General features: G+C 41.5%; 1 protein-coding gene across 4 annotated transcripts; it reads right to left on the reverse strand.

Annotated features, from left to right (window-relative positions):
• Nucleotides 1-16,610: 16,610 nt before the first annotated feature.
• CA8 (carbonic anhydrase 8) lies at nucleotides 16,611-101,776 on the reverse strand. Of its 4 annotated transcripts, none has more exons than XM_061123359.1 (9): nucleotides 101,382-101,776; nucleotides 99,744-99,935; nucleotides 86,868-86,992; nucleotides 50,698-50,793; nucleotides 45,580-45,642; nucleotides 44,050-44,098; nucleotides 42,941-43,053; nucleotides 34,282-34,451; nucleotides 16,611-18,099 (listed from the first exon to the last, which is right to left on the reverse strand). In XM_061123359.1, the coding sequence occupies exons 1-8, from the start codon at nucleotides 101,479-101,481 to the stop codon at nucleotides 34,317-34,319; spliced, it is 873 nt and encodes a 290-aa protein (XP_060979342.1). In that variant the 5' UTR covers nucleotides 101,482-101,776; the 3' UTR covers nucleotides 16,611-18,099; nucleotides 34,282-34,316. The 4 variants fall into 4 exon arrangements, with proteins under 4 accessions (XP_060979342.1, XP_060979344.1, XP_060979343.1 ...); XM_061123361.1 differs by lacking the exon at nucleotides 16,611-18,099 and adding an exon at nucleotides 21,914-22,118; XM_061123360.1 differs by lacking the exon at nucleotides 16,611-18,099 and adding an exon at nucleotides 30,555-30,695.
• Nucleotides 101,777-144,179: the final 42,403 nt, after the last annotated feature.

The raw sequence follows: 144,179 nt of genomic DNA on the forward strand, positions 1-144,179 counted from the left end.
ACAACAAGAAGCTTAAAAGGGAAACTAGAACATCAATAAAATCAGTTCTTAAAAAAAAAATCAGTTCTAATGAAATATGCAAAAATCAGGGATACAAATGTTTGGTCTAGAGTTAGCTATTAGATTAAGTTAACTTCCCCAGGTTAAAGCTTTTAATGATATGAATAGATAGATTAAAGGTAGAGATACACATAAACTTTTCAACAATACAATGGAATCACATCAATTTGAAACTCACAAATTTTGTAGATAAATCAAAAATTTTTATAATTTAATAAGTACTCTAAAGATATTCAAGATAAGTTTATATCATCTGGGGCCTCAGATTATTCCTATAATTTCAGATGCTCAGCAAGGTAAGAGATAACTAAACAGCTGAAAACACAAGACCCTATAAATAAGAAAATCAGCAGAAATAACAGAAAACTGAAATGGATACATAGGAACTCTCAGTTCAGTAGCTCAGTCATGTCCAACTCTTTGCAATCCCATGGACTGCAGCACACCAGGCTTCACCATCTATCACCAACTCCCAGAGCTTGCTCAAATCCTTGTCCATTGAGTCAATGATGCCATTAAACCATCTCATCCTCTGTCATCCACTTCTCCTCCTGCCTTCAATCATTCCCAACATCAGAGTTGTTTCCAATAAGTCAGTTCTTTGCATCAGGCGGCCAATGTATTGGAGCTTCAGTATCAGTCCTCCCTGAATATTCGGGACTATTTTCCTTTAGGAGCTCTAGATAGTAGAATTATCAGACTACAAATAAGTAATTTATTATAAGCCAAGGTTAAAATTATCAGCAGCATAATGGAAACTGTTACACAATGACTTGGATGGTTTGGAGAAAAATAAAGTGCAAAGTTTAAAGCTAAAAAATATAGTAACTTAAATTAAGAACTCAGTGGGAGAGTTTTCACAAGACATCCAGCTGAAGAGTTAGTGAAACAGAAGATAGGTTAGAAGAAATTAGCTGAGTGAAACATGGAGTAACAAAAAGATTTAAAATAATGTATAAATGTAGGTGATATTGTTGCTGATGTTCTGTGGCCAAGTCATGTCTGACTTTTTGGGACCCCACGGACTGCAGCACACCAGGCTTCCCTGTCCCTCATCGTCTCCTGGAGTTTGCTAAAACTCATGCCTATTGAGTTATTGATGCCGTCCAACCATCTCATCCTCTGTCGTTCCCATCTCCTACCTCCATTCTTTGCCAGCATCACGGTCTTTTCCAAAGAGTTGGCTCTTCGCGTTAGGTGACCAAAGTATTGGAGCTTCAGCTTCAGCATTAGTTCTTCCAGTAAATATTCAGGGCTGATTTCCTTTAGGATTGACTGGTTTGATCTCCTTGCTGTCCAGGGGACTCTCAAGAATCTTCTCCAGCACCACAATTTGAAAGTATCAGTTCTTCAGCGCTCAGCCTTCTTTATGGTCTAACATTCATATCCATCCATGACTACTGGAAAAATCATAGCTTTCACTATATAGACCTTATCTGCAAAGTGATGTCTCTGCTTTTTAATATGCTGTCTAGGTTTGTCATAGCTTTTCTTCCAAGGAGCAGGTGTCTTTTAATTCCATAACTGCTGTGTCTGATCTGATGTTAATCTCATTCAGTCTACTTTTGTGTGTGTATGTATTGTATTTTTCACCTCTCAAAGTTTCCTTTGGTCTTTATCATGTTTATCATTTCTTTCCTGATATTTTCCATGTTTTCTTTTATATCCTTGAGCATATTTAAGATTTATAAACATTGTCTTAAGATCCTTGTCTCCTAATTTCTTTATCTCTATCATTTTTGGTGATGATTTTCATCTGCGTATTGGGCACAGTTTCCTGCTTATCTGCAAACAAAGTAACTTCTTTATCATTTACTGATCACTATGAGGGTTATGTCATTCAGAGCTGGATTTTTTTGTTTGTTTGTTTTCTTTTAATGAGTATTTGCTTCTCTGGCACTTTCACTTGTATACCATTTTGACCCCTTCAAGTCTTGTTGCTAATCTTTATCAGGTGAGCCCAGAGAAGACGACTCTAGGAGTAATTTAGCCCCAAGATGATGGTGTGACCCCAGGGAGAATTTTGCCAATACTCCATGTCATACCAGTTTTCTTCACGCAGATTGTGAAGACCATGAACTCTCCCCAGTCCTGTGTGAGCTCCTGGAATCCTTTGGTCTACTGCTTCCTGGTGGCTCTTGGCTTCTGTAGATCCACCTCCTACATGTGCAAATGAGTATTTAGCCAAAGACTCAGAAGGAACCCTCTGCAGATCTCCAGCACTCTCTACTTTCCCTGGTCCTCTGCTCATGAAGTGTGACCGCATCAGCCTCCCCAAACTGCCATCTCTGTCTCCCGAAGTCAGTAAGCCACCAGCTCCATGTATGTCCTCCCGCCCTGTACCACAGCCTGGAAACTGCTCCACGCAGTTAACCAGGGCACTTATAGGGCTCAGTCCATTGTTTTCCTTCTCTTGGGCTCACAGTCCAGTTTTCTAAGTTTTATGAAAGAAGAGCAGCTTCCAAAGCATTTAATTCTTCCTGGGCTGAAGTGGAAGTCCTGCAGTAGCTACTATTTTATGCTTTCTTAGGATTTAATAGCGCTAATGCAGCCTACATTTAAACCTATCTAAAGAACTTCCCTAGTGGCTTAGATGGTAAAGAATCTGCCTGCAATGCGGGAGACCTGGGTTCGATCCCTGGGTTGGGAAGTTCCCCTGGAGAAGGCAATGGCTACCCACTCCAGTAGTCTTGCCTGGAAAATCTCATAGACAAGGAGGCTGGTAGGGTACAGTCCATGGGGTCACTAAGAGTAGAACATGGCTAAGCAACTAATACTTTCAAACAGCTTACAAGTTTAATCGTAGGCTGCATTAGCACAATTAATTACTAAGAAAGCATTCTTGCCTGGAGAATCCCTTCTACAGAGGAGCCTGGCGGGCTATAGTCCATGGGATTGCAAAGACTTGGACACGACTGAAATGACTCAGCACGCATGCACACAAATGTAAAGATACAATATTTTGTCTATTTGTCTCTGAGAGTTTTTAATCCAATCAAATTCCAGGACAAAAACTGTTGGCATCTAAGGTTTTCTTCCTCCTCCTCCTCACCCTATCACTTGACTCTTATCTCCTTTTGCTCCTTCAAATATTTGCTTAAATTCCTGTCTCTCATTATAAAATATTCAGTGATAAGGTATGACATATAAGGGAATGGATATGCCCTGCCTTGGGTAGGCTGTCTAGTGCCCCTCCCTTAGGGAATACCAAGAAAATCTTCCTGCAATGAGCTGGTTGGTCAAGGGTTAAAGATTAGTCATTTCTGTTTCAAAAATGACAATACATTACTTGTCACTTCCTGACTGTGAGTCATTCATATCAGCCTGATAGCTGGCATTATAAAGAATAGATCTTTCTTTATGACTTTTTTCCATCAGATTTATTTTTGCTATTTCTGAGGCAAGTGTCACAGGAAAGCAATATGTATATACATTCTCTGAACAAACTGCACCAGGTAAAACATTAAAAGGATGGGAGGCTGGCTTATAACTGTCTGTGAGGAGGGGCAGGGGCCATGTGGAAGGGTGGGGTAATTGAGGGGAAGGATGGAGGAAGAAATTTTCAACACTTGGCCAACAAGACACTGCTGTCAGAGCTGAAAACGTGAAGAGAATGTTAGCATCAACAGGATTCTACCCCCAAAAGAATTCTAAGGTTTTAATGCTGTATCATAATCTTTCCTACAGTACAAAATGTTTAAATGCTCTATGTTAGAAAGGTTCTCATATAGACACAAAGATGGATACTGATGGCATCTTTGGTGGTTAAAGGGAAGATTTCTGCTTCATGCCATGTTTCACATTTTTGACAAACAGGCTGAGCTAATATGACAAGTTTTCTTTATAGTTAATTCTTGATGTTTAGAAAGTACATATTCTTAATTTTATTACCATTATTTTAACTTTCTCTAAACTTCAAATTTACAGATTTGTTGTTCAAAAGAAAAAAGTAAAAAGATACTCAAAGCCTGAGAATTTAGTGATGATTTCAGTAGTTTGGCTTGGTGATAAAGAGAAGATGGAGAGAAGATCACAAGAAATCTTTAAGGAAAATACTACTATTATTCCAGTTTTACCAGCAAAAAACCAAAATGTCCTCGTCAAGACTCAAACTGGTCTAAACAAAATGAAACATAAAAAAAAAAGGTGGGGCGGGGGAAAGCTTGAAAAATTTTCCTCTACACTTATCAGTTCTTTTGGCTGATCTAATAATTAAACTGACATGAGACAGATTAACAGGAGAAAAGCAGATGTAATTTCCAATGTATGACAGGCTCACAAAGACATAAAAGGGTCAAAAGCAGTTAAGCAATTGAGGCTTATCTCCCATCCTGAGCTAAGGAGGCTGGGGTGGACTTCTGCTGACAGTTCTCTCTGCTGATGGTTCTGTTTTCTTGTTTGCTTATCTATCCTTTTTACTCAGCTTGTTTCATTTCACATAATTATTTTTAAATTCCTGATTTTGTGTATATCATGAGTGCATTCCATTTATTCCTGAATAGTACTCCATTATGGGGATATTGTTTTTGTTATTTAGTCACTCAGTCACGTTCATCTCTTTTCAATCCCATGGACCATAGCCCACCAGGCTCCTCTGTCCATGGAATTCTCCAGGCAAGAACACTGGAGCAGGTTGCCATTTCCTTCTCCAGGGGATCTTCCTGACCCAAGGATCAAACCTGTGTCTCCTGCATTGGCAGGAGGGTTCTTTACCACTGAGCAACCAAGGGAGGCCTTATGTGGATATACCACAATTCATTTTTACGTTTACTTGTTGATGTACATTTGGACCATTTTCTGTCTGGGGCTGTCACATACATGATACATATATGTATGTACAAATATTCATATAGACATGTGCTATCCTTTGTCGTGGAGAAACTGCCAGACGTCCCACAGTGGCAGTACCATTTTCCATTTCCACCATTAATGTATGAGCATTCTAGCTCCTCCACCAAAAGCAGACAGTTCTTAGACCAGGCCCTCTATTTAAATCCTTTAGTCAGTTAAGAGGGACGTAAAAAGCTCTTTCTGAGCCTTTTGGACCTTGGTCATCTTCAGTTTAGAATAATCCACATATCAGAGTGGCACATTTTGGAGAGGCTCATTCTGAACTCCTTTAATTCCATGGAACTAAAACATCCAGAACTGGATCCAGTAAGCTTAAATACAGCGACTCAAAGCACATTATCAGAGCTCTCTTGTGTGGACTCTTTACAGCTCCATAGACCTCCTCCTCTGTGGGTTAAAATTTACTCTCTATGTGGTTTCCCTGGTGGCTCAGTTGGTAAAGAATCCTCCTGCAATGCAGGTTGGGAAGATCCTCTGGAGAAGGAAATGGAAACCCACTCCGGTATTCTTGCCTGGGAAATCCCGTGGACTGAGGAGCCTGGAGGACTACAGTCCATGAGGTCACAAACAGTCGGATACAACTAGAGCGACTGAGTACGCACGCACGTGAAAACTAAGTTAACACCATCCTCATAACTTGCTATCATGAAGAGCAGCTCTCTCACTCCTCTGTCCAGGAAGCTCCAGCAAAATTCTCAGACTGGCTCAGTTCAGGCCATGCATGCTCAGTCACTTCAGTCATGTCTGACTCTTTGTGACCCCATGGACTGTACAGGCTGCCAGGCTCTTCTGTCCATGGGATGTCCCAGGTAAGAATACTGGAGTGTTTACCATGCCCTCCTCCCGGGGAATCTTTCCGAAACCAGGGATCGAGCCAGCATCTCTCGTGTCTTTTGCATTGGCAGGCAAGTTCTTTACCACTAAGCCATTTGGGAAGCCCTCAGGCCATGGGCCCATCCCAAATTAATCACAGTGGCCACGGGGGTTGAATGTTTAGACTGCCCTCTCTGAGTCACTTTATGGAGGAGGTAAGACCTCGGACTTCCCTGCTGGCTCAGCGGTAAAGAACCCGTCGGCAACACAGGAGACTCAGGTTTGATCCCTGGGTTGGGAAGATCCTCTGGAGAAGGGAATAGCAACCCACTCCAGTATTCTTGCCTGGGAAACCCCATGGACAGGCTGGCGGGCTACAGTCCATGGGGTTGCAAAGAGCTGGACGCGACTTAGTGACTAAACAGCAAGAAGATCTTGGCAACTTTGCTAGGTGGGAGAGTTGTAGTTCCTGAAAGAAAATTGGTTAGAAGACAAAAGGTAATATATTTCCACAGAAATATACTCAGAAAAACAAGTTGAATATTCAAGATTCTATAATGGTTTGAGGCTGAGCACTGGAGCGAGTAGCACGTAAGTATTTACTGACTGACTAAATTCAAGTCTGTGTTCTAAGCTCCAAAGCCATGCCCTTTCCTGCACATACAGCCTCTTATTTTTTGAACAACATACCCACGTCTCTTATGTCTCCTGCATCGGCAGGTGGGTGCTTTACCATAGAGCCGCCTGGGAAGCCCTACTGAATTACCCCTAAATTCTCGAAGCGAACAGAATTCACCATGTGGATTGACAAAGAACATTGAAACATGAAATGATAGTTCTTAGAAGAACAATGCTACATGACACTGGTCTATTGTCAGTTCTTTGTACTACTCTTGGTTGTAAGGATTTGCTAATCATCTTGCTAATTCTTTGAAAATGAAGCATTTTCAGTGCACTCAACCCTCCAACATCAGGAGTAGTTTAGCTTAAGAAGAATGATAGAATAAGCTCCCTTAAGAGCCCGAGAACAGGACTATTATGCTGCTACTCTTTCCATCTGTGTCTTTCATCTATTGTGTTTTATCTCCTCTTTTTCTCAGATTCTACCAATAAGAACGCTTGATTTGAATTAATGGGAGAATGAGGTGCTAGTGTCTGTTAAATGTTTTTCCAAATCTGTTTTATCTTTTAAAAATCAAAACGATTTTTATTTTCCTTTCAAAGTGAAAAAGGAAAGAGAAACCTGAAAATTATCAAGCACGGAGGGAGACATTTGCATTTCGGCTCCGACACTAAGTTATTTTTCTGTTGTCAACAAACGGAGAGCTTGATTTTAAGTGTTGCCAGCTTCTCTCTAAGCTTCATTATTCCATTTGGCTCCACAATAAAAAGAAAGAAGTTACAGACACTCTTTCTTTATCATCTAGGATTCCTGGGGAAAGATTGAAGCATCCTTTCTGGCTTTGAGGGAAAATGCGTGACACTCATTAACACGAACAGGAGTACTTTGCGCTGGAAGAAGAGATTCCATGTTTTAAATGCTTGAGTGATGATTCCTGCAAAGCTGAAAGAGGCTTTTTGTCTCAGGCGGCTCTGCCTACTGTTGCAGGACCAGAATTATGAATCACAGTAGGCTGTCTTTTTAAGACAGGCTCTCGATCCACAGTGATTCCAGGACACTTGTGCAGAAAAAGATGTCATTGCAAGCAATGCCATGTACCAGGCACGCTTCATCACTCTAGCACTACTAGAGAAGGCTTCCGGGCAACACACTTGTTACTGCTGGAGAAAGAAAGGCTAAGCTAATTGAAACCCTATGTAACACTCTTCTTTTCTCTGGTAGGTTTAAGGTAAAACAAAAATAATAGTATTGCTTTTGTAGTTGCAAAGGCTGAAGAAAACCCATTGAAATATATGTGGACACAACAACCTGATTTTTTTTTTTAATATCCCGTATGTACTATGTAAACAGAAGTACATAATTCTTTTTATGTTCACATCTGAATAAGAAAAATTGCCTTTTAAGTAAAATAATTATGGAATAGGAAGAGATAGCAATGGTTTTTTAAAGATCCAATAAATCATATAAACTGATCTTTCCAAAAAATGTTTGTAGGTTGCTAAAGATATGAAGAGAAGAAGAAATAACTGAAATTAATTCTGAAGACAAATCCCCATCAAAATGAGAAAGTGCACCAGCTTACACTAAATGAAAAAGCACTCGTGTGGCATAAAGCAGATAGAATAAATCAGCTTTTTTAAAGCAGTACAAATATTCAAAAGGAGGGCTGTTTGAAAACCAACAAAAAAGAAGTTAGAAGATGACGAAACTGCCAGAGTGAGGAATGGGCCAGGCCAGTGGCCCAGGGGGGTTTACCAGTTCTCCTGAGGCTGCCCTGAATCTCCTCAGCTAGAACCCTGCTCAGCCTGGGGACACACCCAGTCCAACTGGTACACTCAACTCTCAATGTGAGGGCAGAGGACCACCCAGGGCACACCAACTCACCTGGCCTTGTACACACCCAGCTCCAGAGTCCTTGGAGATTGATCTTATGCTGCTTGGTCTGGAGAAAGGAGGCTGGCAGGAGTCCAGGATATTGAGAAAGAGTTGAAGGGTCTGGGTGTGTCAGAGCTGACCCAGACATCCTCTTAGAGAAAGTGTAGAAAACAGAAACAGGGTCAAAAGCTGCTAGGACAATCACATGTCTGTTATTTTTTACCAAGAAGACACACCCATCCTGAGTGTATGACCCCTAACAATTGTGTTGTCAGCAAGTTGGAAAGAAAAAGATGCTTGCCTTTAGGATAATATTAAACACCAAGAATTTACTGGCTGTTTTCCAGGGGTTTTTTTTACCATGAAATCACGGATTTAGCAATGAAAGTTGAGAAAAGCTGGAGGAAGACACACACACATGCAGAGGTTTATTTTGCATTTCCAAAAAGATAAGTAAATCTGAAGTTAGTTGTTACTGAGGCTGGCTTGTGTCTGGTGCAAGTTCAGAATCTTTTGTCTTACTGGGAAATCTGTCAGGCAACAAGGGTATGGGGGGAAGACATACAGTGGGAACCTGTCAGAGAGTCTGGGAACACAGTCCTTAACTTTGAGGCGCTTCAACACTACCTGGGAGGATCAGACAGGAGCACAATACAGTTCTTTTAGGGACAATTTACAAGCAAGACATTTCACAAGACAGAGAACTATTCTATATCTCTTGGAGCCTGAGGAGTCATGAAAAAAACTTGCAAATGACTCTCCCCAAACAGTAAGCTGAGGGCAGCAGCTCACTCACACCGGCACACGTCTATTTGTCAGATGAAGAGGCGAAGATGTGATACAGGAAGCAGCTTCAGGCACTGGCTCTCAAGCCAGCGGGTAGAGCAGGCACTGTCCTGTCTCGTCTGCTTCTCTGTTTCACTTCTTGGCCCTGATCTCTCACTCCATGCTCATACCTCTGGGTGACAGGCTTGTCAACCCCCAGTTTTACACCATTCCAGCCCATCATGAATTACACATGGGGTAACCTCCAGAAGACATCAACCTCATGGTCGAACCTCTTCTGAGTCTTGCTGCTGCCTCTAGTTTAAGGACGTGGGTGTATCATTTATCTCCAGTCTTTCTGGGGTCTATTCCAGTGCCTGCTACTCAAGAGCTCCATAACTAACATGCATAATGGATAGCTTAAAAGAAAGTGAAAGTGAAAGTCGCTCAGTCATGTCTGACTCATTGCAACCCCATGGACAGTACAGTCCATGGAATTCTCCAGGCCAGGATACTGGTGTGGGTAGCCTTTCCCTTCTCCAGGGGATCTTTCCAACCCAGGGATTGAACCTAGGTCTCCCACATTGCAGGCGGATTCTTTACCAGCTGGGCCACAAGGGAAGTCCAAGAATACTGGAGTGGATAACCTTTCCCTTCTCCAGGGGATCTTCTTCGAACCCAGGTCTCCCGCATTGAAAGCAGATTATTAGCTGAGCCAATCTCCTATAAATAAAGGTGTAACATCATCATCTAGCTCTCAAAGTCCTCAGGCTGACTCCTTCATCCTTCCTTTTATCATAACATCTCTCCACTCTCTTGTACATATTTTAATTCAGCTATAATGCTTCATGCACCAACTCTGTATCAGGTCACTGGCTTCACTTTCTTCACACCTTTTCTCCTACTGTTTTGCACACCTGGACCCCTTCTTCTCACCTGCCACACCACCTTTTAAGTCCTATGACACCTTCCCCATAAACATGCCGTCCACCTCAGGATAGTCTTTTTTCTCTTTTGAACATATAATTTGTGCCACTCCTATGGTTTTTGGAATTCTAACTGGGTGTGTTCTGGGCAAGTTTTGAATTTTCTTTGCACCAGCACAGTAACTGACACACAGTAAGAAATCAGTAAAAGTGTTTGTTGAATAAACGAATAACAGATTTGTACCCTGTCCCCCTCACTGTTAAGGGAAAAATATTAGACGTTAGCAACCATATTTAGTTTGCAGCAAAAGAGGAAGTAAAAGAAAGTGAAGTTGCTCAGTCATGTCCAACTCTTTGCGACCCCATGGACTATAGCCCACCAGGCTCCTCCATCCATGGGATTGATCCAGGCAAGAATATTGAAGTGGGTTGCCATTTCCTTCTCCAGGAGATCTTCCCCACCCAGGGTTCAAACCCCGGTCTCCCACATTGTAGACAGACACTTTACCATCTGAGCCTCCAGGGAAGAAGAGGAAGAAGAGATACAAATAAGGGAGAGGGGCTTAATTACTGTTCTCGATTTTGCCCACTTTCCCATGCCATCCACACCATCCTGCATGTACCCTTCCTACTACCCAAAAGTCCATGCATTTGTGGATACAGATACCCACTCTCCAAAACAAAACAAAACAAAAAAATCTGCATCAGGACAGGCATTGTATCAAAGACTAGGTGGGGGCTTCCTTAGTGGCTCAGTGTTAAAGAATCTGCCTGCCAATGCAGGAGACTCAGGTTTGATCCCTGGATGGGAAAGGTACTATGGAGGAGGAAATAGCAAACCACTCCAATTGCCTGAAAAATCCCTTAGACAGAGGGGCCTAGTGTGCTACAGTCCATGGGGTCACAAAAGATTTGGACATGACCTAGCGACTAAACAGCAGCAACATACTAGATGACAAGCATCAAACGAAATCATTGTAATGGGCTTTTCTGACCCCAACAACACATAAACCTCATTTTATTCTATTTTCTGCTTCTGAGTGAGCCAGACCATCATCCCAGGTGGCATCTCAGTGAGTAATAATCCTCTGTCTCCATCATTTAGGGACCTCTGTCAGAGGACTGCTCTCCAGAAATCTCTGTATCTCCAAGAAAAGACAATGCATCAGTTAGATGCAAGTATGAAAGCACTTTGCTTCAGGGATAGTTTTATAGTAAAGGATGGGGACATTTGTTAAATATTTCTGATGGGTAGAAGTTGAAAGGCAGATAATAATATGTTGCTACATAAATTTCACTGGTCCTAAGTGGTCATGAAAATAAATGGAATGTGTATATTAAGAAAATTTGTCATTGGAGATACTATACATTGGGGTTTTGTAATATAAATATAAAAAGGAGCAAAATAAAGCAGTGGTCCAATAGGGTGTGATTAATTAGGAATATGAAGGGGGAGAATTAACAGGACTACTGTTACCTCATACTTACGTGAGGATCATCTCCCACAAACTGACATCCTGTCACAAAGGGACTTGTCCAATGTGTAAGGAATTAAGAATCTTAGTCTCAGGAGTCCTCAAGCCTCCTTATCACTTAATTCAGTAGTCAGTGTGCTGACAAAAGTCTTGCCCACTTCTTACCTTTGCAATTCACTAATTCAGCAATTGCTGACTTTTTTAGCGATTCATCTAAAATCCAGTTAAGACAAAACTATCACAATTTTAATGTACTAGAACCAGATCAAATTCCACAGCTTATATGACAGTGAAAGTGTTAGTTGCTCAGTCGTGTCTGACTCTTTGCGACCCCATGGAGGTGTAGCCCACCAGGCTCCTCAGTCCATGGAATTTCCCAGGCAAGAATACTGGAGTGGGTAGCCATTCCTTTCTCCAGGGGATCTTCCTGACCCAGAGATTGAACCCGGATCTCCCACATTGTAGGCAGATTCTTTACCATTTGAGCCACCAGGGAAACTGCAGCTTATGACTCACATGAATCAAATGACCATCTATTTTATTTGCTTCAAATTCTCTTGCTAGAATATTTTCAGGCAGAAACTTTGGAAAGTTCAGCTACTGTCATCCATTTGGTTGGTAGCAGGAGGACAACTGAAAATCTATGTCTGCAGGTTTAAGAGGTCTCTGTGTACACCAGGATGAAGCGAAGGGTCCACGCACTGCATTCGTCTTCAATGTTCTGTCATTATGACAAAGTAGGATTTATCAGTGTAGATGGGAAAATTGAGGAGCATACTTTTCCTCATCCATCTGGCCCTCAAAGATGTCTTATTTTTTTTATAATTTTATTTATTTATTTTTGGCTGTGCAGTCTTCACTAATGCGGGGAAATTTCTTCAGTTACAGTACACCAGCTTCTCATTGTGGAGGCTTCTCTTGTTGCAGAGCATGGGCACTGGGGCACGCAGGCTCAGTAATTGCGGCTCCTGGGCTCCAGAGCACAGGCTCAATAGTTGTGGCATACAGGCTTAGTTGCTCCATGGCGTGTGGGATCTTCCCGACCCAAGGATTGAACCCTTGTCTCCTACATTGGCAGGTGGATTCTTTACCACTGAGCCACCAGGAAAGCCTCCATGGTGTAGGAAAATACAGAATTAATTGCAGGGCTCCAAGCAAGGAGAATGGGCAGCTCATGCACAAAAGACTTGAACTATCTGATTGCTTTCAAGGAAGGGTTTTTAAGGGGTTTGGGGGTTGAAGGTTGTAGCTCATGGACTTTCTTTTCATTGGGTGGTAGTAAGGAAACAGGGCAAGTTTCAGGAATCTTAATCCTTGGCTTTCAGATCCAACAAGTCTGGAATCTATGGGCTTGTGGTCAGGGTGTAGTCACCACCTTCCAAGGGGGTGAGTTAGAATCCTAGTTTCTGCAGAACAAGTCAAATATATGGATCAGATCACTATGTTTATGCTTTGAGGAAGAACAAGGTCTCTGTTTTATAACTGAAGTATTTTCTAAGCTGTTATCAACCTGTATCTGCACATTCCACAGAGAGTTTGGCTTCATTGCAATTCTCTCTCCTTTACTTGGCTTTTCTCATGTCTGCACCCACCCCAGGTACATTCTCTTATTAGACACCACATCCTCCTGGGAGGTGCCATTGGCCTCCACTGACTATTGTGATTCTCTTCCCACATATCAGCTGGAGAAGCTATACCAAGCTTCCTTCTATTCATCTTCTGCCTCCCAAGGTGGTTGTGGAAACTTATACTGTTGAGGAAAACTGGAAATATCCTAGAGGAATTCAAAATTAAAATAATTCTTCATCAGATGCATAGGTTTGACCATATGAATACTTGACACATTTTTCTCTCTGGTTAAAAATAGGAAAGAAAGTTACCCTTCGTTAAATCAGAGGACAGAATTAAGAAACCCCAAAAATCGATTACATCAACCTATGTGGCCAGTTTTTAACATATGATTTAGAAAGGAAAATATAAAGCTTCTTTGGACCTAAATGTTATCTGTCTCCTTTAAGCTAACTCCCAACCTAGTGATTATGATGACTAAAATATATCTAATACAAAGTCATGAGATGGCAAAAACAATACATTGACCAATTGTTGGTAATTCAGAAATAAGAAAAGGTCTCCAAGAATGGTATTGAAAATACATGTTCTCTTGCTAAGGATGTAGACGTTAGCAACAATGGACCCTTTAGTCTTCTGGGGGGAGTGGGTGGGAAGGGGTTTTGAGAACAGAGAAATGCAAGTCTGGAACCCAAAGGTGGGAACTGCATTGAGAAATAATAGGTGTACAATGTCTATCGGAGAAGGCAATGGCAACCCACTCCAATACTCTTGCCTGAAAAATCCCATGGATGGAGGAGCCTGGTGGGCTGCAGTCCATGGGGTCGTGAAGAGTCAGACATGACTGAGCGACTTCACTCTCACTTTTCACTTTCATGCACTGGAGAAGGAAATGGGAACCCACTCTAGTACTCTTGCCTGGAGAATCCCAGGGACGGTGGAGCCTGGTGGGTTGCCATCTATGGGGTCGCACAGAGTCGGACACGACTAAAGCAACTTAGCAGCAGCAGCAGCACAACATACATGAAATGTTTTCCAATAAACATTTTCATGCAAGGACTAACAGTAAGCATGGCCCTGGGCTCTGGGAGATGCATGCTCCTTGGAGTTAACTGCTCTCCTGTACTTATCTGGCACAAGAGGGTACCACCTAATAACTTCATTCACTTTTCTTTTCTGTGGATATAGGAAACCAAGATCTGTGGAAATATAGGTTTTTCTTACCTGGTCCCTGTATTTTCCAAACTGCTTCATGTTTCTGGTTATGTATGAAAATTGAGGTTTACCATCATAACTACTGAGTCTAAGAGGAAAATCCTCATAAGAGACTTCACTAGACATGCATGTGAATCATCTGATAGGGCCCCAAACATATTTCTTGAATTTTTGGAACTATGTCATATAAAGATCACTAAGTATGAATCATATAAAGTAGAATCATATAAAGATTCTAAGTATGAGTAGAAGAGTAAGGGTAAACATGTTAATTATAAAGATTTTTGTTGTTGTTAAGATTATTTTATTCAAACAAGATTTGCTGAGAACAGCTTCTATTAGGAAATTTATTTAATATGATGGAAATTTCCAGGTGTTAATTTTCATCCCAGTCTTTTACTATAATAACACTGTAGATTTCCTTTATGCCACAAAGAAGCATCTTCACATTATAAGAGATAACATGTTTTTCATGCAATGTATAGACTTTATTATGCATTTTTTTTTTTTAAAAATCCCTTTGGGCTAGATTCTAATATAATTTCAGAAGGACATTCCTATTGAAGTTGACTGAATTCCAATGTATTTTGAAAGCAATTAAAGTTTATCAAAGGAATTTTGCAGTAGAGTCATTCTGGAAATGAATCCAGCCCAAAAGGGAATAACACAAGCGTATCTAGGTCTTTGGAGCAGTGCTAACAAACTCCTTATGTTTTATTGACTCACAAAAACTACAGTGTTCCATTGGACGGTAGGAATGTAAAAGCCTTACAAGTCAGTCATTCATGCAGATTCACTGAAGTTTTAGAAATTGAAAACTTTCTTAAAACTCAATAGCATCATCCTTAAATGGGTATTCCTATATAACCAGAAGTAGAAAATTTCTGGTATACTTTATTAAAGTGTAATCTAAGTCAAACACAACATAAAGTTTCCAATAAAACTTTTTCTTCTATATTGTTATCATTCTTTAAAAAAAGAAAAAAAAGAAAAACCCATGTGAAGGGTCACGTGTCAGCACCACATGACCTGAGTGTCAGTTAAGAGTGTCACACAGAAGTGGCACAGGAGCGACTTCCTGGTGGTGCAGTGGTGAAGAACCCACCTTCCAAGGCAGGGGATGCACTTCCACTCCTGGTCAGGGAACCAAGATCCCACATCTAACCCTGACTGGGGAATAACGCCACAGGGGCGACTAGAACCGTGTGCCCCAACTAGAGAAGACCCTGAGCACCGCAATGAAGACCCAACACAGCCAAAACAAAAATTTTTTTAAACTAGCAGAAGAAAACACCTCTAAACAAAGGAAGGAAACGCAGCAAAAGAAGAACAAATGTTTCTGTGAGCCTCTCTTTAGGGATTGTGTTACATTATTGATGTAGAATGCCTCACCTTTTACATAAAACTCTATACTATGATGCAAATAATAATCTGTATGAAATAAAAGAGAGCTTGCTTTTTATCATATCGATATGTGCTATATTAATATACTCTAACAGAAGTGCATGGATTCTAAGGAAAATGAGGTTTCTGGGGTGCCTCTTCATGCACATGCTATTTTGAGGCACAGTCTTGTAGAGGTCAGACTTGAAAGTCATTAATCAGCATATACTAATTAATTGCTCTTAATTAAATAGAAAAATAAAACGGAGAAAATTTCAGAGTAATAAACACAGTAGGTTAATGACTATTACTGTTATGTCAACTTCACTTTCAAGAAACTTTAAGTTATCCAAAAGCATGAGTCTACCTTCAATCACAATGATGGTATTTGACACACAATTTTGCTTACTCAAGTGAAAATCCCAAAAGGAACTTGACAGCCTAACCTTTTGAGTAATGTACCATCTTAGATGACAGAGCATTACAGCCAGAGTGGCCACAGGAGAAGCTCCAGAGACCTGCTTCCCAGTGAAATAACCATATTGATGGAATTTTTTTTTTAAAGTGAGGGGAGAACTTCCCTGGTGGTCCAGTGATTAAGATTTTGCCTTCCATTGCAGGAGGTGAGGGTTCAATCCCTGGTCAGGAAGCTAAGATCCCACATGCCTCATGGGTGAAAAACGGAAAACATTTAAAAAGAAGAAGAAGAAGAAGCAATAGTGTAACAAATTCAGTAGAAACTTCAAAAATGGCCCAGAAGAAAAACTTTAATTAAAAAAAAGAAAAAGAAATGCAAAGTGTCCAGAAATTTTCCTAAGGACATGCAACAAATGGAGAAAAATGTATTCAAGAAAACTCTCCTGAATCTCAGTAAGATTATTTGGAATCTGAACCATAAACACACTCAATCCAGTTTAGCACGATTAAATACCCATTTTAGGTAGATATGGCCAGGAAGATGGGGTTCCTTCTTCCCTCAAACCTCAATCAAGAGATCCTTAAAAGGTTTACAGAGGCTAACTTTCAAGAGCCCCTAAGCCCCCTTCCTCCACCCAACCCCCACTCACAGAGCAGAGTTTTTCCACCCAGAGGCAGACGGAGAATACTTAGCACCTTGCTCACCTTAACCTCAGCTTATTCACAGGGTGAAAGTTTCATGCTGGGCAAGGCAAGCCACAAAAACCAGAGGCTTCACCCTGACCCAGAACCCCGCTTGCAAAGCAGGAGAGTCAATCCATAAGAAGCAAACCACTGTCCCCACCCACAGCTCCAGAGATATGACTCCAACTGCCCAAGTCTCCACCATGAACCATCTTGGCTTCCATTTTCAGGGACATTTGGTGTGATTTTTTTTTTTTATTTGCATTTAATGCTTTTCATTATTACAAACTCCACCCAACACATCTAAAATCTCTCAACACATACTTCCTAATTCCATCCTAATTCCATCTAACTTTGATATTTTGTATCACGAAATCCCTCAAAATTGGGTCTATGTTACTGAAGTTTTACAAGAATAATTATAACAACGACTAATAACATATACTAAGTACTAGCTTTGTGCCAGGCACTCTACTGCTTTACATAAATTATCTCTTTCTGCCACATCTAATTGCATCTAAGCATATGCTTAAATTTGCCAGTAGCACTTAATATTAATTAAAATAAGGATATTGATCATCTTCAAAAGAAATATCTCAATATACTGATGTGAAACCTATAGAATAAAATATTTTAAAGACTTACAAAATGTATACCACTTAATTATTATGCCATACTATTAAATTTATGTTTCTATTATGGAAAATAAACCTATAAAATAAAAATAAAGTGTCTGCTTTTTATCCTATTTATTTCTTACACCTTTCTCAAATTCCTAGAAACCACAGCTTCTCATATGTCAAATAAGTATGATCAGATTCATATATTCAATTAAATCCTCTAAGAAAGTAATATATAAAGTAAGTATTATGTTCTTGCATTAACTCCCAAATTATGTTGTATAACAAATCACCCTGATGTTAATCACGGTATGAGGGTTGAAAAGTAACACAGGATAAGATTTTTACTAATCCTTCACATTCCATTTTGAAGCTGTATGCTGCTCTTGATCAGAACTCTCATTTTATTATCAAGAATTACATTATTCTCCGAATGAGTGAATTTTCTGTTGGAGACAGGAAATGAAGGACTGCAAAGGCTGGAAATGTATTTTTCCTGTCTCAGTGTTAATACATGATATATATGCATTCATATTAACAATAACTCTGAAAACTAGTTTCATTTCCTCTACACATAAGCAATAAACAGTAAGTGCAAAAATGTGAATACTAGCAGCAGTGATGTGGATACAGAATATGGGGTTCCATTTGAATGTACAGCCATTTCTAATATTTCATTAGAGCATTGTACAGGCAACTGTCGCAGATGTCCATCACAGTTGGATTAGATGAAGAAAACAATGCAGGCTTTGAGGCTAAACCGAAGCTGCAACTCAAAGTTTTCATTTCTTATCCAAGGGCACCATAGGACCATTGTCTTCCTCCTTCAAGGCAAAAAAGAACGAGTCAATTATGTTACTGATATTCTTCCACAGCAAACTGAAAAGTCTTTTCTACAGTCCAACAGGAGACAGCAACAATGAGAAGTTTCATAAGAAAACATGGAAATTTCAAAAATATCTTCATGCTCGTTTGTCATCTCTGCAATTTTTCCACCAAGTCTACCATAACTTTATTTCTTTGACAGAATCTATTAATGCAAAATTTCATAGAAACATATATTTTTAACCCAAATAAATGAATGCTTGAACTGTTTTCTAAAGAAAAAATTTGTATGTCATGCAAAATAATAAATAAAGCTTTTAGTTGTCATTAATTTCCTGTGTAATAGTTGCAGGTGGTAACTAAGCACAAAGACCACTTCTTCCTAGTCCCCAAATTCTATTAAATAAATGAAGAAATAATAAATACAGAATAACACAGGAAACAATCAGACATTTTGAGATAACTAAGAGTCTTCTCATTTAGAAAACAATATCAGCTAAGATTTTCATTCAATACATCTACTCGTGTTACAACAGATGGGCTGGGGAAACTGACAACTGGTTCATACAGTTGCTAAACATAAACTAGTCCAATTTTTTGGGCAACAAATATCTATTAAAATAATGCATATACTTTTTACCCAGAATTACACTTCTTGGAACTTATGATAGAGATCAATCATCTAATTATACAAAAATTTTATGTGTAAGAATATTCACTGCAGAAAAAAAAAACCTAGAAAAAAACCAAGCAATTTCCTTCTTTAATAAACTATGATACAATAGAATACTTTAAAATTGTTCTTACATGATACACGTATAGATTTCCTTGTACATATGTACATACACATGACTACACATGTATTTATATATTCACATCAGTTCAGTTGCTCAGTCGTGTTCGACTCTCTGCGGCCCCATGAACCACAGCACACCAGGCTTCCCTGTCCATCACCAACTCCCAGAGCCCACCCAAACCCATGTCCATTAAGTCGATGATGCCATCCAACCGTCTCATTCTCTGTTGTCCCCTTCTCCTCCTGCCCTCAATCTTTCCCAGCATCAGGGTCTTTTCAAATAAGTCAGCTCTTCCCAACAGGCAGCCAAAGTACTGGAGTTTCAGCTTCAACATCAGTCCTTCCAATGAACACCCAGGATTGATCTCTTTTAGGATGGACTGGTTGGATCTCCTTGCTGTCCAAGGGACTCTCAAGAGTCTTCTTCAATACCACAGTTCAAAAAGCATCAATTCTTTGACACTCAGCTTTCTGTATAGTCCAACACTCACATCCACACATGGCCACTGGAAAAACCATAGCCTTGACTAGACAGACCTTTGCTGGCAAAGTAATGTCTCTGCTTTTTAATATGCTGTCTAGGTTGGTCATAACTTTCCTTCCAAGGAGTAAGCATCTTTTAATTTCATGGCTGCAATCACCATCTGCAGTGATTTGTGAGCCCAGAAAAATTAAGTCAGGCACTGTTTCCACTGTTTCCTCATCTATCTGCAATGAAGTGATGGGACCGGATGCCATGATCTTGGTTTTCTGAATGTTGAGCTTTAAGTCAACTTTTTCACTCTCCTCTTTCACTTTCATCAAGAGGCTCTTTAGTTCTTCTTCACTTTCTGCCATAAGGGTGGTGTCATCTGCATATCTGAGGTTATTGATATTTCTCCCAGCAATCTTGATCCCAGCTTGTGCTTCCTTCAGCTCAGCATTTCTCATGATGTACTCTGCATATAAGTTAAATAAACAGGGTGACAATATACAGCCTTGAGGTACTCCTTTTCCTATTTGGAAGCAGTCTGTTGTTCCATGTCCAGTTCTAACTGTTGCTTCCTGACCTGCATACAGGTTTCTCAATAGGCAGGTCAGGTGGTCAGGTATTCCCATCTCTATATGGAACAATTTATTAGAAAACATTAGTAATGCTAGGGTATATATTTCCAAACTAAATTTCAAATAAGATAGTGAGCCATGATCAAATATTTTAAGATTGTGCCTCAAAGACATGATTTTGAAGGTAAAACAGGATGCTGTTTATATATGTATTTGACAACTATAACCCAACAAATTATAAATCAAAGTGACTGACATAAAACTGATGATCCACATTGTCAAGCCTCAGCATTAGAGCTTTTTAAAGGAAGCCTAAAGGTCAGTATGCATGAATTTTTTGCAAAAGGGAAATAAACTGGAGGCCCCCCTGCCACTTGCTCAAATATGTTCCACATAACTCTGGAAGTTAGGTGGAAAAAATGGATCTATAGTCAAAAAAACAGTGAAAACTCTGATCAAATTGAGTAAAACATGATTCTTTTATACGAAATCATCTGTCTCTAATATGCTAATGTGCATTGTTAATCTCCAAAAGAAAATATCATATTCAGGATTCCCCAGGTGACGGCAACAGTCACCTCTTGATTTAACAAACATCTCAAGGGAATACTGCTCTGCAGAACACAGTTGGGAAAGGGTGTTCTAGAGGTGGAGATTCCAAGTTTATGAAAGTAATTCAATTTCATTTTAAGAATATATCCAATTATTCTAAAAATTAAGCTGTGTGTGCTGTGCTTAATCACTCAGTTGTATCCAACTCCTTGCAATTCCGTGGACTGTAGCCCGCCAGGCTCCTCTGTCCATGGGGATTCTCCAGGCAAGAATAATGGGGTGGGTTGCTGTACCCTCCTCCAAGGGATCTTCCTGACTCAGAGATTGAACCCAGGTTTCCTGCATTGCAGGCAGATTCTTTACCATCTGAGTCAGGAGGGAAGCAAAAAAATTGAGCTACCATGGTCCAAAACATCAATTAGGCAAAAGATAGATAGATAGATAGATCCTCTTTTCCTTCTGTCAGCCACCACCCCTCTACACACACACACACACACACACACACACACACACACACATCACATCACATACTGTAAACCCTTCCCTTCAACCTCCCAATATAGTATATAGCAATTTTGGTTGGAACAACATTCAATTTCTTTTATTGTGATTACGTATATATTATTCAGCTTCCCAGGTGGCATTATGGTAAAGAACCCAGCTGCAAAAGCAGGAGACATAAAAGACACAAGTTTCATCCCTGGGTTGGGAAAATCCTCTGGAAGAGGGAATTCAAACCCACTCCAGTTTACAGAGGAGCCTGGCGGGCTACAGTCCATAAGGTCGCAAAGAGTCGGACACCACTGAAGTAACTTAGCAAACACAGAAATATTATTCAGAGCTGAACTACCTGTATTAATATATCATTCATTTTCCTTTCTTGCACAACTTTTTGTTTTCTCTGGAATGAACCTTTATCTCAAGCTTTCCCCACCTAGGTACTCAATCCCAAATTGCCTACAATTGTCTGACTCTCCTCTTAAGAAGTTAAGACATATCACGCAGTCTATCAACTTTGTATTCCTGGAGGAAGCTCTTCTAGAACCTTCTCGCCTGCTCATATCTGGACTCACACCCTTCACACTGGCCACCTTGCTTCACCATCACTCTGGGGATCTCCTTTGCCTTTCTCTTTTGTCGGATCTCCTGTTTCCTGGATTCCACATCTGTTTCCTTGGATTACTTTGGTCAAGCACATCAGCCATTTGAGTAGAGGTCTTCCTGCCAGGGTATTGACAGATGAGTGGGGGAGGAGGTGCACAGTAAGGATGTTATTTAATCACCCTGTCTTCAGAAAGGTTTCCCGACCCTCAATCGAGCCTATGTGCCCTAAGAGAGGAACTCTCCCTTCATCACAGCATAAGGACTTCCAGGGATCCACCATAGATTAGGAGGGCACCTGGAGATGTAACTGCTTCTCCAACAGCTATTAACAAGTCCAGATGATTTGAGCCTCCTTCAACTTCTAGACACATCCGTTGCCACCAAGTCCAGGGACGTTGAGAGATCCCGTCATATTAACAGCCTTGTTCCTCGTGTGTGATAAATCCATTCCCGCACAACCACCTGCTTCCAAAATACTCTTCCTGCCGTCTCTTCTTTTCTCTATTCTTGTAGGTTTTCACACTTTAAAAAAAAAAAATCTTTCCTGTTATTTTAACACACTTCATGGCAGAAACAAAACTAAATGCCTTTCTATTTAATGGATTAGCATGATTTGATACATAAGTTCCTTTTTATGCATTTGTATATTTTCTAAACTTTCTCTAATTATTCTATCATTTGGCAATCAGAACATAAATTTACTTGCAGGGAAGGAAAGGTGACACAGATGTACAGAATGGACTTGTGGACACAGTGGGGAAGGGAGAGAGTGGGACAAATGGAGAAAATAGCATAAATATATATATACGCTATTGTGTGTAAAGTGGATAGCTGGTGAGACGGTGTTATAAAACACAGGGAGCCCAGCTCTGTGCTCTGTGATCACCTAGAGAGCTGGGACAGGGGCGGAAAGGGAGGCTCACCTGGGAGGGGGATATATATACAATTATGGCTGATTCATGTTGTTGTATGGCAGAAACCAGTACAACATTGTAAAAAAATTTTTTAATTTACCTGGTATAATAATCTAAAGAAATGACATTTGGAAATACAAAGGTAATCAGGCCGACTTTCTCCCTCCTTAGGACTTCCTCCAAATACTCATTTGTCTATACATAAATAATAAGAAAGTTTAACTATAAAAGGAAATTTTCTATTACCCAATGATCATTGTTCATAATGAGACCTTGAAGTAAGGCCATAATCTTAAGAAGTCTTCTAAATCATCAGCTATTTCAATATAATTATAACAGATGCTATCTTTCATGTGACTATTTCTGAACCTTAAATTATCTTCTATGAAGACACCCTAGGGAATGAGCGCAAATCAAATTACCATTGAAGAACTTCCTGAAAAGCTCTCAAAAATAAAAAAGCACATGTGCACATGTGTCCTTCTTAGAAGTTGCAGAGTTGCTTGGCTGACCTTTGTTCCAGGGAGTTTGGTTCAGCTAATTGATAACCCACTGCCGTGTCCCTCTTTAAGTAAGATAATTCAGTAAAAAAAATCTCCAAAAGCAGAGTCTTTATACTACAATAAAAAAATATTAAAGAATTTTTTAAAAAGAAAGAATGAAACTCAGAGATATTAGTAACTTTGTCAAGGTCACACAGCTAACTGGTGGTGGAACCATCCTTCTACCACTGTGCCACAGGGGGCCTCCACATTCACCCCAGTGCTCGTCACTGAGAGGAGGGTTTGAGAGATGCTTGTTGTTTCATTCTTTTACATATTATTTGAATTTCCTGCTGTGAACATGTATTCTATTTAGAGGCACAGGGACAAAGAACAGAAAGAAAATCAAAGAGTGACTCTTGCCACAGAAATTTCAATAGGTAAATGGAGATGGACACATTTCAAGACAGTGAGGAGTTAAAAAGAAGATGAGAAAGAGGTGAAAAGCATAGAGTGACTGATTTTTAAAGGGCAAAAACACCTTGAACCCATGATGCAAGCATAAATTAGACTAACACTTAGGGGATATTGGGGCTTCCCAGGTGGCATTATTGGTAAAGAATCCACTTGCCAATTCAGGAGACACAAGAGACATGGGTTCAGTCTTCGGGTTGGGAAGATCCCCTGGAGAAGAGAATGGCAACCCACTCCAGTATTCTGGCCTGGGAAATTCTGGCTGCCTACAGTCCATGGGGTCACAAAGAGTCGGACACAACTGAGTGACTGAGCACCAACTGGGGATGATATTAACAATGTGATACCAAAAATGAAAACTTGGATGTCCTTTTTCCCTAGAAATCTCAATCCTAAGAATCTATCTAAAGAGATAAGGAAGGACTTCCCTGGTGGTCCAGTGGTTAAGACTCTACCTTCTAATGCACAGAGCATAGGTTCAATCCCTGGTCGAGAAGCTAAGATCCCACATGCTTTGTGGTGCAGCCAATAAATAAATAAATAAATATTTAAGAAAGAGAGCTAAGGAGGCAAAGATATGCAAGGACTTCATAATGATCTGCCCTTTGTTATTTGAAATGTGCAGTGAAAAGAGCTCAGGGTTTGCAGTGAAACCTACCTGGGTGCGAACCTTGGGTGTGCCGTGTACTGTCTGTGACCTGAGCAAGTTACTCAGCCCCTCTCATGGAAATAAGAGAACATGCCTCACGAGATCAATGTGAGGATTAAATGAGATAAAATACAGCCTAGGATCTGAAACACGAAACAACGTTCGTTCTTTCCTGTCATCACTCACTAGAATGTGTCACTTAGAATGAAGGTGTGGGGTTTCTCTGGCGGCTCAGTGGTAAAGAATCTGCCTGCCAGTGCAGGGGACATGGGTTCCACCCTTGGTCCAGGAAGACCCCACGTGCGGCAGAGCAACTCAGCCTGTGTGCCATAACTACTAAGCCTGTGCTCCAGAGACCGAGCCACAATTACTGACGCCCACACACCTGGAGACCGTGCTCCGCAACAAGAGATGCTGCCACAATGAGAAGCCTGTAAACTGCAACCAAAAAAAACTGCCTGTAAACTCTGACCCAGCACAGTCAAAATAAAATAATAAAGTAAATAAAAATTTTTTATAAAATAGATTGAATGTGTAAACTTTAACTAAAACTCAAGAACACATCAGGTTGCTTTGTATATCGCGTACATGTTGTTATTGTTTAACTGTTAAGTCATATCCAACTTTTCTGCACCAAAGTATCATAAACCACTAAACATAGCTTTTAAAGTTCTTCCCAAGCAAATCTACCTTATGCTATTTTTGACACTTTCTCAATCTCAATTAGCACTAAACTCATTAACAAAACTGTTTTATACACAACAGTAAGTCACATTTTTCTTCCTTCTTCCCTAATCCCAAGTGTGTTGTATGGGTGATTGAGTATCTAATTACTTCTTAATTGAATGCACATATTACACATTTTTCACTAGGTTCAAGTTTAATGCTTTCAGTCCAGAAATCAAAGTCAATGAAATTAAGTTGAATTGGGATTTGAGCAACTATTTTCAGGAGAAGGTTTGTATTATGTCTAATTATAAGTAAATGTGGATTTTAGCATTATTTCCCATGGAAATATTTCAGGTCCAGAAATGTGCCATAAATGACTAATTTAGATGATTAATAACACTGTTATTCTTATTTACAATCTTTTATTCCTCATTACAGTGATTTTATTGCTGGGACCCACCAAATATAATCATTCTTGAAATAAAAGATACCATTAGAGAACCATTGGTTGTACCCCGACTAAAATTAGAATGAACATTCATTCATGTTTGTGAAAAATTACATGAGTTTCTCTGTACCATAAAGGTTACTGGAACTCTCACATGCTGCTAACACAAGAAAAACATAAATCTTGGAATATATTCATCAAAAATATTCATTTATGGCAAATCATAAAAAATATTACTATCAAAATGGTGCTTCAATTCAGTTCATACTTTAGCAGGACACTATTTCTTGAGGTTTTTTGTTTTTATTTTTCCTTTTGCATTATGCAGGAGTTAAAATAAAAAACCTCTGAAGTAGGTATCTCATACAATGAGATCATTGTTTGCTTGTTCCTAGATATGGAAATCAACCATCTGTAATAATTTAGTTGAAGGCCTCTTTAGGCAGAAGACTAGATTAAATAACTTTCTGAGATCCAATCCAACTCCATGCTTTTAAGAAGCTTTTGAAAATGTATTCTGCAGACAAGCCCTCAAGACTCATGAGTTTCTAACCACTATAAAAGTATAAGAATTCAGAAACTGTGCAGGCATTTAAAGAAGCAATGTGATAGAAAATTTGTTGTTTTTCAGTCGATAAGTCATGTCTAACTGTTTGCGACCCCATAGACTGCAGCATGCCAGGCTTCTCCGTCTGTCACCATCTCCCAGAGTTTGCTCAAACTCATGTCCTTTGAGTCTGTGATGCCATCCAACCATCTCATCCTCTGTCATACCTTTCTCCTCCTGCTTTCAATCTTTCCCAGCATCAGAGTCTTTTCCAAAGAGCTGGCTCTTTGCATTAGGTGACCAAAGTATTGGAGCTTCAGCTTCAGCATCAGTTCTTCCAAAAAATATTCAGGATTGATTTCCTTTAGGATTGACTGGTTTGATCTCTTTGCAATCCAAGGGAACTCTCAAGAGTCTTCTCCAGAGCCAGAGTTCAAAAGCACCAATTCTTCAGCACTCAGCTTGCTTTATGGTCCAACTCTCATATCTGTACATGACTACTGGAAAAATCAAAGCTTAGACTATACAAACATGATAGAAAATAGACTCATCCAAAACCAACATGGTTTTACTGTTTTAACAATTAATTTATTCTGAGAATGGTATTGCTGTGCTGAATCACTCAGTTGTGTCCGATTCTTTGGACTTCATGAACTGTAGCCTGTCAGGCTCCTCTGTCCATGGGGATTCTCCAGGCAAGAATACTAGAGTCAGTTGCCATGTCCTCCTCCAGGAGATCTTCCCAATCCAGGGATCAAACCCAGGTCTCCCACATTGCAGGCAGATTCTTAACCATCTGAGCCACCAGGGAAGCCCATGAATACTGGAGTGGGTAGCCTATCCCTTCTCCAGGGGATCTTCCCGACCCAGGGATTGAACCAGGGTCTCCTGCAATGCAGACGGTTTCTTTACCAGCTGAGCTACCAGGGAAGTCTGAGAATGATATTATATAGTGTCAAATTTCTTAATAGGAGAAACCTCCATATTATCCAACAAATATTTCAGATTCTGTATAAGATATTGGGCATTGTCTAGACTATTTTAGCATTGTATGCTACCAAAACTAGTTTTAACTGGCATGTTTGTTTAATTAAAACTGAAGGATCACAATAATCAGAATGGCCATCATAAAAAAGACTACAAGGAGTAAATAAGGGAGGAGTGTGAAAAAAAAGGTACCCTCCTGCACTGTTGGTGGGAATGTAAATTGGTACAGCCACTATGGAGAATATACGAAGGTTCCTTAAAAGACTAAAAATAGAGTTACCATATGACCCAGCAATCCCACTCCTGGACATACATTGAGCGATAGTTCAAAAAGATACATACATATATAGTTCAAAATGATGCATGCACCCCAGTTTTCACTACCACACTATTTACAATAGCCAGGATGTGGAAGCATTCTAAATGTCCATCAATAGAGGCATGGAAAAATGGAATATTTTTCCATGGAAAATGGATTATATATATACAATGGAATATTACTCAGCCATAAAAAGAATGAAATAATGTCATTTGCAGCAATATGGATGGACCATAAGGAAACTGGAAGAAAGGCTAGTCTGCAAAGGATGGTCATGGGACTTTTCTGGTGGCCCAGTGACTAAGACTCTGTGCTCCCAATGCAGAGGGCCTGGGTTGCATCCCTGGTCAAAGAATTAGATCCCACATGCTGCAACTTAAAAGAGATCCCATGTGCTGCAACTAATCCCTGGCGCAGTCAAATAAATAAATAAAAATAAAAATTTTTTGAAAAACACACAAGAGTAACCAAGTGGATTTGAACAGCAACAAAAGAAAATTTTTTTTAAAAAAGGAAGATCATAAATTCAACCTTTTATATACTGAGTCTAAGACTCAGTGTATAGGTCTTTGGCACATGCAGAAGAAAAGTCATGCAAACAGTTGGGCATCCAATTCCAGAGCTTAACAGGGAGGCCTGGTGCATGCATATAAATGAGGGTTGTCTGCATTTGGTGGTAACAGAGGCTGTGGGTGTAGGTGATTCACCTACAAACAGAGGAGGCCCCCTAGGCTGAACCATGAGGAGTCCAACAGCAAGTGCCCTCCAGAAAGGTCCCTTTATGTGCTGGGTTTTCATAGTTCCCTGGGTCTATGACAAACATGCTTTCCTAAGTTTCGACGACAGAGGGGATGACAGAGGACAAGATGGTTGGATGGCATCACCAATTCAACGGACATGAATTTGAGCAAGCTCCGGGAGATGGTGAAGGACAGGGAAGCCTGGTGTGCTGCAGTCCATGGGCTTGCAAAGAGTCAGACACGACTGAGCGACTGAACAACAACAAAGTATCTATGAACTTCATCGTGGAAAAGAAGAACTAGAAAGAACTGACAGTAAATGAGGTGGAAAATCAAATGAATGCTTCTTTGTGAATAATCTGTTCTTAATAAGCCCCAAACTGGAAAAATAAAACTTAAAAATCGATTTGACGGAATACTAATAATGAGCATCCATGAGGAAATAGACACAATACAACATGTTTAGGTGAGATAAACCTGGTCTCGGTGTTTCTTATGGAAAATACATGAAGTTTAAAATAATGAAATCTACTATACTTAAGGTATCATAACATATTAATGTTCAACATAAAAGCTGACCCATGACTGCAAAATGTTTTCTTTTCTTCCTCCCAAATACAATTTTGTTTAAATTCAAGTGAAGGGGGGAGGGATAAATCATTCAGCAATTCCACCCTCAATAAATCATTAACATTTCAATACACACAAAAAAAGAGATATGGAAGTAAGAATTATTTTCCTTCTTTGGTCATCTTGAAGAAATGTCTATACAGCTTTGATATTTTTCATTCTTGGGTTAATAACAACTTTTATATCATACAATCAACACATAATAGATGGGTTGAGCATCCTTGGTATTTTGGCCTTTTCTTGAAATCATTTTGAAGTCCTTTAGGAAATTCGTTCATTTTTGGACAATTCTATATGATACAGTAAATAGAAAACAGCTATATCCATCGAGCTCTCATTTTTCATCTTAATGCTGTATATCATACTAAATTATTAGAGTGAGTCAAGTCCAAGTTCTATTGACTAAAAATATGGCTCTAAGCTTTCCATTTATTCTGGAAGGATAATAGCTTTTGCCTACTTGGTCATTCAGAGTTGACATTATCCCTTCCCCACACAGCTCCTCCTTTTCCATAATGGCCTGGCCTTTTCTAACCTCCAACTTTGTCAGGTTATAAAAGAAAACTGATACGAAATTGATGCTAGCTATAGCATTTATTAAACTTAAGAAGACAATGTTATTAACTGCAAAGGTATACATGGGGAAGAATTCAGTACAGTCTGAATGTGACTTCAAAGACCCAGAAAGGGTCTTTGCCCAAATATGAGGGTAAGTTTGACACAAGAATCATTCAGAGATACTTACTTATCTTTTCTCTTCTGTTTTTTTGTTTTTTTTTTTTTTCTAATCTATTTGGAGCACACGTATGCAGTTCAGTTCAGTTCAGTCACACACTTATAGTTTCCCCTTATTTAGAGTTCTGCAGCATTGGTTTTTACAGAAAATAACTATAACTAACTGTAGCTACTGTAAACAAGTATGCTGCTTAACAATTAAACTGAGTCACAGGGGGAACAGGCAAATTTTTAAACAGAATAGCTTTCTAATAATTGGCTAATATTTAATGAAACAAACAGGCAAGTAATTATTTTATTCGAAGGTTAGTATCAATATTATGATTGAGTCCAAAGTCATATTCAGACTGTACTGACCTCCTCCCCATGTGTACTTTTGCAATTTATAACATTGTGTTCTTAGATGTAATAAATGTCACAGGTAGCATTAAATACTATAACACTAACCTTTCGATGAAATAATTACTTGCCTGTTTGTTTTACTAAATATGAGCCAATTTTTAGAAAGCTATTCTGACTGTTCATATATTTGCTTGAATCCGCTGTGACTCAAATATTGTTAAAGTGTACACATATTTGCAGTAACTATAGCTAATTATAATTGTTTTCTGTAAAAACCAATGTCAAAATTCTAGATAATCTCCTTTCCCTCCCTTAAAAGGGGAAATGAGAAGTGTGCTCCCAATAGATTAGGAAACAAAAAAACGGAAGAAGAAAAAAGTTAAGTATTTCTGAAAGATCCCTGTGTCAAACTTACCCTCATATTTGGGCAGAGACCCTTTCTGGGTCTTTGAAGTCCCAGGATAATTACATTATTATGCCAAGAGCAGCAAAGAAACTGGCCAGAAAGCTTGGTCTTATTTTTGGTTTGTTGTTACTAAAGTTTGGTTCTCCAACATCCATACAGTTTGATGGGTAAATTGGCTCCCAGAAATCTGAACTAGGCTTGTATCTGGATGAGTTATATGTGAACTCTTTAAACAAGTACAAAACCATAGTTCATACTTCTTAAATGGTAATATAAAAAGTCCCAGGTAATTCATAGGAATAATAAGTCTCGGTTATCAAAACCCTCCAGATGTCTAGACATGTCATGTAAAAATGAATGTCATTTTAAATTCCAAAACTAAAGTTATTTTAGTAAAGCACAGCTAAAATAAATCTGAATTATTTTGAACATTTTTTTAGAAAGCTATCAGAAAAAAAGTTTTTTTCCTTCTCAGTTCTAAGAGCTTAAATGAAACATTCATGCATTAAATTCAAAGTCTGACTGTCAAATCATTTCACTTTAATAAAAATTTGAATTACCTGCCTTAGGGCATTATTAAATATCAAATAAAAAGCACACATCCATAAGTCTGATTTCCCAATATAATTTTTATGTAGAAGTATGACTAGATTTGTATTACACATTTCAAGATAAAAGGATCAAAAATGTATTCATGAAAGGATACAGTCAGAAGTGAACTCATCTTTGAGAGAATTTCTGCACCATCCTTAGGAATCTGAGGAAAAATAACCCCCTTTCAGGAATCTCAGCCACCAAGACAAGGATAGCAATCCATCTTCTCTCTTAAAATATCTATACCGTAATTAACTGAAGACTTTGAGAATTACACATTGTCTTCCTATCATACAATGAATACAAAACATATGTATCTGAAATATATGCAATCTCCTTATAAACATTTAAGTGTGTATGTGTGTGTGTAAAGACAGAGATAACATAGGGACGATTATTTAGATATTTAGAGAGGCAATTTGCATGGAGGGCAAGATATGGATCAAAAACTCAAGCCAATAATCTCATTTCATAAAAAGCATCATTTATAGTTACTGATATTCACAGAAGAGTATACCAAACCTACACTGGATAAATTCATAAACTCATGTCCACCAGCCTCACTGTGCCACTCTGCCTGCCCTCCGATGAGTCCTGCCTGCAAGCCCTCCCCTCACCCTCTGCTCCAAACTTCCTCCAGCTCCCCTCCCCAACTCTCAACTCTTCCCCAAGCCCCCTTAAACAGTAAAGCAAATCACAAAAGGCTGTCTACAAACCACCACCTCCTTCCTTCCTCTGACCGCATGGAAAGTGTCCATTCCCGTTAATAAAAGTCAGCCTCCACTTGTGCTTAGAATTTCACCCCCTGGCAACTTTTCAGACTTCACTGCTAGGATTAGCCCCTCGAGAAACAGCATCTTCAGCCCTGCCCACCTACTGGCTCATTCCCCACCCCCATATAGAAAGTTCCAGTATTTCTTTTAAAAAAAAAAAAAGCCTTCATTTGGAACTAAACTGGGTCATCTGTAGAGATACAGACAGACCAAGAGATGGTCATACAGAGTGAGGTCAGAAGGAGAAAAGCAAATATATTAATGCATATATGTGGAATCTAGAAAAATGGTGCAGATGAATCTATTTGCAGGTCAGGAATAGAGATGCAGACTTAGAGAATGAATGTGTGCACACAGCAGGGGGAAGGAGGGGTGGGATGAATTGAGAGGGTAGCACTGATATACGCACACCACTGCTGCTGCTGCTTAAGTCACTTCAGTTGTGTCCGACTCTGTGTGACCGCGTGGACTGTAGTCCACAAGGCTTCTCTGTCCATGGCATTCTCCAAGCAAGAATACTGGAGTGGGTATACTCCACTCCATACTGAATACTGTGTGTATGAGAATACTGGAGGAGTGCCCTGCTCCAGAGGATCTTCCCGACCCAGGGATCGAACCCAGGTCTCCTGCATTACAGGCAGCTTCTTTACCGCTGAGTGACCAGCATATATACGCTACCATGAGTAAAATAGATAGCTAGTGGGAAGCTATCTGTCATCACAAGGTATCCCCACCTCCTCCCTTCAAACTCCACTTCTGCCCCCTACAGCCTACACCCTTCATCCTCCTGCTACCCTGAGGGCCTGAGTGTGGAGATGCTCCCTGACCTCTGACCCTCAGTGCTTATGACAGAGGGCTGTCAGTCAGGCTGCCTGAGTGAGTCCAACTTCCACTTCCACTGCTCAGCAACTTTGGGCAAATGACCTAACTTCCCGGTGCTTTGGTTAACTTGTCATAAAGCAACACATAAGGTTTTATGAACACATGAGGTCGTCCCCATGTAGCATTAGAACATTATATGTACACACACATGCAGACACACACATAATCTATGCCCATGACTCCCACATTCTGTTCAGACCTCTTTTCTGATCTCCACTCTTGAAATTCCAGCTTCCTTCATGACAGGTCCACCCACTGTAGTGACTGACAAGCCACTCTCAGTTCTCTCTATCTCTCTGTCTCAGACAGAACCTCCTCCAGCTTCCCTGTTGTCACTCTGCCTACACAGTTTCTAAAGCCCCAAAATGCGGCTGTTATCACGGATAATTCCATCTCCTCTCCCTCACATCCCACTTACCCCTAGATATCACTTTCAAGGACTCTTTCACAAATGTAAACCTCCCTCCATCCTCACTGTTCCTAGTCTGGTACCCAAGCCTCCATGCTTTGCACCTTGGTTACCCAATGGACTTCTAAAATACCTTTCTACTCTCCCAGCCTGGCCCACAGTAATCCAGTCCATTCATTCTCCAGCCACTGTGATCTCCTGAGAATATAAAGGGGTCAGGCCACTTCCCTGGGAACCCTTAGATGTCAACACATTGACAATGAAATAAAGACATCTAACTCGGCTGACAAGGCCCTTGAAGACAGGGCCCCGCCTGACTCTCCCTTTCATTTCCACACCCCAGACTAAGAGGGCTTCTTTCAGGTATCTCAGCGCATCAAAGTCTTACTATCTCCACAGGGAGGGGACCCTCGAGGGTCTTTGCAAAGATATTCCCTCTAGCCAAAAACTCATCCACTCCACTTTTTTGTTCTTCTCATTCACAGAATTTATTACAATTTGTAACTGTATTTTTGAAATGTTTTTACATTGTCCTGCTCACTATCTCAGACTTAAGCTTTGTTTTTGAAAAATATTTTTTGATGTGGACAATTTTTGAAGTCTTTATTGAATTTGTTACAATATTGCCTCTGTTTTACACTTTGTTATTTTGGCCATGAGGAATGTGGGATTTTAGCTCCCTGACCAGGATCGAATCCATACACTCTTCTGGGAAGGTAAGTCTTAACCACTGGACCACCAAGGAAGTCCCAGGCTGAGCTCCTGGAGGCCAGAGATTTCAGTTCCTCTGTGACTCGTCCATCCACCGGACCACTGACACAGGTTGAGAGGACATACTCCCAGTGGACCACTAAACAGTCAGAGCTCTGTCCTGACTCCGAGGAAACTGTTCCAACAGACACTTTCCTCTCACGGGAAGCAGTGGTTTCACAGCAACACAGTGACCTAGGTATGTGACCTTGGGCAATCTACAAGGTGAAGAAGTAACCCAGTACACAGGCATTTATATATATTTTATATTTTCCTTGTTTGTGATGTTTATTTTGTTAACTCCTTAAGGGCAAGTAACACATACATTAAATCCAATATATTAAAATGTATAGATTATGTTTCCATCAGTAAAGAAACATGCTGCATTTATATAATCACCAAGTGCTTCTTGATCTATCAAATAAAATCACTTCCATAGGGTAAGTATTATCACTCTGGCCCGATCTACCCTCACTACCTACCCCAATAAGCAAGACGACCAAATCTGCACTGGACGAGTGGCCAGCTTTGAGGATCAACAACTCCCAGTCCCTTTCTTCATGCTCCCCATTCATCAGGAGATAACAGCTGCAGTTTCAAGCTACAACAACACAGCAGAGTACCAAAGAAGTAGTACTTGCGTGTCACCGTTACCCTGCCTCAGGTGCCTTCCCTTATGAAAGCTGATATTAAAGCAAAACTTATCAATAGAATGAAAGGCTGCACTGCTGGGAAAACATAGGAATGTAGATTTTTCCCTAATAGGGCATGACATTTTTACAAACCACCTGACTTGTAATGAATGGGGCTTGAGAATGTGTCCTAAATTTCAATGAAGTGCATTCACATTGTGAAATTAACAGGTTCATCATGAGAGCTGCTTTCAAGTGCAGGTTCAACTGTGTGCCTGTTTTCCTCACTTAATCTCCACGTACCCAGATGAAGACACATCAGCTCCTGTTTTCTTTGGCTACTGAAATGCAGCTCTAATGACTCTGTCACTGAGCGGCTGAGTGGGTCTAAAATTGTCTCCCAAAATCCCATCACAGCCCTCCACGAGCTCTGCCCCCTTCACATGTGTCCTCAGCCTTCGAAATTCTTCAATCTGAAAATAAAAGCAGAACAAAACAGATTAATTGTCGACCGGCCATGAGCAAGATGGGAATCTCATCAATTACTTAAAATATGCATAAATTACAAGCATTTAAAAAGAGAAAATTAAACTTCAAAAAAGAGAAAAACTGAGTTCGTTCTTCCAGAGCTAAGACATTAGACACAACCTCTATAAGAGGAAAGAAGACAACAGAAGCAGAGATATGAAGGCCTCCAGATAAACCCAAACAACTGTCAAAACCTGCTGGATCTGTTAATGCAAAAATGATATACACCTCTCTCAAATAGCTCTTATGGGGACATCTCTAGCGGTTCAGTGGTTAAAATTCAATGCTTCCAATGCAGGGGTCACTGGTTCTATCTATGGTAGGGGAACTAAGATCCCCACATGCTTTGGCCCCACATGTTGCGGCCAAAAATAAAAAAGATAAAAATAAAAAGGAGATAATCTGTAATACCTAAAAGAAAAAAACTTCTATGTCTGTTGTAACATAATAAGAAAAAGTGAACAAATGAAGAAATGTTCTGAAATGCTTCCCAAATATATCTCTATAATGAATCATGGTGTTACTGTGTGCAAACACTGATTATAAGTTAAATATATTAGATGGAGGCTTTTCATCAAAAAACTCCCTTTGCTGCTTGTTGAGCCCTCCAAAGAGCAAATAATGCCTCTGATTTTTCAAAAGTTTAAGCCCACCTTCCTCCTGTGGCAACAGTGATTTTCAAGTTCATCTCCCCTCTCAGGCAGCCTCCCCAGATCCCGTGGTCTCCAGTTACACACTATTGGTTGCCACAGTCCCGAGGGACCATTCCCATCAGTTGGACCGCAGTCTCCCTGACTGGGCAAGTTGTATCTCCTGAGAACTCATAGTCTGCCAGACACCACTCACTGGAAGTGTTTGAGCAAGTAGCAAACACATGATGAGCTTTCGCCTAGCTCACTGCCATCTAGCAGTTGATTTACCTTTGTCAAATCATCTGTTATTTCCTTTAAATGCCACATAAAATCACATGGGACATTCTTCATTCCTTACACAAAAGGAGAAACTGAGTCCAGGCAGGTTAAGGAAGATTCCAGATAGTCTGGGTCTGACAATTCCAAGGCCATGTGCCCTCTTCCCAGTCCCACAGCCACCTCTTCAGAAATTCTGGTAATCAGTAGACCCTATAGCCAGCATATATCCCAGGACATTGAGCAAATGTGACCTGAACAGCATCAATCAACCAAAGCATCACCATCTGTGAATCAGAGGCTTCTACCTACAAAGGTTCACAAAGCACCGACACAGACTTAACCCCGTCAGGAGGGGAAAAACACACAAGATGTTAACTAATTCAGGATTCTAATAAAAATCTAGAAACCCCCATACTTTAGAGGACCCATGGGACTCTTGTAAAATTTCACCAGTGAATTCTCCTAAAAAGAGGTTCCCTGACTCCAGAAGAGTCAAATCTCATAAGATTCTAATTCAATCCACTCACATCTGAATTGGAAATCAGAGTTGAGAAAAATTAAATGGCTTGCTAGATCAGAACCCAAGTTAGAAATTTGACTTCTTGGGCTTCCCTGGTGGCTCAGCAGTAAAGAATCTGCCTGCCAATGCAGGAGACACGGGTTCTATCCCTGGCCCGGGAAGATCCCACATGCCACAGAGCAACTAATCCCACATGCCACAACTACCGAGCCTGTGCGCTAGAGCTCAGAAATTGCAATTACTGAAGCCAGTGCCCCCGAGAACCTGTGCTACGCAGCAAGAGAAGCCATCACAACAAGAAGCCCTTGCACCGCAACGAAGAGCAGCCCCTGCTTGCTGCAACTAGAGAAAAACCTGCACAGCCATGAATAAATAAACAGAATTATAAAAAGGAAAGAAATTTGACTTCTAAAGTTCTATCTTCTTATGTCTTCAAATACTGTTTGATTTCCCTAAATGGGTTAACCCTGATCCTATTAGAATTGTCCTGTTTTTTAAAATAACGTCTACATGCTGTTTTTATATAGAAGTGCCAGTCATATAAGCCATGAGCTGTTAAATCTATATAATGGTTTCTCACTAGACCTTCTCAGGGGTTTATATGAGGGAATATGGCAGCAGGGAATATTGCTTGTTGCACCTGAAAAATGTCTAGAGCCAAGTCTTCATGAGAATCCCTTATACTTATTTGTGAGGTGCATTTTTCTTAGTTTTCCCTAAGAATGGAGTGAAAGGGAACTTTCTTAGTCAGAGAAGCCTATGATTTTTCAAAACGAAGATGAAGGTCAAGGACACTGACTGCATCCAAAGGCTAGTTCTTGTCTGGTCTCTGCTACCCAAGACCCAAACGACCCAACTGCTCTTCCTTTCCAAGCTCAGTTTCCATCTGTGAATAACAGAGATGATGACGATAACAGTATCCCAGGGTTGATATGAGGTAAATAAGATCATTCACGAAAACACTCGGCACAGTTCCAAGCACACAGAGAATGTTCATAAATAACCACATGACTTCTGAAGTCCAACCTTCAGCATTTGGAGATGATTATTTAGCTACAATTTTGTATGCAAAAAAGGAGACTAGAAATAATAAACAAATTGACTAAGAAACAGAAGTTCTCTTTCCTCCCATTCCTGCTGTGTGCGATCATATGTAAGAGCTTCAATCAGAACCTGTAAACCCAGGACAGGGTCACCAATGAGCACTGTGGACTCAAAATTTGACTGTCTCAAGGTATTTCAAGAAATACTCCATTTCTTATTGACTCCGAAGCTTATTGCAAAGCTGAGTTAACTTTATATTTATGTATTCTGAACTGAAGCTAAATCTTTCAAGCCCCAGGCCTCAGCCTGAAACAACTTCTGTGAAAACAACTTCTTCTAGAAGAGAAGATCTGAGTCAATAGCCGGCCAGTCTCCAATCACTGCCTTCTCGGAGAGAACTGCTTCACAAGAAATGTTTTTCTCTGATCAGAGTGATGCTTTGAAGACTTCAAACATCAACAAAGACAGGGGAAAAAACACATCTCTCTGAAATGCCAATTTTTCTGAAGTAACCACCCCTCAGAACCCTTTAGTCACTTCAAATGGTTTCGAGTGCGCACTCTGTTATTGCACACCAAAATGAGACGGAGTGAGACAGGAGGAGAATGATAATCCGAGATAAAAGTCTTCAGCTAAATTCAAATGTCAGGGCCATACAGGGGCCATCATTATCAATCAGTACATACGAGTTCATCGATTTTTAATGCTCCTCTACTTAAACATGGTATTTGTGTTCAGCCAATTTAAAAGAGAGAGATGGAGAGGAGAGAGATTTAACACTTGGGAGACACGTCCTCACCCGTGAAGGTAGAAAGCTGAGCAGCCACTGTTCTCTAAACTGGGTGGCACGACCGTTGGTCTAAGACGTTCATTCCAACCTTCGCTGACGTCTGACCTTGATGATTCACTCAAAGTTCAGCTTTAAAACTGCTTTCTTCATGAGAGTAGTTAATAGGCTAATTTCTAAGGTCTGAAGTTTGGCACACATTACTTTTAGTAGTTCCTGGGGTCCTACGCACATTTTGTAATAGACTTGTTTTGATTTACATCTTATGTGTCATCATGTTAAAAGAGAAAACTAACACATAAAAGTCTCATCTTATTTTCCTTTATCATCAGGAAATTCATAATAATACATGAATTGCTGTTGTTGTTTACTAAGTCATGTCCGACTCTTTGCAACCCCATGGACTATAGCCCACCAGGTTCCTCTGTCCATGGGATTCTCCAGGTAAGAATACTGGAGTGGGTTGCCATTTTTCTCCAGAGGATCTTCCCAACCCAGGGATTGAACCCACGTCTCCTGCATTGGCAGGCCAGTGACAATAGTTAACAGATCACTTTTTAAAATGTTTTAAATTACACTTATCCAAATCCATTCAATTGTGTGGGTTTCTTCCCATAGCATAGTCTGCTAACCAGAACAACACGAAAAGTTAACCAACCAATCAGGGGCTCCCAGTCCCAGACACCAGGATTCTAGTGCTCAGGAAGATGTAAATGGTTCACGATGGGCTCAACTGTCAGTACTACACTATACGCACCGACTCCTTCTCCTGGACTAGCAAGCAGAGGATGGAACCCGCATCTCCTGCATTGGCAGGTAGATTCTTTAAGGCTGAGCCACCAGGGAAGCCCATAACACCCAGCTACTTAGTTACACATGTTACCCCTATAAGAGGACACACTATATCTTCAATACAAAGTTTTGTTTCTCAATACAATCAGCTTAGTAGCCATAGCCATCCACCTGCCATTTGCTATTCCTTTTGTTATTTTCTGTATCAATCCTCTCTCTCTCTGCCTCTGTATCTATGTTTCTGGGCTCCTCTTCAAGTGCAACAAGGTGAGGCTCCTCAATTCTTGGTCTTGATTCTAGAATCACACCTTTGCCCTTTAGTTCCTCTCATTTTTACTGCCCTCTCTGGACCTTCTCTATTTTGGACTCTGCTTTCTCTGGAACTATATGAGCAGCAACAGTGAAACATTCAAATCAAGGACAGACTGATTCATTTTCTCCTAAGATTACAATTTTTTTCCCCTAAATCACTCTAAATTGCAATTTAATGTCCATGTGAGTGTGTGTGTGTCCACTTCCACACTCCTGCTCTCTGAACAGATGTTGCAATGCAACTCTTCACTAACAGCACCTACCTCTTCTTTTCTTGAAAAGCTAACTGGAAAGCTATCCATTTACAAGAGCAGTTGAAATTATTCCTTCAAATACACATTCCTTTGCCTTTGACTCCCTTTGAGGAAGACACATTTTATTTCCCAGTAATTGAGGAGCACGACTTAGTGAGTTAGGGTTAGACTTTATCACTGGCCTCCCTCAGGGGGGTGGTACAAAGCAAGGCTCCCTTTGAAGCCTGCAAGACCAAAAGGCATGAGGCGTTGTCTCTGGGTTGTTGCATAATTTACTGGATGACGTGGAAGTAAATCATCACATTATAGACTATTGGTTAACATCCCCAATACTGTACTAGCGAGAGAATCCTATGTGGAATTCTAAGTGGAATTGAGAATTTTCTGTGGCTCAGCCAGGTTCATTCAAACTGACTTTCAACAAATAGACATTTATTGTGGTTATAGAGGAAAACGTCATTTTTCATTAAAGATTTGACTTACTTTTAGAAAATTGCCCCTAAACTGCTAAACAAATGTGACTGCAGACCGTAAGCTGCTTCTGCTTCCTCTGCCAATCTGACCCCTCCCCTGTGACTAACGCAGTTGAAACTCTTATCCTGGGTCCCTTTCAGCTCAATGCTCTACAGAAACATCTCACTTCAGTTAATGATTCAGTTAACTGGCAATGATAGTCCCTGTTCATGAATCTTTTCTTGCATGATGGCAACTCTGAAAAGAGATGATGGCTTTCTCCATGGCAAACTGGCTGGATGGGCTGGGGTGTGGACCTACAGCAGCCAGAGCAGCATAAAGGAAGGGATGGTGGAGGAAGGATACTGGAGATCATAAGCCAAAGCTCAGCAACAGAGAAGCACCAAGATCCACCAGTGAACACACCGGGGCATGAAACAAGAGTCAAGGGTGAAGACTTCCCTGGCTGCGGATAAGAATCTGCCTGCCAATGCAGGGGACACGGGCTTTATCCCTGGTCCGGGAAGATCCCATATGCCGAGAGGCAACTAAGTCCATGAGCCACAACTACGGTTCCTCAGCTCTAGAGTCCAAGAACCAGAACTACTGGCTTCTTCTCCACATGCAGTAACTTCTGAAACCGTGCGCCCTGCAGCCTGTGCTCTGCAACAAAAGATGCCATTGCAATGAGAAGCCCTTGCACCACAACTAGAGAAAGCCCATGTATAGCAACAAAGACCCATCACAGACAAGGAAATTAACTTTTAAAAAAAGAGTGAAGAGTGAGAAGTGAGCAGTGGCTCCCCGGACATGTGTTTACAAGGCGTGGTTACGTAAGTTTCCTACAGAGGAAAGAGTTCTGTTCCAAGAGCACGTTGGTAAGTCCAGTTTGTTTGTAAGTTCTACAAAGTTAGCCCAGGGACCCAGCTAATACAACTGGCTATATAGTACTGCTCTAATAGGTTTATAATACTTTTCACAGAAATGATATATAAACAAACACAAAAAAGAAAAAAGTTTTAACTTAACAGTACAGTACCTTGAAAAGTACTGTAGCATAGCACAACTGCTGGCATACAGGGGCACATTCGCATCTTGAAAGTTCACAACTTAAAGCTTCGTATGTAGGGGACTTACTGTATTTTCTACCTGGATGAGCTGCACGCATCTCATTTAGAGTCTCTGTAGCATTTGTCACTGTTCACTTCCCTTCTCCACAACTTGGAAATCCTCTCTCCTGTCCCGGATCCCAGGACATCACTCCCTCCTGGCTGTCCCCAAGGCCCGTGGGCAAAGCCCCTGACTCCCTGTCTCCTCCGCCTGCACTGAGGTTTTGCACTCAGCTGGGCTATCTTGTCTCTTTCTCAACTTGAGCTGAACAGACCATCAAATCCATTTCTTTTTCCTGGGCACAAAGCTAGAATTCACTTTTCAGCTTCCCCTACAACCAGGTGTGGCCATGTGCTGCGTTCCTGCCAATAGAATGGAAGCATAAATGGTGTTCTCCATTTCTCAGTCTAGTCTTTAGAAAGCAGTCTCCCTTCAGGCCCTCCCCCACGCTTTCCCCTCCTGCTCACTATATGCCCACACCTAAGAGAAGAGAGGTATTAAAGATGGCAGAGTGTCCTGCAACCCCTTTCCCTGAGTGACTACACAGAGAAAAGCCTTGACTGTGAAGCAAAAATACATCTGTTGGATTTTATGAGTGTAAAAAAAAATAAATTCTTACTGTGATAAGTCATTGAAAATTTTTTAAGATTTTTGTGATGTGAACCATTTTTAAAATCTTTATTGAATCTATTATAATATTGCTTCTGTTTTATGCTTTGGTTTTTTGGGCCCTGAAACATGTGGGGTCTTAGCTCTACAATCAGGGAAAGAACCCATACCCCCTGCATTGGAAGGCAAAGTCCCGACCACTGGACCACCAGGGAAGTCCCCAGTCACAGAAGTTTTGGGGTATATTTGTTACAGCAGCTACCATCTGCTGTTAAATTCCATCTATATCTCATTAGTCCAAACCTCTATTCTTAACATTCAACTCAAATTTCTAATTTTTTCCCTCTCCTTTAATAGACTAACTCCTAATATTTTTCAGGAGTTATTCCCTGAACCTTCCAGTCTGAACTGGGTTTTGGTCCTATATGTTTTCAGAGCTCCTTACTTATGACACAACATAGTTGCCTGTAAGAACATCTGCCTCCTCAACTCCACAGTGAACTTTTTAAGAATAAACACTGTGTTTTAATCTCTGAATCCTCCATGTCTGGTTGGCACTCAGGAATAGTTTCTCATAAGAAAAAAAAGAAATGACTGAATAGATAAAGGAATTGGGATTTGTCGTATTAAAAACAGGATGGCCCAAAGGTGGTGTGATCAAAGTTTCTAAAATAATGAAACAATGAAGATGCTGAATGGGTATCTTTTAAAATTAATCCTCAGAAAAAGAGAAATAAGAAGAAACTGTTCAAAGCTGAAAGAGGTGTTTTAAAGATTTAAGGACAAACAAAAGGAAGCTTTTCTGAATAGTGAGTAAACTTGAACTTGTTATAAAATATAAGAGGTATAATAAAAGTTTATAAAGAATTTCTATAGGAAACTCGGTTTATTTATTTAGCATATTGCCTAAGTCTTTTGAGATTGATCATTAATAACATTGTCTTCTTAGCATTAACAAATATCATGGGCTACACTGATACTGGAGTTAGTATCAAATATTATAATACTGATAACATCAAAATCAACGTTTAAACACATTGTAGTGACCTTGCATCCTGCCCCACCGGTAACATCCCAGTGACAATCCACCTTGGCACCTCACACACTGCATTAGCATCTAGAGCACCTATGCTGCACCCAAGGTGGGAGACAGCAGACCAAAAGTGGGCTAGAGAACAATCCAGAACTTCACAGGGCATTCTTTCTAGGTCCCCCACCCGCTCCATACAGAATTTTCCTGTATAAGCCAAGAAAGAGCTGTTACAAAGCCCAAGTGTGACTTACAGAAATAACCAGTGTTCTCACCTCACCTCCAAGAGCTTTCTCCTCTCCAATACCTGAGAAATCCCACATGAAGCAGTAAGTAGACTAATGAACAGTTCGGGTATTTCACTGACTTCTATTTACTCTATAAAAACTGACTTTTAAAGTACAGATGGTAAATGGGAGCTGGGGTTTGTTCATCCTTGACCTTTCAACTGCTTTCACTGGCTCAAGACATTTAACTTTATCTGAAGAGATGTGACCAATCTAATTGAGCCGAAAGGAGCAAGAACATGAAACAGACATTTCCCTTTTACAGACAGAAAATTTACCCTTTAATGCAAAACTTCGTCCTGGAAGGTTAAAGCCCTCCTCTCACCTGTAGCTGGGATATCGTCAGAGGGTATCGGAATAATATCCAGGTCACACCTTCACTGCAGGGCGGGATGGTGAGAGAGCCTTCATAGACCCAGTAATCACGCAGCAAGGGGTCTGTGCCATGGCAAGGACCAGTCACGGAAAGACGAGTTAAAGAAAAATAATTTGGAAGAGTCCAACAATCATTTTCAAAATTACAAACTGTCCAGACAACATGTCTCAGACAGATGTCATTTTTAAACTGGAGTCTCACATATATATTTTTAAATTAATCATATGAAGAAAACAATCAGTAGAGAACATGCTGCTGCTGCTGCCAAGTCACTTCAGTCGTGTCTGACGCTGTGCGACCCCATAGACGGCAGCCCACCAGGCTCCCCCGTCCCTGGGATTCTCCAGGCAAGAACACTGGAGTGGGTTGCCATTTCCTTCTCCAATGCTTGAAAGTGAAAAGTGAAAGTGAAGTTGCTCAGTCATGTCCAACTCTTCACGACCCCATGAACTGCAGTCTACCAGGCTCCTCTGTCTAAGGGATTTTCCAGGAAAGAGTACTGGAGTGAGTTGCCATTGCCTTCTCCGATAGAGAACATGATGTATCCTCTATTATTTATAGTGATTTTGTATCAATGAATTCCTACACATATTTAAATATGGTTATATAAACTAGATATATAAACACTTGATATACTATACCAGATGTGTGTGTGTATGTTTGTGTGTGCTAAATTGTGTCCAACTCTTTGTGACCTCATGGACTGTAGCCCACCAGGCTCCTCTGTCCATGGAACTCTCCAGGCAAGAACACTGGAGTGGGTTGCCATGCCCTCCTCCAGGGGATCTTCCCACTCAAGGATCAAACCCTCACCCCCTGCACTGCAGGTGGATTCTTTACTATCTGAGCCACCAGGGAAGCTCAGTGGTAAAATGTTTATTATCTCAAAAAATTTACTCCCAAGTTTACAACAATCTGAAACTGGTAACAACTACAAAGAATATTAATTATAAAGAAAGCTTATTAACTCGTAAGATACAGTTGTGTTTATTCTGAGAAAAACAATGCAGTCACAGCCACAGTTAAAATTCACCCGATGCAACCAAATAAATGCTTACCTGGTAATAAAGTGTTAGGATTAAAGCAGGGTATTGTTTTGGACTTCCCCTGAAAAAAAGAAAATAATGAACCCCATGTTAACACAAAATTTTAGAATAAGAACATTTATAAGCACTAAAAATAGAGGTTGAAGTTTTTTCTTATTGGCCACACTGCACATGTGGGATCTTACTTCCCTGACCAGGGATCAAACCCATGCCCCTTGCAATGGAAGCGTGGATCCTTAAATCACTGAACCCACCATGGAAAGCCCTGAAGTCTTTTCTGAATGCCAGACCCCATAGGTTTGTGGGTGTGCCAATCTGTCTTCTCACTGGAGTGACAGGGCTTGGTTCCAACAAGACGTTCCTGCTCTGAGTCTGTAGCTATTTCACGGTGGCCACAGCTCAGGAATTTCCCCATAATCCCTGGTGTGGAACTTAAAATTGTCCAGTGTCTGTCTGCCCCACGTCACTGCCCTTCCTGCTCCTGGCGTAGAATTGTGGGCCTTGACCCAGGGATTCTTTAGAAACAACTTTCCTGCTGAAACTCGGCTCTCAGTGTCTAACCTCTTGGCGGCACAGGATGTACGGGCTCAGTTGCCTAGTCGTGTCGACTCTCTGCGACCCCATAGACTCCAGAATACTGGAGTGCATCACCATTTCCTTCAGATTTTCCTGACCCAGGATCGAACCTGGGTCTCCTGTGTCTCCTGTCCTGCAGGCGGACTCTTTACCTGCTGAGCCACTCGGGCAAATCAACCTAAGTCACCTTCTCTGGGAGGTATCATCTTATGATTTATGTGAGCTTCTGTTGCTTTTCTTCTCACACAAATACTCTGAAGTGTGGTTGCCACAATTTTTATTTCTTTCATTTATACCACCTTCCTATATCCAGAGGGCAGAAAGAGGTACTCAGGAGGCCTGGGTTGCTCCAATCCTACACAATCCCCCCCCCCAAAAAGTCCTGTCTTCAAACCTGGCCCTTGGCTGCCTCCTGGGAGATCATCTCTGAGTCCTTGGAATAAGCCGCCTGATAAGAGTGGCTCTGTGAGCCTGAGGCCTTGGACAGGCTGTACCAGTTGGACCAGATAAGTTTATCCCAACAAAGTAATTTATGGTAGAAGCCTGGTTTTGCTCAGGATGGGGGTGGGAGGCTTGGAGTCAGCACAGCTGAGGTCAGTCCCCGAGGCACTGCCCAGGCATAACTGACCCCCGATAAAATCCCTGGACACCAAGGCTCGGGTAAACTTTCCAGGCTGGTAACGCTTCACAAGTGCTGTGACATCACTGCTGGGAAAATCAGGTGTGCTCCCAGGCAACTCCACTGGGAGGGGACGTCTGAGAGTTTGTGCCTGGTTTCTCCAGGACTGCGACCCATCCACCTTTTCACTGTGCTGACTTTTGACCTGTATCCTTCCAGGGGAATAAACCACAACTAGGAGACTAACAGCTTGTCTGAGTCCTTTTAGGGAATCCCCAAGCCTGAGAACAGACATGAAAGGCTCTTACATAACCAGTATTTTTATTTTCTTTTAGAGAATGACTTACCTTGTACTGAATATCCTGGAGGATTTCAGTCACAGCCTTCAGACCCACGTGCTCTTTTCCGATCTGCAATGTATAAAGTATAAATCATAGCTACTAAGCATTATAAGTAAAATAACCAACTGAAGAGAAGTTCAAGTTCACCTGAAAGTCCTTCTTGGGACTACAAGACTTACTTCTTAATAAATAGGTCAACTAAAGACAATTAAAGTACAAGAAAGTATTAGATATGTTCCTGGGCATTTCCAAGAATCTATTTTAAATTCACCTTGCTAGGTATAGATTTTACCCACTGTGCTACATATTTATATTTATATACTTATAAATATATTTATGTTTATATATATATAATCACATGACACTGTAATATAAAAGTTTCGAGGATATTTCTGAATTAGAATTTTTCACACACACCCAAAGCCTTCTATTTTTACTTTTAGCATTTCTAGATCATTACTACAAAGACTGTATTCATGTTGAAAAACTTTTATTAACTTCAAAAAATAAGTATGTGATTTCATACGCTAAAGTCACTGAAATCAAGACACTTATTGATTATCATTGGACATAACTCTATAATCACCTATTTATTCTTAAATAAATAAGAATGTGCTGTTTGTAACTTTCTATTTTAAAGCAGTACATATCATTACATATTTTCAGTGCCTAAAATGTCCCAAGGAATTTGAGACTTTAAAAAGAATATGATGTGAAGTATTCTTGATTCTAACTTTAAAAATTATAAGCATAATCTCATTTCTACTTTTCAGTCAAGTTTTAACAGTTTCTGTCCATGCTAATGAAAGGCAGTCACAACAGAGACCATTTATAGCCTCAGATAAACAATCCTTGTTATGGTTTGCTTTTTCTCTTGCACATACATTTTTGGAGAATGATCCACAAGGACCTACAACAGCTGTCACCATGCTCACATGCCCTGTTTCTCTCCATTGTGAACCAACTTGGAAAAACACTAGGTCAAAGGGGATCAAAGGAAAGAGGTGTGACAGGAAACTTATACAACCTAAGACAGGCCAATCAGTTCCAAACAATCAAGATTATATTTTCCAAGTGTTTGCAATTTCTGAGATAGGCTCTAGAAATAGAAAATGGATTCTCTTAAGTTAGTGTGTGTGTGTGTGTGTGTGTGTGTGTGTATCTTAGGCAAAATGTACTCCTTGGTGTCAAAGCGTGGACCTGTAGGCAGACGCCTGCACCCCACCTTCAGAGAAAAACAGACTCCTTTGTTGTATTGGTGGCTCAGACAGTAAAGAATCTGCCTGCGCTGTGGCAGACCCGGGTTCAATCCCAGATCAGGGAGATCACCCAGAGAAGGAAATGCCTACCCACTCTAGCACTCTTGCCTGGAAAATTCCATGGACAGAGGAGCCTGGCAGGCTACAGTCCACGGGGTCACAAGGAGTCAGACATGACTGAGCAACTAACACTCCCACTTTCTGTTGTACTGGTTTAAGCAGAATATAGTATTTGGACGCTTACACCCACAGGTGGGCTCTGTCGTCACTTCATGCATCTCTGATCAGAGCATAATTCTTTGAACAGCCCACATCTGAACACTGTGAGGCCACACAGTTTAGTGGCCCAGGAACAAGGTCACTTACGTCGGATGCTGGGTTCTGACCTTGACTCACTGTTCAGTCTTGAGCAAGTTTACCTAACCTCTCTGTCCTTCAGCTTTCTCCTCTATACAGCAGGGAGGATTAAAAGTGATAGAGTTGAAAATAAGACTCAGTCAAACAAAAACCTTAGAATAGGGCACGGTGCATCGAAACTCAGTGACTATCACCCAGATCACTCTTACTCAGAATGCTACACAGCATCAAATACAGCTCTATTACTGCCTCTTTCTATCTACAAAGGCTCTATACTTCGTGGACATAACTATATTTTGCAACCAACTCCAGCTATCGCTCTATCTCGTTCCTTCCTTTCTTTGTCAAAGTCCTGTCTGAAGAGGTTACAGCCACCAAAAAGAAAACACGGATGATGCTCTGCACAGCCCAGTCCCTAAAATCCTACAACAGTTTGTGCGTGACAACGCAACCTGGGGCCAAGAGTCCACCCGCCACCAGGTAACTTCTGACCTCTGCCCTTCACCATCTTTCACCACCGCCCAGAATGCTAGCCCTCTGGTCAGTTTCCTCTCCGAGAACCTCAGCCCTGCAAAGCCCTGAATTTTTCAACTTCTACAGCTAATCCCCTTACTTCCCACCACACCCTCTGGAATGGGATAATGCCACATCCTTGACAAGCTCCCTGCCACCTCCTGGATCTGCTCAAGGTCTTCATTCCAAGGCTTTTGAGTGGACACTGTGCAGCCTCCCTCAAAGATGAGATTAAGAGCCCTGGCCAGTGCCTGGCTGTTACCTTCTGATGGGTCTTCTATTCCACAAGCCCAAGGCCAGCCCCCTCCGAGTGGACCGCCTTCCTCCCATGCTATCCTGCTCAACTATCACTCACTGATCCACTCATCACAACCAATGGTCGTTCCCTCCTGCGGTCACCCCAGAGGACTTCAGCATCCCTGGGTGTGACCTATGCCCTCCCTGGCCTCTTTCTTGACCCCTCGTCCATGTCCCTCAGCTCCATCCCATCTCTGTCAACCAATCCTGAGAATGTATCTTGGATTTGTTTTCACTCTGACACCCACAACTCCACAGACCATCCCCTCTGACGGTAACTGCCCACCCATCCATCCTCTCCTCTCTTCTTTCTCTTCCTATTCACTGATCACAAGGAGTCAAGTCCTGGGGTCCCTCTTGACTCCGTCTCTTTCCTTTCCTGCCTACCCTGAAAGACATCTCTCCATCTTCTAGTCCCTCTGCCCTCCTAAATCATCTGCTCTGCAACCTATCGATGCAACAATTAATTTGCTAGAATTCTCTGCTCCTCGCGGTGGATGGAGAGACTAGCCCACTGTCCGCTGTCCTAGACTGTCTGTGATGTCCAATCTCAAGAGGGTCTCCCACCCTGATGGTCAAGTCTGTTGTCATTCACCTCCTGAGCTATTTCAAAACTCAGTCCCACACCCACATTTCCTCTGCTCTATAAATAATTTTGCTGCGCATGTCTGGGAGATAATACAGGTCATCAGGCATGAACTCCCCTAATTTCCTGTCTTTCTTCACCTAAAAGTGCTTGCTGTTGGTGCCCACCCTTTCCTGCTAGCCCTCTGTTTTGGAGAAAGGGTGGGGCCCCTCCTGTCCGGGATCAGTGCATCCACATAAACTCTCAACCGACACCCCCTGCTTCCTCTGGGGCTCTTCTACATCGATCATCTCCTTTCCTGCAGTATTTTCAAACTATATCTGCACTAGCTTTTAATATATATATATAATTATTTATTTGGCTACACTGGGTCTTAGTTGGGATAGGAAAGATCTTCGATCTTTGCTGTGACATGAGGGATCTTTTTTTTTGTTTTCGGGAAGCAAACTCTCAACTGCAGCCTGCAGTATCCAGTTGCCCAACCTGGGATCAAACTCGGGCCCCCTGCACTGGGAGGGCAGAGTCTTAGTCACTGGAGCACCAGGGAAGTCCTGCACTCGCTCTTTTTGCTCAGAATAAAAACACAGGCCCATCTTGGATCTCAAAATGAAACAAATTGAACCTCGCTGTGCACGTCACCGCTAGTTATCACCCCTTCTGTCTTTGAGTCAAGTTTCTTGAAAGGGAAGTCCATCCTCACGGCCTGGACACGCTCCTCTCCGCTTTCCCAGCCTCTGGTCCTAAGTGCAAGGCCCTGGATGTGGTCCTTTCCTCTCTGCCTCAGCTGACACTCAGGATCAGCCCTTCTTTCCTCCATGAACATCTGTGCTCAGTTTTTGTGATATTGCTCTTTCTTGAGAAAGGCATCGTCACATAGATAATCTGGATCTTCCTTCATGCCCTGCATTGGCAGGAGGATTCTTTACCCCTGAGCCACCTGGGAACCCCCTCCAGGGTCTCTTTCATCTCTAAATCTTTTATTGCATCAAGATGATGATACAACAAAGTTTAAAAGAGTCACCTGACAGATGAAATTAAAATCTTACCTTTGAAAGCATATGGTCCAATTTGTACATTTTACTGTAAGCGTGTTAGATGCTCAGTTGTGTCCAACTCTTTGCAACCCCAAGGACTATAGCCCACCAGGCTCCTCTGTCCATGGGATTCTCCAGGCAAGAATACTGGAGCGGGTTGTCATTCCCTCTTCCAGGGATATATTTCGCTCAATGCATATAATATTCTTTGCCCACCACAGAGCTCAAATCTAAACTTTATATCCACCAAGGTCTTTACCAGTCTTATTTCATCAGTGTTTTTCTACAAGGCACTTCCAATCATCTTAGAAGGAAAATTACTCATAACAAGTAGCTAAAGGAATCTACTGCATGATTATACTATTGACTTTTCTTAGATTTTGCAGTGAGGCAGGGTGCAAAAACATTTCCTGAAATTCTTTTTCATTAATAAAATGAATTCTGCCTTTAGGAGACATTTTCTAATTCATTTCTCCAATGACTCTGAATGCCATTCTGAAGAAAATTTCTGATAACACAGTGAACCATTTTCTACCAGTGAATATGGCTGAACTTGATCCACAGAGACCACATTTTTTTTTAAAATTTCATTTCTTTATTTTTGGCTGTACTGGGTCTCTGTTGCTACACACAAGCTTTCTCTAGTTGCTCTGAGTAGGGGCTACCCTCAAGTTGTGGTCCCCAGGCCTCTCATTGTCGTGGCTTCTCTTATAGAGCACAGGCTATAAGGCCCTTGGGCTTCAGCAGTTGCAGCACATGGGCTCAACAGTTGCTGTTCCCAGGCCCTAGAGCACATGCTCAATAGTTGAGGCACATGGGCTTAGTTGGACCAAGGCATATGTGATCTTCCAGGACCAGGGATTGACCTGTGTCTCCTGCATTGGGAAGCAGATGCTTTACCACTGAGCTACCAGGGAAGCCCCAAGTTTTCTATTTTTAAACTATCAATGTTCTCTGTATAAGCACTTAATGTCCCTTCTAAGTAGTAAAACTGAGAGAGAACAAAAAACCTTCTGCAAAATGAATTAGAAAGAAGCATCTCTGAACCATGTAATAATCTTAGCAGGAGACCGTTTACCTGGACAAACAAAGCGATGATAGCGATTCCATGGGGCTTCCCCACAGCCTCATCAATGCTGCCAAACAAGGTGGAGTTCCAGTGGATCAGGTGGAGCTGGACAAGCAAAGACAGACAGGCAACCTCGTTACTAAAGGTACTTCTGTTCAGGAGAACAAAGATACATCAACTTCGCCTTGACCCTATCCACGCGGCATGGTATGCAACAAGAGTATCACAGATAGGGACAAGGAGATGACTGGTGAATCCAGGTTCTCTGTGTGAATTCCTTCCTTCTTATTTCTCAACAGAAGCAGGGCTCGGTGCCTCTCAAGTTCTGCTTCTGTCCTGATCAGGAGCACATCTGAGGGGTCTTGCAGATTTCAAATTGATTTCGTTGCGTTCCTTAGATGACATCCCCTCTGGCTCTCACTGAAATGAAACTCCAGATCTGGTCACAAACATGAGAACTCATTGAAAGGATGAGTACCTATATAACTCCAGTACTGTGTCACCCACCATCTCCATCAAGAATGACAGTCTCACATTCTGTAAATTAGTTCAACTTTCTAAGTACATGTAGAGATAGCATTCTATGAAAAGCACTACATCTTTTTTAAAGCATGGTAGAGTAATGAATGCCAATGTGGAGCTCTTTTTTAAAAAGGCCATTTCCTGCACTGCAGATAAAATTTTATCGGTGAAGGAATGACAAATAATACTCTAGAGGACTCTCTCACTCTTAGCCCTAGAGAGCTCGGTGGTTTTCAAGTTTATCTAGAATACGCACTTGCTTCTACAGGGTTGATAAAACACTCGCAAGAAGCCAAATTCAATTCCCTGGCTAAAATCAAATGGCCGCTGAGGTTCTCAGTATAACAGTAGTTAGGTAAACCTTCTGCCGAGAATACTAATCATCGCTTTACATTTTAATCAAGTTATAATTACTTACCTCCTGAAAACACTGCTTCATTTAAGAATTAATCCAAAAAGACACACTAAAATTCAAACACCTTGTCCTTTTAGCATCCATATTAAAATATGAAGGAAAATTATCAAGGAAGATCGCTGTAAGTTTGAAGCTTCTCTTGCTGAGTTTTCCCAACTAGAATTCAAAATTATAAAGCTGACCACTAGAGGGAAGTAATGAAGCTCTCTGTCTATAATATTATAGAAATGGTAACCCAGAACAAGACTCTCGGGAGTTTCTTGGACTGCAAGATCAAACCAGTCAATCTTTTTTTTTTTTTTTCCATTTATTTTTATTAGTTGGAGGCTAATTACTTTACAATATTGTAGTGGTTTTTGCCATATATTGACATGAATCAGCCATGGATTTACATGTGTTCCCCATCCCGATTGCCCCTCCCACCTCACTCCCCATCCCATCCCTCTGGGTCATCCCAGTGCACCAGCCCCGAGCACTTGTCTCATGCATCCAACCTGGACTGGCGATCTGTTTCACACTTGATAATATACATGTTTTGATGCTGTTCTCTCAGATCATCCCACCCTCACCTTCTCCCATAGAGTCCAAAAATCTTTCTGTACATCTGTGTCTCTTTTTCTGTCTTGCATATTGGGTTGTCGTTACCATCCTTCTAAATTCCATATATATGCATTAGTATACTGTATTGGTGTTTATCTTTCTGGCTTACTTCACTCTGTATAATGGGCTCCCGTTTTATTCATCTCATTAGAACTGATTCAAATGAATTCTTTTTAATGGCTGAGTAATATTTCATGATGTATACGTACCATAGCTTCCTTATCCATTCATCTGCTGATGGGCATCTAGGTTGCTTCCATGTCCTGGCTATTATAAACAGTGCTGCGATGAACATTGGGGTGCATGTGTCTCTTTCAGATCTGGTTTCTTGGTGTGTATGCCCAGGAGTGGGATTGCTGGGTCATATGGCAGTTCTATTTCCAGTTTTTTAAGGAATCTCCACACTGTTCTCCATAGCGGCTGTACTAGTTTGCATTCCCACCAACAGTGTAAGAGGGTTCCCTTTTCTCCACACCCTCTCCAGCATTTATTGCTTGTAGACTTTTGGATAGCAGCCATCCTGACTGGCGTGTAATGGTACCTCATTGAGGTTTTGATTTGCATTTCTCTGATAATGAGTGATGTTGCGCATCTTTTCATGTGTTTATTAGCCATCTGTATGTCTTCTTTAGAGAAATGTCTGTTTAGATCTTTGGCCCATTTTTTTGATTGGGTCATTTATTTTTCTGGAATTGAGCTGTAGGAGTTGCTTGTATATTTTTGAGATTAATCCTTTGTCTGTTTCTTCATTTGCTATTATTTTCTCCCATTCTGAAGGCTGTCTTTTCACCTTGCTTATAGGTTCCTTTGTTGTGCAAAAGCTTTTAAGTTTCATTAGGTCCCATTTGTTTATTTTTGCTTTTATTTCCAATATTCTGGGAGGTGCAAACCAGTCAATCTAAAAGGAAATCAACCCTGACTATTGATTGGAAGGACTGATGCTGAAGCTTAAGCTCCAATATTTTGTCCACTTGATGTGAAGAGTCCACTCATTGGAAAAGACCCTGATGTTGGCAAAGATTGAAGGCAACAGGAGAAGGCAGCGGCGGAGGATGAGATGGTTAGAGAGCATCATGGACTCAATGGACATGAATCTGAGCAAACTCTGGGAGATAATGGAGGACACAGGAGAAAGATGTGCTGCAGTCCATGGGGTCAGAAAGAGTCAGACACGATTTGGTGACTGAACAACAACGAAAACAACAACCCAGGACAAGTTAAGCTATGCAGAGCTCTCATTAACTTGGCTATTGTTGTTCAGTCGCTCAGTCATGTCTGACTCTCTACAACCCCATGGACTGCAGCATGCCAGGCTTCCCTGTCCTTCACCACCTCCCAGAGCTTGCTCAAACTCATGTCCATCGAGTCTGTGATGCCATCCAACCAACTCATCCTCTGTTGTCCCCTTCTCCTCCCAACTTCAATCTTCCTCAGCATCAGGGTTTTTCCTAATGAGTCAGCTCTTCACAACAGGTGGCCAAAGTATAGCAGCTTCAGCTTTACCATCAGTCCTTTCAATGAACACTCAGGACTGATCTCCTTTAGGATGGACTGGTTGGATCTCCTTGCAGTCCAAGGGACTCTCAAGAGTCTTTTCCATCACCACAGTTCAAAAGCATCAGCTCTTCAGCACTCAGCCTTCTTTACTGTCCAACTCTCACATCCATACATGACCACTGGAAAAATCATAGCTTTCACTAGACAGACCTCTGTTGGCAAAGTAATGTCTCTGCTTTTTAATATGCTGTCTATGTTGGTCATAACTTTTCTTCCAAGGAGAAAGTGTCTTTTAATTTCACGGCTGCAATCACATCTGCAGTGATTTTGGAGCCCAAGAAAATAAAGTCTGTCACTGTTTCCACTGTTTCCCTATCTATTTGCCATGAAGTGATAGGACAAGATGCCATGATCTTAGTTTTTTGAATGCTGAATTTTAAGCCAACTTTTTCACTCTTCTCTTTCACCTTCATCAGGAGGCTCTTTGGTTCTTTTTCACTTTCTGCCATAAGGGTGATGTCATCTGCCTATCTGAGGTTATTGATATTTCTCCCAGCAATCTTGATTCCAGCATGTGCTTCATCCAGCCTGGCATTTCACATGATACTCTGCATAGAAGTTAATAAGTAGGGTGACAATATACAGTTTTGACATACTCCTTTTCCTATTTGGAACCAGCCTGTTGACCCATGTCCGGTTCTAACTATTGCTTCTTGATCTGCATATGGGTTTCTCAGGAGGTAGGTGAGATGGTCTGGTATACCCATAACTTTAAGAATTTTCCACAGTTTGTTGTGATCCACACAGTCGAAGGCTTTAGCGTAGTCAATGAAGTAGATGTTTTTTCTGGAATTCTCTCGCTTTTTCTATGATACAATGGATGTTGGCAATTTGATCTCTGGTTCTTCTGCCTTTTCTAAATCCAGCTTGAACATATGGAAGTTCTCGGCTCACATACTATTGAAGCCTAGCTTGAAGAATTTTGAGCATTACTTTGCTAGCATGTGAAATGAATGCAACTGTGTGGTAGTTTGAACATTCTTTAGCACTGCCTTTCTTTGGGATTGGAATGAAAATACCCTTTCCAGTCCTGTGGCCACTGCTGAGTTTTTCAAATTTGCTGGCATATTGAGTGAAGCACTTTAACAGCATCATCTTTTAGGATTTGAAATAACTCAGCTGGAATTCCATCACCTCCACTAGTTTTGTTCATAGTGATGCCTCCCAAGGCCCACTTGACTTTGCACTCCATGATGTCTGGCTCTAGGTGAGTGATCACACAGTTGTGGTTGTCTGGGTCATTAAGATCTTTTTTGTATAGTTCTTCTGTGTATTCTTGCCACCTCTTCTTAATACCTTCTGCTTCTGTTAGGTCCATACTGTTTCTATCCTTTATTGTACCCATCTTTGCATGAAATGCTCCCTTGGTATCTGTAATTTTCTTGAAGAGATCTCTAGTCTTTCTCATTCTATTGTTTTCCTCTATTTCTTTGCATTGAACTTGGACTGCCCAGTAATGTCAAGGTGCTGCCTTTAAGAAAGCAATGTTCTATAACTCTTCAATTAATAATGAAAGACAGACCAATTTAATCTTTCCATTTCTGGCTGCAACTGTAGCTTTGGCGTCCCAGTGGTACAGATAAGTGTACAGTGGAATAGATAAGAACTGTTTGCCGTAATTAAAACCAACAAGAAAAAAAGGCCAAGGTTGAAATCTATCTTGATTTCGCAAATTACAAAGTTCAAATAAACGATTTTCTTACTTCTCATAGCAACAGTAAGGAGTATTTTTTTCTGAAACAAACCAGAAATGCATGTTTTGAGGTTGGCTGCTTTCAGTCTTTTTGTTTTCATTTTTGTTTCTTTGCCACTCCTCCTAATTCAGTAACATCCCATCACTCACACCTGCTTTTCCAAAACTACTTCTTATGTGTTTTTGTTTAAAAAATGCAGAGTCCCCACTCCTTGATTGTGTGCTGCTCATGGTGATTTCGTTTCAAAGAGTATGGTGCAGGATACCAGGCAGTGGAGAAACGTGGGCAATGGCACCTGGGCCAGGTGATCAGACAATGGAGAAACATGGTCAATGCGACCTCGGTCAGGTGACCAGGCCAACATAAGCAGTCATCAGACATGCTGATACAGGCAGCCTGGACATGATATGATGAACACAACATTTTACACCTCTATGCTCTTCCTCCCAGTAAGCCATAACTCCACTGTAACCATGAAGAAAACACCAGACAAATCTTAACAGAGGGATACTCTACAAAATATCTGACCAGTACGTCTCAAAACTGTCAAGGTTATCAAAGACAAAGAAAGCCTGAGAAAATGTCACAGCCAAGAGGAATCCAGGGAAACAGGAGAATTAAATGTAATGTGGTGTTACAGATGAGGTCTTGGAACAGAAAAGGGACTGTAGGTGAAAACAAATAAACAATAAAATAAGGACTTAGCGTATCAAGAGTGGACAACTAATTACAGCCAATGTACCATACTAAGATGTTAAAAACACGGGAAACTGGGGCTAGGTTAGATGTGAATTTTCCATGCTCAGGCTCAGTCACTCAGTCATGTGCCCAACTCTTTGCAACCCCATGGCCTGTAGCCTACCAGACTCCTCTGTCCATAGGATTTCCCAAGCAAGAATGCTGGAGTGGGTTGCCATTTGTTTCTCCAGGGGATCTTCCCGACCCAAGGATTGAACCTCCATCTCTTTTGTCTCCTGCACTGGCACTCTAGCGCCACCTGGGAAGCCCAATTTTATAGACTTTTCTGTACTATTTTCATAATTTTCCTGTAAATCTAAACCTGATCTTAAAAAAATACAATCTATTATAGAAAGAAAGAGGGAATTTCCTATCCGTTCAGTGGTTAGAACTCCACACTTTCAACTGCCAAGGGCTGGGCTCAATCCCTGGTCAGGGAACTAAGATACTGCAAGCTGCAGAGTACAGAAAAAAGGGAAGAAAGAAAGAAGGAAGAGAAAGAAAGAAAAGAAAAATTAAGGAAAATGCCAGCACTTCCACCAACCCAAGCTAAAAAGGATGACAGAAGACTGCTATAACCTTCATGTGACTAGTAAAATAACAGAGAATGAAAACAGCAAGACAATCTCTACCACCTGGTTTTCATCCTACTGTCTGGATCTTAAATAATTACTGGAGAAGTGATAGCAGTCAAGGAGGAAAAGAGAGTCTTCCCTCACAGTCCACAAGGAACCCAAGCTTTATTAACAAAGCTCTGGTCTGGTACTTATGAGAAACGCCCTTCTCTTGTTTAGTTGCTCAGCCATGTCTGATTCTTTGTGACTCCATGGGCTGTAGCCCGCCAGGCTCCTCTGTCCATGGGACTTTCCAGGCAAGAATACTGGAGTAGGTTACCATTCCCTTCTCCGGAGTATCTTCCCAACCCAGGGTTTGAACCAGCGTCTCCTGCATTGGCAGGTGGACTCTTTACAGCTTTGCCTCATTTAGACCAAACAAAACATCATCAGAGATCCCCTTTCCACAAAATTAGAAGGTAGTTAATGCAAGTGTCAGGAAAATTTCCAGCACATTCTGCAAATCCAGATATAACTATTACTGGTGACTTAAATGCTCAGTCCTCATCCATCACACACTCTACATTTTTGCTTCAGCTTCAGCATCAGTCCTTCCAGTGAGTATTCAGGGTTGGTAAGTATTCATCTTATATTCTGCCTTATATTAGTGTTGGTTCAGTTTCACAGAGCAAAGTCACTGTGCTTCAGTGCCTGTGATGAACTGAGAGCACTTTGGGGGTAATGGGACTGGAAAGTTAGAGGGCTTCAGATAGCACAGAGGTTTAAAGGTTAATCAAAACTGTGCTTTGGGAAATGTTAAAGCAATATATTATTGCAGTGAATATGATTATTACTTATGCTGCTTAGAACCAAACTCCCCCACACTGACATCTTTCCTTCAAAGGTCTTCCTAGCAGAATAGGGATGAATGGAAGTATTTGGCATGGGATGTGGGAAGATAAGCCAGGTTAGTTCAGTTCAGTTCAGTTGCTCAGTCATGTCTGACTCTTTGTGACCCCATGAACCTCAGCACGCCAGGCCTCCCCGTCTATCACCAACTCCCGGAGTCCACCCAAACCCATGTCCATCGAGTTGATGATGCCATCCAACCATCTCATCCTCTGTCGTCCCCTTCTCCTCCTGCCCTCAATCTTTTCCAGCATCAGGGTCTTTTCCAATGAGTCAGCTCTTTGTATCAGGCGGCCAGAGTATTGGAGTTTCAGCTTCAGCATCTGTCCTTCCAATGAACATCCAGGATTGATCTCCTTTAGGATGGACTGGTTGGATCTCCTTGCAGTCCAAGGGACTCTCAAGAGTCTTCTCCAACATCACAGTTCAAAAGCATCAATTCTTCGGCACTCAACTTTCTGTATAGTCCAACTCTCACATCCATACATGACCACTGGAAAAACCATAGCCTTGACTAGACAGACCTTTGCTGGCAAAGTAATGTCTCTGCTTTTTAATATGCTGTCTAGGTTGGTCATAACTTTCCTTCCAAGGAGTAAGTGTCTTTTAATTTCATGGCTGCAATCACCATTTGCAGTGATTTTGGAGCCCACAAAAATAAAGTCTGACACTGGTTCCACTGTTTCCCATCTATTTTCCATGAAGTGATGGGACCAGATGCCATGATCTTAGTTTTCTGAATGCTGAGCTTTAAGCCAACTTTTTCCCTTTCCTCTTTCACTTTCATCAAGAGGCTTTGTAGTTTCTCTTCACTTTCTGCCATAAGGGTGGTGTCATCTGCATATATGAGGTTATTGATATTTCTCCTGGCAATCTTGATTCCAGCTTGTGCTTCTTCCAGCCCAGTATTTCTCATGATGTACTCTGCATACGAGTTAAATAAGCAGGGTGACAATATACAGCCTTGGCGTACTCCTTTTCCTATTTGGAAGCAGTCTGTTGTTCCATGTCCAGTTCTAACTGTTGCTTCCTGACCTGCATACAGGTTTCTCAAGAGGCAGGTCAGGTGGTCTGGTATTCCCATCTCTTTCAGAATTTTCCACAGTTTCTTGTGATCCACATAGTCAAAGGCTTTGGCACAGTCAATAAAGCAGAAATAGATGTTTTTCTGGAACTCTCTTGCTTTTTCAATGATCCATCAGATGTTGGCAATTTGATCTCTGGTTCCTCTGCCTTTTCTAAAACCAGCTTGAACATCTGGAAGCTCACAGTTCACGTATTGCTGAAGCCTGGCTTGGAGAATTTTAAGCATTACTTTACTAGCGTGTAAGATGAGTGCAATTGTGCAGTAGTTTGAGCATTCTTTGGCATTTAGCTACAACAAAAGTTCTAACAGAAAATTATTCTAAGGGTGCATCCTTTGTGCTAAGTCACTTCAGTTGTGTCTGACTCTTTGTGACCCCATGGACTGTAGCCAGCCAGGGTCCTCTGCCCATGGGATTCTCCAGGCAAGAATACTGGAGTGGGTTGCCATGCCTCCTCCAGGGGATCTTCCCAACCCAGGCACTGAACCCACATCTCTTATGCCTCCTGCATTGCTGCTCTTTTACCACTAGGATCACCTGGGAAGCCCATTCTAAGGATATCTGATGGTTAACTTTGTGTGACACCATGGCTATGGTGCCCAGTTTTTTGGTCAGGCACCAGTCTAGATGTAGCTATGAAGGTATTCAATATTTTTAGATGTGATAAGGTTTAAATCAGTCGACTGAGGGACTTCCCTGGTGGTCAAGTGGTTAAGAACTCGCCTTCCAATGCAGGGACACAGGTCTGATCCCTGGGCGCAGAACTAAGATCCCATATGCAACTAAACTCATGCTCCACAACTAGAGGCCCACATGCTGCAACTGGAGAAAGCCCACATGCCTCAAGGAAGACCCAGCACAGCCAAAAAAAAAGACAAACAAAGACCCATTGTTATTCTCTCCGCATCATGACCCTCATTCCTTCCTATTTAAAAAATCTGACCTAGGATAAAAACTGTAAAGCATCGTCTAACTGTTTTAGAGGAACTCTCTGCTCTTCTGCTAAAGGGCTCACAAATTCCAATTTCCTGCATTGATGATGCCACTAGGCCATTAGAATGTGCGAAACGTTCATCTTAATGTACTTAACTCACAGTGATGGATAAATTTGTCCAAAGTTATGAAACTGTGACAGGCCATAGCCTTATCATCATTTATTTGTCACTGAGAAAAATAAGTTTGAAGAGTTCGTGGCAGCCTAACAGAAAGCTATCTTCAAGATAAACGAGGTTTATTATTAACATAAATAACACGCCAGCATTAAAGTACAGAAGAGTGAATCATGAGACATGGAAAAAGCCGTAAAAACTGAAAAGGCAATTATGACTCACATGTTCCTCTCCTGGCCCTGTATTCATACAGGTTCATGTCTTCTACCTTCAAACGCTTGATGCACTTTTCCTCTCCAATGACTCCCCGTCTCCTCAAGCTGAGCATTTCCAAAACTGACATCCAGTCCCTGTTGCTGTTTCTGCCATTGAGCTCCCAATGCTTGGGGACCTCTACTGTTTTATCTTCAACTCACCAGGGCTCTCCTGATCCCTAATGCAAATGCATTTCAATGCTCAACCGGTATAGTCAAATAAATAAACGAAAATATTTTAAGTGACTTAAAAAAAAAAAAGTTCAACCAATCTCTGACAACACTCTCATCATATTTCTCTGTTCAAAATCTCTAATTTCCTCATTTCCTACCCATGAAAGTGTAAGTGTGAAAGTGTTAGTCATTCAGTTGTGTCTGACTCTTTGTGACTCCATGGACTGTAGCCAGCCAGGGTCCTCTGTCCATGAGATTCTCCAGGCAAGAAAACTAGAGTGGGTTGCCATTTTTTTCTCCAGGGGATCTTCCCAACCCATGGATTGAACCCAGGTCTCCTGTATCACAGGCAAATGTTTTATGATCTGAGCTACCAGGGAAGCCTACCCATACAGGACTTAAATTTCTCTAACCCCATCCTTCCCCATCTTATTATAACTATTCTCCAAGTATTCAAATCAAGTGTGACTTCTGATCTCTCATGACACCCTCCCCATTCCCCTTCTGTTCCGCTCACTTGGAATGCTGGCCTCACTGTCCTGCCACTTACCCAGAGTCTGCTCCCACTCCCTGACAGGTATCTGGTAGACACAGAGATCAGAGATAGGGATGATGGAGATGAAGACAAATATGAATCACCAGATACAAAGGAGACGGGAAAAATGGAGCTTCTACCCTAAACCACTGCCCCAAAGAAGGATGAGTCTAGTTTCAGGGAAGAACTGAAAGTTATATCTTTAGTCAAACTGGTTCCCATCAACTTCCCTTGGTGGTCCAGCGGCTAAGATTCCACACTCCCAATGGAGGGTGCCCAGGTTCAATCCCTTGTCAGAGAACTAGATCCCACATGCCACAATGAAGACCTGGCACAGCTAAATAAATAAATATAAGTATTTTAAAATTTTGGAATTTTAATAAAGAAAGAAGACGAAGTGAAATGTCTGAGTAACAAAATGAGAGCTTTGAATAACTGAAAACAGCAAAGAAAGCACCTCCTCTCTCTAGAGCCACTCCTAATTATACGGTGCAGTCATCCATCTATAGATAAATTGAGATTTAGTGTATATTATTTTCAGGTGTGGTGGCACTTAAGATGTCATTGTCAATATATTACAGTGTTATTATTCAGAGAAGGACATTCAAGGTGTAGACACAGTAGCAACAAAGCACGTAAAGCAAGAAATGGAAAATAATTTATTTGAAATTCTATCTCTGTCACCTACTTGTTATGTTTGCCTAAACTTAATTATATACTTTCTGATATCATTAAAAGAGAAATAGGAGGCTATGGTGGAACATTTCAGAACAACTTCATCTATTAATATATTAATACCAAAAGCTATTTATATGTTCTTAGGGTTCAGAATCCTCAGTCTGAAATGGCACTCATAAATCAACTATACCTCAATTTTTTTAATGTTAAAAAAAGAAAAGCACTAGTTCCATGCAATTTATGAAAAGATTTTTTCCAAAGCAGAATGATTTCCTCTTTGAATGCTTATCTCCTTTTGTTTACTCTGATTTGGCTGCCCTCTTAGGAGCAGGGCATTGTAGTGTGGTTGTTGTCGCTCTTCAGTTGCTAAGTTGTGTCTGACCCCTCTCAACCCCATGGGCTGCAGCACGCCAGTCTTCCCTGTCCTCCACCATCTCCAGGAGTTGGTTCAAACTCAAGTCCAGTGAGTCCGTGATGCCATCCAACAATTTCATCCTCTATCACCTCCTTCTCCTCCTGCCTTCAATCCTTCCCAGCATCAGGGTCTTTTCCAATGAGTCAGTTCTTCAAAAAACGTGGTCAAAGTAGTGGAGCTTCAGCTTCAGGGATAGTCCTTCCAATGAATATTGAGGGTTGATTTCCTTTAGAATTGACTGGTATGATCTCCTTGCAGTCCAAGGGACTCTCAAGAGTCTTCTCCAACATCACAATTTGAAAGTATCAATTCTTCGGTGCTCCGCCTTCTTTATAGTCCAACTCTCATATCTGTACATGACTACTGGAAAAACTATAGCTTTGAGTGGTTATGACTCTTTTCGTCCCAAAAAAGAAGCTGACTTTAGACAATTCACTGTGAAAGGTTGGGAAAGACTCACTGGAGCAGTCATGCGAATCAAAGAAAAAAAATATCATTTTGAAATATTTTATATTTAATGTAAGATCAGAAGCAATTAACATGATTCATTGACATTGGTTTCTTGGTTTTCCAAGAAATATCCTCTGTCTTATTTGCGAGTTATGGCTGTAATTAAGCTGCTGTGACTTAAATTCTCTGCATTTCATGTGTCATTCTATAAAGCAAAAAATGTAAAGAGACCATGTCAAAAGGTCTTGGCATTATAGAATGTAAGTCATGTAGAGACTGCATCTGTCATCCGAGGCCCTCTGCTCCCAAATGAGAACCACATTTGACAACAGAGCTCTGAAATAACCATGGCATTCATTAAAACATTTACTGAGCACCAGTAACATCAAGGGTTTTCATGTGCTCTGTTTTCAACATTGGAAATACAAAGACCTCAAATAGTTTTATAAAAGAAGCCAGGGTGTGAATAAATAAAACTATGAAATTGACAGCTCATCAGAAGAAAATGATGAGCAGAAAAGGTGCCTGTGCCCCGTAAGTGACAGAGAATGCTCTGAGGATATGTATTTACTTAATGGGCTTCCCAGGGGGCTCAGTGGTAAAGAATCCACCTGCCAATGCAGGAGCTGCAAGATGCTTGGGTTTGATCCCTAAGTCAGGAAGATCCCATGGAGAAGGAAATGGCAACCCACTCCAGTATTCCTGCCTGGGAAATCCCATGGACAGAAGAGTCTGGCAGGCCACAGTCCATGGGGTCTCAAAGAGTCAGACACGATTTAGCAACTAAACAACAACAGTTTATTTAATGAGCACCGGTGCTATCTGCTCTGCCAGGCACCTTCCTTACAAACATCACCTTGCTCAGCCCCCAAGAGCATCTCCATCATTGTTGTTGTTGTTCAGTCACTCAGTTGTGTCTGACCCCTTGCAACCCCATGGACTGCAGCACGCCAGGCTTCCCCTGTCCTTCACCATCTCCCAGAGCTTGCTCAAACTCATGTCCACTGAGTCGGTGATTCCATCCAACCATCTCGTCCTCTGTCATCCCCTTTCCCAGCATCAGAGTCTTTCCCAGTGAATCAGTTTTTCACATCAGGTGGCCAAAGTAATGAAGCTTCAGCTCCAGCATCAGTCCTTCCAATGAATATTCAGCGTGGATTTCCTTTAGGATGGACTGGTTGGATCTCCTTGCAGTCCAAGGGACTCTCAAGAGTCTTCTCCAACACCACAGTTCGAAAGCATCAATTCTTTGGTGCTCAGCATTCTTTATGGTCCAACTCTCACATTCATACATGACTACTGGAAAAACCATAGCTTTAACTATACTGACCTTTGTCGGCAAAGCAATGTCTCTGCTTTTTATCTCCACCATGGCAGATGCTATGACTGCTGCCAACACCACACTTTAATGAGAAGGGAATGGAGGCACAGTGGAGGCAATACCCTGCCCAGGGTTGCACATCTGACAAGTGACAGAGTCAGAGCCTGGCCCAAGGGGTTTGGTTCCACCACCTATATGCCAGCTCTTTCCTCCAAAGAGAAGACTGATCAGAGTGGAACTCACAGCATGATTATTCACAAGATACATGGAGGAACTACAAACAATATTCTCTGTAGAGACAAGAAAAACCAGGGAGGAAGAATGGAGGGTGCACTACCCAGGAAACAGCTAGAATCCAGCCAGACTGTGCCCAATGCCAAGGGCACAAAGTGCCAAGTGCACACTTGATATGAATGAACATGCTTTCTCACTGTGAGCTCCTGCAAAAGTTACCTGAGCCCTGGGGTCTCAGCTGTAAAAGAAGGATCAGACCACCTCACTTGTAAAGCCATTATAGGGACAAGGGACCTCATTTGGAAAGTTGCTGGTGAGTATCAGGTAGGTGCTGGTGAGAGCCAATTGAGGGGGGAGAAGCAGGAGGTGCCAGTGGAAAGGTGGGCAGGGCTGGTCTTTGAAAACGAAGATGTGTTTATCTACCTTCCGTTTGGTTATTTCCTCATGTTGCCTGAACTCACTATTTGCTTTATTAAGGTTTAACGAAAATTAATAATGCTTTATAGAAAAGCAGGTCACCAAAGTCAGTCAGCAATTCAAAGGCTTCCAGGAAGCAGGCTGATAAATGGGGAAAAGATGGAATGGAGCAGGGAGGAGGGAGCTGTGAAAAAACAGAAACTCGGCGTCCTGTCCAAAGGTGCTTAAATTCCCAAATTTCAAAACCATGGCACCAGGGGGGCTTCAGTCCTACATCCAGCCCCAAAGGCCACTGGTCTGCAACCCCTCGTGAACACCATTAATATTCAAACAGCAAAGTCTCCTGCCTGGAAGTGAAAAGTAAACCATCTGAAAGGAACCGTCTCTCCTTCCTGCCAGGGCCCCCTGCCTGCCTCCCCATCTCTCTCCATCCCCCTCCTCCACCCTGTCTCCTTCCTCCGGACTCATGGCCTAGTCAACATCTGCCTCTGCTCCGTGCTTCCCCGCCCCCTCCATGTACCTTGGGGCTTTGGCCGGAAGCCTCCCTCTCTATTAGCTCCTTTGTCATCATCACTTAAATATGTGCAGATTTTTCTCATCTTAAAAAAAAGAAAAGAAACACTTCCTTGACCTGACTTCCCTTCCTACTACTTTCTCTTTACAGCAGAGTTTTTCAAAAACTTCTCTATTCTCCCCATCGCCACTTCCTCCAGGCCATTTCCTCCATGATCCACTGCAATCCATCTCTCATCCTGTCACTTTAGTGACACTGCTTTCACTGAGTCCATCGGGACCTTCTTCTACCTCACACATCAGGCGTGGGCTGACCTGACTGCCCCAGAGCATCTGAGACCCTCCTGATCTCGAACCGCCCCTTCCTATGCACTCGGTGCATCGCACTCTGCGGGTTTCCTTCTCCTCAACACCAGTTTCATCCTGGATTTCTTTCCTGGTTTCCTTGTCCTGACTCCCCCCCACCCGCCGCCACCCCAAGGGGTGAGAGTATTAGGGCTCCATCCTTTCACCTCTTCTCTTCTCACTGAGCATATTCTCGCTGGGTGAACCCATGGCTTCACTTGTCATCTAGGTGCCCACGATTTCAAGGTCAACATCTTTAACCAAAGTCTCCACCCCAGGTCTAGATCCTGCTACCTAACTGCCTACTGAGATACTTTATAGTCAGCATTTCATAACTGAAGCTCCTCCACCACCCCTCAGACCTCTGTCTCCCTCTGCTCCCAACTCAGTTAACAGACTCAAGTCAGAAAACTCTTCTGTCCATCTCTTGCCTTACAAACAACCAAGAATTATGTCCTGACATTTTCCATCTCCTTACAGTCTCCCAACCACCCGGCTTCTTCCCAGGAGCAACTCCTTTCTTTAGACATCCATGACCATTGCTAGAATTATGGTCCAGCTCTCTTAACTAGCTTGTCTCTTTGCCTCTGAAGCTGGCTTTTCAAATTCACTGAAGACTTCACATTGCAGTTCTGTCATGTTGCCTGAGTAGGAAAGTTCATCCAAGGTTTTTCCCTGTCCAAACTCTTTGGGCACAGTCCAGACTCTTTCATATACAATGCACTAAAAGAATATGTCTTTCTATAATCTTGGAAAGTGTGGCAAATTTGGTTTATCATGTATTAACTGCTTCAGGTGAGTTGACGATAAAAATTACAGCAATAAGTTCTTTTTAGTAGTAAGAATGCATAAAAAAGTGATTTTAATTGGATTTAAAATTCGGAACTATTTCATTTCTCTGTGAAACACCATTGTCAATTTTCACCCTCCAACTTTACATATCCCAGTCCATTGCCTGATAACCTAATTTTCAGGAACCTTTTTTAAAATCCAATTACAATATTCAAAAGATTACAATTTATAATAAAATGCATTTATCTGAAAATGTTAAAGAAAATCCATTTTATTCCTCACTGTATCTGAAAAGGTACTCATCTGTGAACACAGCATACTCAGAGGTTTTCACTTTCTGAATGGCAATTATCTAGAGCAAAAATCAGGACCATTTCATTAGAAATATGAGAAGGCACAGACTGTAGACAGAAAACAATGGTAGTTGGTCCAGGGCTCAGCCATTCCCAGTGTAACCTTGAGCAACTTATTTAATACCTCTTGACCTGATTATTCAGCTGAAAAACAGACATAACATCTACCTCTAAGGGATGTTTTAATGATTAAATAAGATATGGCATGTGCCTGGCACATGGACAGCCTTCAAAAGCGTTAACACCATCCCCACAATTCCCTGAGGACTGCAGTAAACTGAATCTTGCATTAACTCCATGGCTATGAGATAATGCAAAAGACATAAAACTTTGCAACAATATGAAAAGTGAAAGTGAAGGTCACTCAGTCGTGTCTGACTCTTTGAGATCCCATGGACTGTACAGTCCATGGAGTTCTCCAGGCCAGAATACTGGAATGGGTAGCGTTTCCCTTCTCCAGGGGATCTTCCCAACCCAGGGATCGAACCCAGGTCTCCCACATGGCAGGCAGATTCTTTACCAGCTAAGCCACAAGAGAATAAGCATCCTGAATCTTTGAATTATGGTAAGAAAAGTGAACTTTGACAAGCTACACAAATAAATGTATACGTAGAGACATATGTAACAGAGTATTACCAAAACCATTCCCCAAGAAATGGTGGAATTCCCACCTGGACTGCAAGGAGATCCAACCAGTCCATCCTAAAGGAGATCAGCCCTCGGTGTTCATTGGAAGGACTGATGCTGAAGCTGAAACTCCAATACTTTGGCTACCTCATGCAAGGAGTTGACTCATTGGAAAAGGCCCTGATGCTGGGAGGGATTGGGGGCAGGAGGAGAAGGTGACGACAGAGGATGAGATGGATGGATGGCATCACCAACTTGATGGACATGAGTTTGAGTAAACTCTGGGAGTTGGTGATGGACAGGGAGGCCTGGTATGCTGCGATTCACGGGGTCGCAAAGAGTCGGACACGACTGAGCGACTGAACTGAACTGAACTGAACCCACAATTAGATGAGGACACAGAAAGGCTACCCTAATCTCATAGACAAAAAAGCTCTGTAAGTATCAACACCTATGCTATTCCCACAAAGTGCTTCCTTATTTATATGTCTTGTTATTTACTTTAAAATCTTAACAAATTGATCCAACTCACTCATTGCTCAAGAGAGTTGCACAAAGGACCATTCTTTGGCAAACTCACCCTAAACCACAACATTTCTCAGAGCTCATTAAAGGGGACTGTGCTTCCCAGGTAAGTCTTCAGCATAAGACTCTGATGCCAACACAGGAGTAGGGCTGTAGGGAACCAACCATGAATCAAATGATTTTCAAGGACATTCTAGAAAACTGGATTTTGACTCATTACTGACCTAAAACACAGAGTCCAAGTTCCTTTTCAATGCCATGATAAGGTGAAGTATCAATTTCCTTGACTGAGGTGGAACGTGGACCAAAACAGCCTGGGTCAAAAAAGGTCAACTAAGAACAGGAAAGACATCAGTGGGTGTGAACCAGAAAAAGCACAATTCAGATAGGAAACTTCACCTACATTTACACGGCAATGCACTGCAATTTCACGCAGCTCATATTGACATGGGGGAAAAGGATTTCCAAAACAAGATGATAATGTGTTGCACATATTCCAAAATGTATAATCAGCAAAGCTGAAATGCTTTAAAGGCTAAGTGGGTAGATGTGGGGGACCAATTAGGAAGTGAGGATTTTTACCCCTGGGCTAGCTTCTCCAGGACTGGCTAGAGTCTGTACTTCAAAACACTCCTGATTGACTGGTCTGTGTAGTCACTGATGTCTAAACTAGTATATACTTTCTACTACTCCAAGCCCTTAGCATCTTGGCCATCCAAGCCATTCTAAAAACCTATAGAAATTCAAATAATACAAACAAAAATGTTCCCCAAAAGTTTATATTACAGATAGCATATATATTTCAGAGAAATGAAATATGACAAAATATTTTTATATAATCTATGTACTCACTGAGATGCTTCCTAGGAGGCTCTGTGGTAAAGAATTCACATGCTAATGCAAGAGACTCGAGTTCAATCCCTGGGTCAGGAAGAGGAAGGAAGTGGCAAACCAATCCATTATTCTTGCCTGGAGAATCCCATGGGCAGAGGAACCGGACAGGCTACAGTCCGTGGGGTCACAGATTCGGACAAGACTGAAGTGACTTAGCACACATGCAGAGCTGATCTTGACATCTTCCCCCCGTTCCCTCTCCCTCCTGGCATCCCCACATCATTTAACAACACCCAGTGCTTTCTAAGCCTCCCAATCAAAATCTCCATTCATATTTGACAAGAATAATACTATGTACATGCTCACTGAATATTATCTGCACCCCCGCAAAATTATAGTAGCTGGTCATCCCAATTTTGCACCTACTAGACTTCCCAAGCTTCTAAAAATAAGGTCAGGGAGAAAAAGGCAGAGTCATCTCCATTCTCTCAAATCTTTGTCCCCGCAGGGCTCAATATTTATTCAGTAAGAGATGTCACCTACATGTTTCTGACATTAGACTCAAACAATCGAGGATAATTTTTCCTACCAACAGGGCTTGAATTTAACCAGAATCAAGAAGCAAAAAGTCTAGTTCTGCAGAGGTTTTTAGCTCACCTGGATAGTAACGAAAGTAAGACAAATTCTAATCATCTAAAGAAAACTTCCATGGTGTTTGCACAATTATGGTCCCCCTACAAACTTTGAAATGAAGTCTTCATTAAAATTGAGATGGATATAAGTATAAATAGCCACATAATCTGAAGCATCTTCATTTGTTTCTTTCAAAGTCAATATCTTTCTTACTTCTGCTGCTTCTTTTAATTTTTAAAATACAGAAACTTAAGAGAACACATGCTAGTAAAGTAATGCTCAAAATTCTCCAAGCCAGCCTTCAACAACTGTGAGCCGTGAACCTCCAGATGGTCAAGCTGGTTTTAGAAAAGGCAGAGGAACCAGAGATCAAATTGCCAACATCCACTGGGTCATCAAAAGCAAGAGAGTTCCAGAAAAACACCTATTTCTGCTTTACTGACTACGCCAAAGCCTTTGACTGTGTGGATCACAAGAAACTGTGGAAAATTCTGAAAGAAATGGAAATGCCAGACCACCTGACCCACCTCTTGAGAAACCTGTATGCAGGTAAGGAAGCAACAGTTAGAACTGGACATGGACCAACAGACTGGTTCCAAATAGGAAAAGGAGTACCTCAAGGCTATCTACTGTCACCCTGCTTATTTAATTTCTATGCAGAGTACATCATGAGAAACTCTGGGCTGGAAGAAGCACAAGCTGGAATCAAGATTGCCAGGAGAGATATCAGTAACCTCAGATATGCAGATGACACCACCCTTATGACAATAAGTGAAGAACTAAAGGGCCTCTTAATGAAAGTGAAAGAGGAAAGTGAAAAAGTTGGCTTAAAGCTCAACATTCAGAAAACTAAGATCATGGCATCTGGTCCCATCACTTCATGGGAAATAGATGGGGAAACAGTGCAAACAGTGGTAGACTATTTTGGGGGCTCCAAAATCACTGCAGATGGTGACTGCAGCCATGAAATTAAAAGACTCTTACTCCTTGGAAGGAAAGTTATGACCAACCTAGACAGCATATTAAAAAGCAGAGACATTACTTTACCAACAAAGGTCCATCTAGTCAAGGCTATGGTTTTTCCAATAGTCATGTATGGATGTGAGAGTTGGGCCATAAAGAAGGCTGAGCACTGAAGAACTGATGCTTTTGAACTGTGATGTTGGAAAAGACTCTTGAGAGTCCCTTGGACTGCAAGAAGATCCAACCAGTCCATCCTAAAGGAAATCAGCCCTGAGTGTTCATTGGAAGTATATTGAAGCTGAAACTCCAGTACTTTGGCCACCTCATGCGAAGAGCTGACTCACTGGAAAAGACTCTGATGCTGGGAAAGATTGAAGTTGGGAGGAGAAGGGGATGACACAGAATGAGATGGTTGGATGGCATCACCGACTCAATGGACATGAGTCTGAGTAAACTCGAGGAGTTGGTGATGGACAGGGAGGGCTGTCCATGGGGTCGCAAACAATCAGACATGACTGAGCGACTGAACTGGAGAGCCATCAGGCACACTGATGGGATATAGACATCAATGTTGAAAAGTGATACCAAGGAAAGGGTGTGACCAAGGAAGAGAAAGACTCTGGGACCAGCAACTCACAACAGCAACGTGCAGCAATTCCAAGGAGCTTAAGCATCAAGAAAAATGGGGGACTACCCTGGTAGTTCAGTGGTTAAGAATCTGCCTTCCAATGCAGGGGACTCAGGTTCGATTCCTGGTCAGGGAACTAAGATCCCACAGACAGAAGAGCAACTAAGTCCTTGTACCACAACCAGAGAGTCAGAGCACCACAATGAAGATCCTGTGTGCCCCAACTAAGATCCAACACAGTCAAATAAATATTTTCAAAAACACCAAAGTGGAGAGGTTCTGGTGGGTGCTACCCAGAAAACCCGGAGAGAAATGCACACGACCCTGTGAAAATCAACAAATTCAAACCATCAGACTATAGAGAAGGAATGGGAAGTCCAACGCTGAAAATATTGTCCCTTGAGAATACAAATCAACTCCAATTAACAAGTAAAAACTGAAATCCAGTCATCTTTAGTTTAACTCACTCTTCCATTGTGTGGAGATATATTAGCTCTAATTAAGACTCAAATTACACAAGGTTTGGTGCAGCTTCAAACATTTTCCTCTTCACCCTACCTACAGCAAAGGGCGTCTTCACAATTTTTTAAAGAACTGTGACCCCAACTACTACTGTTTTTTACTTAATTTGAAAGCATGCTGGGATGAAAAGCACTGCAGGTAGTAAGAGGATAAAATGGCACTTGCTAAAATAATGTCATTTATTAATCCGATTCTATTAGCTTCTCCCCAGCATGGTCCCTCACTTGCTGACTCCCTCTCTTTCCTATTAATTGTGCCATCACTATTTCAATTACTCAAGTTCCATTTCACAGCATCATGCTGGCCGTTCTAAACACTCCTCAAGCCCCAGCCCATGTCCTCTCCTACATCTTTACATCCACCTCTTTTTTTCCCATCCATGTCATTTTTATCCAGCAAACTCCTATCCAGCCATCAAAAGCCCAGTTCCAATATCCACCCCTTCCCACAGTTCTCTCTGAAGGCAGCAAAAATCCATTATTCCATGTGTGTCCCCATTTACATTTTATCCCTTAAAGCTATTTTCCGATATAACAGGCATTTTTAATAGGTCACGTCTTCTTGGAAATAGAAAGTTCTTCTAGACCTAGATTATTTCTTACGTATCATCCTCTATCAGCACCAGCCACAGCAGCAAACATGAAGGAATTGCTTCCTACGAGCATCGTGAACTGTTTTTCGTGGTTGTGTAACCTTTCTGAAAGCGAAAGTCACTCAGTCGTGTCTGACTCTTTGAGACCCCATGGACTATACAGTCCATGGAATTCTCTAGGCCAGAATACTGTAGTGGATAGCCCTTCCCTTCTCCAGAGGATCTTCCCAACCCAGGGACCGAACCCAGATCTCCCACACTGCAGGTGGATTCTTTACCAGCTGAGCCACAAGGGAAGCCCATAACCTTTCTAGATTTATCAACTTACATGCATGCCCTGCATGCATGTGTGCTCAGTCGTGTCTGACTCATTATGACCCCATGGACTCTAGCCCACCAGGCTCCTCTGTCCATGGAATTTTCCTGGCAAGAATAGTGGAGTGAGCTGCCATTTCCTCCTCCAGGGATTCAGCCCTCGTCCTCTGTGTCTCCTTCACTGCAGGTGGATGATTTATCACTGAGCCACTGGGGAAGTTCATCATTTCACATGTTTCTATCTTAATTCTGCCTCTTCCAACCAGACAACAAAATCATTAAAAACAAATATTATCTAGGAAAACAAAGGCAGAACACTGACAGAAATCACAGCAATACCTAAAAACAAAAATAAACAAACTGGACCTAATTAACTTAAAAGCTTCTGCACAGCAGAGGAAACCAGAAACAAAATGAAAAGAAAACCCACAGAATGGGAGAAAATATTCGCAAATGAAGCAACTGACAAAGGATTAACCTCCAAAATATACAAACAGCTCAAACAGCTCTATGTCAAAAAAACAAACAACTCAATCAAAAAAAGGGCAGAAGATCTAAATAATTCTCCAAAGAAGAACATACAGATGTCCATAAAGCACATGAAAAGATGCTTAACATCACTATCAGAGAAATGCCAATCAAAACTACAATGAGGAATCACCTCACACCAGTCAGAAAGGACATCATCAAAAAAAACTACAAACAACGAATGCTGGAGAGAAGTGTGGAGAAAAGGGAACCCTTCTACACTGTTGGTAGGAATGTAAATTGATGAAGCCACTATAAAAAACAGTAAGGAGGTTTCTTGAAAAACTAAAAACAGAACTACCATATGATCCAGTAATCCCACTCCTGAGCATATATCCATAGAAAACCATAATCCGAAAGCATACATGCACCCCAATGTTCACTGTGACACTACTTACAATAGCCAAGACATGGAAGCAACCAAAACGTCCGACCAGATGAATGGATAAAGAAGATGTGGTATATATATACAATGGGGTATTACTCGGCCACAAGAATGAAACAATGCTATTTGTAGCAACAAGGGTAGTCTTAGGCATTATCATCCTAAATGAAATCAGATGAAGACAAATATCATGTATCACTCATACATGATATCTAGTATTTTTTTAAAAAGATACAGATGAACTTATTTACAAAGCAGAGACAGACTTACAGATATTGAGAACAGACTTACGGTTATTAAAGCGGAAATGTGGGCAGGAGAGATAAATCTGGAGCTTGGGATGAGCACACACATATTACTATATATACAGGGTAGATGACCAACAAGGACCTACTATATAGCACAGGGAACTCTACTCAATACTCTGTGATAACCTCTATGAGAAAAGAATCTGAAAAAGAAGGAATGTGTATAACTGAATCACTTTGCCTTACACCTGAAACTAACACAACACTGTAAATCAACTATACTCCAATAAAATTAAAATACGAAACAACAAAGGCTGTCTTCTTACCTTTTGTATTTCTCACAGAAAAGTGTGGAAGTGTTAGTTGCTTAGTCATGTCTGACTGTGACCCCCACGGACTGTGGCCCACCAGGCTCGCCTGTCCATGGGATTCTCCAGGCAAGAATACTAGAGTGGGTTGCCATTCCTGTCTCCAGGGTATCTTCCCGACCCAGGGATTTTTTACCCGGGTCTGCCTGGCTTTAAATACAGACACTTAACCAATGCCTGCTAACTGAATGGTATACATCAACGCTACCATCTTGCTTTCCTAGCAGACTTAAAAGTTAGCAATATCTTTCTTTTCACTTGCTCACGAGCTACTAAGTACCCCCACTGAGCCCAGCTGAGGAGAGGGCAGCAGGATCACTACAGCCTTTATCCCCACTATGACCCAAGCCACTGACCAAACACAGTCAAGCTGTTTAATACAGTCAAGTCCTACATCAGCTAGAAAACAGCAAGGTTAGCGACACAGTTAAGGCACGTCAGGGCTGGTAAGTTCATTAGGAACAATGCCCACAGATAAAAATCTGTAATATTTGTTCTCCATAACAAGGTGGATAAGTGATATTTGTGTTTAAAAATTATTGAAAAATATTTCCAGAGCCATACAATGCGAATTCAGAACAGGATTAACGATTTTAAGTCCTGGACGTGGGTCACAAATTTTGAAAAGTGGAGCATCTGTAAACTATCCTCATCTCTTTGATTTAAAAGCTGGTCCAAGCTGAGATAGTGAATTGGGCAAAAATCCACCCAAGTAAATTATAAAGAAAAATAAATAAATAAATCCTGTACATGTTTCAAAATCCCTGCTCACTCCAAGCCTCAACTCCTTCTAGAAAGAAGAAAACTGTGGGACTAAATTAGGCATAATGGAGCGCAGACAGGAAGGGATGTGGTCCCAGATGGTTAAGTGAACAAACCTCCAGTAAAAGGAAGCCAGACTTCCTTCACTGACCACCAGATGCAGCTGGTCTCTTGCTCGTGTCTAATGCCATAGAACGGTAAAGGCTACTTGGGAGAATTTTGAAGAGTTAGTCTTATTAACAGGAAATACCTCTTCCCTGTTCCTTGTTCCCATAAAGAGAGATTTTTCCCTAAACAAAGCTGGCCTGCCTTCCACCCCTTCAACTAACTCCTCCCTCCTCTTTATTCCTCTTGTGAAATTTGAGCTACCCTTAGAAAGCAGGCTAATAAAGCCAACCTAGAACCTCTCACCCACAACCCCCACCTCCTCACCCACTTTCTTTCCCTCCCTTCTCACTCCCCTCCTCCCCACTGCCTGTAACTGAGTAGGCTGACCCTTCCCTCTCTCATACTAAGCTACGTCTGCAATGTCCTTGATCTACAACAAAGGTGATGCTTTGTTCGCCATTATCTGATGACTCTAACCATGCCTACTTCCTATTTGCTCAGAGCTCAGGCTTGGGATAAGCGATCTCTTTATGGGATCTCCTGGGAGAAATCACCAATTTATAGACCCACCAAGGAATATCCATGAGATGTACATTAACTCTGAAGGCAAATAAACTGGTTCCACTGAATAAACTCTCTCATTCAGAGCTCTAAGTGATTCGGTAAGCTGGGTTTAGAAAATACACTTGCCTTAGGGTTCTCAGTGAAAACATTAATTGATTTTTTTTTTTTTAAAGTCCATCTTTCATTTGCCAGGTCTAAAAATTACAAATGTTTTCCTTTTATACTTAATGTTTAAAATCTGGATTTCTTTTTTTCTACTTATTTCAAGGTTTCTAAGGGAAAAAAAAAAAAACTGTACCGTCCCAAGTTACAACATTTGCATCCAACAGAGCTAATTGTGCCCTTACAATGCTTTTAGGAAACACTTTAATATCAGATTTTATAACTAAAAACAATTGAGAAATGGAATACTTCCTGCCATATCAGCAAACAAGGAAGTCACAGCCATCAGCGATTGCAGCCACCCAGGGATGGTAAACTGGTGAGCCCTGAGGGGACTCAAGAAGGAAAGAATACCTCCCTCTAGCAGCCACCAGACTGCAGCAACTCCCTACGGTGAGCCCCGAGGAAACTCAGGATGTGAAACACAGGACACTGGCCCCAGATAGCTGAGGTGCAAATCAAAGGAATAATTTCAGTGAGCTCAGACTCTTGCATCCTCCCATACATGGAAAAGCCCTAAATCCCTTAACTTGGGATATCTGCTTTTCCTTTAATTAACAACCATCTTTTAACATTCAGGCTACCTGTTCTTTGTCCCAAAACTTCTATATAACCTGGCTCCTCTCTTCATTTCCTTGGGGCAGTTCTCTCAGGGTCACTTGAGATGCTGCCTCCTGAGTTTGAAGACCTAAAAATTCCCACCAAATAAAACATAACTCTCAACTTTTAGGTTGTGAATATTTTTTTAAGTTGACACAATATTTTCCACCACCAGATTCAGTGAATTGTGCTTCCAGTATTACACCATTAATTTTTACAGCCTCTCGCTAAGTTTCATAAGGGTGGGGAAAACTTCATTACACTTATGTACCAACGAAGGAACTGAGGTTAAACACCCATAGAGAAGTCCGACAACCAGTACCATGGTGAATTGGAAGGAGAGTGCAGCCCTCCTTGACTGACAATCCATGTCACCATGATGGGGGAAACAGAACAGACTCTACCTTGAAAGCGGACTCCATCTTGGGCCGGACTGTGGACTTTGAGCTCTCTGCCCAGTATCTATGGAAACGTCACACCAACTGGAAGACCAGGCCCCCGAAAGGAAGAGCCCCAGGGCTCTCCATCACCTAATAGAATACGCTAATTATCTGTGTAACTGAATAGAATCATACATTCTATTATGCTTATTGGGGTTTGACCACAGGCCTATTGATAATTGTCGACTGTTAACTACCTAGGCTTAAGGCATAAGAATCACAGGTTAACTTTGACTATCAGGGAATTTGGGGAGGTGGGTTTGTGCATGTACACTTAGGGTATATAAGGTTTTCACAAAAACTGGCTGGGGTCCTTGGCTAAGAGGAGACTCTGCCTTGGGCCCACCGGTGTAATAAACTGCACTCCACTATCTGCATTGTCCTTCTGACTGAGTTCGTTTCCTGGGACGCGTGGCTACAACAGCACTAGTGGTAAAGAATCTGCCTGCCAATGCAGAAGATGTAAGAGATGTGAGTTTGATCCCTGAGTCAGAAAGATCCCCTGGAGTAGGGCGTGGCAACCCGCTTAAGTATTTTTGCCTGGAGAATCCCATGGAGAGAGAAGCCTGGCAGGCTACAGTCCATGGCACTTAGCACACACACAGGGGTTTTAAAGAAAAAAAAAAGACTTCAAACTTTTTTCTCCATTCATAGTCTCTGCATTTCTTATCTGTAGGAACAGAAAAAAGCTTTTGGTTTCGCCCTCATGGTATTTTCACTAGATTTTTATCATCACAACCACAACGATGTCCCCCATCTCTTCCTAATGATAGGAAATACGTCCTAATGGTTTACTCGGCCAGCCTCTGATCTTAGACTTCCCTGGTGGCTCAGACAGTAAAGAATCCGCCTGCAGTGTGAGACCTGGGTTCAATCCCTGGGTCAGAAAGATCCCCTGGAGGGAGGGCATGGCAACCCACTCCAGTATTCTTGCCTGGAGAATTCCCATGGACAGAGGTTCCTGGCAGGCTACAGTCCATGGGGTCACAAAGAGTCAGACACGACTGAACTACTAAGCACAGCACAGCCTCTGATCTAGTTTCAAGCCCGTTCTAAGGATAGGAACATCAAGGCTGTATGCAGTTTACTAGCTTGCTCAAGGTTGCAGAGCCTGGATTTTGATCCTAGTTTTCTGACTTCCAGCCCAAACTCTTTCCAGCTACACCATCCTGACCCCTCCTGCGAGGTTCCACTGTTACTGGAGGCAGCAGCACTGGTATCAGGTTCTCCCGTTGCTTTCTTGAACAAAGACCTTTCCCAACTCTTCCCCACCATCAAAACTCTCCTGTTCTGTCTCTCACTGATCCTAATGTTGCCAGGTTATCCTAGTTACTCTAGCCTACGGCTACCTGTAACAGGCTTGGACCTAGCACAGTGCCTTCTGCATAGTAGTTGATAAACATTTCATCTGGCTGACAATCAATTACATCTTAACATATCTGCTTTCTAATAAGTGCCTTCAAAAGTCTTCCTCTAGATATACCCAGAGAAAACTATAATTTGAAAGGATACATGCACCCCAATGATCACTGCAGCACTATTTACAGTAGCCAGGACATGGAAGCAATCTAAATGTCTATCAACAAAGGAATGGATAAAGAAGGTGTGGTACACATATACAATGGAATATTACTCAGCCATAAAAAAAGAACAAAGTAAAGCCATTTGCAGCGACATGGAAAGACTTAGAGGTTATTATACTGAGTGAAGTTAAGTCAGACAAAGAAAGATACATATCACATTGCTCACACGTGGAATTTTAAAAATTGGTGCAAATAAACTTATTTACAAAACAGAAATAGAGTCACAGATGTAGAAAATAAACTTATGATTACCAATGGGGAAGAGGGGAGAAGGATAAATTGGGAAGTTGGGATTGATATATAAACATAAGAAGGCTGAGCACCAAAGAACTGATGCTTTCAAACCATGGTGCCAGAGAAGACTCTTGAGAGTCCCTTGGACAGTAAGGAGATCAAACCAGTCAATCCTAAAGAAAATCAACTCTTGAATATTCACTGGAAGAACTTATGCTGAAGCTGAAGCTCCAATTCTTTGGCCACTTGATACAAAGAGCCAATTCATTGGAAAAGACTCTGATGCTGGGAAAGATTGAGGGCAGGAGGAGAAGGGGGTGACAGAAAATGAAATGATTGGATGGCATCACCAACTCAGTGGACATGAGTTTGAGCAAACAAGAGTCTATTTTTTATTGGAAGGCCAATTAAGAGGATATGTGTCTTACTAGAGGATTTAGATCTGTTGCTGCTGGTGCTGTTAAGTCGCTTCAGTCGTGTCCAACTCTGTGCAACCCCATTGACAGCAGCCCACCAGGCTCCTCCGTCCCTGGGATTCTCCAGGCAAGAATACTGGAGTAGGTTGCCATTTCCTTCTCCAATGCATGAAAGTGAAAAGTAAAAGTGAAGTTGCTCAGTCATGTCCAACTCTTAGTAGCCTACCAGGCTACTGGAGTGGGTTGTCATTTCCTTCTCCATTAGATCTGTTAGAACCCAATTTTAAATATTTCTAGGGACTTTCTTGTGGCCCAATGGTTAGGAATACACCTGCCAATTCAGGGGACACGGGTTCAATCCCTCATCTAAGATCCCAAATGCCTCGGGGCAACTAAGCCCTTGAGCCACAAGTACTGAGTCCATGTGCTGCAACTGCTGAAGCCCACACACCTAGAGCCCATGCTCCGCAACCAGAGAAGCCACCACAGCGAGGAGCCCGTGCACCACAGCTAGAGAGTAGCCCCTGCTCACCCCAACTTGAAAAAATCTCCACTCAGCAACGAAGAGCCCCTGTGCCACAAGGAAGACCCAGCACAGCCCCCTCCAAAAAGGATAACTTCTGTATTAAAAATAATAATAAACATATTTTTAAAATGTCTACATGCAGCAAGTCTATAGCCACCGATAAATTCATTATACATCATATTCATTTATAGGAACTAATTTATTTTGCACAAATTTGCCTTTACATGGTAAAACCAGCTACAATATTAATCCTTCTTTCAGTTAGCTTAGCAAGAAAAACCTCCCATACATTCTCAAACAATGATAATGAATAATCTACTACAAGAAATCCTTATAAATGTAAAATTGAAGGCAGGTTCAAAGTAACTACTTAAAGGTCAAGTTAGCCTTATACAATCTGTTTCAAAGAGGAAACGGCAAACTGCCACATCACGTAGTACAGCTAAAAGAACATTTCTGTTTGCTCAGCACTATAATTTATTTTCTACTCAGTAAAGTGTGAGATTTCTGCTCTAAATACATTTTAATAAATGAAAAAAAAACCATGCTGAATCAGAGCAGGAGCTATAATTTTTATGGAATAAAAAGGCAAGTGTTCATTAGAATTCTGTTTCTATTTTTCTTTACCCAAATGTGAGAGGGAGTTCCCTAATTAAGACCACTGAAGAGGCCACAGCACAAGGTTCTAATTTTTCCATCTGACTATCCAAGAGGCTCAATCTGCTAGTCCTGTGGATAATTCCTGGATATCCAAATGATCATAATCATTACAGTTGAGAGAACTTCTTCTGGTCAAAATGATAACACCACCCAGAGAAGCTGAACATTCAACTGTGAAATTGCTTCCTTTAGTGTCAGTCTTAACTCTTCTTATTGGCAAGATTCCCTTTATTTCCCATAAAGCAACCACAATCCCAAGTATTAACTATCATGGCAAATAAACTGCTCTCAAGCTAGAGCTTCTTTTCCTAGTAAGACTTGGCTTTGGAAGGTGAAAAAGTAAAAAAGCACCTCTCGGAACACAAGTCAGTTCACAGATCCTGCGTGTCCTCTGCCATTTCCTGCAACAGCCGCTTTCTCTCCAGATCTTTGGGAGCATCTCAGAAGGGGTGAGGGGAGTTGATGGTCCATTAAATCCACCCCAATTCTTCGGAGGTTGCAAGATTGCTCCTTGCAGACCCCTGTACCTTCACAAAGGCCCTCAGAGTTTTGTCTTCATAGCCCATAAGACCCAGGCACAAGGTCAGTTCAGTTTCACTAGAACAGAGCAAGTTTGAAACAAGCCCACCTTGGACATCCCTGGCAGTCCAGTGGTTAGGAATCTGCCTTCCAGTGCTGGGGATGCAGGTTCAATCCCTGGTCTGGGAACTAAGATCCCACATGCCTTGGAGCACAGCAAAAAAGAAAAAACCAAAAAGCAAAAACATGCCTACATCTAAATGTGGGTGCATGCAGACATAAATGCCAGGGGCAGTGGAGAGCGGGACATAGACTCTAGTGTTGTCTCCTTCCATCTAAATCACCAAAGACAAAACCAGTAGTAAAGGATAATTCTTAAATGGAGCATTTAATTAACCAAAGGACATGCTTCTACATCATGGTTTCCTGTAAAGTGCTCTGTGACCCTCAACATTTGGGAGCCTCAGATTTCTCTGAGGTTAATAAGAGTTTAGAAAGTTACTTCAGTATAACTTTTCTAGGTGATCTCTAAAGTTCTTCTTACAAATAAAATATTTGACCATATGCCTTGTATGTCTAATCCTCATCATGGTCTAACTCACTGAAGTTATCCTGTTATACTTCCTTGGAAAGTCAATGGAAGTCTCTATTTTGGAAGAGATTCACAAACTTAAAAGCTCAACTTGGGATGCCTGCGGAAATCAAATAACTTGAAAAGATCATCTATTAACCAGTGAAACTCTTCTTGCTATCTCCTCAGGAAATGAATAAAAATCAACATCTTTCTGTCAAATGAATATGCAAGTGAGATGAAAGGCAGCAACCCAAAGTTCAGGAGTTATTTACTCAAAGAACACTTAAATGATAGACACTACTATTTGCCTGAAAACAACAGAAGAAATGTGGGATATCTGGAGACCTGGGGCATTGAGTGCATGGGGTATAATATTCAGGATTGGCACTTTATTATAAGATACATTCTTCATAGTGTTTTGTTGGCCCATTTTACAACCAAGGGCTGATTCTTCACAATTGAAGACTCTGCTCAGGACTTCTCTGAGGATCCAGTAGTTAAAGACTCCTCACTTCCAATACAAGGGGCACCAGTTCAATCCCTGGTCGGGAAACTAAGATCCCACATGCCACACCACGTGGCCAAAAAGTTGGCTTTTCTTTTTCTATTTTAAAAAGGGACTTCTGCTTCACACAACAGAACTTTATCTTATGCACTCAGCTTTCCATAGACAGCTGGTATGTAGCTCAGTTCTCACTGAGCCCTTGAGAGTACACAGGGCAAGAGCTTCTCTTTGACTACAGCGTAAATAAAGATAAGGGTCGGCCCTACAGTAGCTGTGTCTCTGTCTGGATAATTCACTCTCAAAGGGTAAACTCTTAGGCCCAAAGGGGATGAAAGTCAAACCCGAGCTCCGATCTCCTGCTGGTGTGTGGGCAGGATCGGTGCCCATTCTGATAAAACCACCATTCATCTGTAGTGAAATGAGGAAAATGGAAATAACCCAGGGAGTGTTTTTAAAGTTCAGTAGATAGATAGCTGCTGGTGAGAAGTTGTGGTATAACACAGGGAGCCCAGTCAGGTACTCTGTGATGACCTAGGGGGGTGGGATGGGGGGAAGGGAGGGAGGCTTAAGAGGGAGGGAATATACGTATACTTACAGCTGATTTACCTTGTTGCATAGCAGAAATCAACACATTGTAAAACATGCACCGACAATTCTACATGTAGGGCAGCAAAGGTGACACAGATGTAAAGGACAAACTTTTGGACTCAGTGGGAGAAGGAGAGGGTGGGATGATTTGAGAGAATTGCATTGAAGCATTGAAACATATACATTACCATATGTAAAACAGATAGCCAGTGCAAGTTTGATGTATGATGCAAGGCACCCAAAGCCAGTGCTCTGTGACAGCCTGGAGGGATGGAGGGGGGAGGGAGGTGTGAGTGGGGGTCAGGATAGAGGGGACACATGTATACCTATGGCCGATTCATACTGATATAAAGCAAAAACCATCACACTATTATAAAGTAATTATCCTCCAATTCAAATAAATAAATTTTTTAAAGAAATTTTTAATGTGAAATCAAAATAAATAAATAAAAGTTCAGTCTATTCAACGTATAGGCTGGTGTTTATCCTGAGATCATACTCTTCCTACATTTAGTTATTAAATTAAAGACCCTCCCTTTGCAAAATGATAGGGAGAGCAGAAAGCTAACATTATTATTTGAAGGGAAAAAAAAAAACTTAGCCATATTATTGATCTCTCCATCCCCCAGATTTTTTCTTAATTTTGCTGCTCTGGCACAAAACCTGAATGCCTGGAATGTACTCTCCCATAAAGGTATGAGTGTAGCGATCCCTGTGTGAAGATTAATTGCAATTTACCAGGAGTTAAACATTAGACTGTGGTGTTGGAGAAGACTCTTGAGAGTCCCTTGGACTGCAAGGAGATCCAACCAGTCCATTCTAAAGGAGATCAGTCCTGGGTGTTCAATGGAAGGACTGATGCTGAAGCTGAAACTCCAGTACTTTGGCCACCTCATGCAAAGAGTTGACTCATTGGAAAAGAGCCTGATGCTGGGAGGGATTGGGGGCAGGAGAAGGGGACGACAGAGGATGAGATGGATGGATGGCATCACCGACTCAATGGGCATGAGTTTGAGTAAACTTCGGGAGCTGGTGATGGACAGGGAGGCCTAGTGTGCTGTGATTCATGGGGTCGCAAAGAGTCAGACACGACTGAGCGACTGAACTGAACTGAACTGAAACATTACAGTACCTTGAAATAGCAAAGAACATGAGAGTCTCCACATACAAAATGACTAAAACACAACTCATATCCTGAAAGTTGAATTTGAACTTAAATATCTGGAAGTTCCTCCATTAATTGGATTTGAAACAAAATTAATATGAATACAATAAATCATTCTAGTGATATGGTGGATTCACAAAGGATAGAGCTAATCACAAAATTCATACAGTATTAAAGTTGAACATCAAGAGCTAAGACATCCAGCGACATCCAAAGAAAATACGAAGCTTCTACAGCTGCCAGAAGGACAAACATATGGGAATTAATTTGACTGGATCCCATATTTGTCTTAAATCAACAACCGTCTACTCACACTTGCTGTCTTGATTAAATATCATGATGCAAAATATCCACACGGTAAGAATTCAAGCTGGTAGATATCACCCAGACACTTGTAAAAATAGTTAATACATGCAAACCCATTTTGTTTTAGGTAACAAGAAGAAAAATGCAGCACAATTTTCTTTTCTCTTGTTAAGGCACTGTCATTTAAACAGAAATCTGGAGTCTACATAATAGAATTTGGTTTACAAGATGAAAACATGGCAAGAAGCATCAGGCAGCCATGAAAGCATGTGTGTTTCTGAAAACTGCAAATCTCAAGTAGGAAAAGCAGAAAGGACATGCTTGATCCATCTTGCTGAGCACAAGAGCTGCAGTTTAAATTGTCTAATGTCACAAATTGTGTTAATTTTTGAAGTGATGTGTCTGGCTACTAGTAGCATCAAACATATATTCAGGATTGTTTTTAGGCCTGTATTTACAATTTTAAAAGGGTTTCCCAGGTGGTGCAATAGTAAAGAATCCTCCTGCTTATGCAGGAGACGCAAGAGATGAGGGTTCAATTCCTGGGTGGGGAAGATCCCCTGGAGTAGGAAATGACAACCCACTCCAGTATTCTTGCCAGGAAAATTCCATGGACAGAGAAGCCCAGTGGGCTGCAGTCCAGGAGGTCACAGTTGGACACAATTGAGCACACCACACATAATTTTTAAAAGTCAACAGGCAAGCTTGATGAATTTCTGTTAAAAGCTATCCCCATGTTATATGCAACAGACAAGGTAAATATCTGTTTACAGTGTTTGTGGAATAAACCATCCATTTAAGTAAAATCAACAAAAAGGAAGTATGTATTGAAATATCTTCTGGAGATTAAAGTCAGTCTTAAACTGCAAACAAGAAACAAAAAGTGTCCTAGAAAATTATTTTTTTTTAAATCATGTACCCCAAACACTTTCCACTGTTCCTTTGGTTATGTCCTTATGTTCTAAACGGCCCCTGATGGCAGTTCAGGACAGGGGGATGGTGGCAATTTATCCACCTATCTCCACTTAGGCATCTCATTCCCTCCTCAACTATTCTACATGGAGTCCTTCTCTCTTTCACTGAGTCAGCCCTCTCTGCCTGAAAACCCAACTTACCTTTCATTGCCTCCATTAAAACAAAACAAAACAAAAAACACCTGACTCACAGTTACCTCCAACTCTGTGCACCCCCAGCACTAATGCACTCAACAGGACCCAGCACTGAAAACCAACATCAGGTGACCAGTAGAAGTATTTCTCTCTAGGACTGGATCAGAGATAATCTGGGATAACACAGAATCCAAATATTATTCATCACCTATTTTGGAAAAATTACAGTCAGTAATTCCATCATTCTAAACATAAAAAATATTTCTGCAGAAACAAAACCATAATTTAATCTCCACTCAGCACAAACCATTACCTGTGCTTAATGGACCAGGACAGTTAAACCTTCATCAAGTAGCAGGACCAGTCTGAACGTTCGATCCGGAAGTTCTTTTTGACTTCGGGGAGAAAAGCACATATCACTGACTCACTTAAGCGAATAAAACTCCCCAAGGCTGTGAGTTCTGTGTGTCACAAGCAAAGTCACTGAACCTTCATCCAGAAGTTGGTGCTTTCCCAAGGACTCCCATCTCTCCCTAAATTTTTGATTAGACCAATGTATCTTTGAAGGCTGGTTGAAATGGAGAAGCTTTGCAAACACAAAGAAGAGGGCAGGATGACAGCACAGTGTTTTCCTGTCCCTCCACAGCCCTTGGCTACTCTGCAGATTTAGTTATTTGGAATTGTCTTTGGTCCTCTCTCTTCTCTCATATGTTCTGGTGTGAACTCTTCCTTCTCACATTGGATGGGGATAGGGCAGCAGCAAGAGGTGACACAGAGATGGGGTGGAACTGTTTCAAGGCACTAGAAGTGAGAGGATGTCTATGGGCATTGAGGAAAAAAGCCCCTAGAAAGGTAACATTTGAAGACCCAACGTCGCCCATCAAGTCCTTAAAGAAGTATCTCCAATTATTGTCTTTAGTATCACATAACACATATACTATTCAACACACTGCAATTGGTTTTTTCCCTCCATCCTCAAAACATGTAGAATTGTTTCATTTAATATTTCTTTTAAGACCCTGAGTTTGTGGTTTTTTTTTTTAAGGAAAGGGTATTTTGAGCTTTCAAAAGAAAACTTTTTTAATGATTATTCAAGCAACACTGAGAAATATTTTCTTTGATTTCATTCTTTAAGGTACATGTATCACTTATATAAACAGTAGTGATTTCCAGGCAATGAGGCAGATATGAATGTGGCATCTGGTCATGAGCAATTCCATACTGCAGTACATGCAGCTGGGAATGATAGGAAGACTGGCATTTTGATGGCCCCTCAGATATACCATTACTTGTCACTGATGGACTATTTCCCAGGCGAGAACTTTGGTCCTTATAGAAAGAAATATGAAAAAAAAAAAAAAGAAAGAAAGAAATATGAACAACAGAGGCATCCTGTCAATCGCACCAACATGGGTTGTTTTGATGTTCCTTGCACCGGACTCAATGTTGGAAGGCACACAGAGAGTGAGAGGGAGACTGTCTTAGCTTGGGTTGTGATAACAAATTACCATAGACTGGTAGCTTAAACAACAGAATTTATTTCTCACGGCTCTGGAGGCTGGGAAGTCCACAATCAGGGTACCTGGTGAGAGCCCGCTTCCTGGCTTGGAGATGGTCCTGTGTCCATCAACCAGCAGTGAGCAAGGAGAAGCAAGCTCCCTCTGGAGGCAAGAGGGCACTAGTTCCATTCATGAGGGCCCCACCCTCATGACCTCTTCTAATCCTAATCACCTTCCAAAGGCTCCACCCCCTAGTATCATCACATGAAGGGGTAGAGTTTCCAACATATGAATTGAGGGGGTGGGGGGTGGCAAATCACAAACACTTCAATCCATAACAAGAGCCCAGAGTTAGTGAGAAGGACTCTTTAAACACTAAAGGTTACAATGCATGAGATCAATGCCTCAGCAGCCATTTATCAAGGGAACTGGGAGCACAGAGGAGGGAGAAATTAATTCTGCTTTGGGAAGGAACTCAGAAAGAGGCCCATGAGGAAATGACATGCTAACTAGATACTGAAGAAGAGCAGGAGTTGACTAAGAAGGTAAGTAGGAGAGTGACTTCTTCAGACAAAATAACTCTCTAAAAATCTCTTCTCTTTCCCCCTAATTGCTTGAGATGAATAAATCAACTTACCAATTTTAATCAGAACTAAACTAGACTTTTAATTACCATTGAGGTTTCTCCAAAAGTTGCCTTCTGCTTATCATCTATTCATAGGATCCACAAAAGTGACCTGCTGAATCTGCAGAATTTTTATAATAATAATACTACTATGATGAAACTTTACAGCATAGATTACCTTTATAACCAACAGTCCCTGCGCATTCTCCAGGCCCACTAAGGCTAATGGGAAGTTTCTTCTGCTGCCAAAAGCTTATTGAGGACTTTTTTATTTTAATATAAATTGATAAAATTCAAGAACTACACAGCTACTTGGAAACTAAATCATTTTCAGTAAATCACCAAATACTCTACATGAACAACAAAGTTTTGGTGTTGTTCAAGCTGATTTGTTCTTCTTACCTCCATGGGAAAAGCTTTGAAATTAACTGTGTGCTCAGAACCACGCTGGTTTTCTCTTCCCCAATGAAATCTAACTTCATACAGCTCAAATTCATGTCCTTGAGGCAATGGACCTCCTGATAGAACTGAAAAAAGAAAAGAAGTTCTACTTAATTACATCTCAAACACATTCACCGGCACAGCATTAGAAACATGTGGGGACATTTTTTGCCAAGAGGTCTCATAAATTCTACAGATTAAATTCACATAGCCAAAATGAGGAGAGTATAGCTACTGTGGGATGAATTCATACTATCATCTTGATACAGCAGACATTCAAAAACTCTACATGAGAATGACATGTATATGTTAACTTCTTACATATTTTAGGCATAGGAGCAGACAGGAAATAAACCCAGCAGCTATCGCAGTTTCCCCTGAGACTTAAACTTAGCATTGATCAGGAGATAAGAATATGACCTGAGTCTCAGACTGACCAATAATTTTCTATAGACTTATCACTAAATTAAACATTGTTTATAGATAATCCATTACACAAGCACACTTTCAACTGAGAGAACAGATGTTAGCTGGCATAATTACCCATGAAACCAATTATTATTAAGCCAACCTGGTTTTTCAACAATGAAATCACAATTTTTAAGAAGCTCTCTATCATCCAGTGTCACATAAATGCAAACGAAATAAAACTGTGATAAAATATTCACAATATTTAAAATATTAAATTTTAGTTCTATGGGGCCCTGTCTCTGTTTCCCACTTCTGGAGATAACCTAGAACTCTGTCTCAAACAAGGGCACTCTGAAGGATGATGGAAAGTACATCTAGTCTTGAAGAAACAAAATACTGGGCAGGGAACTAAGATCTCGCTTCAAGCCACTGCTCACTGCTGTCTCCCTGAGATCAAGATCAGCCTGCACCATTTGAAATTGAAGCACCCTTCACCCTCTGTGTCTATGACCCGACCTAAGGCTTTGGGGCATTGGCGGGGGTGGAGTCGGGGGGTGGTGAGGGGCACGGTTCCAACACTCCACTCTTAAAAAAGAGCAGAAAATTGTCTTGAATGAGGCTTAGCTCCACAAGGGTAAGCGGAAAGAAACGGGAGTATTGTGAAACAAAGAGGACTAAAAATATCTTTCCCCAAAACATTTTCATCAGGTACACACACACACACACACACACACACACAGTTTCTGAAACCAATACAGAGCAGTTCACTAGTACTTGCTTATAGCAGTGGGTGAAGCTGATCCTGTTAGTGAGTTCAGGGGCAGAAAAGAGATCTCCGAGCTTCACCCGCACACCTCCCACCTGCCTAGTAGCCAATATTCCTTCAGATTAAAACTTGGAAATAGAGATGATATTTTTAAATGCCCTGAAAATTCAAACTGCACAGATGTATGTCTTATCGAGAAGAAGTTCCAGGCCCACAGGGGTTTCACTGAAAAATACCCAAACAAATACTTTTTGATCACCTACACTGTGGCAGGCACATGGTGTTTAAGACACATGGATGTTGACACAACAGACAAAACTCACTGGCTTCATGGATCTTACATCCTGCTGGGATGAAATGAAAATGTATATATTTATGAAGATCAGACTTTTACTATGATATTTATTTGGTCATTACAGGGCTTCCCTGGTGGCTCAGACAGTAAAGAATCTGCCTGTAATGTGGGAGACTCAAGTTCTATCCCTGGATGGAGAAGCTCGCCTGGAGAAGAGAATGGCAACCCACTCCAGTATTCTTGCCTAGAGAATCCCATGGACAGAGGAGATTGGTGGGTTACACTCCATGGGGTCGCAGAGTCAGCCAAGACTGAACAACTAACACTTTCACTTTTGGTCATTACACGGTGCTCATGCTCAAGAAAATTCTAATGAAACCAGATCCTCGGGGTCTTACATTCTACTGGGTTGAAAAGGAACACAAAGAAGGGAAGCGTTTTTAACCAAGCCTGGTCCCCTGGGAGAGGTGACAAAGGGGAAGCTATCAGCCAAGAATTGGTTCTAGTACCTTTCACTTTTGCTGCAGACAAATAATCCAAAGCTAAATCACACTAAAATCACAGGGCCATGCAAAGCCATAAAAACTGACAATATCCTGAATTCGGAATTTTATGAGGTTCCAGGTAAAAGCATTACCTGGTCATCCCCCACAAGTGATTGTGTTTACAGACTACAAATAAATAGCAGCTCTCTTTCACCCATTTGGCAGCATCCTCTCAAGGCATTATTCTTCCTTTGGACCATTTACTTGCTTTACAAGAAAACTAGTCATACCAAGAGAAGAACACTTTCCCTGCATTTATGAATATCAAATTTTGCTGAGTGATATTTTGTCACTCTATGGCAGGTTTATTAGTTGTGGTATCATCACATCCAATAAAATTACCATGAAACATGGAACTCACACTGATGATGTGCTGCATTTCCTGAGAATAACAAAACTGTGAAAAGGATACAGGATACACTATTGTCATTGCTACCACCTCCGTTGTCTTGAATGCTTTTACTTTGATAGGCATGGCCATTACGCTTATAAATATAAAAAAGCTCCTTTCAGAAGCTTCTGCAAAATCTGAGAATCCATAGAGACATGACACATATACACTCCCCTGAATCAATCTAAGCTTCTATAACCCTTTGCTGAAAACAGATTTGCCAGAGAGTTCAAAGGTTGAGTCCCCCTCATTTCATTCAAGTTCAACACACGTTTTGAGATGGACTCCATGCCTGGCCATGTGTTGACCATTGTGTGTAAAAGGAAGGATATAGCCTTGCACTGGCAAGGCATTCTCAGTGCTGAAGGAACTAAAAAGTGATTTCATAGGGGCAGAAGGGAAAGGGGCTTCCCCAATGGCTCAGCAGGTAAAGAATCCAACTGCAATGCAGTAGATAGGAGTTCAATCCCTGGGTTGGGAAGATCCCCTGGAGGAGGAAATGGCAATCCACTCCAGTATTCTTGTCTGGAGAATACTACGGACGGAGGAGCCTGGTGGGCTCCAATCCAAAGGGTAGCAAACAGTCAGACACGACTGAGGACAGAAGTTAAAAAAGAAAAAAGAGCAGAGGAAAATGCACAAGGCAGTCGGAACCCAGCAAGATCCAAACCAAAACCAAGGGTGGGGGTTGGGGAGGGAGGGGAGGAGTTAGAAAGTAATCAGGGAAGACTTTATGGAGGAGGTGACAGCTAAGCAAGCCTTAAAGGGTAAGCTAAGTGCAGAAGTGAGAGACTATACTTTAGGAGCATAAAGAAGAGGTTCAGAAAGACTCAGAGGTGGGAAATGGCCAGAATGGGTGCCAAGAGAACAAAGTCAGAGGTATCCAATGGCCAAAGGCAGGCCTCAAGGTATGAAATTGGCCGAGTGGCGGTGGGCAGATGGCAGCCCATGCAGACGGACTGGAGTTTATCTTGGAGAATCATCACTAGTTTTTAAGCAGTGGGCTAATATTTTTGCATTTTAAAATATTACTCCCAGGTCTGGGACTTCCCTGGTGACTCAGTGGTTAGGACTCTATGTTTCCACTGCAGAGGGGGACCAGTTCCATCCCTGGTCTGGAAATTAAGATCCTGCGTGCCGCGAGGCACAGCCAAAGAAAAAGTGGATTAAAATATTACTCCTAGGTCTTCATAGATGGTAGATCAGAAAAGTGCAAGCCCAACTGTTGAGAAAGCTGCAGCCACAGCCAAAGACAGCATGGTCGGGAGACAGAGCCTTATGGAGTCCTCTCCCCAAATTCAAGAAGACCAACGCCAATGGCCCCTGATGGATCCCCCAAAGAATCAGCGGTCCCTAAAGTTCATTCTCAATAAGTTTTTTTAATTTATTTTAAATTGAACTATAATTGCTTCACAATGTTCTATTAGATTCTGCCGTACAACAACATGAATCAGATATAAGTACACACATATCACCTCCCTCTGGAGCCTCCCTCCCACTCCCTTCCACCACTCTAGGTCATCAAAGAGCACCTCTCAATAGGTTTAAAGACCTTATAACCTCAGTTTAATTTTTAAGGAATCCCAAATGTATTCATAAAACATTCTAAAAAATAGTATTAATTAGTTCTTTTAACATTTGAAGTCTTCAAAGCAACAATCAATATGTTTAACAGTCCTTAGCTTTTAACCTATAGCTTTATTTCACATTAAAGAATAAATATCATCAGCTCATAAACGCAGTGCTAACATCAAACAATAGGGCAAGGAAGCCAGTTAAACTGGGTCTATAAGCAAAGTGAAGCAGATGAAGATGACAGTCCAGATAATTCAAGTCCCCCAGAGTCAGCTAATAATAAATATGATCATAAAGAGATTCAAGTTTTGCTCTCCTAGTTGTCCTCATTTACACGAACTTCTCTAAGAAGAGATAAGTTAATTTGTATTTCAGGTAGTAAAAGATCAATAAATATGTATTAATGGAGGGAGGGCTATCATTTGAGGACCAGCTGAAGGAACTAATTATGTCTGGAAAAGAAAAATAGCAACTTCATGGTATGTTGGTAGTAGTGAATATTTTAAAGGATGTCATATGGAAGAACAATTGCAGGACCTCCCTGGTGGTCCAGTCCGCCTGCCAATGTAGGGACACATGTTCGATCCCTGGTCTAAGATCCCACATGCTGCAGGGCAACTACACCCATGTCCACAACTACTGAGCCTGCGCACCCTACAGCCTGTGCTCTGCAACAAGAGAAGCCACCGCAATGAAAAACCCATGCCCCACAGCTAGGGAGTAGCCCCCATCTGCCACAACTAGAGAAAGCCTGCAAGCAGCAAGGAAGACCCAGTACAGCCAAAAATAAATATTAAAATAAAATTTTAAAAATAAAAAAAGAAGAAAGTACAATTACATGTGTTCTGTATAGGTCCAGAATTCCACAATAGAAGCGATGACGGAGATCCCAGAACTTTTTGATGTGGTTTCACTCAAAAGTATAATGGATCCTCTCTCAGTGAGGCATGAATATCTTTTCCTGAGCTGTTCAAGCTGAAGACATGCAGCTACTGGCCAGAGGGTCTGAGATCGGGGGCTGGAATGGTGGCCTCCAGGGGGCCAACCCATTCAGTGAATCTATGATTCAGTCACCTTCCTAATCTCATCTGCTGCCTTATTGTATCACCTACACAATCAGACTATTTTCTTCTCAAGAAGAGGGTCGAGGAAGAAACTTTGAGAAATTCTGTCAATTAAGGATAATGGGGAATGAAGAACTGGCAGAGGAAAGGTAGTCAAAATTAAGAAGAAACATCCAGAACTGGTGTCATTGAGACCAAGAGGAGAGTTTCCAAAAATTTCACTGCAAATGCAGCAGAATTAAAGTACTATAAGGATTTTAAAGTGGTCCTTTGATCGTGGGATGAGGAGCTTATCAATGACCTTGGTTTGGAAACTTTCAGCAGGAGGTCTGAAGTGAAAGACTTGTGCTCATGACATCTCTCAAATTTAAAACCCCAGATAGGGTTATTAAGGGCTTCCCTCATAGCTCAGTCAGTAAAGAGTCTGCCTGCAATGCAGGAGACCCAGGTTCGATTCCTGGGTCAGGAAGATACCCTGGAGAAGGAAAGGGCAACCCACTTCAGTATTCTTGCCTGGAGAATCCCATGGACAGAGGAGCCTGGCAGGCTACAGCCTATGCGGTTGCAAGAGTCAGATACGAATGAGCGACTAAGCACACTTATCTAAGGAAACTATACCATAAGGATTATGCTAAAAGCTTTCACTTAATAAGTGGAAGTATTTAAATTATACTACAGTTGTTATAACTCCTTTTAGTAATTCTGTACTCTTTTTTAATACAAAACAAAAAAAATTTAAGACTTTTTATATAGACCATTTTTAAAGTCTTTATTGAATTTGTTACAATACTGTTTCCATTTTATGTTTTGATTTTTTGGCCACAAGGTATGTGGGCTCTTAGCTTCCCAACCAGGGATCGAACCCACGACTCCCTGCACTGGAAGTGAAGACTCAACCACTGGACCACCAGGGAAGTCCCCCCAAAAAATTTTAATTGTGCTTATTCTACAAATTTTTTATTAAATAAAAGACAAAACAGCATCCAGGGAAACTTTGATGCATTACTACCAAGCAAAAGAAGCCAAGTAGAAGCCTATAAAATGTATGATTCCAACCACATGACATGAAAAATGCAAAACTATGGAGACAGTATAAGGATTTGTGATCGCCAAGAGCTGGGGAGATGCAGAAGAAAAGGAGGAACACACAGAATTTTTAGGGCAGTGAAATCATTCTGTATGATATTACAGTAGTGGACACATGTCATTAAACATTTGTTCAAGCTCAAAAACACCAAGAGCAAACCCTAATGTAAACTATGGACTCTGGGTGTAGATGAGGTGTCAATGTAGGTTCATTAACTATAATGGATGTACCCTCTGGTTACACGCTTTTTCACCTGCAGTCAACAACCAGAATACAGACAGCCAGGTGTGAGCCATCACACGGCTTCCCCCAGAGAAATCCATAAACCTACAAAGGCTCCTCCAACAACACAGCCTGCTCCTACATAACCACGTTACTGTGACAGCCACCAGACCTCAATCCCTGCCCACATGCAGAGCCTCTAACTCAACTTTCAGACCCATTACTAAACGTGAACAAAGAGCCAAAGATCACTGGACATTTGAGAAGAACCTCCGGCATAAAAGAGAGAGACCAAAACAAACAGAAGAAGAACCCCAGAATAAAACAGAAACACAGAACAGAAAAAAGATCCTGTAATCAAGAAATAAACACTGGTAGGTGTTTTTTTTTTTTAATTCATAGAATAAGCACCATATTTTATAAACTAAAAATATAGGAGCAGATTAGAGACAAATATAAGACAATTAGAAGCCAAATATAAGAGAGTAGAAATTTAATAGAAAGAAATAACACATGTAAATCCATGGCTGACTACTACAATATTGTAAAGTAATTAGCCTCCAAATAAAAATAAATAAAAAAAAAAGAAATAAGTTGAGGAAATCTAACAAAATAGAAGAAAGAAGACCTTAAAAAAAGAGTTAATGACTCTCCGACATAAATCACAGCAGGATCCTCTATGACCCACCTCCCAGAATATTAGAAACAAAAGCAAAAATAAACAAATGGGACCTAATGAAACTTAAAAGCTTTTGCACAACAAAGGAAACTATAAGCAAGGTGAAAAGACAGCCCTCAGATTGGGAGAAAATAATAGCAAATGAAGAAACAGACAAAGGATTAATCTCAAAAATATACAAGCAACTCCTGCAGCTCAACTCCAGAAAAATAAATGACCCAATCAAAAAATGGGCCAAAGAACTAAACAGACATTTCTCCAAAGAAGACATACAGATGGCTAACAAACACATGAAAAGATGCGCAACATCACTCATTATCAGAGAAATGCAAATCAAAACCACAATGAGGTACCATTACATGCCAGTCAGGATGGCTGCTATCCAAAAGTCTACAAGCAATAAATGCTGGAGAGGGTGTGGAGAAAAGGGAACCCTCTTACACTGTTGGTGGGAATGCAAACTAGTACAGCCGCTATGGAAAACAGAGTGGGGATTCCTTAAAAAACTGGAAATAGAACTGCCATATGACCCAGCAATCCCACTTCTGGGCATACACACTGAGGAAACCAGATCTGAAAGAGACACGTGCACCCCAATGTTCATCACAGCACTGTTTATAATAGCCAGGACATGGAAGCAACCTAGATGTCTATCAGCAGACGAAGGGATAAGGAAGCTGTGGTACATATACACCATGGAATATTACTCAGCCATTAAAAAGAATTCATTTGAATCAGTTCTAATGAGATGGATGAAACTGGAGCCCCTTATACAGAGTGAAGTAAGCCAGAAAGATAAAGAACATTAGAGCATACTAACACATATATATGGAATTTAGAAAGATGGTAATGATAACCCTATATGCAAAACAGAAAAAGAGACACAGATGTACAGAACAGACTTTTGGACTCTGTGGGAGAAGGCGAGGGTGGGATGTTTCAAGAGAACGGCATTGAAACATGTATATTGTCTAGGGTGAAACAGATCACCAGCCCAGGTTGGATGCATGAGACAAGTGCTCGGGCCTGGTGCACTGGGAAGACCCAGAGGGATCGGGTAGAGAGGGAGGTGGGAGGGGGGATCAGGATGGGGAATACATGTAACTCCATGGCTGATTCATGTCAAGGTATGACAAAAACCACTACAATATTGTAAAGTAATTAGCCTCCAACTAATAAAAATAAATGAAAAAAAATAAAAAATAAAATAAAACAAAATTTAAAATACAAAAATAAATAAATAAATAAAGAGTTAATGGAAAAAGAGGAGAAAAAACAGAAAATTTATCAATTAAATAATATAAGAAAGTTCCTGAGAAATAAAAGACAATTATCTTTTGATTTTTGGGCCCACCAAGCACCCAGCACAGAGACACACAAGATATCTAAATATTTACTCTCACAAGCCCTTCTTCTCAGCAAGTTACTAGGAGATGAACTGTGGGAGGAAATAAACCAAAAACTCTCTGAAAGGAGGGAACAGTCTCAAAAGAGGATCACATCATCCAGCAAACATGGGATTGAGCACACAGACAGTCAGTGGACTTCCTAGGCCTGAGATCTAGGATGCTGCAGGCAATGGCAATCCAGGTGGGCTGGAGGAGAGAAGGAATGGTGGATATGAGGGACAGAAGGACTTCAAAGGACTTTCTGAATGTCCTGGGAGAAGATGTGCCTGCCAGCTGTCAGAGAGTGTGGAAATGAAACCATGATGGATAAACAAAAAACCAAATAAACAAAAATACACTTATACCAGGGGTGGGCCCGCCCCCCCACATTATTCAATAAAGGAACCAGAACATAGCCTCAGCTGGAAACAATAGTTGCACAGTCATAATAATAAAAACACTGAGCTAATTTAAATAACAACTATAAGTATACAGGGATGATGGGGGGCAAAACTTCCATGTGCTCATTTGCTCTATCATGTCCAACTCTTTGTGACCCCATAGGCTGTAGCCTGCCAGGCTCCTCTGTCCATGGGATTCTCCAGGCAAGAATACTGGAGTGGGTTGCCATTTCCTCCTCCAGGAGATCTTCCCAACCCAAGGATGGAACCTGGGTAACTAAATAAACTGCTCCAGACACAGGTTTCTTTGTTATTTTTTTTTTTAAGTATGGAGAAATACTGAAAAGGGAGAAACAGTGAAGAAATGACTGTAGTGGTAGAAAGGAGACAGGCATCTGATGGAGCAAGGTCTCCAAAGAGGATGGAGGAAGGGGTCAGAGTGTGTGCACCAAACAGGCCCAGACAGAAACACAGACAACTCTTCTTCAGTGGTCAGGGCAGGACCGTGTGGGCAGAGAGCCGAAACAATGCTTGATGGGCTCTGTTTTGGGGCAGCCATGAAATTAAAAGACGCTTACTCCTTGGAAGGAAAGTTATGACCAACCTAGATAGCATATTAAAAAGCAGAGACATTACATTGCCAACAAAGGTCTGTCTAGTCAAGGCTATGGTTTTTCCAATAGTCATGTATGGATGTGAGAGTTGGACTGTGAAGAAAGCTGAGCACCAAAGAATTGATGCTTTTGAACTGTGGTATTGGAGAAGACACTTGAGAGTCCCTTGGACTGCAAGGAGATCCAACCAGTCCATCCTAAAGGAGATCAGTCCTGGGTGTTCATTGGAAGGACTGATGCTGAAGCTGAAACTCCAATATTTTGGCCACCTCATGCAAAGAGTTGACTCATTGGAAAAGACCCTGATGCTGGGAGGGATTGGGGGCAGGAGGAGAAGGGGACGACAGAGGATGAGCTGGATGGATGGCATCACCAACTTGATGGACATGAGTCTGAGTAAACTCTGGGAGTTGGTGATGGGCAGGGAGGCCTGGCATGCTGAGATTCATAGGGTCGCCAAGAGTCGGACACGACTGAGTGACTGAAGTGAACTGAACTGAGGGGCCACAGAAAATTGTGAATGCTTGAGAAGGCACCAGGAAAAAAAATGGCAAACTCAATGTGATGGAGTAAATTTGATCTTTGAGCAAGAATGAACACAAATTGTCTTAATTGACAGCATTTGGACTTGTTCATTCTTCTACATTCTTGTGACACTTTTAGAACACCAGGTTGCATTTACACTGACACCATAGAGGACTGTGTTGTCATTAATAGAAATCTTCAAGAACCATCTTACCCATCTGTATACAAACCAACATTCAATCACCATGGTGCCTGATGTGAAATGCATGTTAGTTGTATAGATATGTAAATGTTTATTTACAGAAATGAAATGGTATGTCGACATAAACCAAGACAATTTACAGTGTAATACTAACATTACCTTATCACGTTTCCTATGTCAGGACAGTCAGCATTCAATAATTTTACTACGTACTTTAAAATTAATACATGATGCCCCATCATAGATAGCCCTCCCCCAAAAAACACCTGACTTAAGTTCGAGTTTATATCTGACACTGCCCTTTTGACTACACCTTAGATTCTATTTTGGGAAACAGCCTTACCTTGTCTAGACTCAGAGTAGCCAGGAAGACTCTAAATTAAAGGTCAGGAATATTGACAAAACTTTTGACTGTGTGGATCACAATAAACTGGAAAATTCTGAAAGAGATGGGAATACCAGACTACCTGACCTGCCTCTTGAGAAACCTATATGCAGGTCAGGAAGAAACAGTTAGAACTGGACATGGAACAACAGACTGGTTCCAAATAGGAAAAGGAGTATGTCAAGGCTGTATATTGTCACCCTGCTTATTTAACTTCTATGCAGAGTAAGTACATCATGAGAAACGCTGGGCTGGAGGAAGCACAAGCTGGAATCAAGATTGCCAGGAGAAATATCAACAACCTCAGATATGCAGATGACACCACCCTTATGGCAGAAAGTGAAGAGGAACTAAAAAGCCTCTTGACGAAAGTGAAAGAGGAGAGTGAAAAAGTTGGCTTAAAGCTCAACATTCAGAAAACTAAGATCATGGCATCTGGTCCCATCACTTCTTGGCAAATAGATGGGGAAACAGGGGAACCAGTGTCAGACTTTATTTTTTTGGGCTCCAAAATCAATGCAGATGGTGAATGCAGCCATGAAATTAAAAGACGCTTACTCCTTGGAAGGAAAGTTATGACCAACCTAGATAGCATATTAAAAAGCAGAGACATTACTTTGCCAACAAAGGTCTGTCTAGTCAAGGCTATGATTTTTCCAGTGATCATGTATGGATGTGAGAGTTGGACTGTGAAGAAAGCTGAGCACCAAAGAATTGATGCTTTTGAACTGTGGTGTTGGAGAAGACACTTGAGAGTCCCTTGGACTGCAAGGAGATCCAACCAGTCCATCCTAAAGGAGATCAGTCCTGGGTGTTCATTGGAAGGACTGATGCTGAAGCTGAAACTCCAATATTCTGGCCACCTCATGCAAAGAGTTGACTCATTGGAAAAGGCCCTGATGCTGGGAGGGATTGGGGGCAGGAGGAGAAGGGGACGACAGAGGATGAGCTGGATGGATGGCATCACCAACTTGATGGACATGAGTTTGAGTAAACTCCAGGAACTGGTGATGAACAGAGAGGCCTGACGTACTGCAGTTCCTGGGGTCGCCAAGAGTCGGACACAACTGAGCAACTGAACTGAACTGAACTGAACATTCACAATGAATAAAATATTCATAGTTGGAAATCAATACCTGTCCTATCTAACATTAAACCCAAAAATTTTATGGCTTGAAATATCAAATTTATTGATTCAGAATTAATCTGAGTACAGTTGGTCTCTGTTTATTAAATACTCCCCAATATTTCAATATATTCCTGATTTTACATTCTTGCCAAGAAGTATAGTTAGTATTCACTATGAAAAGCAAGAAATTAATGCTAATTTTAAAATATTCTGCTCTCCTCTCCCCCATATATAAGCAAAAAAGCAATTTCCTTGGTAATTATCCAACAGTTTTTCTAAAAAACATTTCAGATCCAACTCAAATAGGTTCAGAAGGGAGGAGGAGAGTTAAAAAAATAAATAAAAGTAAGAGTTTTGTTTGCCATTTAAATCTCTCACTGAGTTTAGAGACTGATTTTTACTGCTATTAATTAAAATTCTTCTTGCCATATTAATTATATTATATATAATTATATATTAATATAGTAAAGAAAATTAATTTGAAAAGTCTATCTTGGATGCCAAATTATATCAATAAATGCTGATCTTCAGTTTTACAAAGCAGTAAGACAGAATTATAATTATTTAAATGATTTGAGCTAATCAACACTTTGGACAAAACGAAGATTTGTATACTTGTGTATGTTGTTGCTCAGTCGCCCAGTCATGTCCAACTCTTTGAGACCCCATGGACTGCAGCACACCAGGCCTCTCTGTCTCTGACCATCTCCCGGAGTTTGACCAAGTTCATGTTCATTGCATCAGTGATGCCGTCCAGCCATCTCATCCTCTGACACCCTCTTCTCCTTCTGCCCTCAATCTTTCCCAGCATCAGGGACTTTACCAATGAGTCGTCTGTTCACATCAGATGACCAAAATACTGGAGCTCCAGCATCATACATTTGTATATACTTTTCCTCAAATTTTACAGAGCTGGAATTTGACCAACTAAGGTTGTTCCAATAACATCATATAACATGGGACAACCAACTGACACCTTCATAATTTCATCCTTTCCAAAATGTTTCAGAAAATAATTCCCCCAAAATGCATGCTATGGTATATAAAGGTATCCTGACAACAGAGCTAGGTTAGTCCTACCATTAAGGTCATACAAGCTAAATTAGCTTGGCAATGACTGCTAGTTTAATAATAAGCACACAGAAACATCTGAAATACCTGATTTCGACTTCAGGATAACCTGAATGGTATGCCCGTCATTGGCGACCTCACAGTCCCGGCAGACCACATAATTCGGGGAGAGGCGGATATCCAGCAGTGAGGGGTCATATCGAGCCTCTCTTGAGTTCAAGTTAATGGGAGACTGGTACTCCCCATTAGCATCCGGAAACACCAAGCCCCACTCAACACCTGAGGACAAAATGAAGCAAACTTAGAACGGATTAAAAAAATAAGTTACAGCAAAATTTAACATGGGAAAACTAGTTTAAACATTGTTTATGATCCTCGCCACTATTAAGAAGATTATGACTACTGTCTCTTTACAGATAAGACATGGTATTAATAAAGTGCATGCATTTTTGCACTCATAGGTTGAATGATCTAATGTTATCAAATATCACATTCGGAGTCCCAGACTAACAAAATGTTCTATTTGCGTACATAGAGGTACTAATTTATGGCTCTAGGAAATTCAGATCTTTAAGTGATTAGAAAAAGAAACAATACCACAAAAATTTCCTCTGCTCATTAGTTCAATTATGTTAAGTACTTGGAAAATTCCTGTAACTCTCAACGTTCTTAGAGTCAAAAACCAAAAATCTGACGCTAGTGAGTAAAAATTTCTTATCAGAAATGCAAACAGTAGTTTGAAGTGTGCATATTCATATATACAGGGCTTCCTGGGTGGCTCGGTGGTCAAGAATCCACATTCCAAGCAGGAGACATGGGTTCTATTCCTAGGTTGGGAGGATCCCCTTGAGAAGGAAATGGAAACCCACTCTCCTATTCTTGCCTGGGAGATCCCATGGACAGAGAAGCCTGGCAGGCTACAGGCCATAAAGTTGCAGAGTCAGACATGACTTAGCAACTGAGCACACACACACATACTCCTATATACACATACCTATATATCATGCATATATAGATAATACTCTTTCCATATTTGCATCATGCAAGTTATAAACTCTGCATTTGTTGCAGATATGTAGTCAACATCAGCACCAATTGTCAGCTCCATTAGGAGTCCTACATCTTCAGGGATACATTTTAGGAAACTAAACTTTTTATACAAGGTCAATCCCCATCTTGCCAGGCCCACTGATTCAGGTCAAAAACTTAGGACTTGTTCAGGAAAAGTTGAACAGTGTCAGCATCCTTCTAGAAAACTCAGTAGCTCAAATAGATACTTTCTCCCCCAGGCAAGCAAGAAACAGTTTCACGGACGCGATAAGAGACAAGAATCTGGAAAATGAATATATGCGTTTGTATAACTGAATCACTTTGCTGTACATCTGAAACTAATACAACTCTGTAAACCAAAGAATTTTTTTTTCAAAGAAAGAAAATAAGAGTTTCAGTAACGCTGCATTCTCAAGGTGTTCAGTAACAGTTAAGGCTACCCTTCTCGCTACTAGCCAGACGGAACTGTCACCAACGCAGCCTTCGGGCTCGCCCACCGGACGGCGGCAGGTGCCAACCGCTGCCGGCACTAAGGCCGGGCTCCCGGAGAAGCACGCGGGCAGCGCCCGCTCTGCCCCGAGCGCCTGCTGCCCCTAAACGGGCCGGGGACCCACGTAGCAGAGAGGGGCGGCGGAGGCGCGGGGAGAGCCAGCCTCCTGACGCGCGGCGGGTTACCTTCCTCGTAGCCCCACTCCACGCCTTCTTCCTCTTCCTCATCATCCTCCTCCTTCTCCGGGAAGGCCACGGAATCTTCGATGAAGCTCAGGTCAGCCATGGGGAGGCCGTGGGTCCCCTCGGCCCTCTCGCCGGCGGTGCCTGCGCGCCCCTGCAGAGCGAGCGCTCCGGGGCGCGAGTGGGGTGTGAGTGGGAAAGTGTGAGCGCGCGTTCCAGGGGGAGCGCTGCCGTGAGTGTGAGCGCGCGTGTGTGCGAGGGGGATGAGTGTGAGCGCGTGCCGTGAAGGGCAACGTGGATGCGAGCACGCGCGCGTGCCAGGCGGGAGTCTTTCGGGCGGCGGGCCGGGGACTCGCAGCCCGAGTCCGGCAGGAGCGCAAGAGAAGCTGCGGCTCCAGGAGCGCGAGCAGGCAGGTTATAAACCCGACCGGGGCGGGGCTGGACGGGAGGGACCGCCCCCTGCGCTCGGGCCGGGCCTGCGGTGGACCGCAGGGAAACGCCGGGGCTCCGGGGCGACGCCGTGGAAGCGGCGGACCCCGCCGCCCCCACCAACGACACACACAGCGGAGCCCCCAACACACACACACCCCGCTCCCGCGCCTTCCTTCTAGAACCCCGGGGTCGCGCAGAGCCTTGGCCAGGGCGCCCTACCCTTGTGTATTGTCATCTGACTCCAGGAAATACCACAAAGAACGAAGTGGGTCGGGAATAGAGAGATGAATCACCCCGATGAGAGAGGGCTTGAGAACCCCTTACCAAAACCAAAAAACTTTCCCGCTCCGAATCTTTGTCATTGAATATTCACTTTTTAATTTAATTCATCCTTAGAGACCAGTGGAAAGGAGTACGGAAAATTTTCCAGGAAGCCTATAGTTCCTACAAATATTTAAGGGGAAAAAATTGTTTTAATCTAGAGAAGTAATTTAGGGAAAGTTTTCCATTAAAAAAAATATAGGCATAAGGAGTCAAAGGCAATAAAAGAAGGCTGTTTAGTTTTATTTCAAGCCTGGGTTGCTGCTTCGGACGCAGCTGGCTGTGTACACAGCTCCCAATCGCCCGGGGAAATCGTGTAAATAATGAAACGCACACATTACATAACAAACAGGAACTTTCCTGCTGCAAAAAGTCATCTTTTGAATATGCTTCTCAATCCAGCGTGAATGACTTCAACCTCCTGTTCCAGTCAATAACCTAGGGCAGGTTAACCTCGCATTTTTAGGACTGTGTGCATAATACAACCGACTCCAGTATTCTTGCCTGGGAAATCCCACGGACAGAAGAGCCTGGCAGGATACAGTCCATGAGGTCAGGAAGACTGGGACACGACTGAGGACACTGGGGAGGCAGGGGTTGGGGGTGGAGGGGGGGACAGGACAGAGGGGAATGGGGGATAGATATAGCCTTTAAAAATAATGAGCACTGTCCCAAATATTAACCACTTTCCACTTAAGTTCTTCTAAAAGGAACATTTTATTTCTCTTTATGTTTTTGAAACCTTTTTCACAGTCTTGAACATTTCAATCAAGTTTCTTTTTAGAAGTAGGTTCATACATTCATCAAATGCTGCAACTCACAGAACCCAGGAAGCTCTTGATAACAAGATCGCCTAGAGGCGTTGAGCTCAACAACAATGTCCATTCCCTTCTACCCCCAAAATTGCACGGATGCTAGGTGGCAGCCATTGTGTGACCACCAATTTCATTTAAAGGAGCATGTGAGTTAGAGATGTTTGCCAAATCAGAAGACAGCAAAATCTCCTGGAAAAGCTCAGTTTTCCATGAATAAAAGGTATGCCATATGTCATATGCCATATCTCCCCACAGATAGGCTGAAAGATTGAATAGTTAATGCTGGATTTTGCTTCTCATAGACAAATTTGCATATAGCCCACAATATATCACCATTCATAAATCCAGTTAACTACTAGACAAATGTACTTTTACCCATATTTGTTGTCTGTGAATTTTTCAACTTCATATGTATAATGTAACTGCTCTCTGCCAGCCTAGGGTACCCTGCCCAACAACATATGAGCCATTCCACCATGCATCCACATATTCAATTAACAGCCTTAATTGCTTTGAGACTGTGTGCTTCAGATTTCTGCTAATTAACTGCACCTTAAGACCTTCTCTTCTTAGATCCCCATACTGTATTATCACTAAAGATGGAATTTCTATTTCTAGTTATTATAAGATATCTGTCACCATAAAAACCTAAACACATAGATCAAAGATATAGGCCAATTCTTTGATTTACAAAATAGAACAAGCACACCTAAATCTAATATCAGAAAGTCTAAAAATATTCATGCTCTATATTATGAATGTAAGTACTCTCCATAGCCCTCTGTATAATTTTAATGCATTTCAGTCTAATATCATATTTAAGTCCTCAAATTAACTGTATATTGCTCTCTTTGAGTGTTTGCATAACTGAGATCAACCACATCCTAAAACAACTTATTGAAACTAAGACCTATGTAACTAATTACTATTTTATACTAAGAAAAGAAAAATAGAAACACCTAAAAGGAACAAAATAATCTAGATAGCACAAGAACAAAGAGATACTGGTATTGTTTCAAAGAACCTCACACTTACACAACCCCCTACTCCCAATCCTTCCCTCCCCCTTAGCCTATCTTACCAAGGCTTTCTTACTGTACTGGTGAGTTTGAGCCCTAGAATTGTCATTAACAATCATTTCTTTCTTCTTTTATGCATGTAGGCTCTGGGAACACCTCACAGATGGAGCTAACATTTGCCTGTCAAGAGGCTTCGAACCAGATCATAAATTTCTGAACTTCAACAACAATGAATTATGTTCCTTTGTGTGCACCTTTCTGTACTAGGCACTATGGGAGACCCTAAAATGTACAAATTCCTGTTTCTGCACTCAAGGAATTCACAGTTGTCTTGGGGATGAGGAGGTAGAAGTAAATAATTAACTATAATAAAGGCAATATATTAAATAGAGGTGCAAGTACCATCACATCTAAGGAAGATGCAATTCATACACAAAACAGTGATCAAGGAAAGTTTCTGGGAAAAGACAGCATTGGAGGCAAACCAAAAAAGGTGAGTAGAACTTTGGTTGTCTGCTGAGTGACAGAGTAGTGTTGTCAGCACAACTAATGATGCTAATCATGAAAGTGCTTGCTTTAGATCCATTTTCTCCTCTAAATGCCTTGTGTGACCTGCCAAAACCCATCCATGATCCTCAAAACAGGTGGGCTTCGGTGGGCTCGTGTCTGAAGTAAGACACTTTGCTGATTGTTTTGTTTGCTAGTCTGATTTTTGGTTTGTCGGTTAAAGACAGCAAAATTTTCCTCACTATATACATTTTTTATTTCTGAAGTTTTTAAGCTTTGTTTATTAGGCAAGTTCTGATTCTTTTTTGGGAGGGTGAAAGATGTTTCGGTCTTCATTGCAGCACTTGGGCTTTCTCTGGTTGCAGAGCACAGGCTCTAGAACATGTGGGCTCAGTAGTTGGGCTGAGCAGGCTTAGTTGCCCAGCAGATTGTGGGATCTTAGTTCCTCAACCACGGATAGAACCCAAGTCCCTTGCATTGGAAGACAGATTCTTAACCACTGGACCACCTTGGGAAATCCTTGATTTTTTTCATATTTCTTTCTTCAACAGATTACTCTCATATTTTTCCTGGTTCAAGTTGCACTTGTCAATCTAATTTGTATGACATATTCTTGGTCTCTTGTCTTCAGAACCATCAGCTTTTAATCTTAGGGTTCTGTGTAGCTGTGGTAAATTGTGTAAATTATATTCTTGTCATTTTCTGGTCCCTTCTGTGAGATTGAACCTCGTTGCTTTGACCAATTAAATATGAGTGAAGTGCACATACCACTTTCCAATAGAAGCTTTAGAAGTTATTGAGTGGGTCCACCACCATGTTTGTCTCTCTGCCCCAAAATGACCCAGTCCAAGAAAAGCACTGCTCCTTCAGTCAGTCTGGATCCTGGAATGAAACACATAGAGGTCAGAACCACAGCCATTCTGAAGTCAGCATGTAATGTCAATGAGAAATAAACCACTGAGATTGTGGGGCTGTTTGTTACAGCAGCATAACCTAGCAAATCTGACTATTACAGTAGTCATTCAGGTAAGGACAAGCGTAATCTTCATTGACTCAAATGCTTTTTTACATCTGTCTCTCCTTTCTTTTTTTTCATAGTAAAAGTACCTCTCTGACCTGTAAGGAAACCAAACAGCCTTAAACAATGCCCTTATCTTTTCCTTGCAAACCTTTTAGCAGCCCTGGCTCTACCTGGGATCCTCACAACTTCACCACACCATGAGAAAGTCCTTATATATTGAAAACCCCCCCATCTCTTACAGTAAACATGGGCCATTGCTCCCCTTGCTTCTCTGAGATCACACCAATTACACCTGGGACTCGAAGCTTCCTCCAAAACAAAAATGGCAGGGACTGAAGTCGGGATGTCTGAGATCATTATATTGATGGCTCCGGATCTCTCTTTAAAGCAGGTAAAAGGCTCTCTGCAGAGAGCCTTCCTAGGAGTCTGCCAAATGATAGCCCCTGCTGTGTTGTGCTGTGTGTGTGCTCTGTTGTGTCTGAGTGATCCCAGGCACTGTCGCCTCCTTAGCTTCTCTGTCCACGGGATTTTCCAGGCAAGAATACTGGAGCAGATCACCATTCCCTTCTCCAGGGGGTCTTCCTGACCCAGGGATTAAACCCGTATCTCTTGGGTCTCCTGCATTGGCAGGCAGGTTCTTTACCACTGTGCCACCTGATATCCCCTACTCAAGTGGTTAAAGTGTGTCCATAACAACCCTGTGTGGATCTCTAGCCCTGAAATGAAGATCATGTTCGAAGTTAATATTGCCCCAATAGACAATGAGCTCCCCAATGGCAAGAGGTTCGTCTCATTTCTCTCTGTATCCTCTCATAGTAGGACTCAGGAATTAGCCTCCATGCTCCCTCTGATTAACCTTTATCAATATGTTAGTGCAATAAAAGTTATGCTTGCCACAGTGGAAGCTTTCAGGGTGCAGTGGAGCCTCGAGAAGGGAGTGACCACGTTTACTTGGTGGCAGGTGTGTCAACAGGGGCTTCATAAAGGAAATGACATGCGAGCTGGGTTTCAGAAGATAAATAAGTGTTCTTTTTGCCCACAGAAGGGAGGAGGAAGCCAGGTAAGAAGGGCATTCCAGTGCAAAGGAAAAACAAACAGCAAAAACTCGAATATAGAAGCCAGCCTGGGCTTACTTTTCAATCAGGTTTATTTTCTTTTTCTGAGGTGTTAATAGAAGGTTTTCTGTGCTGTTCAGTGAAAAGGTAAATTGATACCTTTAAATGGCATGTCTCTGTTTTAGTAACTTTTTAAAAGAGTCTCACAGTAGTCTCATGACATGAAATATATTACAAAATAGATGATAGGTGGGTACACACTGTTGGCGGGACAACAATACTAAGCATGTATGGAGGGGAGTTCACTGGTGGTTCAGTGGTTAGGACTCAGCACTTTCACTGCTGTTACCCAGGCTCAATCCCTGATTGGGGAACTAAGATCCTGCAAGCCACAAGGCACAGCCAAAATTATATAAATAACATTAAACATAAATAGAATAAAATAAAAATGTGTTGAGCCCTCTTGTCATGAAGGGATGATGCAGCGGCTAGGTTAGAGTAGCCTGCTGGCCACACTTGTACTTCCGTTCCCTCAACAACAAGGGCACCTCACTCTGCCTTACAACAGGCTGTTGGCAGTAGGAGATGCAGCTATGCTTGTCATGTAAAATGAGAGGGCAATTCACAGGAAAGTATTTGAGCACGCAGTCATCTCCAGCAATGGCTGCGGTCATTCCTGTCCTGAGGCACGTGATGGGGGACTCCGGTTACCCTTCCCCCAACTCAAGGCTGGCTGTGTGATTTCTTTGTCCAGGAGCGATGTGGTGGCATGACCCTGGGCAAGTTCAGGGCTTAGCCTCTGAGAGGACTGGCCAATTCCTCTTTTGCTCTTAGGAACCAGTCATCATGGGAGAAACTCTACCATCCTGGGCCAGCTATGCTGTGAGGAAGCCCAAGCTAGCCACGTGACAACACCACGAGGCACACGTGAGTAGGACCTTCCAGCCCCTAGTAGCCGCAGCCAAGCACAGCCAGGTGAGTGGCCCCAGCTGACAATATGTGGAGCAGAAAAGTTGCCCGTCTGAGTCCTGCTGGAATTCCTAACCCACAGCATTGTGAGAAATCATAAATCATTGTTTAAAGCCTCTAAGCTTCAGGTTGGTTTATTATGCATCATAAAGATCTGAAACAGCAGTAATGGTGTACCAGATGCTATGCCAAGCATTTCTCATAGATTGTTTCCTTTAATTCTCATAAGAGTTTCAATAATATCATCCCACATTCAGATGAGAAAAGAAAGGCTCAAATGGTCTGTGGTCACGAACAGAGGAGGTGGGTGACTTAAAGTCTGTCTCTCTCTAGAACCTACACTGAGAACGGCCCAACTAACTGCCTGAGAGCTGGTGAACCCAGCCGCCACTCTCTCTCTACAACCAGGAGAACATGGGTTGTAGAACAGTCAGAAGCCAGACAATTTAAATTTGCATGCCAGCTCTGTTGCATCCTGTCTCTGGGCAAACTGCAGGATCCTCTCTCACAGGCTGATGATTTGCTAATCATATATTATGTATGGAGCTTCCCTGCTGGCTCAGTTGGTAAAGAGTCTACCTGCAATGTGGGAGACCCGGGTTCAATCCCTGGGTCGAGAAGATCCCCTAGAGAAGGAAATGGCAACCCACTGCGGTACTCTTGCCTGGAGAAGTCCATGGACAGAGGAACCTGGCAGGCTACAGACAATGGGGTCACAATGAGTTGGGCGTGATGAAGTCACTAAGACTTATTATGTGTGTGTAATGTGATTTTGATCATTAATTCATAGTAATATAACAAAAGATGTTTTTTTAATAGATGAAGAAACTGAAACTCAGAAAATTAAGTGCTAGACCAGTCTTGGCAGCCAGAGTCAAGAGTATCAAAAATAGAAGGATCAAGCAAGCTAAGGAAGGAAGCTTGGGAAAAGAGCCGTGCAAAACTAAAACTTTTTTTAATTAATAGACATTATTTTCTGAGCAGTTTTTGTTCCAAAACAATTAAGCAGAAAGTACAGACAGTTGCCACCTACCCCCTCACGTCAGCCTGGTTTCCCCTATTATTAGCATCTTGCATTCAGAGGTACATTTGTTTCAATTGATGAGCCAATAATAACATACGTTATTATTAACTAAAGTCCATTGCTTACATTAGGATTCGCTCTTTGTGTTGTACATTCTGTATGTAACTTTAAGACTCTGATTAGGTGTACGTTATTCTGCGACCATGCATGAGTCCATCTCTGCTGCTCCTCTGACCTCTCCCCTGTCTGTTCTTGTATTTGTCTCAGCTTCTGCTCCAACTTCAGGCTTGCCCTGCTGACTGATTTGATTTCTCCTGATGGACTTCAGGGTCGTCTCTCATTAGCTGGTGATTTGCTAATCACCTTTTACATATTATATGTGTAATGTGATTTGCTCATTCATTCATAATGATATGACAAAAGGTATTTTTTATTGATGAGGAAACTGAAACTCAGAGAATTAAGTGCTTTGCCCTGTTCACACAGCTAACAAGTGCAGGAGTTAACCACGTATAACCAGCTCTATAGCCAACACTTTTTCCATACCCATTTCCTGCCTGTTACCTTAGAGTCAATTTTTAGCCACTGTTTTACCAAAATCCCATTCAGAATGTCATTAGTTATTCATCCATTTACATTTGCAACTGTCTGTCAATGGGACATAAATTAAGTGCTTCCTTAGTTGATCTAACAGGGGCTTCCCGAGTGGCAAGTGATAAAGAATCTGCCTGCCAAAGCAGGAGAATCACAAAACTCAGGTTTGATCCCTGGGTTGGGAAGATCCCCTGGAGAAGGAAATGGCAACCCACTCCAGTATTCTTGCCTGGGAAATCCTATGGACAGAGGGACCTGGCAGGCTACAGTCCACAGGGTTGCAAAGAGTTGGACACGACTGAGCATGAACATGCACACACTCTTGAAAACTGATGGAGACACATATCTTATTAAATAGATGATTATCCTGAGTAGAATATACTATGTTGGAAGGTGGGATAGTATAATGACTATGTTGTGTAACAAGCTCTGATCTTGATCAAGTCATTTAAGCTCTCTTTGCCTGTTTCCTCATCAATAAAAAGAAGACAATAATAGTATCAAACCAAAGCAGGTGTTGAGAGGATCACCTAAGTTCAAATACGTAATGGACTTAAACTAAAACAGTCAGTCCTACTATTAATAGGATGCCTGTTATGAAAATGCAGATTTGTTCCGATGGAATTGATATATGAATAGGGAACAATTTGAGCGAACCAAGACTTCCCTGTTTGCTCAGGCCACTTTCTTTTCTGTGAGAAACACGAGACAGAAGCAGAAAAAACTGCACCCAGTTGACCTGAGTCTTGTAGGGACCATGCACGCACATACTCAGACATCGGCCAGCTACATCTGACCTGACAGCTCTCCATCAGACTTAAGGTGACCTTCTTTTAACCCCTTTGAAGTAAGTCATATGCTGCAAACATTTCCACAAAAATAGCGTCAGGTCTTTTCCAAGTTAAAATGTCACACTTATTTTTAGCATTTATGCATTTTTTAACCTTAAACAAGTGTTAAAAATCTCCTTCCAAAAAAAAAAAACTCCTTCCATTTTATTCAGTTCCTTTGCTTTTTTTTCAGTATGTCCCTGTTGAAGGGTTTGAATGTTGTACCCCAATCCCATGTTCCCCAGAAGCCTTGTGGTTATTTTTGCCAATTTTGCAGAGCACAGTGTTTTTTAGGAACACATGTATCACATTATAGCAAAATGGACTGTATCTGCCACTGATAAGCACTCAAATAGTGTAATTATTATGGCTGTAATTATAAGAAACTGACATTTGGTGTCAGTGTTTGCAGATCATGTTATCTTTGAGTTGATTATTGTCATGATTAGTTTGATTATTGTCTATCTTGCTACTATTATTGTTGTTGTACTCATATTTAGGAATGTCTTTATGATTTACATATTTGTGAGATTCCCCAAAATTCTAAATGTTCTCTGTTTATTTTTTCATTGGAAAATAATTGCTTTGTAATGTTGTGTTCATTTCTATCATACAATCCAATACATACAATACAAATATCATACAACGTAAATCAGCTATATGTATTCATATATCCCTCCCTCCTGAACCTCCTTTCCATTCTTCTCCTATCCCTCACAGAGCACCGAGTTGAGCCCCCTGTGCTATATAACAACTTCCCACTAGCTATCTATTTTACACATGGTAGTGTATATACATATGGGTGCTTCCCTGGTGGCTCAGCGGTAAAGAATCCACCTGACAATGCAGAAGGTATGAGTTTGATCTCTGGTCCAGGAAGATCACCTGGAGAAGGAAATGGCAACCCACTCGAGTATTCTTGCCTGAGAAAACTCCATGGAGCCTGGTGGGCTACAATCGATGGCATCGCAAAAAGTTGGACACAATTGAGCAACTGAATAACAGAAACAGCAGCAAAGTTTATCCATGTCAATGCTACTCTCTTCTTCCCCCACCACGGTGCCCACACGCCCATGCTCTATGTCCATGTTGCTATTTCTGCCCTGCAAAAGGCCCATTAGTTTCATTTTTCTAGACTCTATGTATATTCATTAATATGTATTTGTTTTTCTCTTTCTGACCTACTTTGCTCTGTATGACAGACTCTAGGCTCATCCACTACAAATGACTCAATTTCATTCATTTTTATAGTTAACTATTACTTAAATAAATGCAATCAATGTTAATCCTATAAGCAGACAAGGAAAAACCACACTTCACACCAAAGCAGGGCGGGAAATGGGCAATGTGGACAAGTATGAGTTAAATACTATTGAACTTATTTACTCATTTATTCTTCATGATGACTCTGTGATGTCATTACCACTATTTGACAGATAAGGAAACTGAGGCTCAAAGAGTTTATTTAACTTCTCCCAAAATAGCAGAAACAATCATTGTGAAATTAGGATACAAGCACAGCCTGTGAGCTTCAGAGATCGTAAAGCTCCCATTATTCCCATAACAGAAGGTTGTGACTCAAGAAACAGGTTAGACAACTGGTAAATACCTACTGACTGACCACTGAGGAGCTAAAGTCTGTCTTTCAGAAAGTCATTTGACATTCAAAATGTATTAGATCCCTACCAATATACACCATATAGTGTCAAGATGTTAGCTAATTCAGTTCAGTTCAGTTCAGTCGCTCAGTCGTGTCCGACTCTTTGCGACCCCATGAATCACAGCACGCCAGGCCTCCCTGTCTATCACCAACTCCCGGAGTTTACTCAAACTCATGTCCATTGAGTCGGTGATGCCATCCAGCCATCTCATCCTCTGTCGTCCCCTTCTCCTCCTGCCCCCAATCCCTCCCAGCATCAGGGTCTTTTCCAATGAGTCAACTCTTCGCATGAGGTTAGCTAATTAGAATTCACTTTTTCTCACCCTGACTACTGCAGTTCCTACTAGCTGCTCACTCCTCCCCACCCTATTCCCCACCACCACTCTAAAGTCTATTGGGTTGGCCAAAAAGTCCGTTCAGGTTTTTCCATAAAAGAGTACAGAAAAAACAGAATGAACTTTTTGGCCAACCTCGTATCTTGCTTGTTCTATGCTCTCAAAACTCCCGTGTGTGCATCCCACACAGAATCTATCTCGGCTAGGTTGGATCAACGTTGCTCTTCTATAACTCCTACAACAGTCCATGTTTTTCACACTGCCTGTGGTGTTTCCCCCACCAAATGGAGAACCTGTCTGACTCATCTTCCTGTTCCCCCTTCTCACCATCTACAAAACTCTGCTCAAATTATTTCTTGCTGGTGGTCCGGTAGTTAAGACTCTGTGCTTCCAGTGTAGGGGGTGCAGGTTCAATCCTTGGTCAAAGAGCAAAGATCCCACATGCTCATGCCATGTGACATGGCCAAAAAAAGAACAAAACAAATTCTTTCTCTCTAGGAAGTCTTCCCCCACCTCCCACAGATTTCCAAAGAAGGTGCTATTCTTGAAGCATTTGTACCAGCATCATTGCTTCCATGTCTTTCTCCAGCACTTGAGTATAAGCTCCCGAAAGACAATGTCTACATTTTATTCATCTTGGAATCTCCCAGACTTAGTAAGAGTCAGGTACTCAAACTAAATGCTTGTTAACTGACTCACATGACCAGATTTTCATCGTTTTAAAAATAAACCAGAACAAATGTTTTGGAAAGTCCATAATTTGACTGTAAAATGAAAATTCTGGCTCTGCTAAGAATGGTTCGGAACACTTACAAGCAAACATAACTGAATCGTATTGTTTCATGTACTACAGACGTTGAAGGTCAAAGTCCTATTCTTACATGGAGTCTCTGAGCCACAATACAACTGAATCAGTTCTTTTTTATTGAACACTTCATAAAATTTTATTACATTTTGAAAGTCTTTACATTTTTATCTTTTAAAACCACTGAAGTTTTGTCCTCCTTGGGAATTGCCCCAGCTTGGATAAGCTTTTCTCTGTAACAGAAGCCTGATGGGAACCTGCTGTTCCAACCAGCCAGCACATCCAAGCCCATTTATGTTTCGAGTTGGTGGAAACCTTGTGCATTTGTGATGACTATGAGAAAATGACCCTGCTGCCTGTCAGAACTTCCAAAGGAGGAGAAACTATTTGTTTCTCTGTAAGGGTCTGTGTTTCTTTGTATCTTCTAAGAAGAAACTTTGGTCTTCTTGGCTACCAAGACTACCCAGACCTGTCTCCTTTTCCAAGAGACTGAAATGCAACTCCCCTTTCCCTTTTCTCCCTTTTCATAACTGCTTTGATATCAACTGATGATTTTTGAGGGGGCAAACCAAAAAACTTGTGCAAGAAATATGGGTTTTGATAGCATAAGCTGAAAGAGGATATGGTTGGATAAAGTCATTGGATAAGCACCGGTGGGCAAAATCCTAACTGAGGTTCCCAAGGAGAAATCTAGATACATTCCAGCTGGGAAATGATTTGGGGTCAGTGCATGAGATGCAGTTTGTTATTTGCCAATTTCTGGAATAATAAAATTAAGAAAGCGCCTCTGAGAGATTAAAAGATTTTTAGGAAACATTAAAAGGCCTATTTTATACAGTTTAAAAGTTTTGAAAAATTATGATATAATTTTTAAAATCTATAGCTTTAAGAAAGATTTAGATACATTCAGGGGTTCAACAGCCAAAAGAAGTAGGGTTATTTATGCTTCTGGGGCCTCAAACGTTGGAAAGATGTGTCCCATCACTGAATGCCCTTTATAAGAATGTAACAATATAAAACTGCACTTTTGACTTAGTCTTATGTTAATGTTTACTTAGTCTCATTGAAATCTGTAACGGGGCTGTTGAAAGTCAAATGCAAATAAAACACTAGGTGCTCAAGAACAAGATAATGATATAACAGAGGAAACTTTAACAGAGTTTGAGAAAGGCAGAACCCTTTGGAGTCCCACCCTGAAAGTCTTAATTTCACTGAACAAAGGGTCAGACCCAATTTAGCAACTAAACAACAACAACGAGGCTAAAGCTTGAGAATGTAAATCTCTATGACTCAAAAGTATTATTTTAAGTGAATTTTAATTAATGAGTTAAATAAAATATTTGACATGCTCATTTTATTTTTGTGGTTTTACCGTTCTGAAAATTATGCCGTAACACTCCTGAAATGGGACTCCTAGCACACAGGAAGACACAGTGGATGCTGTCTGAGCACCATGGCCTCTCTGCTTGCCTGGTTACTCCATCTCTCCTAACTCCAGGATGTTCTAGTGACCTCATTAGCACTGCTGAATCAAAGCACTTCATTCTTTTCTTCACAGATGATACTCTAGCTGAGTTTCCACTACCCAGTACCTCTAATTTTATAGCTCAAATGCTAGATTTATTTTTTTACGTCTATGCCCTTCAATTTTAATGTTGAGAATTTGAGTACATTATTCCAGCCTGAAGAAATGACTGTCATATCATTTAAGTCTTTATCAAAGCACAACTACGTGCTCGATCACTTCAGTCCTGTCCAACTCCTTGCGACCCTATAGACCATAGCCCACCAGGCTCCTCTGTCCATGGGATTCTCCAGGCAAGAATACTGGAGTGGGCTGCCATGCCTCTTCCAGTGGATCTTCCTGACCCAGGGATCGAACCCACACCTCTTATGTCTCCTGCATTGGCAGGCAGGTTCTTTACCACTAGAGCTACCTGGGAAGCCTATCAAGGTGTAAATAGGATACTAGAAGTCACTCATAACTCAGTCAGAACTCAGGGAGGCATTTGATGAGCAAAGTCTGCTTCCACAGGTGGGTTGTGAGGCAGGAGGAGGGAAAGGATGCCTTGCTATAAACGAGGTCAAGCAGAGGCTGCTGCATGTAGGACTGAAACTTACAGTCTGCTCTTTAGGAAGGACAATGCAGAACTGTCTGCTATTAATGCCCTTATGTAATATTATACTTCAATAAAATGACCCTCCTCAAAAGTATATAAAATTAAGACTATAAAATTACTAGAGCCCCTTCAAGGGCCTTGCCAAGGACCCCATGGAAGTGAGGAGCACTGAGCCGAGCTTCTTTGGCTTCCCCATGAATCTGCTCTGCATCTGCCAACTGGCTGGCACAGAGCAGGTCCTCACTACCTGGTGGGGCTGACTTATATACAGTCACAGTTTTTATGTCATTTGTTTCTGTGACTCCCTACCTCTTAAGAAAGGTATGTATAAGACTCTGTGCATCTGGTTTTTAGATTTATTTCAAAGTTATCCTGAGCTTATTCTGTTTTCTCTTTTAGATATCTCATCCACAGCTATTTTCAAGTGCCTGAAGTTGTTATTGTTCAGTTGCTAAGTCGTGTCCGATTCTTTGCGACCCATGGACTGTAGCTCACCAGGCTCCTCTGTCCATGTGATTTTGCAGGCAAGAACACTGGAGTGTGTTGCCATGCCCTCCTCCAGGGAATCTTTCCAACCCAGGGTCGAACCTGAGTCTCTTGAGTCTCCTGCATTGCAGACAGACTCTTTACAACTAGCACCACCTGGGAAGCCCTACATAGCTTTAGAAGAATATAATTAAACAATACTTATATGGCACTGAATCACTATATGCCATTCTAAGCATTCTGCAATTGTTAATTCAATTAACAATCCAGTAGGGTAGTGCTTATTCCCATTTTCCAGATGAGAAAACTGAGTCTCCGAGAAGTTAAAAGGGCTGTATGATTCAGGCTGTAAGTGGTGGAGACAGGATTTGAACCTAGGCATGCTAGCTTCAGTTTCCACACTTTTACTGCTGTGCCAGGCCGCCATAAGAACCTGAGTTTAACCTAATATGTTTGTCAGGAAATGCTTCTGAAACTGTAATGGGCATACACATCTCTGAGGATCTTGTTGAAAAGCAGATTCAGGTTTAGTTGGTCTGGCTTGAAGTCTGATATTCTGCATTTCTGACAAGCTCCCAGGTGGTGCCAATGTTGATGGTCCAAGGACCACACTTTGTGAGTTCAAGGGTCTATGATCTGCTGTAGACTTTTTTTAATATAATATACTCATTCATAGATCTATTTTCCATGTCTACTCCTGTGCTTGTGGGGAAATTCTCTGCAAACTTTATGTAAGGCAATTCCCCTGCATACAAATGAGTTCAGGTACTCAACTAACACAATCAGCTATATAGTCCTGTACCGTAATAGGCTTATAATACTTTTTGCACAAATAATACATAAAAACATTTATGTAATACATAAAAAAATAAAGAAAATATTTTTAATCTTACAGTACAATGTAAAGTACAGTAGTACAGCACAACAGCTGACACACAGGGCCTGGCATCAAGCGAACAGACAACAAGAGTTACTGACTGGAGGAGGGAGATGAGGTGGGAGATGGCAGAGCTGAAGGATCATCAGCAATAGGAGACAGCGGGCGAGCTGAGCTTGACTCAAACCTGATGTTGATGGCACAGGTGCAGCCTCCTTGCTGGAACTAGATGCATGTTAGCATCTTTGAAAGTTCACAACTTGAAGGTTTGTATGTAGGAGAATTACTCTATCATCACCACCTTGAATACTTGTGGCTCCAATCAAAACCGTCCAGCACATCCGAGTGGAGAGAAGAGGTGGTCAGAAGTCGGGAGAGAAGCAGCAACCAGGGAAGCAGGAAGAAAGAAAGTCCGCGTGCAGCTACACCCAAGCTTCTTGTGAAAGTTATGATGCATGTATGTTCATGTGTGTGTGTTGTATGTATGTGTATAATCCCCCTCTGGATTTTAATTTCAAAACAGATAATGCATTTCCAGGCCTTATAAATCATGCATTCTATACATATATGTCCTTAGTCCACTGAAGACTCCCACTGTGAGGAGCATGTGTGAGATGAGATTATTGCAAATATCTGCATCATCACTGGATCTAGATTCATCCCCTCGATCAAAATTAATGAAACTTAAACCACCTTCTCCTTTGACTGATTTTTCCAGAATGCCTCATTTATTTTACAAACTACAGTTCTTCAAAAGTTCCATGAACTCTGTAGTGTTGTTTTTTCACCCATTAAATAGGCGACTTCCTTTTTCTTAAAGGAATTCAGGACTTGCCCCCCAACTCTTTTGAATGCAGATGACTTCCAAAGGCCTTGCAGTTTTGTTTTGTTTTTTTATTAAGAGTATGTTCAGTCGTGTCTGACTCCTTGCCACCCCGTGGACTATAGCCTGCCAGGCTCCCCTGTCCATGGGATTCCCCAGGCAAGAACACTGGAGTGGGTTGCCATTTCCTCCTCCAGGGGATCTTCCAGACGCAGAGGGAGGACTTATTTCTTTTGAGGCCCCTGCGTCATGAACTGCTCTCTAAAAATCCAGGCTATGTCAGTGCGTTATTTCACAATTCACAGCAAATTCCAAAAATTTAGATTGGAAATTAGAGGAGGTAGTCCAAGCTCAAGAAGGCGTTTTGATTGAAACATGATTTCTTTGTATTTGTGCCAGATGATACTGTGACCACAGTGGCTGAGGTACACAGAGTGTTCTCTGGAAGCCAGGTGCTCCTGTAAGCACAAGCTAACGTCATTGTGCCCGAGCACCCTGCAGGACTGTTCTCACGTAGTTCTGATGGCTCTGCATTCTAAAACAGCTAACCATTTCTACTCCTTATACACAAGAGGGACATGGTCATCTGTGCCCAGTATTACTATCACCCAGTGGTTTTTGGTTGGTTTTTTCCTTTTAGATTTTTTTTTTTATGTGTGTGTGGACCATTTTTAAAGTCTTTATTGAATTTGTTACAATACCGCTTCTGTTTTATGTTTTGGTTTATTGGCCAAGAGGCAAGTGGCATCTTAGTTCCCTGACTAGGGATCAAACCTGCACACCCTGCATTGGAAGGCAAAGCTTTAACCACTGGACCACCAGAGAAGCCCCTACCCAATGTTTGTTTGCGTTCACAGGTGTGCAGAGAGGTGAAGCAGTTTGCCCAGTGTCACACAGCGTCACTCATGTGCTGGGCCTCGGCCTCCACCCCAGATGAAAGGGACGGGAAGGGTCAGGGTCTTGGGTGGAAAGCCTGGCTTCAGGTCCCACAGCTGAAGGGCAGCTCCTAAGAAGGGGAAGGTGGCTCGATGTGAGGGGTTGAAAAGGAGTCCTCATATAGACGAGATAAATGGTAAGAGGCATTGGATCTGCTGTGGGCACATTCACCAGAATGACATCTCCCCTGCATACATACCCTCTCACTGTGGACATTTCCCTCAGAAACTCTTGACTCCCTGACCTCCTACTAAGCAGGAGACACTCGATTAATATTGTTCAGTGACAGGGACTTCCCTGGTGGTCCAGTGCTTAAGACTTCGCCTTCCAGTACAGGGGGTGCAGGTTCGACCTCTGATCAGGGAGTAAGATCCCACATGCCTTGGGGCCAATGAAACACCAAAACGTAAAAATTCAATAAAGATTTTAAAATAAAGTCCACATCAAAAAAAAAAATCATTAAAAAAAAAAGACATTGTTCAATGATAGCCAGTTGTGGGATTTGCATTAATGAGATGTGGTTGATAGGAAGTTAATCCATGGACCCTGCAAGGGGACAAAAATGGTGCTCGTCTAAGTTTTATCAATTGCTGCATAATAAATTATTCCAAAATGTGAGGTTAAAAACATCATCTCATGGTTTCTGTGGGTCAAGACTCTAGGCTTGGCTTGGATGCCGACCTCTATCCCTCACAAGGCTATGGTCAAGATATGGGCTGGGGCTGCTGTCATCTTGAGCCTCTACTGGGGCAGGGTCTGCTTCCACACTCACTCACGCGGCCATGGGCACTCTCTGTCCCTGGTGACTGGTGGCTGGAGACGTCAGTTCCTTTCCACGTGAGCCTGTCTAGATGGCAACTCAGGACATGACTGCTGGTTTGAGAGAGGGAGACAACCAGGTGAATCCAGAGTTTTTTTTTAATAACTTCACCTTGAAGAAGCCTTGCATCGCCCACCCATGCCCCATTCTATCTGATAGAAGCAAGTCCCCAAACCCAGCCTACACTCAGGGGGAGGAAATAACACAAGGTGTGAGTGCCCTCAGGGCTGCCTCAGCAGCAAGAGGAAGACAGAGATAGTGGGAGAGTTTTGATGATGATAAGTCTTATCGAATCTTAAGATTATAATGTTTGATACAAACACACTTCTCCACACAGCTAAGCTGCAAGAAGCCTATCAGTCAAATCATAGAAATATATAAGAAAAATGCAGTGATGTTTTCTTTTTGCAGTTATCTCCAAATTCTTAGCAGTTTTCCTTTCCTAGCTGCACCACTTGACCCTTTCAAGTCCCAGGACTGTCATCAGTGATGAAGCCGGCATTTGGGGCATGTATCTAGGGTAACAATTTGTCATCCATAGCTGACACTTTTAGAGTGAAGGGACACTATTTCTGATTATACAAGGACAACAGGCAAACCAGGAAGTCTGAGAATTTACCTCTGAAACCTCATCCGTGCTTTTCTGAGAGCCCTTCTCCCCTCCCTCATTCTCTCTCTCCCCCTCCCCCTCACTTCTGTCCTTTCGTCCAGTCACTGTCCACACTCTGTCTGTATCACTGCTGTTAAAAGTGAGCTGGAGGACTTCCGTGGTCCAGGGAATAAGAATTCTTATGGCCCAGGGCCCTTGCAATGCAGGGGACACCAGTTCCATCCCTGGTCCAGAAGGATCCTACATCCTGCGGGGCAGCTGAGCCTATGGGTCACAACTATTGTGCCTGTGCTCTAAAGCCTGGGAGCCGCAACTCCTGAAGCCCACACGCCCCAGAGCCTGTGCTCCGCGATGAGAAGCCCACGTACCACAAGAGTGGCCCCCACTCACCACAACTAGAGAAAGCATGTGCAAAGCAATGAAGGATCAGCACAGCCAAAAACAAATACAGTTTTTTTAAATGAGCTGGAGACAGAGGGGTCATCCTGGAGTAGCCTGCTAACAATGTTCCGCGGTTCACACCCCGAGGTGTCCTCCCCATCTCCTGGGTACCTTGTTCTGCATCTGCCTTCAGAGATGAAGGAGCACACACATGTGCTCCCTGCCATGACACTGGTTCCCAACCCCACCCAACGGTGCTACTGCAGCCACTGAAGGGTGTGTCCTCTGTCCCCATCATCCACAACTCAAGAGGCATATACGTGTCATGTGTGTGTGTGTGTGTGTATGGCATTTTCCTAGGCAGGATATTGGAAAGAATTAAGAGAAGTACATGAGTATGGGTGGATTGGTTTTTGTTCTTTTTCAAAAGATATTTATTTACTTATTTATTTATTTGGCTGTGCTGGGTCTTATTTGCAGCACACAGGATCTTCCACCCGTATTGCAGCATGCAGGATCTCTTTAGTTACAGCATGCAAACTCCTAGTTGTGGCATGTGGGATCTAGTCCCCTGACCAGGGATCAAATCAGGGTCCTCTGCACTGGAAGTGCCAAGTCTGAGCCATTGGACCACCAGGGAAGTCCCAAGGTTTGTTCTTAAAAAGCATCACTTAAGCTGATGTACCATCACTTTGTGATATTTGTTTAATTGTGCATTTACAAGTTAACACATCATTAAAAATATGTACTCTGGTGTTTGCCCCAACTCAGAAATAGGAACTTTGTTACTAAAATTGAATATAACGATGAGGAATCATTGACCTCACTAACCAAGTATCTCCAAGCCTGGTCCTTCTCTAAGGAAACAGATTTTTACAGCCTCTTTTAGCTATCTCCCATGGACAGGCATTAGCCCAATTGTTGTTAGAGAGGTGAAATTTAGGAAACTACATCCATGAACTGAGTTATTCATTACAATGATGCTGCTTTCCATTATTCAGTTACTCTCCTGTCTTTCTTAGTAGACATCCTTTAATTCATCCTAAGAAAGCATGTGTGTGAATGGAAGAATATTTTCTTAAAACTGAAAAAGAAATTTCTTACCATTTTAATAGCAATGTTTTCTGGATCATAAACACAAGAGCAATTCACACTGAAATTAACAGCTATAGTTTCTAATGATCTGGAGAAGCCATATGTCTTTTTAACTGCTCAGTCACTCGACAGATGAACATAAAAGTGAGTTTTCTTCTTTTTCTCACCTCAAGCAAACTAAATTGGCAACAAATAGGAAACCATTTTTCAGAGCTACTGCAGTGTGCGTGTACAGTATTATCAAATATAGTCTAGACTGCTATTAGTTTTGCAGCAAAGAAATATTTCTATCATATGGTCCTTATCAAGAGAATTAGCTAGAAGGATTGATAACTGGTAGGTAATATTCTCTCGTGAGCTGGCTTTTAAATGGGTCACATTGTTCTCCATTTCATTGGAAACTGAAAATAGATGCTATATCAGTAATGTTTGTGAAAAATAGCACATTATCTGGGGTAAGGGGGGGTGTATATTTCTTTATAAATTTATAAATTAACCCTCTAGGAAACCATAACATTTTAAAATCTGACAGAGGCTTTATGGCTCATCTATTTCCAGCCTCTCATTTTTTTAATCTGAGGAAGCAGATACCCAGAAATATTAAGGGACCAAAGTAAAAGAACTATTTAGTACAAGTATTATGATTTCAACTGTAAAATTCTGTTTCAATGTAAGCATACTGCATGCAATTATTTTCTGAATAGAGTGAAGAAAAGCATAATTTGTCCTTAGATTGTTGTTGTTGTTCAGTTACTAAGTTGTGTCTAACTCTTTGTGACTGCATAGACTGCTACATGCCAGGCTTCCCTGTCCTCCACTGTTTCCCAGAGTTTGCTCAAACTCATGTCTATTGAGTCAATGATATCATCGAACAATCTCATTCTCTGTTGTCCCCTTCTCCTTCTGCCCTCAATCTTTCCCAACATCAGGGTCTTCTACAATGAGTCAACTCTTCACATCAGGTGGCCAAAGTATTGGAGCTTCAGCTTCAAGTCAGTCCTTCCAATGAATATTCAGGCTTGATTTCCTTTAAGACTGACTCTTTTGATCTCCTTGCAGTCCAAAGGACTCTCAAGAGTCTTCTCCAACACCACAATTCAAAAGCATCAATTCTTCGGCACTCAGCCTTCTTTATGGTCCAACTCTCACATCCATACATGACTACTGGAAAAACCATAGCTTTGACTACACAGACCTTTATTGGCAAAGTGATAGCTCTACTTTTTAATATGCTGTCTAGGTTTGTAATACTTTCTGTAATAAATATCCTTTCAGAGTCTATAGATTTTTAGCCCTCAATGAGCTTTAATTATAATAAAAGTCAGCAAGTTGTAATAAAGAAAAGTAAGGCAGGGGAACTATTTCCACCATAAACAAGATGAAAGTCGCCTTTTTCTTTCCACTCTCAGCAAACAGGATCTGGATCCTGCTGGTCTGAGCACTGAGTGTCATGTCCCCAGCCTGAAAACCACAGTGCAATTGTCCTTTTTGTGTGTGGAGCCAAAGGACCTGCAGCCTCAGCTACAACCACTTCAGCCTGCCTAAAGTCAGACATTAAAAGAAAGGAGTCAGCAAAGACTCGTCTCTCTCCCTGCTCCAGAGGGGCCACTATTAACCTCCCAGAGCCCAGGTGACAGTCAGGCACATCCATCTGAAGCCGGCCTGCAGGAGCCACTTCTAAACAGATCAGATCTTCCCTGGTGCCGGATCACCTTTGAACTCTCGGCTGCTCACCCTGCACTGACTAAGTTATGGGTAGTATTTCATGTATTTCAGGCTTGATGGGGCTGAAAGTGAAAGTTTTGTGTCCAGAACACACTAAATCAAGTTCCCACTTAGCACAAGCTCTTTCCTGTCCTCTGCTTGCCACTAAAAGCCATTTTGAAAACCCAGAAGATGAACAGCTAGCAGGTTAAGCAATTGGAATTTTTTCCTCCCTATGTACTTGATCTTCTGCATCTCAGCCAAGGACACACAGGGAGACACTGGGCTCTGCTAAATTAGTAACTGATGGAAGTCCCTTGATAAATTAAAAAGAAATGAATTAATATCAGTGCTCAGTAAGGTGAGGCCTGAAGCACCTCTCCGGCAGAGATAACTTAGGATGACCCAGTTATGATTATAATGAAGGGCTGAATAGGATGATATTCCCACTAGAATTTGAAGAATTAGAAGATTGCACAGCAATGTAACCCACATATAAACAGCAGCTACCATTCTCTGAGCTCTCACTCTATAGCAGACACTGCTAACCTGATGACAAACATTACCTCATTTATTCTCATCATGACCCTTAAAGAGGTTCAGTTGTTATCTCCATTTTAGAGATGGTGCCCAGAAGCTCAGAAAGGTTCACTAACCAACCACAGGCCACACAGCCAGGAAACAGTAGTATCAGGTTTTGAACCCATGGAGTTTGACTCCAGAATCTATACTTCACTGCTATTCTGTAATTATGATAAGGAAGACATTTATCAAGTTAATCAAGCATTTTTAATATGCAAAAATTATTTAAAGATCAGAATCAAGGGACTTCCCTGGTAGTCTGATGGTTGGGACTCTGCTTCCAATGCAGGGGGCATGGGTTCCATCCCTGGTTAGGGAACTAGGATCTCCCATGCCACAGGGAGCAGCTAAAAACTTAGGGAAAAAAATCAAAGTCAAAAGAGTTAGGATGGCTCCAACGTTAAGCTGCTTGATGGCTCCATTATTTGTGAACAAAGGTCTGCATAGTCAAAGCTATGGTTTTTCCAGTAGTCATGTATGGATGTGAGAGTTGGACTATAAAGAAGGCTGAGCACTGAAGAACTGATACTTTTGAACTGTGGTGTTGGAGAAGACTCTTGAGAGTCCCTTGGACTGCAAGGAGATCCAACCAGTCAATCCTAAGGGAAATCGAGCCTGTATATTTATTGTAAGGACTGATGCTGAAGCTGAAGCTTCAATACTTTGACCACCCGATGCAATGAACGGATTCATTGGAGAAGACCCTGATGCTGGGAAAGATTGAAGGCAGGAAGAGAAGGAGGTGACAGAGGACTAGACGGTTGGATGGCATCACCGACTCTGTGGACATGAGTGTGAGCAAGCTACAGGAGTTGGTGATGGACAGGGAAGCCTGGTGTGCTGCAGTCCACGGGGTCACAAAGTGTCGGACACGACTGAGTGATTGAACAGCAACAACAACGTTGAAAGGGGAAGGTTTGCAAAAATGGGCCAAGACGTAGATATGGAAGTGGGAAAGCCTGGACAAGCCAGGGAGGCAGATGCTGTTAACTGTTTAGAAGAGAAAGAAGCAAGTGCAATACTCTGTCTGCATTTTCTCCTTCTCAGCAATAACACAGAGTGAATTTTCCCCAAATGGCCCTAATTGCAAATAAGTAACAGTAAATAAATTCACACGAGTGGCTTTCATTCCTTTTCATCCTCATTGTTCTTCTCTTGGGAAAATGTCAGAAGTGATTAATAAAGAACTGGTCCAGTGGCTAAGACTCCACACTCCCAATGCAGAGGGCTGAGGGTTCAATCCCTGGCTGGGCAACTAGATCTCACATGCAGCAACTAAAGATCTCTGCCACAACCAAGATTAAAGATCCCATGTGATGCAGCTAAGACCTGGGGCAGCAAAATAAGTTAATTAATTAACAAAATAAATAAGAAGGACTTGAAAAGGGGAGTCTGTGAGGCGCCCCCTGCAGAATTCAAAATATAGGTTTGGGCCTCAAAAATCTCCATTCTGCATCTGTATCTTTTTGTTACTAGTGTAAAGAAGTCTGGATCTTTGGTTTCTAAGAACATTCCAAAGATATTATGCAACTGGGAGAATGGAGAACAAAAAGCAACCCTAAAGGAAAATGAACCAAATTTTAACTCAGAAAACAGAAAATCCCCTATGTTACTCCCATGAAAAGGCCTATTTTAGAGAATGATAACAGCCTTGTCCCCAGTTTGTGTCATTCATGTTGTTTTTAATCTTGGATTTGCACATCTGAGAAGTTCTAAGATTTAGTGTTATTTTATGTAAACAGTTTCTAAACTTGGGTAATAGGGTTTCTCTGTGGCCAAGAAGGTGGAACTTCCCACATTCATGCCGTTCAGCTGAAGTTTTCCCAAGTTCTCTTTTCCTCTGCAGAACAGCTAGTCAGTTGATATAGCAGTGTTTAGACTAAAACATTTTGCCAAGTCCTGTACCAAATCCCTGGACAGTTTTATTACAATTTACAAAATTAGAAAACCACAGGTATAAATTGTACCTATTTCTAATGTATTTCACTTAGCACATGATATTTTCCAGTTGCCTACAAGTCTTATTTTTAAGTGTTGAGATATTATAGGAATACACATTGGATTACATGTTATTTCCAAAGATCCTTTTGTTCAAGGAAAAGTTACAACATTGGAAATGTAAGCTGTATTCATTTGTGTACTTTCCATTGAATCCAACATTGTGGCTTTTGCTGATTTAAGAGAGGCCAAGTGCCTGCAGAAGTTGTATAAACAGTCTGCTAATCTTCCAAAGCATTTCTTAAGTCATTAATAACAGAACCTGGCCTATGCTTTAGAGGAACCGAGCTGGGCTTAGACAACATCAATATTACTTCATTTCCAAAAGCACTTGACAGGTTGGAAAGGCTTGTTAATTAATGCAGTTTGACCCGAATGAAAAAATATTTATTAATTTTATCTCACTGTGAAAGGAAGTGCAGAGGGATAAAGCAATGACAAATGTATGTTAAATGCCTTCTCTGGGTCGTAGACTCTTCACGTGATTGAACACTAGACACAATGACTCTCAAGAGACTTCTGGAACCACCATCCTCCTGAAGTTTACAGTCCTGCTTAAGGATGGGGTGGGGACAGCCATTTAAGGCCTCAGTGGCTGGGGTCTGTGTTGTGTCAACATCAAGGAAGTAGAGGTCTGAACAGGCTGTATGCAGAGCGGGAGAGGGGAGGGGACTGAGGCTGGTCCCACTTGTCGGCATCAGAAGATTTCTTCAAGGGATATTTGAACTAGAACTTCAAGAATGAATAGGATACCAGGAGGCAGGGGTGATGGGAGGATTTCCAACCGAGCAAAAATTTGGAGGCAGTAAGACACTGGGAGAATTCAGGGGACAGCAGGCAGCGGAGTGAGAGAGCAGAGAACTTAACTAAGAAGTGGAACCGGGGAGGCAGGTGTGCAAGATTTTCAGATGGGTGTCAAGAACCCCAGGACATGCAAAGCTAAGTTTTCCCTAAAGCAAAGGTGTAAGTTCCTAATGCAACTTTGCTCCATGTTAAACTATTAATTCAATACTAGAAACTGATTATTTTGCTTCCAAAATCTCTAAAAGCAGAGGTCTCCCACAGACACAGTCTTTGGAGAAATGCCCGAGGCAATTCCTGTTCTCTTTCAAATTCCATTTGCCATTGGATTATTTATCAGGCATTCAGAGAGTTTGGCTCTTCAGTCTGGTTGCCTGGAGTGAAGGTATGTAGATGTCTCTTGTGTTGTCAGCTTAGGTTTACAGTTTTACATTTTGATCATTTTCTATCAAAATTAGATTAACATTAAACATTAAATATATCAAACATTAGATTGTTTTCTATCACTGAAAATCAGAGGACTTCTGTCCTGTGCTCTAGTGACACCACACCCCTAGAGTTTGTTGTAAAATGCTGTCCCTCTAAAGTAATATCATAAAGTTTTTTGTTTTTTTTTTTTTTTGCTAGTCACTTTGATAAAGTTCAAAAGACAAGGCAGGGCAAAGTTTGACAAATCTTTAAACCCCAGAGCAGGTTTATCCCAAATAAGCAGGCTTTATCTAGATGCTGAAATCCCAGATAATCGCTTAACTAGTTCAGGGATTACTTTTGCCAGTTGAAATTGCTCTACTGTCAAGAATAGATTTCTCAAAAGCTAGACTTGTATATATTCACATCTTGGCAGATTGCAAACATTACAAATGTATTTTGTTTTCCCAACTATGGGATTGGTCTTTTATGTGACCAATGGCTTCCATGAAGGATTACTTTGGTTTTTTTCCCCCTCAAACACAATTGGTCTTTTAAAGTACATTCTATGAAATTTTAACCCTTTATGATTAGATACTGTGAATTAATGGAAGATAATATTGATGCTTTTGAGTTTTCCTATGGTAATTGAGATACATTTTACTTAAAAGATGGGGGAAGTGGAGTTTTAAAGAAAATCAACTTCTTACCCATGACCTTGACATGAGGCCTCCACCTCTTCCAACATGAAATTTTTATGATGCTGTTTTAGTGCTATTAAAACTGATATCTTCAATAAATGTCAATTTATTAACTGTGTAAAGATAACCTGAAGAATTTTAAGTAGTCTTTTTTCTACTAGGAATAAAACTGGATCTTACAGAAGCAGACTCACAGACATAGAAAACAGACCTGTGATTGCAAGGGGGAGGGTGCAGGTGGGGGACAGGTGGATTGGGACCTTGGGGGTAGCAAATGCAAATTACTGTGTGTATGTATGTGTTCAGTCGATCAGTCATGTATGATTCTTTTCGACCCCATGGATTGTAGTCCACCAGGCTCTTCTGTCCATGGAATTTTCCATGCAGGAATACTGGATTGGGTTGCCATGACTTTCTCCAGGGGATCTTCTCAACCCAGGGATCAAACCCACATCTCTTGCATCTCCTGCATTGACAGGCAGATTCTTTACCACTATGCCACCTGGGAAGCTCAAAACTATTGTATACAGAATGGATAAACAAGGTCCTATTGTATAGCACTGGGAACTCTTTGCCATATCCTATCATAAACCACAATGGAAAAGGAAAATAATAATAATAATAAAATTGGATCTGTCCAGTTTAGACACTTCAGCAAGTGAAAAGTCTTAAGAATTCCAAGTATGCCATGAACCAGCCACTGGTGTACATGTGTTCCCTGTCCCGAACCCCCCTCATTCTTCCCTCCCCCACAATATTGTAATTAGCCTGCAATTAAAGTAAATAAATTTTTAAAAGTAAAATAAAAGAATTCTAAGTATGATGGTAAGATTTCCAAAGTGAACCATGTCTCAGATTTTTCAAGAAGCTAGTCTAAAAATGAATCTGAGGCCCCTTTGGAATAGACCAGAAGTGATCCAGGGCTGGGCTGTAGAGAAGACAGAAGCCCTCAGACTTCTTGGAGCTGATAGTTTAGATGTCCTATGACAACCACAGCCAGACAGGTCTTGGTGGGACTGAGTTTGTGCTGTTGGCCCAGGCACAGTCACCGTGGCCCTTGCATCCAGGTGCTGTTCCCATCAACACTAGGGTGGTTAATAATATCAACTTTTGAAAAAATGCACAACATGAAAGTTGCAAGTTAAGTTTTAATTTGGGGCAAATGAGGACTGCAGCCCTGGAGATACAGCTCAGATAGCTCTGAGAAACCATTTCAAAGAGGCAGGGGGGTGGTCATTGTATATGTGATTTTGGTAAAGGAGGAATACATACGATCAGGCACATATTTTTTCAGAAGGTTTCTACTAGTCTTATGAAGCTTTCTGCTACTCATGAGAAACAGTGGTCACCATGAAGGATTTTAGTGCTTTTCTAGGTATGAGGAGATATAAGAACTGGGCTCATAAAATCAGATCCTGAGAATATCTAACTACCTGAAAACTCGTCCTGCCAGTTTTCTCCAGATCACCTCGTTCCTGCTCTCCACCCTGAACTCCTGTCAGAGGGTGTTGAAGGTCAGCAGCTGCAACAACTCATAATTTAATCCTTGCAGAGGTAGATGGCAAGCAACCATGGCAACTTGTAGTTGTAGTTGACAATAATGAGTCTGGGGCGTTCTGTCTGCTCCGTGTTCAGTGCCTCTTCTGAGTGAGAGGATACTCACTCTCATATTAACATGTGACATGGTGGTCGTCAGGCCCCACCACGTGTCTGTCCACATACATCCATGGTCTTCCAGTCTTTTTCCTTCTACCATGCCATTCACTATGTCCCAGGATTCCCATGATTCTCTAACTCTGGGCCCCTTCTCTTTCATTATAAAGTGGGAGACTAGGTGCACTGCCCACAGGAAGGGTTTTCTCTCACCATACCCTAGCAAGGCCAACTCGCAGGGAGCTGGCAGCATGGTGGCCATGCACTTGCTGTTTGCACCCACTTAGCAAGCGCATGCTCTGTAAGCAAATGTGAGCTTTTTCTCCCTCCCGTGGGATCCCCTGTCTGGCTATGGGTGTAAGCCACATGGCAACAGAACAGCAGATATAGTGCACGGGGAGCTGGACTGCAGTGCTTGTCTGGACCGCAGTACATGTCTGACCACAGTACATGTCTGGATTGATGTATATGTCTGACCGCAGTACATGTCTGACCGCAGTATATGTCTGGATTGATGTACATGTCTGACCACAGTACATGTCTGACCACAGTACATGTCTGACTGCAGTACATGTCTGACCGCAGTACATGTCTGACCACAGTACATGTCTGGACTGCAGTACATGTCTTCTGCTTTGCCCAGTAGTGCTGCTTGGGCTCAGTGCTGGACTACCTGTTTCATCTCATGCTGGACTGTTGCCAGGCCAGCCTGATGTGATGATTTAGTAGGTCTGCCCTGCTCATGAGGGACAGATACAGCTGTCTCCCAAGGCCCAGTAACACCCCAGAAGATGCTTTTCAAAAATCATGTCATTCCATGCTCCTCTGAGATGGCTTGACGACAGAAGGCTGGGGGCCTGCTTTGTGATTTTCGCCCTCGGGCTTGACACACATTACACACAGCTTCTGCTCCCCCTGCCAGTACCTCCAATACCTGCTGCAGGGACCCTGATGACACCTAGTCACATTCAGAGCTGGTAGGTATCCTTTTGGTCCACTTAGCATTGGGGCTGGAGCAATATTTCCAACCTTAGAATCTGCCGCTTCTACAACCCACAGAGGCCAGACAGGCATTGTGAGTCCTGCTTTGTGAAAGGAAAGGCAAGATGCAGTACTTTAGAGATGTCCTGGCACAGCCCTGACCACCTGACCACCGGCAAAATTTTACTAATGTGGCAGCCACTCAGTCTACCATAAATTCACTGCTGCTGCTATGTGTGTGCTCAGTCTTGCCCGACTCTTTTGCAACCCATGGACTGTAGTCTGCCATCTTCTCTGTCCATGTGATTTCCCAAGCAAGAATACTGGAGTGGATAGCTATTCCCTTCTCCAGGGGATCTTCCCTACCCAAGAATCAAACCCATGTCTGCTGAGTCTCTTCCATTGCAGGCAGATCCTTTACCATCTGAGCCACCAGCGAACCCTATATTCCCTGCAAGGCTGCCAAATCTCTGTATTCCGTTGTAAGACTGACTCTTTCCAGAGAAAATCTAGAAACTCTTGTCTCTCCCCCATTCCAGTGGTTCTCACACTATGGTGTACACAAGAATACATTTGAATGCTTGCTTAGATGTAAATGATCCGGCCCCAGCCACAGAGATTCTGATTCTAAATAAAGTTGCGTGAGTCCAGGAATCTGCATTTTGAGAGGGTGTCCCACCCCCGTGCTTCTGAAGGACTTTGAGAAGCTCTGCTTTATGTCTTTGAATATGCTGCTCACTGTGTCTCTGACCCCTTCCTTTTTTCTAATTTTTAAATTTATATATTTATTTGGCTGCACTGGGTGTTAGCCTCAGCAAATGGGAACTTTAAAAGCATGAGAACCCTTTGTTGGAGCATGCAGGATCTAGTTCCCTGATCAGGGATTGAACCTGGGCCCCCTGCATTGGGAGCACAGAGCCTTAGCCACTGGACCACCAGGGAGATTCCATGGTGGCTTTCTTCCTTCCTCCCACTTCAACTCCTACTCATTCTTCAAGAGTCCACTTCAATCAATGTCACCTCTTTTGTGAAGCTCTTCTTAACTCTCTGTAAGTTGGAGTTAGTCCATCAAGATGTCACAGCAATTTTCACACCTTCTTTAATTTCTATAGTTATTTCTGTGAAGTCTTGTCTTCCTCCAAGGCTACAAACTTCTGAAAAATGGAAATTTTCATTCACCTTTTATCTCCAACATCCCATTGCCAACCACGTGGCAGGCACTCACCGTACACTTAATGATAACTGCATGAATCCTGGAGATCTAAGCATGAAAACTGTAACTGTGAATTGGTTGAGTTCCACAGGATAAAAAGGTAATATATCAACATTTAGTCCTTTCATTTCCTCACTAAGTGAATCACATATTCTTGCTCCAGAAATCTCATCATATACTTTTCTTAATCCCTTTGTGGAGTTATAAGATAAGACCCTAATCCCACAAAGACTGACATTTGATCAGGACTTAAAGGTTTTTTTTAAACAGAGGATAACTTTTTACTTATGGTAAGAAAAAGGAAATTTTTCCAGGAATGATTTTCTAAGAGTTTCCTCTCCATTTCAATGGTGAACTTCTTTTGCTAATGAAATATTAATTTGCTTGACCTGACCCATTTTTGGAGTTCTTCAAGTTCAGTCCTCTGTGGCTCCGTGTGTTTAATAAAGCACAATGGGTTTCCCTGGTGGTCCAGTAGTTAAGAATCCACCTACCAATACAAGGGACACAGGTTTGATCCCTGATCTGGGATGATTCCACATGTCATGGGACAACTAAGCCCATGCCCCACAAGTACTGAGTCCTAGTGCTGCAACTACTGAGCCCTCGTTCCCTAGAGCCCGTGCTTCGCAACAGGAGAAGCCCGCAACAGGAGAAGCCACCGCAATAAGAAGTCTGAGCACCACAACAAAGAGTAGCCCCTGCTTGCTGCAAGTAGAGAAAACCCGCTTGCAGCAATGAAGACCCAGCACAGTTATAAATAAATAAACTTTCTTTAAAAGCACAGCATGACAGAAACAGACGTCTTTACCTTCACCCTGTGAAGTCCCACAAAGATGAATTTACTTCAAGCCAAGCCAGACTCAGGTTGTTGGTGTTGGTGACCGTGCTGGTCCTGGCAGTGTGAATGCCCTTTCTAAATGCTGTGATCCATTTTAGAAAAGAGCAGAATATCAGTGTGCTAATGGAAGTTCATACGGTCAATGTTATTGGTATTTGGAAAGAATGAATCAAAGAAATTAAAACGTCAGAGCAACATTTGATGCAACTTGAAAAATGTCTTCTGTAGAAACAACCTAAGAAATGAAGAATTTCTCTTTTTTTTCAAGATTTATTTATTTATTTAGCTGTACTGGTTCTTAGTTTTACCTCGTGGAATCTTCGTTGAGGCATGCGTGAACACTTAGTTGTGCAACATGTGGGATCTAGTTCCCTGACCACCGACTGAACTCAGGGCCCCTGCACTGGGCGCTCAGTCTTAGCCACTGGACCACCAGCGAAGTCCCAAAACAAAGAATTTCTGACCAGAGTCTTGGTCTTCTTGTCAGATGTTTATTACCTTTGCCTAGATTTTAGCTGCTGAATTGTGCTAGGTCAACTCAACAGTCTACAAGGCACATTCTCTTTTGTGGCTCTGAGCTATTTTCTCACAATGATGAAGACATCTTGTAGCTTGATCCTTCCAAAGAGGAGCTCCTGGTACTTGAGTACATTGAAATGAAGTCATTAAAAGTTGGGTAATAAATAAAATGAAAATATATGGAGGTTTTTCCATACAATACTTGGCAATAGCTATCCTAAAAGCCAAAAAAAAAGAAAACTTTTCTTTTTAGAGTTTATGCATCTGAACAAAATTAAAGGCAAAAATACATAACAATTTCCATAGATTCTAATGTATACTCTTTATTACCAAAAGGATAAAGTAAAATTTTCTTCTTAATAAAAGCACATAAAATAATTTAAAAGATACATGCAATGAAATCACACTAGAAAAGCACCTGTTTATTTGAATACAGTCTCTTCAATCTTTCTTTGCCTTTTATGAATAGATATTTATACCTTAAAAATTTTTTGAATTCTAAAAGAACAGGAAGCGCTGGAGTATAAATACAGGACCAAATGCATTTATCTTATTTATCACTTACAAAACCCTATGTGTTCCACTAGTGACTAGGAATTGTAGCAAATTTTTCTCCTAGTTCAAAAAGAAAACAATAAAACATGCAAACATTTCCAGAATAATCATGAAGAAATTTGCTGAAATGAACCATGGAGGATTTTTTTTTAACAATGCAAGAAAATAGTCAGTGATTTTCATACCAATCAAATCACTGAGAGTTTCTAAATTCTGCTCCCGTAACAGTAGGAGAATGGAAAGAGTGTACAGAACTGTAAACAAAAAAGGAGCTTCCACCAACCAAATGGCTGTTTACGTTGACAAACTGTCAGATTGAGCAACAATCCTTGAGCCAAATAAAAACAACTGCCTTACAAAGCTATATTCCTCTATGATTTATTTTGACATTTCTCTCCCTCTTACCACAAAATAAATATACATCTCCATAAACATGTACATGGGCTTCCCTGGTGGCTAGGTGGTAAGGAATCTGTCTGCCAAAGCAGGAGACGCAGGTTCAATCCCTGGGTCGCAAAGATCCCCTGGGGGAAGATCCCCTGGAGAAAGAAATGGCAATTCACTTCAGTATTCTTGCCTGGGAAATCCCATGGACAGAGAAGCCTGGCAGGCTACAGTCCATGGGGTCACAAAAGAGTCAGACAGGACTTAGTGACTAAAACACAACAACAAACAGGTACATACATGTGGCAATGGCAGTGAAGCACGCGCTGGGAATTAGTTACTTTTTTGTAAAGGATGTCCTCCTTGTGAACCTATTTTGAAATATTTCTAGAAAGAGTAGCATGCATTATTATCAATTTACTGAAAATTGGTTTATCAGATCTTTCTTCTCTGCAACCCAGGCTACAAGAGAGGAAGTGAGAAAGACAGAAAGTGAAGAAAAAGTACAAAACAGGGAGGTACTAACCTCAAAGACAAACAACCTACCACAGGCTTGGCAGCCCTGACAGCCAGCACTGAAATTGCTTGCCAACACATAGGTGAATTTAGTGCAAGCAAAGTTCCCAGCATAAAACCATTCGTTTCCATCACAAGCTATTCAGAAGACCAAGGAAATACCAAATTCTTGTCTCTATGACAAACTTGGGCATGCATAAAAGGAAACTAGGAACAATAAAATTTTCTGGGTGAGAAGGAAGAATGCTATTGCTCTCTACCATCTGATTTGTTCAGACCTCAAAAAGAAATTTTGATCTGACATATAAACCATGGGTAATGTTCTACTGGATCTAATTCAGTTCACATTCACATTATGGGAAGCAGTGATAATTTCTTTTTTTTTTTTCTTTTTTTAGGGATAACTTCTTCATTGCTAAGTGTAAGCAATAGGGACTTACCTGGGGGTCCAGTGACTGGGACTCCATGCTCCCAATACAGAAGGTATGGGTTCAATCTCTGGTCAGAGAACTAAGATCCCCCATGCTGCAGGGTGCAGCCAAAAGAAAAAATAAAAATAAAAAATAAATAATTATGTTAAATGTAAGCAATACATATCCTGTCCTAAGAACTGATCATCAATTCCTCTAGGCAGAAAGACTGATGTAGTGGTGATGGTGGTGGTGGTTTCTCTAGACATAGTGGCCACCAGTTCACCAATAACTTTGGAGAAGGAAATGGCAACCCGTTCCAGTATTCTTGCCTGGGAAATCCCATGGACAGAAAAACCTGGTGGGCTACAGTCCATGGGGTTGCAAAAGAGTCGGACACGACTGAGTGACTAAACCACCACACCATCATACACAGATGGCACAATGGCTGTCTTTCCAGGAGATGAAAATAGATTCACACAGCTGCAGATACAGATCTTCTGTTGTAAATGATTCTATTTCATCACTATGAGGAACTTAACCCAAATGGAGCTATACACTGCAGCAACTACACCTGCAAAAGTTACTTTACTTTCAAGTATTCCAAGCTCTAGATGAGTATTTTTTGGGAATTTCGCCAGTGAAAGGAGAGGTGGCAGGTTCCAAGTGTAAGGCATTGAAAAGTCATGAGTGCTGGCATTGTTGTACAACAGAAACCAACACAACATTATAAAGCAATGATCCTCCAATTAAAAGTTGAAAAAAAAATGCCATGATCACATTACAGCAGTTATTAGAAACGAGGTCAAGGATACATCCTAAGTCAGGATGGTCTGGAACCTGCTATGGGAAGAAAGTGGACTCCTTATGACAGCTACCAAACAGAGACACCAGCACACGCATTCAATCTGGTTCTAGCTTACCTGTATCCTTCTGCTATCAATACTTGGAAGATTTAAGAGGTAATGATTTTTATTCCAAAACATTTGTCCTTGAAGTTTATGCCTGTCCACCATACCGCTAATGTTTGCTAGCAAGCAGGAAATCCAGCTAAGGGGTAAAATAGTTTTGGATGCTATCCAATATTTACACTGCCACTGGATGCCAGTCTTTCAAAGGCCTCAAAAATGTGCATACTGTTGACCTACCAATTTCATTTCTAACAATTTTTCCAAAGAAAATAACTAGAGATTTGTGCAAGGACTGAGCTACAAGGATTCTCATTGTTGAATCATTTTATACTATTAAAAAAATAAGCAAACCACCTGAATATACAGCTATATAAAACTCTGAAAAATAACTTGTGGGGTAAAATATTTTGCTATCATTTAATAGTAATAACGATCTCTAAATGAGTAGAAAAATATTTATAGAGTCATATTCATGGAAAAAGCCCGGAATACTGTATAAACTGTAAGAAAAAAACTGAAGGGACACACACCCCAATTCTAAGAGGAATTATATGTGAGTGATAGGATTAGCTACTGCCTTGTATGGTCTTCTCTCTGCTTTTCTGTGTTATCTAAATAATTTACAATAAATATGTATTAGTTTTATATTAAGAAAAAAGTAACTTCCAGAACAGTAAATTTGGGAGCACAAGTATCATGGGAAGTCTGAGTTCTTTGAGAGCAAAGGGTTGCAGATTAAGGTGGGTGTTGACTTGTATTAGGTTAAGCCGAAATGTGTGCTGTTGCAAATTTGTGTTCACAAATGATAATGCTTCAACTGCCTTAAATAGTTGAAGACATACATTTTTTTTTTCAGGAAGTTTTGGATGAGCATTTAATGTGGCTGATGGGTTGAAACAAACAGCCAAAGGATAAAATGCCAGCCAAGAAGTTGTGTGTAGGCAATAACACTTTCCTGCAGCTGTTGTGCTTAGATGCCTGGGCATAAGAATATGTGTTCGTGCTAAGTCACTTCAGTCGTGTCCAACTCTTTGCGACCCTGTGGACTGTAGCCCGCCAGTCTCCTCTGTCCATGGGATTTCCCAGGAAAGAATAGTGGAGTGGGTTGACATTCCTCCTCCAGGGGATCTTCCCGACTGAGGGATGGAACCCCTGTCTCTTGCATCTCCTGCCTTGGCAGGCAGGTTCTTTACCACTGAGCCACCTAGGAAGCCCCAAAACAGGACTTCAGTTCAGTTCAGTCTCTCAGTTGTGTCCGACTTTTTGCAACCCCATGAATCACAGCACACCAGACCTCCGTGTCCATCACCAGCTCCCGGAGTCTACCCAAACCCATGTCCATTGAGTCGGTGATGCCATCCAACCATCTCATCCTCTGTCATCCCCTTCTCCTCCTGCCCCCGATCCCGCCCAGCATCAGGGTCTTTTCCAATGAGTCATGAGGTGGCCAAAGTATTAGAGTTTCAGCTTCAGCATCAGTCCTTCCAATGAACACCCAGGACTGATCTCCTTTAGGATGGACTGGTTGGATCTCCTTGCAGCCCAAGGAACTCTCAAGAGTCTTTTCCACCACCACAGTTCAAAAGCATCAATTCTTCGGCACTCAGCTTTCTTTATAGTCCAACTCTCACATCCATACATGACCACTGGAAAAACCATAGCCTTGACTAGACGGACCTTTGTTAGCAATGTCTCTGCTTTTTAATATGCTGTCTAGGTTGGTCATAACTTTCCTTCCAAGGAGTAAGCATCTTTTAATTTCATGGCTGCAGTCACCATCTGCAGTGATTTTGGAGCCCAGAAAAATAAGTCAGCCACTGTTTCCACTGTTTCCCCATCTATTTGACATGAAGTGATGGGACCAAATGCCATGATCTTGGCTTTCTGAATGTTGAGCTTTAAGTCAACTTTTTCACCTATCTCTTTCACTTTCATCAAGAGGCTCTTTAGTTTCTCTTTACTTTCTGCCATAAGGGTGGTGTCATCTGCTATCTGAGGTTATTGATATTTCTCCCAGCAATCTTGATTCCAGCCTGTGCTTCTTCCAGCCTGGCTACGTAGACCCTAAAAAAGGGCATTTATTTGGTGTGAGGTTGAGACTGTACTTTCAGGGATCATTTCTCTAGTTTGTTACAGTGTGATGCTGAAACAAGAGGGCAGAGTGTGGCCTTGTTGTACCTTGCCTAGAAACAGGGGCATCAAGCAATTCAAATTTTCCCCTGCTCTGCACAGGTGTGTGTCCACGAATGACCGCAAAAGTTCGGCGAGCATCCCTATGGGGTTACAAGTTTAGCAAGTGAGTTAATTTGAAAAAATAGAAGCTTTAAATTATAAAGATCAGTGGTGGTGATAGTACCTATTTCTGAAAGTTGTTGTAGAGATTTGTGAAATAATTCAAGTCAAGCATTTGACTCAGCAAGTGGCACATATATGGGTTCCCCCGGTCACACTAGTGGTAAAGAACCTGCCTGCCAGTGCAGGGGATGTAACAGACAAGAGCTCCATTGATGGGTTGGGAAGATCCCCTGGAGGAGGGTATGGCAACCCACTCCAGTATTCTTGTCTGGGAAATCCCATGGACAGAGGAGGCTGGCAGGCTACAATCCATAGTGTCACAAAGAATCGGACATGACTGAAGAGGCTTAGCATGCACGCCTGTGGCACATATATACCAAATATGTGTTGGGGAAAAAGACATGCTTTTGTGAATATTTGAAGCCCCTGTTAAGTTTAGGTATATAGCAATACTCATATACTCCAAATAAATACCCTAGAAAGAGGATTACAAAAACAACCTAATGTTAGCACAACCTGATAAACTGGTACAGTTTTTCACCACGATTTTTTTCAGATGAACTTAAACACTTCAAACCATCTGTATATTTTCTGCAGGAGGTTTGTTGAATTACAAGCAAGACCTTTGGGAGACCTGGGCAGGGACTGGGACCTGGGGGGGGGGGGGGGGAGGTGCAAATAAAACGTTGTTATAAACATTACCCGGATAGAGATAATTAACCCTTACTTAGAAGCAAATAGCGCTGTTTCCTCAATAAAATATTAATAGGACGCAGTAAAGAATGCTTCAGTGTTTTTTTTTTTAATGTTAAGAACTACTTTGTTTGGCATCTATTTTTGCTTAGTTGTGATAGTAAACACAAGGGATCCCTTTTATGGGGCACCGAAATCCCTGCCAGAAAGTAAATATTGAATGATTACGTAAGGAGCTATAAACACAATTTCCTGAGAGATTTTCTAGGAAGACGTTTACCGGCCTGAGCCAAATGGATTGAGATGATTAAAATCTAACCTTCCTTCCAAATGGGACAAGGTGAGCATTTTCTCCTAAATCATTCTTCACAACTCTCTGCAGCATTTGAAACCTCTTCTTCTCTTTAGAGTTCGGGGTCCAAAACTTTGCCAAGCTGTTATTATTGTTGTTATCTAAGATACATGTACAGTTTTACCTACATTGTCTGCAACATCTTTCTCAAGCACCTCGACTCCCAAGCTTACCCTTCTTATTGTTGTCGCTTGCTGCTGTTCAGTCACTCAGTCGTGTCCAACTCTTTGCGACCCCTTGGACTGCAGCACACCAGGCTTCCCTGTCCTTCACTATCTCCCAGAGTTTGCTCAAACTCTTGTTCTTTGAGTTGATGATGCCATCCAACCATCTCGTCCTTTGTCACCCTCTTCTCCTCCTGCCCTCAATCTTTCCCAGCAGCAGGGTCTTTCCCAATGAGTCAGCTCTTTGCATTAGGTGGCCAAAGTATTGGAGCTTCAGCTTCAGCATGATGTCCTTCCAATGAATATTCAGGGTTGATTTCCTTTAGGATTGACTGGTTTGATCGCCATGCTGTCCAAGGGCCTCTCAAGAGTCTTGTCCAGCCCCACAATTTTAAAGCATCAGTTCTTTGGCACTCAGCCTTCTTGATGGTCCAACTCTCTCATCCATACGTGTGACACATGACTACTAGAAAAACCATAGCTTTGACTATACGGACCTTTGTCAGCCAAGTGGTGTCTGCTTTTTAATACACTGTCTAGGTTTGTCATAGCTTTTCTTCTAAGGAGTAAGCCATTTAATTTCATGGCTGCAGTCTGTCTGCAGTGATTTTGGAACCCAAGAAAATAAAATCTGTCATTGCTTCCACTTTCTCCCTTCTATTTGCCATGAAGTGATGGCAGCAAATGCCGTGATCTTAGTTTTTTGAATGTTGAGTTTTAAGCCAGTTTTTTCACTCTCTTCTTTCATTTTCATCAAGAGGCATTTTAATTCCTCTTCGCTTTCTGCCATTAGAGTGGTACCATCTGCATATCTAATATTTCAGGGACCCAGTAAATAATACAGGAGAAATCTGCAGTTTCCTGGCTGATGCTGGACCTGTGATTCACTGAGCAGTTATTCTGTGAGACAGACTTAATGCAAACAGCACTAGGAAGAAAATGATGGGGGAATAGAGACAAGTTTCTGTAATGTTGATAGAATCTGTGCTAATGCACCAAAGGGCATGAAGGATAAGGAGGGTTGGAGGAAATTCCCTGGTGGTCCAGTGCTTAGGATGTCTTGATTTCATTGCCAAACGTGCAGGTTTGATTCCTGGTCAAGGAACTAAGGTCCCTTAAGCTGCATGACACAGTCAAATAGTTTAAAAATGTAAAAAAGACAATAGGAAAACAAGCTTCAGTCAAGAAATGATTAAAGTATGGAGGTGGAGTAAATATCACACACAGCACTCCAGGCTCTGAGCTGCCAAATAACTCAATGGATGGTGGAGCCCATTGCTTAAACACTAAGTCCAAAACTGCCTACTGCTGTTCGATACCAAAGGTTCAACCTACTATCACAAAATCTAGACAGTTATCTGAGGTTTCTGTTTGGCTAGAATTCTGAGAAGCCAAAAATAGTTTTAAATAAATAGCCCATCAGCCCAAAGTTGAGAATTTTGATGTATATATTGGAATCATAATGGTCAGAAAAACTGGAAAGAAACTCAAAGATTTTCCAATAAATCAAAATTGCATAGAGAATTAAGAAAACCATTTCAACTGTTTTTGAAAACTGTGACCCAAAGAGAAAAAATAACTTTCTTCAATGTCACATACAAAATGTATGTTGCATATGCAAAGAGCCAACTCATGAGAAAAACTCTGATGCTGGGAAAGATTGAGGGCAGGAGGAGAAAGGGGTGACAGAGGGTGAGATGACCGGATGGCATCACTGACTCAATGGACATGAGTCTGAGCAAACTCTAGGAGATGGTGAAGGACAGAGAAGCCTGCCATGCTGCAATCCATGGGGTCACAAATACTCAGATACATCTTAGCCACTGAACAACAACAAATGCACATTTTAATTTTCCCAACAACCCAATGTGATAAATATTAATATCCCATTTTAGAGGCCCCAGAAGAGTTGAATAAACTTGCCCAAGGTCACAGAACTGCTGAGTGTGGGAGTATGAATTCAGATCTACAATTAGCCACCTCAAATGTTTGAATTACAGTGCTGTAATGTCTCCCAAATAATTAATTACAGAACAAGTATTTGAATCAGAGGAAAGATAAGTTTACTACAAAATTAAGATTTTGAGTATGGAAAAGGGGAAACATTTAGGGAACATTTCTCTTTTCTATACAGTCACACAAAGGAGCTCTGTGGCCTTGATGGGCTAACGCTATGAGGTTAGCCAAGGTCAACGCCCACCCAGGATATCCCAGACATGAGATGAATCAGACAGATAAGGAAGGTGGAGGGGAAGAAACTCATTACTCAGTAGATTTCATCATCACCTTCCTAAAACTAACACTCAAAGTTTAAAGTAGTAAAAGCTTTTAAAAAGAGGACACAGAAAGTTCAGGCCTCTAGTAACAAGCCTCCACCGGCCTGTTACTAGAAATGACAGAGGCGAAGAAGCTTAGAGGTAACAATACTGTCTGATATTGTGTGTTGTTATGGTGTCTGATGTTGTGTCCGTTATTGTTATTGTTGTTTGGTTGTTTTTCTTATTGTTTTTAAAACTCTACATGTGATGAGGTAAGTGATTAAGTGTAGACAAAAGGGAACTCATCAATTTCTATTTTTAAAATATTGCTTCTATCCCAAATGAGGTTTTGGTACAATTCTTTGAAGAGTACTGTGAATGCCCTTTAGAAGCATAAATCAGAGGAAGCAGATGTTTTTGTCAACCCCTGAATGTCTGAATTCCAACAATGAACAATTTGGATGTGAATTCAAAGGAAGTCTATAATGTCGAGAGAAAATAATTCTTCAGTAATGCAGGAAAACCCTGAAAACCTGTTTCCCAGAGGATTTATCTCCCTTTTGATGCAAGGTTAAATGAGAAGTTGATCAAATTCTATGACTCAGGACACTGAAAATAAAAAAATTCACACTGGACAGTTCTCCCCATTTCCTTCTAAACTAAATAAACTACTCTTTTGGGCACAATGATTTTTTTTTTTTAAGTTCTAGAATTTTTTAAAAACCACAAATGTATATAGTAAAAGCAATGACTTTAGGCAGTTCTCTCTTTTCCATGCTGGTTTGATGAGTTTTAAATCTTTTTATTTTCAGTCATTGCTCTGAATTTAGGCATTCCATCCAACTTAACTAGATTGCAAATTCTCCAAGATGCAAGAGTAGAAAAATAGTAAATTTTGCCCCTGACTCAAAATCCTTTTTGAAAAGTGGTCTTAAGAATACTGAATCATTTGCTAAGTATAAATGAAATACGATAGCTTCCATTGCCTGCAAAATGTGGTGTACCGCTGGAAAATGAAAGTATAACTGACTTGACTCTTGCATTCACTTGAAAATACTGCAGACAGCCTATTTCAATTCTCCATTACCCCATCTCAAGGCTAAATCAATATGATATCTTCATTTTAATGCTAAGTACAGAAAAGTTTGTGGGGGGAAGGACTTATTTATTTGAGAGTTTGGACAAAGGAACAAAGAGAAATTGCCCCTCCCCTAATCTCCTTATGGTCTTCCCTGGTGGCTCAGGCAATAAAGAATCTGCCTGCAATGCAGGAGACCTGAGTTTTGATCCCTGGGTTGGGAAGATCACCTGGAGAAAGGAATGGCTACCCACTCCAGTAATCTTGCCTGGAGAATTCCAGGGACAGAGGAGCCAGGTGGGCTACAGTCCATGGGGTCACAAAGAGTTAGATGCAACTGAGTGACTAACCACACAATCTCCTCAATACTGGTCTTCAAATGGAAGTTTCATGACCTGAGTTTTCTTCCTTGATACAGAAAGGACTAAAAGTGTGTGAGAAGTTACAGTTATTTGTTCTCTCTTATGGAGTTTGTGCCTGACCAGGAAGGCATAGTTCCTTGGCTTGTTTTTTGGAGGAAGTTTTAGCTCCTAATTGGATCTCAATGAGCAAGAAAGAAGCTCCAGTTCCTGGCTGTTCTTATAAGTCTTCTCACAGCGTATGACCCCCCATCTCTGCCACACTCAAACCCCTGTCCATCAGAGAAAAACGAGCTTCCTAGTCCGCTGGTCTTTGTCCCCTAAGGCAGAAAGCTTTCCTGTACATTTGGGAAGAAAAGATTTGGCAGTAGTGGAAATCAAAATATTTCTCTAGCCAGTACAGAAGTATCTGTAATCCATTATATCCTTCTAAGCCAAAGCACACTTGCTTAGTAAGCCCTGTGTCTCTCTTTCTCTTTGTGGAGGAGAAAATACAATATTTTACACCAGAAAAGTTCCATTCACAGTCTGACAATCGCTGCATCTTTTTCTTCCCAGCTCCAAGCTTATATAATTATTAAAGAATCTCTACATCTATTTGTCTCTAATGTTTGCAAGCTACATCATGATCCCCTAGTTATTTTATTAATCAATGTATAACTCAAGGTACACCTTCAATGTGCCCAAGACATTTTGTATTTATAACACCATATAAAGTTTCTCTTAATTCTACTAGCTTTTATTTGTCTCCAGGAGACAGTCATCCTATTTATTTCTTATTAATGCAAGCACACTAACGTAAGAAATGAGGTATATTAACCAGAATGCTTTCTATTATCCCCAAATGGAGAGGGAAGTGTGAAGGTTTTCAGTACCATAATAAGAAGGCATAAGGATTTCCCTGGCAGTCCAGTAGTTAAGATTTCACTCTTCTAATGCAGGGGGCATGGCTTCAATCCCTGGTCAGGGAACTAAGATCTCACATGTTGTGCAGCATGGCCAATAAATAAATAAATAAGCTAGTATAAAGTTATGTAAAGGTTGCCCCTTTAATCTACATCTGAGACTTGTGGCAAAGGCAAATAAACCATGCTAAGTTGGGACCACACTATCCACAATAGTTGATACGTGAAAGCAGGGAGAGTTGAAGTACAGATGAATTTTAGAATAAAATATGGGAATGGAGGGGAATATGTAAGCAACGCCATTTGTCACCAGTATGTTGTCAACCTTGGGGGAAAGTTAACAACGTGATGCTTTCCAAGTCACACTTGGAATTTGGACATCTCTCCATGTGACTGAGTATGAATATGCGTTTTTGAACCCTTGATTTTTTAACTGACATTGAACAGCCCATTCTTCTCTCTATGGCTGCTTGGGAAAACTTTTGCTAACTACTTCCGTTCACAAACTGACAGTTAAACAATACGTGTTGAAAGCTCTGTGAGAAATCAAGACCACATTGTTCTTGGTCCCTCATTTCCGCCCCCTTCTTATCTCTTCCCTGGCCCATTCACTTCTCTTTTTCTTTTGATTCCCCTGTTCTGGTCAATCATGCAGAGACTTCCTGTTTTATGTTTTAATTCATGTCAATGTGTTAATCCTATTTCTGAAAATTAAATAAGTCAATGAAAGAAGAAAAATCACAACCTGAACAATACAGAGCTCCAAACAAGGAAAAGAAGTGACTAAAACATGGAGTCAGTTTTAGGGATTTTCTTTTGCTAATCTAATTCTGAGAGGAAAATTAGTTCACCTTTATGTATCTCATTTGTCCATTTGTAAAAAAAAAAACCTTGTTATATTTATGTGTGTCTCTGTTTTTAGAGTTATAGTAGACAGAATCCCGTACCTAGTATACACCACTGGCAGTGAAAATATCTTGGGGGA

Source organism: Dama dama, chromosome 21, assembly GCF_033118175.1.
Source record: "Dama dama isolate Ldn47 chromosome 21, ASM3311817v1, whole genome shotgun sequence".
Lineage (NCBI taxonomy): Eukaryota > Metazoa > Chordata > Mammalia > Artiodactyla > Cervidae > Dama > Dama dama.

Coding starts and splice junctions, on each gene's coding strand:
- CA8 (XM_061123359.1), bottom strand. CDS start 101,481: ATGGCTGACCTGAGCTTCATCGAAGATTCCGTGGCCTTCCCGGAGAAG. Junction 99,936..101,381: donor GGAGTGGGGCTACGAGGAAG/GTAACCCGCCGC, acceptor TTTTGTCCTCAG/GTGTTGAGTGGGGCTTGGTG. Junction 50,794..86,867: donor TCAAAGCTTTTCCCATGGAG/GTAAGAAGAACA, acceptor TTGCTTGTCCAG/CTCCACCTGATCCACTGGAA.